This window comes from Microcaecilia unicolor, chromosome 3, assembly GCF_901765095.1.
Source record: "Microcaecilia unicolor chromosome 3, aMicUni1.1, whole genome shotgun sequence".
NCBI classification, from domain to species: Eukaryota; Metazoa; Chordata; class Amphibia; order Gymnophiona; family Siphonopidae; genus Microcaecilia; species Microcaecilia unicolor.
Genome location: NC_044033.1, coordinates 196,538,444 through 196,680,847, shown reverse-complemented (window position 1 = coordinate 196,680,847; position 142,404 = coordinate 196,538,444). Strand labels below are relative to the sequence as shown.

The following is a 142,404-nucleotide window of genomic DNA, read 5'->3' as shown; positions in this document are numbered from 1 at the left end:
CGACCTTCTCACCAAAAATATTATCCCCCCGGCAAGGGACGTCGGCCAGTCTCTGCTGGGTGCGGTTGTCCAGGTCAGAGGCACGCAGCCATGAGAGCCTGCGCATCACTATACCTTGGGCCGCAGCACGAGATGCCACGTCACAGGTGTCATATATACCCCTGGACAGGAACTTTCTGCACGCCTTCAGCTGCCTGACCACCTCCTGAAAAGGCCTGGACTGCTCCGGCGGGAGCTTGTCAACCAGGTCCACCAGTTGCTTCACATTATTCCGCATGTGGATGCTCGTGTAGAGCTGGTAAGACTGGATGCAGGTCACGAGCATGGAAGATTGGTAGGCCTTCCTCCCAAACGAGTCCAGAGTACAAGACTCCCGCCCCGGGGGCGCCGAGGCGGTATCCCTCGAACTCCGTGCCCTCTTGAGAGCAGAGTCCACGACCGCCGAGTCATGAGGCAATTGGGGCCGCATTAACTCTGGGTCCGAGTGGATTCTGTATTGGGACTCTGCTTTTTTGGGGATGGTGGGATTAGATAATGGTCTCAGCCAGTTCCAAAGCAGTGTCTCTTTGAGGACATTGTGCAACGGCACCGTGGAGGACTCTCTAGGTGGTGATGGATAGTCGAGGACCTCGAGCATCTCAGCCCTCGGCTCATCCACAGAGACCACAGGAAAGGGAATGCAAATAGACATATCCCTGACGAAGGAGGCAAAGGAGAGGCTCTCAGGTGGGGAGAGCTTTCTCTCTGGTGAAGGAGTGGGGTCGGAGGGAAGGCCCACAGACTCCTCTGAAGAGAAATATCTGGGGTCTCCTCCTCCCCTCACGAGGCCTCTTCCTCGGTGTCAGACATGAGCTCATGCAGCTCAGTCCTCAACTGGGCCCGGCTCGACGTCGAGGCACCGAGGCCTCGGTGTTGTCGTCGAGCGGTGGATTCCCGCGCCAGCGGAGATGAAGCTCCCTCCATCGACGTCGACGGGGACTCCACCTGCGTGGCGGTTGAGACCGGCGCCGCAAGTGGCGTCGAAGGCCTCGGCACCGGGCTAGAGCACGCCGGTGCTACCATCAACGGGGGTGCACAGTCTGGCGCATCAGCCCTTCCAGGATCCCCGGAAGGATGGCTCGGAGGCACTCGTCCAGGCCCGCTGTCGGGAAAGGCGAGGGGGCCGGTAGAGGCATCGGTGCCGGAAGCTGTTCGGGTCCAGGAGACTGCACCGACGTGCTGGCACCCTGACGTGGCGGTACCTCTACTACCGAGGGGGACCTCTCCTCTCGACGTTGCCGCTTCCTCGGCGTCGACTCATCCCTAGCACCGGGAGCCGGATGCGTCGTGGGCGACCGTTGACGGTGCTTCTTCGCCTTTTTGCGGTGCCCGTCATCGGCGCTCGGTGGAACCGACGAGGAGGAAGTCGATCCCCCTCGGCCTCGAGGGATCGGGTCCGACAGGGTTCGGTCCCGAGGGCCCTGGGTAGAGGGAGTGACCGGGGCCGATTGCCCACGCGGCCTCTCACCCCTGCCTTCACCGGAGGACCGGCGGGCCGACGGGACCTGTGCTCCTGGGGTCGATGCCGTCGGTGCCGATTTTGTGGACATCGATACCGGTACCGAAGAATCGGCCGTCGATACCGATGCCGTCGAAGTCGAGGGGCCGGCGCAAGTTCCAAAAAGACGGTCCCGAAGAACTTGCCTCGCTACCTGTGTCCGTTTCCGGAGACCGAGACACAAATTACACGTCTTGGTATCGTGCTCCGGCCCGAGGCACCAAGCGTGAGTGTCGGTCTGCGAGGTATGCCGGCCGCACTGACCACACTTCTTAAATCCACTCGGGACCTTCGAGGACATCGACGGAAAAATCGCGTCGGCGAAGTCAAAGCCGTTGATGGTGGCGGTAAAATTCACACCTCGAAAACAAATCGACCGCGCGGCCGCAACGCGACGCCCCCGCTAAGAGTTAGCGTGTTTTTTTTTTTTTAAAGAAACCAAAAGGAAAAACGACGAATCAACGAAAAAGAAGAAAATTGAAGAAAATTTGCGGCGAAAGCGCGATCCGGTTTCCGGGGCTGACAGAGAGACGAACGCGGCTCTCTCCAGCGCGGATAAAGAAAGACTGAGCGGGAACGGTCGCGCACGGGCAGGAAGACAGCCACGCATGCGCGGTGGGCGTGCCCTGCGTGTGGGACCGCCCGCGAAGTTTTGTTCCGGTTGGTGGGGGCTGCCGTGGACGTCAACCCAGTCGTGAGAACAAGCAGCCTGCTTGTCCTCGGAGAACTTTTATTACAGAGTTTGTGGGTTTGAGTCCCGCATTTCCAGTGCTTTTACATTGGTGTCCAGGAATGACAGGTATAAGGGGCTGAAAAAGTCAGCTCTAAGTGGCTGGTGGCCTGGCAGCTAAAGAGCCTTTGATCAAATATAGGCAGTCATGGGTTTGAGTCTAGCTTAGTCAGAGCTAGGTAGGGCCAGAGCAGGTAAGTGGTGTTGGTGGAGGGGGCAACAGCACAGATAGACCTGTGTACTGAGTATATTTGGTGAAAACTCAATAACTGCAGAGGGACAGCCAGGGTTATGCTGCTTTTTCCTGTGAAAAGTGGCCAAAATAGAAGTAAAACTACCTGCTTTTCATCAATTGGAGACTGTGGGGTTTGAACCCACGACCTGTTACTAACCCAGCACCTAACCTTTAGTCCAGCCAGGCTTACACACTAGGAATTTTTCAGAACTTCTACTTCACCTCTTCTGGGTTCGGATCACTATAGGATAGAGAAGATTACCTGGAGTGGGAACAATTATCCAGAGCTGCTGGTGGCTCAGAACTAAAATCCACCTAGTGAAGTGTAAGAATTCAGGGGTTCAAAACTCCCAAGCTACTGTAGTTTAAATACTTTAAACAATTACTAAAATGCAAGAGCCAATAAATTTTTCTCTTGTACTGACTTACATTTTCCAACAAAGAAAATCAAGTTTTCTGTATCAGAGTTTCAGTAGGCAATAACTCTAATCATTTTAAGCCTGCCAAGTGATTTGACTAAGGTGCAGCCCTATCACAAACTCCTGCTCTTCTCCAGTGTCTGTCCACCCAGTACAGAGCCAGTGGCTCATGTCTGATTTCTGTTCAATGAATTCAGAGGAAGGGGCTGGTGGGGTCCCTGTCCAGTGCCAGCTGTTCATGGACATCAAAAGGAATCACAGTCCAGAGAGGTTCCCATTTTCTCCAGGACTGATCCTGCGATGAGATGGATGTACTGGACAATCAGACCCACCCTTAGCAGATAGGAGATTTCAGCTGCAGACAGGTGTTGGGATTGCTGGACAGATGGATTATATCACACTCAGGACAAAAGTGAGAAGACACAGAGACAGTGTAAAGGGATGAGGCATCCCAGATGAACCTTTTTCATTCTTTATTCACAAACCTGATATAGCTTACAGACACTTTCAGCTCTTCTCTCCCATCCAATAACCCCTTTCAATTGACTTTGCCCCTTCCTAACCCCTTATATTCCTCTCCCCACAGATCCCCTCACTGCATCCTCACTGTTTTATATTTAAACTGTTTTATTGATGTCACAGTTTACAACATACATAGATCAATAAACATATACTTAATACAAATCTCTGTCTTCTTTAACAAAACCTTTAACTGAAGTGTCATCAAACTTTTCTGTGAGTAGTCCTCCCTTTCCCCACCCCCCATCCCCCTGCCTTAATGTTGTCACATCAACATAATTCCAATAGGCATACATATCATTTTAACTTTCCGTTCCTCCCCCCCCCCCAGTGAGTGTGTTCACCAATAGGCTGCGAGCTCTGCCTGATAGAGCCTGCACATACGGTTCCCAGACTTCCCAGAAGCGTTGTTTACCTCTAGGACTACTGTTCATAGCACGTGCTTCCATCCGCACCAGAGAATGAAGCGAACTCCTCCACTGCCAGAAGGATGGTCCTATTTCTTGTGTCCAGTATTGTAAAATACATTGTTTCCCAATAATGAGTGCCTTATATATAAATAAACTTTCTTTATATCGCATAATTGACCCACTTCCCCTCAGTCCTAGCACAACAGTTTTAGGCGTAAGCCCAAGCTTCCTATGCAGCAGAGCCTCGCAATATTCCAGCACTGGACCCCAAAACTTTTTAATAACAGAACAACCCCAAAACATGTGATACAGTGTTGCTCTCTGAAAATTACATTTACTGCAATGTGTTTCTTGCAGTCTACCTGCATAATAGGCCTGTATGGGAGAGAAGTATGCTCTCAGAGTGATTCTAAATTGTATCTCCCTATCTCTGGCACTAGTCACTTTATGTACAATCTCCTTCAATGACTGGGATATATCTCCACTGCTAATCTCTACCCTCAAATCCTCAGACCATCGTCTAGCCACTGCCTCATAGCTACGGTACGGGGCAATCATACTTAACTGTTTATACAGTGTTGACACCGTAGTCTGTTCCCTTCCCTGAGGCAGAAACAGATTCACCAGTAGCTCATACATCCCTTTATCACATTTTTCTCTATGTAAGTGCTCAATATAGCTATGAAGCTGATAATAATCATACCATGTCACATTCTCTACTCCCACCATATCCTCTAAAGCCTCCCTGGATATAGCCTTCCCCGTTTCTTGCATGACATCTGCCACTAATACCACTCCTTCCTGTGCCCACTTGATAAATTTCGGGTGAGCATTCCCTGGTTCAAATGCTCCATTCCCAACTAGTGGGAGGAGATCCGTACACCGTGGGTTCTTATTTAGTCTCCTCAATATGTACTGCCATATACTTCGCATTGGGTGTAATAAAATATGATGGCACCATTCCTTAGGTAACATTTTACCCTCAACATGTAACATATAATAGGGATGATATGGTCTAAACAATGCACACTCAATATTCCATGCCGTATGCTCTTCTGTTTCCAAAACCCAATCCGCTAGGTGCCGAGCCAAACAGGCCCAATTATATTGTTTAATATCAGGCAGCCCCAAACCTCCCTCTGTCCTTTTCCCATAAAGATAGTCCAATTTAACTTTAGCCTTTTTCCCACTCCAACAGAACCTAGACATCATTCCTCGAAGCTTCTTTATATCTTTAGTGTCTAATACTATGGGCAGCTGTCTTAGTACATACAGCCATTTTGGAAAGAGCATCATTGCATACAAACCAACTCGCCCACTTAATGTTATAGGTAGCCCCTCCCATACTGCTAATTTATGTCGCGTATACTGCAGTAACTTATCAACATTCTGTCTATATAATCTACTCAGATCTCCGGTTAGTGTTATGCCTAGGTATTTAAACTCCTTATTCGCCTATCTCAGTGGAAACTTTCCCTTCCATTGCTCCCTTACCTTATTAGTTGTGGGCAATCCCTCTGATTTTTGAAAATTCAATTTAAATCCCGAGAAGGCCCCATATTCTTCAAAAACCTCCATCAACACCGGCAGCGATCTCTCCAGTCTAGCTAGATGAACCAAAATGTCATCGGCAAACGTCGAGATCTTAAATTCTCTGGTTCCCAATTGTATACCTTCAATCTCAGTGTTACCCATAATTTCCCTGACCAAGGGGTCTAACGTGATAGCAAAAAGTAAAGGGGACAAAGGGCATCCCTGTCTGGTTCCTCTATTAATTACAAAGCTTCGAGAGTACGCTCCGTTGACCAACACTCTCGCCATAGGGTTCTTATATAAAATAGAGATTGCTTGTGTGAAATAGCCTTCAAAGCCGTACGCCCTTAATGATGCAAACAGGAACTCCCACTCAACCCGATCAAACGCCTTTTCGGCATCGAAACTGATCAAGAGGGAATCCCCACCTTCCCTGCGCACTCTCTCCATTGATGCCAATATCAGCCTAATATTTTTCCCACTCTGTCTCCCTTGCACAAAGCCTACCTGAGGGGTCGCAACTATGCTCGGTAACACTTTTGCCAATCTCGAGGCCAAAATTTTAGCCAACAGCTTGGCCTCATAGCTAATCAGAGAAATTGGTCTATAAGAATCTGGTAAGGTCGGGTCTCTCTCGGGTTTCGGAAAGACCATTATGTCCGCAAGTCGCAAAGACTGCGGAAGTTCCCCTAATTCAACTGATCTATTGAAGGCCTTAGTCAAGGGGTCTCCTATGTCCTGCATTAAGATTTTATACAATTCAGCCCTAAATCCATCTGGCCCCGCAGCCTTATGTAATGCACTGGCTTTTATTTCTCTAAGAACCTCCTCAGTCTCAATCGGTTTATTTAGCTCCCTCTTCTGTTGCTCTGAGATCTTTGGCTTATTGACATTCTCTAGATATATATCAGGATCTAATTCATCATCATCATTTTTAGCATATAGCCTAGCATAGTAATCCCTAAACACATCTCGTATCTCTATGTCATCATGTACCAGGCCTCCCCTCTGTGTCTTAATCACCAACACTCTCCTCTGCCCCTTCGCCTTCCTCACTAGACCTGCCATCATCTTCCCTGGTTTGTTGCCGAACCTATATAGTTGATATCTATAATATTCAGCAGATTTACTGGCTCGCTGATGTAACAGCTCATTTAGGGCTACCTGAGTGGCTAATAATTGTTCTCGGGTATGATTTGCGGACCTTTGTCCATACGACCTCCTCAATTGCACCAACTGTTCCCCCAATCTGATGATCTCTCGATCTCTCTGTTTTTTCTTTCTGACACTGTATGCTATAATCTCACCCCGTAAAACAGCCTTCCCAGCTTCCCAGAACAGTATCGGTGTATCTACATGAGATGCATTATGTAGTGTATATTCTTCCCACTTCCCCCTAATATATGTCCAAAAGTCCTGATCATAATACAAATCCATGGGAAATATCCATCTAAACTGTCTACTTTGTGAATTCTGATCTTTAAATTCAATAAATATTGCCGCATGATCCGATATAATCGTAGGATCAATTGCAGCCTCTGAGATGCCTGCAAAGCTGTCTTCATCTATCAGTAGGTAATCTATTCGTGATTGCGTGTGGTGGGCTCTAGAGTAGTGCATATAGTCTTTGGTATTTGGGTTTAGAACCCTCCACACATCAACCACTCCCAAGTCTCTACACATCAGATTGATACCTTTATCCATCTCCCCTATCGCACCTGCTACATTATGTGATTTATCCATGGTGGAATCCGCTACCACATTGAAGTCCCCCCCAATTATCTTCTGCGGAACATTAAAGTGCTGTATCTTGCTGATGAGAGTATGGAAGAATTTCTTACAGTACACATTAGGGGCATAAATATTACTGATAAGGTATGTAGTGTCATTCACCTTGACCTGTGCCAGAATGTATCTCCCTTCAGGATCAACACACATCTGCCCCACCTCGACCTGGAGGGATTTGTGGAACAATATCACCACCCCGGCCTTCTTCCCCACCGCTGGGGCCTCCAACACTGTCCCCACCCACCAGGTTTTGAGTTTGTCATGCTCCTGAGACGATAAATGTGTCTCCTGGAGGAGTGCTATATCTGCCCTTTTCTTTTTAAGACTATGAAGTATTTTCTTTCGCTTAATGGGGGATGAAATACCTCCCACATTCCAGGAGTATACTTTTAGTCCAATCAATCTCCTATATCTCGCTCTTGCATCAACATATGTTCCACATCTATAAGAGTGCAGTCATGGTGTCCCAGCAGCACCACTCCTACTATTCTTTTCATCAGCCTCTCATCATTCAACTCACTCACATATCTCTTCTGACCCCATATACCTAATTGAAATTCTGTTAACCAAACCCTACATTTCCCCCATCCTCCCACCCACCCCCCCCCCCCCTCCCTCCCCCCTATCTCCCATCCTTTAAATCCTCCCTCCCTCCCTCCTGTTCAAAGAACTAGTCACTTATTAACACCTGCACTCACCCTGCAGTTACCGTTTACCCATCCAACCCTTTCCAGGCCCCGCAACCTAACCATTCACAATTTTACAGGTCACTTCTCATATACCAGTCTTTGATCATCTTCTTTTGCATCGGCCAGGAAATAGTTCAACGATTTCAAGCTGGGTCTCAGTTCTATGTGATCATTCAGTCGTATTCTGCAGTTCGCCATGCCATGCCCATAAGTCTGCAGAACTCCAATATTGTATTCCTCGGTCCATAGCTGTTTCCCCTGTTGTCATATTATGTATTGTCTCGTCCGTAAGATCCCCTATCTTCAAGCTCTGTTCATATCATACATTAAGTTACATCTCAATCATTCAGTATTCAAGACTTGGAGAACTTATGGCAGCTCCCCTAAAGTAGCTCTCCATGTTAAGATAGTCTAAAATAATCCACTGTCCTGAGTTTATCCACTATATGCTTCTATAGTTGTATCCTTCCTCCTGGAGGGTCTATTCACCCCCATGTTGTTGGATATATGCTTTAGCTGCTTCAACTGTGTCAAAAAATGTTGTGGCTCCATTAATCGTGAGGCGCAGCTTAGCAGGATATAGAAGCGCAAATTTTATTTTTTTGTTGAAAAGATCCGTACATAAAGGCGCGAAGGACTTCCTCCTCATTTGCACCTGCTGAGAGTAATCCTGAAAACAAAGGATCTTCTTATCTTGATAGGTGAGGGTACTACCTCCTCTTATCGCGTCCAGAATATGTTGTTTATGACGAAAGTTCAGAGATTTTAATATGACCACTCGCGGCCTGGTCACTGGCTGTCGCGGAGGCCCAACTCTATGAGCCCGTTCAACACAAAATCTCTGTAATTTGTCCTCGATGTGTAAAGACTGCGGCAGCCATTCCTCTAGAAAGGTAGGCAGATCTTTATCCAAGAGCGATTCTGGAAGTCCAACCAGACGCAGGTTATTTCGCCTGCCCCTGTTCTCCAAATCATCGATCTTTGTCTCCAAATCCTGTACCCGCCGCTCTAATTTCTTATTAATCTCCTTCTGCGCCCCCACAGTCTCCTCCATCTCTGAAATCCGTTGTAAACCTTCATCTAGCTCCAGATTCATACTATCAATACGCTCATGAGCCTCCTCCGTCCGATCAAACAATTGCTGGAGTTTCTTATCCAACGCCGCCTCGACCGCTGCTGTTACCTCGGCCGTAATCTCCGTCAGCCATGCGGATCCCACCGCTAGTTCTCCGGGATCACGCTGGTCGGCCATCTTGTTATCTGGCAGTTTCGATTTATCTCGCTCTCTCCTCACCGTTTTCGCTGCCATTCTGTTGTTCTCTGCCTGATCTTCGATCACTGATCGTTCTCTCACCTTATATGAGCAAGGCTGTAGCGTTTCGCACCTTGGGTACGTCAAATTATCAGATTTTCGGGTGAATGTGCGCGGAGCCTAGCTTTCCAGCGTCAGCCCTGCACCATGGCGTCACGTGACCTCGCATCCTCACTGTTTTAATAATGATACATATGTGCAAATCACAGGCACTGCTGTGGACACCAGGATGGCAGCAAAATATGCAAAGTTTTCATAGCAGAACTGCTATTCCCAGCCTCTGTCCCCATCAGACTAAACCCCTAAAATACTACCGGTATATTGATGACATTTTAATGATTTGAATTCAGGGAGAAAAGACTCTCAACTTTCTAGACACCACAGTCTCTCTTAACAATGATTATATATAAACATCTATATACAAGACACCAACTGACAGATGCAGCTACCTCCACGACTCCAGCTTCCACCCTTCACATCCCTGAAAAATCCATTATACACAGCCAAGCCAGTTCTTTCAATCCGTATCATCCTTCCATCAAATATCAATATGACAGAAAAAGCCATAGTTAAGATAATAAGGGCAGAGGATTGGCCACCCTCACACCAGCCTTAAACAGCCCAACCTCAGCTCCCTAAACCTGGTGTGTTAAGAGTATAAGGGAGACTGTCTTGGTTATGAGAAAGTGTCTGTAATCTCCTGAGTTTACATTCCACCCCCTGGTACTGTACAAATTCTTCTGGAAGAAGGTGTTTAATGGAAAAACCTCTTTAATGTTCTCCCCTCACTTCAAAGCCTCCCCAGTATCCTGATCTCTAGTCCATTTCTGAACCCACTTTTCAGACCTGTGCTGTCTAGTTAAGCTCATTTGCTGGAGTCCCAGTCCCAGATCCTAACAGATGGGAGATTTCAGCTGCAGACAGATGGAGGAACTGGATAGAAAGAAAAGGAAATGCATTTCATACTTTCTGCCCTTAGGAGTGAGCTGCCAAGTGGTATTTATAGTTCCTGCTCCTACCAGTTGAGTGCTGCAGGTCCCAGAATGCACCCGGATAGGGTCAGAAATTCAGGAGTGGTCCATAATTTCCTTCCTGGAATTATCTTGGAAGCTCCGTGATGAGGAGCTTGGGTCCAGGGGTGTAAAACTGCAATACCAGAGGGCCGCGAACCTGTCAGGTTTTCAGGATATCCCTAGTGACTATGCATGGATACGTGAAAACCTGACTAGTTTGCAACCTGCAGGACAACCTTAGAAATATAAGCTTCACTTCCACGGCCAAGTTAACTGTTAATCAGACTGGGTAGGCCATTCCACAAATTCACCACCCTTTCCTTGAAGAAGTATTTCCTCGGGTTACTTCAGAGTCTGTCCCCTTTCACCTTCATCCTGTGCCCCCTTGTTCCAGAGCTTCTTTTCAATTGAGAGTCTCCTCCTGTGCACTTATGCGGCACAGGTATTTAAACGTTTGTATCATATCTGCCCTCTTCTGCCTTTCTTCCAAAGTAGATCTATAGTGAGATCTTGAAGTCTATCCCCATTTGCATTATGACGAAGACCACTGACCATTTTAGTAGCTGCCTCCAGACCGACTCCATCCTGTTTATATCTTTTTAAAGGTGCATCTCCAGAATTGTACACAATAGGTCTCACCAGAGTCTTACACTGGGGCATCAACACCTCCTTTTTCTTACTAGCCATTCCTCTCCCTATGCACCCAAGCACGCTTCTAGTTTTCGCTATCACCTTTTCTACCTGTTTGGCCACCATGAAATCTTCACATATGATCACACCCAAGTCCCGCTCTTCTTTCATGCACAAATGCTCTTCACCCCCTACTGTAGGCTTTTGCAGCCCAAATGCATGACCCTGCATTTTTTTAGCATTAAATCTAAGCTGCCAAATTCCAGACCATTCCTGTAGCCTTGCTAAGTCCTTTCTCATGTTATCCACACCATCTAGGGTGTCTACCTTATTCCAGATTTTGGTATCACCTGTAAAGAGGAGAACTTTACCAGACAGCAATATCACTTTCCTTGAAATTTGATTTATTACAGGTACAGTGTTCTTGCTTGGCAGAGCAGAATAAGGCTTCAGCTATTTTAAATTTTAAGGCTGAGTCCAGGGCCGGCTTAGCCTCACCTCAGCTTCTGTGGGGCGTCAGAGAGCTGTTGCCATCAGAGAGCCATACAAATTCTCAGAATCATCCATGCACGACAGGGGAGGGTGAGAAAAGTTCAAATTATCCATTGACCCAGGTCAGTGGTTTTGAAAATAGCTCTCATTCTGTATATATCCCGAAATCACAGCTTCATATTTTAAAAATCTGATGAGTACTTGTGCAGGATTGTTCTGAGAGGGAGGGGTTACTGGGCAGTTCATCATGATTGTTGCATTTAGTTATCAAAATTGCAAGTGGGAGGGACAGAAGGCTAAACATTCACTTGGAAAGTCTAGTAGCCTTGGACCAGTTCTGGTTTAGCCTGTATCCTCTGTGTTATTAGTCCGCACATTTTCTAGTATGATCGGCTTCCTGCATTTTGCTGGAGTCTGCTCTGGACTATTTTCAGTCCTTGAGTTCTTTGCATTTTCTTGGAGTTATTTCTGGTGTTTTCAGCACCTGTTCTCTCTGCCCTAGGATCAGGTAAATGAGTGAGGCAGCGCAGGGCTACAGCTTGGAGATGCTTCCTACTTCTCACTTTTTACACCTTGTTGTGGGGAGGGGGGGGGGGGGGGGTGGGTCTTGACTGCTCTGGAGTGTTTGTGCCAGTTGCATCACGTTAAACCATAACAAAACTTGTAAACGTGAACAAATACAGTAACCACAAACCAGAATTGTCAGCCACTTTGAACCAAAACTTGGTTTTGGGTAATAGAGCGATACAAGAATGCATAAATAAAATAAATTAATCAGAGGTTTCTGTCTGAAATGCAGCCTGTGCTGTGAATTTGCTGAGGGGGGGGGGGGGGGGGGGATCTGGAAGACAGCTCCAGGAGTGAGTGAGAGCTTGGCGGGTAAAATTCAGTGCAGGGAAGCACCAACTCATGTGTTCAGAGTGCAGAAATCTGAGGGACATGATTGATGAAGGACAGAGATCTCGAGATAGTGGCCAGAGTCAGGGGGATGCTGGGGTGCAGGCTCTGTTATAATGGCACCTGGGCACCCAGATTCTGGTGTATAATAGTAGTGTAACGAGCCGTCAGTGCAGCTCACATTCACACCAGCCATAGTCCCTGTGTAGCACAGGTGCATGAGTACGGCAGGAACATGTGTTGTACAGTGTTCTATAAATAACATGCATAAGTGAATATGACAGAGCCTGTCACCTCTAGGACTGGAGGGCTCAGGGGATGGACATAGGGATACAGAACCTTTGATCTTTAAGACTGGGGGGTTCAGGGGATGCCAAGAAACAACAGGGCAAACGATCCACAAACTCCAACGTGGAAAACAGAACAGCAGATCAGTGATGGATATTAAAAACTTTTATTAATAGTACCACGTACCAAAGTATTGCCCGACACAGGCCGTGTTTCGCCCAGCAGGGCTGCGTCAGGAGCTTTTGCAGATTGTAATACGGAATACTTGTACAGCGGTTGATGCTATCTGACAAACGCAAACAGAAAGAATATGTAGTTTGAAAAATAAAATTTGAAAATAATACACACAATAGTGCATAAAAACTCAGGCATGAATAGTGGTACATGCATGCTGGTGGACAACGGTCAGTCCTTTTTGCTGTTTTTTTCAAGGTCTAAATGTTTTCCAAGACTGTTGCGAACAAGTGAGTTTTTATGCATTATTATGTGTATTATTTTCAATTTTTATTTTTCAAACTACATATTCTTTCTGTTTGCGTTTGTCAGATAGCATCAACCGCTGTACAAGTATTCCGTATTACAATCTGCAAAAGCTCCTGACGCAGCCCTGCTGGGCGAAACACGGCCTGTGTCGGGCAATACTTTGGTATTTTTTTTTTTTTTTTTTTTTGCATTTGTGTCCCACATTTTCCCACCTATTTGCAGGCTCAATGTGGCTTACATAGTACAGTAGTGGCAGCTGCCAATACCGACATGAACAAATACAAAATGAGTTATGACAGAATAATGATCAGGATAGTTAGACATATTAGGGATCAAGGGGAAGAGTAGGTTATGTCCAATACGAACATTAATATTGCTGTTTTGCGAGGTTGAGGCATTTAGGTTGGGTCGTTTGAGTATGCCTTTTCTTTTTTTTTTTTTAATTTGTAGAAGTCTTTATTAACTTTAATGACACAATACAAAATATAATCTTCACAGTACAATGCAATACTAAGACACATATAGTCCAACAAGGCAAGCGTACCAAACAAGAAAAATAACATAACACAGTTTGTCAAATTGTATCAAGGTTATAACAACACCCAATAGTACTTCAAGTTTTTTCGGTTTTATAAAGTGACCCCCCCCTTTCCCTGGATGAGTATGCCTTTTCAAACAAGTTAGTCTTTAGGAGCTTCCGGAAGATTTGGTGGTCGTATGTTGATGTCACGACGGTCGGTAGCGCGTTCCATAGTTGTGTGCTTATATAAGAGAAGCTGGATTCATAGTTTGATTTGTATTTGAGTCCTTTGCAGCTTGGGTGGTGGAGATTTAGGTATGTTCGTGATGATTTTGTTGTGTTTCTGGTTGGTAGGTCTATAAGGTCTGTCATGTATCCCGGGACATTGCTGTAGATGATCTTGTGAACCAGGGTGCAGATTTTGAACACAATACGTTCTTTGATTGGGAGCCAGTGTAGTTTTTCTCTTAGAGGTTTGGCGTTTTCGAATCTAGTTTTTCTGAATATAAGCCTGGCTGCTGTGTTTTGAGCGGTTTGGAGTTTCCTATGATTTGTTCTTTACATCCCGCATAGATACCGTTGCAGTAATCTAGATGGCTTAGTACCATGGATTGTACTAGGCCGCGAAATATTTCCCTCGGGAAGAAAGGTTTCACTCGTTTGAGCTTCCACATTGAGTTAAACATTTTCTTTGTTGTAGCTTTCACTTGACTCTCCAGTGTGAGATTTCGGTCGATTGTAATTCCGAGAATTTTCAGGCTATCTGAGATAGGGTTTGATCTGGGGTAGTTATGTTGGTGGGTTTGGTTTTGTTATATTGGGATGTGAGGATGAGACTGTGTGTTTTTTCTGTGTTGAGTTTTAGTTGAAATTGCCCAAGAGTTCATGATGTCCAAGCTGAGTTTGATTTCTTTGGTGATTTCCGTTAGATCATTTTTGTAAGGGATGTACAATGTGACATCATCCGCGTATATGTAAGGGTTGAGGCCTTGATTGGATAGGGATTTGGCTAGTAGGGTCATCATTAGGTTGAAAAGGAGCGGTGATAATGGCGATCCTTGAGGTACTCCACAGTCTGATTTCCATGGTGATGATATGGTCGATTTCGATTTCACTTGATGAGTTCTGGTCATTAGGAAGCCCTTGATCCAGTTAAGTACACTTCCACCAATCCCGAAATAATCTAGGATGTTTAGTAGTATGTTATGGTTCACCATGTCGAACGTGCTGGACGTGTCAAATTGTAGAAGAAGTATATGGTACTATTAATAAAAGTTTTTAATATCCATCACTGATCTGCTGTTCTGTTTTCCGGGTTCAGGGGATGGACACAGAGCCTGTCACCTTTAGGACTTGAGGATTAAGGGGATAGCCACAGGGACACAGAACCTGTCACCTTTAGGACTGGAGGGCTCACGGGATGGACACAGAGCCTGTCACCTCTAGGACTGGAGGGTTCAGGGGATGGATACAGGGGTACAGAGCCTCGGGTTGTGTCCTCACCCAGTTTGACCTAGTACTGGATTTGCCTCTCTGGTCCTGCAGTTGTGTGTTATAAGAGAAGCAGAGCCCCAGGTCTATAATTGCAATGGTGCAGAAGCAGGAGTGCAAGAGGTTGTAAGTATAGGATAGGTTTCCAGTTGCACTGTCCCTGTGGGGTTGAGTATATTATAGTCCTCACTCCTGCCCATCCTCCTCCAAGGATATTCTCTGCATCCCAATTATGGGGTCTCAGATGTTGGGGGATTGTGTTGAGTCCTCGGGAGCTTTTACCAGATTATAAACCTCCCCTGCCCTCATCTTCCCTTTCAGCAGATAATCAGCACCATGGAAACTCAGGCGTCCAATGGCCCCACGGGGAACAGCATCCCCAACGGCCCTGCCATCAGCATGAACGGCGCCACCGATGACAGCAAGACCAACCTCATCGTCAATTACCTGCCACAGAACATGACGCAGGAAGAGTTTAAGAGTCTCTTCGGCAGCATCGGTGAAATTGAGTCTTGTAAACTCGTGCGGGACAAAATCACAGGTATGCACAATAGCATAACACCCACTTCTATCACTTCCTACAGCCCTGGTCCCTGTCTCTCTCCTCCAGTGGGTCTGATTCTGTCACCTGATACAGATTGATGTGGGAATAGAGGTGGTTCTAGGTTGGGGTTTGCTCCAGTGTGTGCAGAGAGAAGGGGGAAATCTGAACTACATTGCCCAGCACGCAGCAGGGAAAAAAACAGAACTACATTTCCCAGCACACAACAGGGGGAAAAAAAAAGCAGAACTACATTTCCCAGCATGTGTGGAAGCAAAGCTCTTTTGAGTTGATTTGACTGAGATGATTTTAAACCATTTCTGTCCCCGCCCCCTCCCCCCCCCCCAGGTTGGTTCTTGTAGCTCAAGTTCTCTGGCTGGGAGTTGGAACTACAGGCATGGCAAGGCATGGCCTTGAATTTTTTAGCATTAAATCTTAGCTGCCAAATTCTGGACCATTCTTCAAGCTTCATTTGGTCCTTCCTCATGTTATCCACATGCCATCAGGGGTGTCTACCCTACTGCAGATTTTTGGATCATCTGTAACGAGGGAAGCCTTACGCAATAGGCCTTTCAGTTGTGGTTTTACACCCCCCCCCCCCCCCCCCCCACATGGCATAGGACGTCATTTTCTGTAGAAACTTGGGAATGGTAACTCTTTGGATACAAGTGGGTCAGCTCAGGCTGTCTCTGAGAATGCGGCACCAGCTGAAGCCCTATTGAGTTGTAGTGGTCAGTGGCTTAACTTTCAAGGACATTTCATTCCTCTCCTCAGACATTTGTGGGGATGGGGGAATAATTTACTTTCCTTTACTTTTATTTAATTGCTGTCCTCACCAAAGGCCAAAACGACTTAGCAATATAAAAATACACAAACAAAAGTTACAATAACAAAAATGTACATCAATCTAAAATAAGAAAATACAAGAGAGATTAAAATGCAAGCACTGATTACTTAAAATAATGCCACAGCTCTCCCCTTGCCCATCAGTGCCAGAACAGCTCTGAAAACTCAAATACCTTTTAAATGAAGAATAACAATGGATCATTCTAAAGTTCTGGGTCCATTTGTCCAAAAAATCCAAGAGGAGGTATGACCCACTCTAATTCCACCTAGGATCTGAACTAGATCTTGTTGTGAGGAAAGCAATTGCACTCGAGACTGTAACCTCTCTCCAGTGACTGCTGCCCTCCTTGTGTGTGTGTGTTGGGGGGGGGGGGGGGGTTATATGTGGGTGTTTGTGTATGTGTGTGATAGTGTGTGGGTGTATTTATGTCTATGTTTGGGGGGAGAGTGTGTGTGTGTGTTTGTGTAATTCTTCTTTATTCTGCCTCCTCAGGCCAGAGCTTGGGTTACGGCTTTGTGAACTATGTGGATCCCAATGATGCCGACAAAGCTATCAACACCCTAAACGGCCTCAAATTACAGACCAAGACTATCAAGGTAAGCAAAGCCATGTCCAGGTCGTCCCCCCCCCCCCCAGATACAGAGAGTAGGGCAGGGTGGGAGGGAGAGGGCTGAGATAGAGAGAAGGAAAGAAGAGGCTCAGGGAGGCCTAGAGTGGTTTAGGACTCAGCTGCTGATAGCAGGGTGGACGCTGAACAGATCAGGGCAAGGGCAGCCCTGGGGGAGGGGGAGGTTCAGGTTTTTCCTTTGCTTTTATTATGGAAATAAAGGGAGGGGGAGGGGGATGGAGGACACTGATAGAGCCCCATCTGCTCCTGTGCTGGCTAATTATGGGTTCTGCTGGCTGGAGGTGTGTGGAGGGTGAATAAATGGGCTGGAATCCCCTTAGGGAGGTGAGGGGGAGTGAAGGGGGGTGTATACAGTTAAAGCTCACTCGAATTAGACACCATCTGCAGACATCAAGTAGATGGAGAAGACAGCAGGAGGGAAAACTACTCCAGGCAGCGCTACCCCTTCACCATCCCAGGAGATTTGGGGGGGGGGGGGGGGGGGAGACAACTAGTCTTGCTCGATTTCCAGAATCTCATACCTACAGGATGACTTCAGTTCATGTTTACTGTGCTAAAGTCATCTGGTTCTCATGTCAGCCCACGTGAATGCAAGGCAACACCTTTGTCTGCAGTGTTTGTACTGCTCTTGAGATCCTTCCTTGCCTGTGTGTGTGTGTGTGAGGTGTGGGGATCCTGTTTATCACTGATGTAGGTCACCCAGGTAACTGGAGCCCCCTATGGGCTGGTTAGGGAGGAGCGACAGGAGCCGCACAAATCCTGTGGGTTCTCTGCCACTAACAACCTCCCCAGGCTGCCACAAATACCCCCTCCCCACGCCGCCAGCTGGGCCTGTGCTTTCTCAGCAGGCTGGTCCAGGCCAGGTATTATCACCAGCACATCCTGGACCTGAGCCAAGTCAGGCTGGAAACACAGGTGCATGGAGGCACCAGAGGCCACTATCTGTAGGCCCTACACCAGCTGCAGCAGGCCGATACGCCAGGTTTCCTGTATGAAGGGCTGCGCATTTAGTCCCCACTTGATCTGGGACAACCAGCCTCCACAGAGCGGTAAATCCCAGGCCTGTACCAGGGACAGGGGCGATGTGTGACCATGTGGAAGGATGGATGGAGCCTGCCAGCAGTCCAGTTCCCCCCCCCCCCCCCCCCCCCAGTGCTAACAGATACAACTTGAGGGCCTGAAACAGACTGTGAATACAGCAAGAAACAAGCTTGGTGTCCACACCTCACACTGGAAGGGTGAGTCCAGCCCCGCATGCAGCTGTAGGTCTCATTTCTCCGAGGAAGGGGTTCTCAAGCCAGTCCTCGGCACACACCAAGCCAATCTGGTTTTCAAGGTATCTACAATGAATGTACATGAGATAGATTTGCATACAATCAAGGCAACACATACAGATTTATCTTATGCATATTCATTGTGGGCATTCTGAAAACCTTACTGGATTGATGTGTCCCAAGGATTGGGCTGAGAACCCAAGGCTCTAAGGCCTTAAGACTTCACTCCCAGTCCTCGTGGGCCACCAGATCAAATTTTCAGGATTCCATTGTATGCAAATCTCTCTCTGAAAACCTGACCTCTTGGCAGCCCTGGAGGGCCTGGGAGTGAAGACCAAGGCCCTAAGACTTGGTCTCTGTGAATGCAAAGGAGCAGACTGGTTCTACATCCGTTCTTAAAACAGTAGAAACGGTGAGGCAGTCGCCTTGTTGTTAATTAGATTTTAAAAGTCTGCTGACCCTCTGGGGTGCTCTGAGCTTGAGAGTAAATGGTCTACCTGTCCTCTCACTGAAAGGTTTCCTACGCCCGACCCAGCTCAGCCTCCATCCGGGACGCCAATCTCTATGTGAGTGGGCTTCCAAAAGCCATGAGCCAGAAGGAGATGGAGCAGCTTTTCTCCCAGTATGGCCGTATCATCACCTCACGGATCCTTGTGGACCAGGTCACAGGTGAGAGCCTCTGTAGCCGCAAGGGGGGTTGGGGATGACTTTCCTGGCAGGATTTCTGGGGAGATTCTGCTATTCTGAGCTTTGTCTGTGCACCCTTCAGTGTGAGAACATTAGTGACAACTTGAGCTCCTGCTGAGTAAGGCAGGAAAAAGAGGAAAGCAGGAGCCATCTGAGAAGACAGAGGACCTTCTCCTAGTGTTTGTTCCTCTGTAAATATTTCATCAGCAACTGGTTTACAAGCCCTTCTAACAGGTGCAAGAGGGTTTCATCACTTTTGCAAGACGGCAGCACTGGAGGCAGGAGCAAGTGGGCGACACTCCTGACTCCCAACCTTTGGAGGTGCATTAGAGGAAGGGAGGGATAGAGTCCACTTGGATCACAAGGGACTGTTTTGTAGGGTCAGGAGGTTCAGGGGTTAGTACAGCTTGCTGCATCAGTTCCATAGTTACTGAAATTGGGACTTAGAACTGACGAATATGAAGATAAAGTGAAGGTGTTCACCTGTAACGGACTTTCTCCATAGACAGCAGGATGAATCCATCGCATAAATGGGGTGATGTCATGTGACATGGACTGGCTGTTTTAGAGCTCTAAAAAAACAAATAGGTTTTTCTAAGCACATGTGGGAATTAGCAGACAGCCACCGTCCCTTCCAGTTTCTGTGGTCTATTACAGAGCTGAAGAGCCAGCTCTAAGAAGATGGGTGGGTCTGATTGACTGATTAACCTGTCGTCTACAAACAACTCCCCATACAGGTAAAAAATGTCCCTTTCCCACCAGTCAACAAGCAGGATGAGTCGGTGATACAAGAGAGGTTTCCCTGTCTCAGAGAGAGTGTCCCACTTGGATTCGATGGTGGATCTCGTAGGACATCCTGATACATCATCCTTATGGAAGAGCCAACTTTCAGATAAAACAGGCCTTGCAGTGAACTCTCGTCTAGACAGTTGTGGACCGGGAAGGTGTGACTGTGTCTTCTGTTGGTACTGAGTGCCAGGACTTTGCACTTTCATTGGATCATTAGTTGCAATCCCTCTAAGTTATAACAGTAAGAAATGTTGTTAGCTAACCAGTTCTACAATGTTGTTGTGTCTTGCTGGGCTGCAAGGGATGACAAGTTCTCTGGACTGATGATGTGGCCATTCTCTTCATATAGTGAGCTTCTGCTGTTACGGGCATGTGAAGAACTTTGCTTACCTTTGTAAGCCTGAGGCCTTGGGAGAAGTGTGGGTAGCGCTACAAGTGGATACCACTTTTGACAAAAATGTTTTGGCTGTGTATTGAGGAGGAACAGCAGATGTGGAGAGCAGAAGTTACGAGACTGTTGTTCAGAAGAGAACCTTCACGATAGGGATTTCACCACTGCTGAATCCATACGTTCAACTGGAGGTTTCATGATTGGAGCTGGAACCGCATTGAGATGGTGGTCTCCCAAGTGGTGACTTTGACTTTCACAAGCCTCTCATGACCAGTAGGTGCAAGTACACCGCATTTCCATTTACCTGGGAATGATGTGCCGCTATTGGCTTGTGATGCACTTTTCCTGACAAGGTGTGACGGCAGATGAGGACAGGTGCAGCAGATACTGAGGCAGCTTATAGGGAGCAGATGAAGGGGTTCAGGGAGAACCTTCCATACTTCTAGCTGTAATACTGTGGAGCAATGTCTTCTATTCCCTGAGAAAGGTGGAGTGTGCTCAATGCCTATGCTGCGAGTGCATGTTTGTGGGGCAAATTTTGCCCTTGATTCTGGCTAAACAGAGCAGGGAATCTGAACAGCTGTATCCGTGTCCTGATTGATAGTTGGCACAATCGAGGAAGTCAGATGCGAGGAGGCCAGGATGGAGCTATGAGAATTGTGGAGATATATTTCATGTTTCTCTCCCTGGAAAGCTTTAGGTTTTAGAGGAATAAGAGTCTAGGCATAAAACCCCCAAGTCCACTTCCTTTTGGTTCTCTTCAGTCACATGGCATCCATTGGCCATGTAATTTCCACATCCGACCCGACATAGCAGGAATTTCAGATCTGGTCTGGTTAGGTCAACACTGTCCAGGAAAACCTTTGCTCCTTTGCTTTGCTTGTAGCCGCCTAGGTGCCTCCAAGATAAAGAATTCATAAACAGTTGTGAAGGGGATAAACTTTCTTCTTCTCTAGCAGTGGACATCAGTGTATCCGAAGGCTGTGTTTTAGGCACATTGGCGGAGTTCTTCCTAGACTGTTCATAACGATACTTTCACATTTTGTCCTTCAAGACTGGTTCTCTTGCTGTGCTTTCACTCTGTCTTTGGTACAAGCAGACTGTCCGAGAATTCAGTCTCGCAGACGAGCATATCCTCACTGCCGAGATAGATTATTTCTTTAGCACTGATATGTTCGACTCCGCAGAAAATTGTCTTTTGAACTTTAGTTCTTTCAGCTCTGACCAGGCCAAAATTTGACAGGTGCCAAAGCATTGCCATGGCCTCTGTGTCTTGATTTAGGACTTCCAACGAGAAGAGCTGCCAGCACTACCTTGTCCCCTTCAAGTAACGTTGACGTGGGGCCTGCCAGCCTTTGAGCACCGAGAGGCCCTGTGGTGCCCTGCCCCCTGTCTTTGCTTGGGCTTCCTATGGCGCATGAATGAGCAGCTTTCTTTGGTGCCGAAGATCTTTTGCCCAGACCTGTGGTGTTGAATAGCATTTCCTTTTTGTAAGGGAATCCTCTCAATACAGCAGCTTGTAGCAGTTGAGTATTTGTGTTAACGATGAGCTCAATGCTTTCCTGATAGTTTGAGTTGCATTCAGGTTCAGAAGGTATTTCCCTGTCCCCACAGTGGTTTACAATAAGTTTGTAGACGACGCAAGGTCCCGACACTGAGAATTCACTCGTGCACCCTTCTCCTTCTCTGATCTCTATCTCCCACTGCTTTGCCTCTGCCTTCAGCCGGAAGGGGCAACGATTTGGATATTTTGAAAGCCCTGTGGCCCTTGATCTTGGCGACATTCTGACAACAGTGAAAGTAGTTTTGGGGCACCATGATTAGGGCCCCAACGATGGCAGCAGGTGAAGTGTCTTCCATGGACAGGGGCAGTGTTGGAACCCACAGTTGATGTCCACCATGAGGAAAATCTGATCCACCAGATTCAACTTAGTTTTTTTGTATCTCTTTTTTTAAAAATGATTTTTTTTTGCGATGGAGGGGAGCTGGGAAAAAGAAAGAAGAGACCGTCATTAATATAGTTTCATGGATAATTTTTACACATCTGGGCAGTAGCGTGGTTAATATAGGACTAAGAGAAATTGGTCAGACAGGAAATCCCAGGCACCTCAGTCTATCTGAGCCCTGCGGGAGCAGATCTGCGATTGCGCACTCAGATGATGTAACCCCACTTGTTCATCTTACTTGTCAATAGATAAAGTGACTCACCCTGAGGTCACATAAAGAAAGACAGTAATAGCAGCTGTGGTTGGTCTCATTATGGGTGGGTTATACAGCAGTTGTGAACTTCTGCAAAATGTTATCATCTTCCCATTTCTGGTAACTAAGCTGCCTTGGTTTATCAGGGCTTGTGCTCTGGCGGTCGTGTTTTGCTGTGGATCTCTGAACTTCTTTCCTTGTCACACAGGTGTGTCCCGAGGTGTGGGCTTCATCCGTTTCGATAAAAGGATAGAGGCCGAGGAGGCGATCAAAGGCTTGAATGGACAGAAGCCTCTGGGAGCCAGTGAACCGATCACCGTCAAGTTTGCTAACAACCCCAGTCAGAAGACTGGCCAGGCGCTACTGACCCATCTCTACCAGACCACGGCACGCCGGTACACGGGACCACTGCACCACCAAACCCAGAGATTCAGGTGAGACTGAATGCGCTTGCGAGTTCTGCTCCTAACGGAATCAGGGAAGGAATTGGGACTCAGGGTTAGCTAATACATCGGGTCCTATGAAGTCCGCTGTCCTTGTCTCTGCCACTGTATCTCAACCACACACTGTCGCATCACTGTGTACCGTGTTACCACATGCCCATGACACTAACAAAAGGGCTTCGCTTTCATATTTTCTGAAGCTGGGATGGCTGTTGTTGAGCTTAGGGGTTGTGAACGGAACATGAATTTTCTCCATCTTAGAAACTGGTTCCAAAATGTTCCTGCTCCCCTCATCCCTTGGCGAGAGCATCCGGTGTCAGAAACCCCCCCCCCCCCCCCATCTAACATAGCAGCCCACGCCTCCCCGCTTTCTCCTATCCCCGGCTCTTCCTAGAATTTCTCCTAACAAACATTAGCACTGAAATAACCTTCCTCCCTGCCCAGAAGCCCTGGTCCGTGACACACGTGTGTCTTGGAAGCAGGTGTGAGGCGTGTGCTGCTGCTGCGAGGGACCCCACGCCCACCCCTCCCTTTTCTTAACTAAAGCAAGAGCGAGGAGCCCCACTGCACAACATCTGTACTAACCCTCGCCTTCCTCTCATCTCCCTCTCCTTCCACAGGCTGGACAATTTGTTAAACATGGCGTACAGCGTCAAGAGGTAAATAACAACTCCAAGCCCTGCCAGCTGCCAACGCAGGCTAGAATCTAACAATCTCTGGAGCCCGTAATCCATACAGAAAACCAGGACTAGGGGACACATTTGCTTCTGGGGTCCTTTGCAGCCAGTTCTGTTGGTTTTCTGGCTTTACTCCTGTTCACACCCAGCTCTCATCAGGGCCTCTTTCACTTGGGAATTAGAACACCTCCCCATCTGTAGCTAGCACTCATCAGAGAACCAGCGCACACAGCCTCTGTCCTTAGAGCAGCTTTCCTCAGGGAGCCATCGAGCATAGCATTCAGTGTTTTCCCCACGTCTTCTCCTGTAATGGAGGTAACAGCTCAGAGCCCTCTACAGCCCTGTGGCCTGTGCCACTGTTAGGTACACCAAGAGCCAGAGCCAGGAATGGAACCCAGGCATCCCATTTGGTGGAAGCCCAATAGGTTCCACAAGGTCTGTAATGGCAGGAGACCGATCTAGGGGAGAACAGGACTGAGCCAAAGCAGCAGTGGCTAAGGGAGGCGAGAGGGAACTGCAGCCAAGCAACGCCTACACCTCCAAAGCTCAGAGCCACCAAGGACAGGCTGAAGAGGGCCCCATCAGGAACTACAAATAAAGGGCAGGGGAGGGGGGAGGTAAAATCCCGACTGCATTAGTCTTTCCTGCAAACAAGGGAACGACCAGTTAAGTATTCCTGCTGTATGGATTACCGGCTCCCAATCTTCATTTTAGCTTTTGGGGGAGGGGGGATAAGCTGTTACTTTCCTCCACTAACTTTTGATTTTTTTCCCCACCGTTTCCACCAGCATGGAAAAACTTGGGATTCCTTTTCCTCAGTTTCATTTTTCTGATCTAATTTCTGCCTTTTTTCTTTGTGGTGTTTTTTCGGCTTTGCATTTCTAGGGTGCTGTTTTGATTTGGTTGTGTGTTAAGAAAGAAAAAGCTGTCAAAAAGTATGGCATAGCACTGTATACTGTTTTCAAGATATTTTCCCAGGGTGTGTGTCACATGGATGAACTGAGGCCCCTTTTACTAATTAATGCAGGGCTAAGTGCTTCCCACCTCAGTCCTCGCGGCACACCCAGCTAGTCAGGTTTTCAGGATATGCATTGTGGATATCCTGAAAACCTGACTGGCTGGGAGTGCGCCGAGGACTGAGGTGAGAAGCACTGGTTTAAGGAATCAGCCTGTTATTGCATTGTAGCCACTAAACCAATCCTGGATTTTATCTGTCATAACCCCAGCCGACTTCCCTTCCTCATCCTGTGGATGCTGGACAAGGATTCACTGGGTTCCCGTTCTGTTCCAATCCCCACTTTTTATATATTAATAAGGAAGTTGTACATTCTGTGATAATAGGAGTACTGGAGGGAGGAGAGAGATCAGAAAGGCATATCAGTCAGCCATTCTGGGATAAATATTAAAAACCAACTCTGCAAGTCTTTTAAGAATTAGAATATATTTGCCAAATACCCTTTGAGTCTTCCTTAAAACTCTGGTGTAGATAATTAGGATAAGACAGTAAGTAGGAAAGAGAAAAACAAGCAGAAAAAGAAATGAGAGTTCTATTGTCAGTGGAGGGACACTTGGCAGCAACGTTTCAGATTTCCATTCTATCACCAAGCTCTAGGACAGGAGATGAAAATCCTGGGAGGCTAGCTGAAGGCGGAAGATTAGAAGCTGTCCATCGTTGGCAGCCACTGGCTTGGAAGGTCGATGTATGGCTAAGATGACCCGTGAAATTGGCAGAGTAGAGAATAAAGGCCTTCCATGACTAGCAGCCATTTTCTTGGAGAAGCCAATGTTTGGCTAAGATGGCTGATGAAATTAGCAAATGGGTAGAGAATTGAGGCCCTCCATCACTAGCAAATGTTGGGTTGAAGAGGCCAGTGGCAGAGAGTAATCAACCTCATTTGTTGACGTAGTCAAGTAGTCAAAGTTAGGTGGGATGAGACAAGAAGGGCCATAAGGTGAGAGTGAAATTGAATAGCTGGAAACTAGTATGATCCTATGCTAACAAAGTTAGGATGCCCAAAGCTCCCTCTCCCTTCCTTCCCCCCCATCCTCAAATATATTTCTTGTTGGTTTCTATTGGTTGAATTTCAGCATTACACCCAAAGTAGTCCTCTGTCCTTGATCACCAGGTTCTCGCCCATCACCATCGACAGTGTGACCAGCCTGGCTGGGGTCAACCTGACGGGAGCCTCCAGTGCTGGCTGGTGCATCTTTGTGTACAACCTATCACCAGAGGCGGATGAGAGTGTACTGTGGCAGCTCTTTGGGCCCTTTGGAGCCGTTACCAACGTCAAGGTCATCCGTGACTTCACCACCAACAAATGCAAAGGCTTCGGTTTCGTCACTATGACCAACTATGACGAGGCAGCCATGGCCATCGCCAGCCTCAATGGCTACCGCCTAGGCGACCGTGTCCTCCAGGTGTCCTTCAAGACCAGCAAACAGCACAAGGCGTGAGGGGCCAGGGGAGGGGTGCAGGTGGCACCGCTAAGAGTTTAAAATGAAAAACAAAAATCAAGGGAGGGGAAGCAAGAGAGATCCAATCGAGAATGGAAACACACACGCACGCACACTCACACACATATATGCCAGTCCCTTTAGAACAAAAACCTTGTATCAATTGGGCGTCTTCAAATCTGGTCCTTCAAGGCCGCAAAGCTGTCTGGTTTTCCAGATATCTAAGATGATATGCATGACACACCCTACCTACAAACCAAAAGGAAGAGATTATGTGTACAATGTTTCTGAGGAAAATGCACACTAGCAGAGGGGAGAAGGGAGAGAGACTCTCGCCTATATGCCAGTGTTACATGACTTGTCGCATTTACGGAGAAACAGGGAGGTTATGTAGACACAAGTTCAGACTCGCTCCCAACCGCAGTGCCAAGAACAGGGGAGGTTGCAGAAATTCCCATCTGGCAGCTGCTTCTCTCATAGGTCCGAGGTTGACCCTGTCTACTTGACCTAATTGTTTTGGGTTGTTTTAGTTTTTTTAAAAACCCCTCGTTCTTCTTGAAATTGCTATTTTTATGTTTATACATTTTAAAATATTTTGAAAAAATGCAGCAAAAGGAATGACCTGCCCTTTGAGGGGCAATTTGGAAGGTGTAATGAAATGTCATGTCAGTTTAGGGTGGAAATTGAATCCCTCCTACCCCAAGGTGGGGAGAGAAAAGCTAACAGGAGGGGACTGAAGCTAGAGAGAAGGGAAAGAGGGGCTGAAATCCCAGATGCTGGCTTGAAAAAGAAAAACCAGAAAACAGATGGACCTTTTTCTCTTTCTTTCACATTTAATATTTTAATTGTAAGAGGGTAAAATAATTCTGAAGGCACCCCGTTGTTAATTAAGGGCACAATGTCTTATTTTAATTCTGTGTTTGGGTTATAGAGCTAAAAACCACATCAGTGATGTAAAAATGGCCTAGGAACATGGGAGGTGGGGGGGGGGGGGTGGATGACTGGAAAAAAACACTTTTGGATAGCTGGGACAGAATCGGCCCTCCCCCACCTCTCACTGCATGCTGCCAGTGGAAGGCCACTGGTTTTCATAGAAGCAGAGTAACCGCAAAGCCCTGCGGAGTAAAGGCACAATCACAGCGAGAGCAGAAAACCTTTGCCGTTTCCCCACCAGATCTTGAACAAACCCCAGACAACAGCTTAGTGCCCTTAAAGAAAGAGCAACGGAGACATTCAGTACTGCCAGGGCAGTGTTCAGCATGACTCAAAGCTGGGCTGGGATTAGCATTTGTATCTGAGAACCTCCCGGTGCAGTTGGGGGGGGGAGGGCGGGATGCTCTTCTCCCCCCTTCAAGAGGAAAGCAGTTTCGCGTGAAGCAGGGGTTCATGCAGGACAGTCTACTGGGCCTTTTTGGGGGGGTCAAACCCAATCCAATTCCACTCTTCTTATGGTCATGAGTGGTCTCTTCAGTAGCCTAATGTAAATTAAAAGAAACAAAGGTTTTCAAGTGAAATCCTTATGAAGGAGCACAGTACAGCCACAATTGGGGGGTTTACTGTGCTACTCTAGCTGTTCAAGGGCATAGGACTCTTAATGTAAACGAAAGCGAGAGCGTGACAGGCGTAACCTCAATATCAGAGCACTTCCACCTCCTATTAACGCTTTTCCCTTCTTCTTACGTCATCTCATTATTGACTCCAATTCTAAACCTCCACCCTGTACAAAAACACCCACTAAATTTAATATACAGCTCCATAAAAAATGAATCTCGTCATCTCCCTTCCTTCTCTGCTAGATCTTCCATTTAGTATAATAATACGACCAGATCGCTCCAAGTCATGGGGGTGCAGGTCCCCCTCCCATTGCATCTGTGGACCTGGAAAGCCGTGCCCTGGTGACCCCACAGCCTGTCGTGTGTTCAGGAGACCCGCAGTGAAGATGCAGGAGAGGAAATACTGGGTCTACAGTGCCTGCAAACTGATCAGGTTTATCTCCTGCAAACCCAGCTGGCTGGGGGGTACCAGCGACAGGGTTGGGGATCACTGTCTGAGACTGGGAAAAAAATCTCTTGGGTATCACGTGAACCGAAGTGGGCGAGGGGGAAACCTGAAACATTGAAAGGGAAGGTACCCTTTGGCTAAAATGTGTGGATTATTAGTTCAAAATTTTTTTATACCTTGTGAATTTTGCCAAAGAGATTTTTTTCTCTTTGAGGACACAGATAAAAATGATTAAAAAAAAAAAAAAAAAAAAAGGAAAAACACAAAAAGTACAAAAGAAAAAAACATCTATTTTTATAAGGGAATACTGACCTTCCTTGTTGGGAATTTTTACTGGATTCTTGAACTTCACATAAAAGAGAAAAAAAAAAAAAAAAAGTAAAAGCCAAAAAGCGAACCCTCTTAAAATGCCCCAGGATCCACTGCCAGGGCTGAGCTTTCTTAACTAGGAAGGATGGTAGTGTCTTTCTGTTGTCTGACCGTTTCCGACACGTTGCCGGCTCGAAAGCAACACGAATGAGCCACGGTTTCACTTTTCTTTCTACCCGTGTGCACACGCAAACCAGCTGATTTGTACATCGTCTTAAAACGTAGTTAATTTATGATAAATTTCTAGAGCAAACCGATATCCAAATTAAATCTTGTTCTTACCGGAGAACGGGAGTGTAAGGAAAAGAACTCCAGCTTCCAGTTTAACATCAGAACCAGGCAGAATTAAAACTGGAGGCGTGTGAGCTGTTATAGTTTATTTTTTAACAGAATGGTGCAGGAAAGGGTGACAATAGTGGTCATTTAGACAGTCGATAAGGGAGATTTTGGCAGCAATATTAATAGACTCCAAAGTCGGGGCGATAGTGTGGCAGGGAGGGAAGAAGCACCTGTTCATTTCAGGTTGGACTAGGGCTTCCCTCAGCCTAACCACAATGAATATATATGAGGCAGATTTGCATATCCTGAGCCTATAGTATCTTTTACGTTGTCATTGTGGAGATGCTGAAACGCCAACTGGTCAGTGGAGTCCTCAACACACATTGAAGTCCTGCCCAGGAGCCTCCTTCCAGCTAATTCAGTTCTGCTGTTACACTGGAGCCGCTCAGGGGTCATTTCATGCCAAGTGGTCTAAAATTTAAAAAAGTTCCCACCATCATATTCTCCAATTTTGTTCAAGTTTTATCTGTTGCGTGAGTCAGGTGTTAAACAAAGTTTCCCAAAATTTGAGGTCTCTAACTGCAATAGTTGCAGATGTAGACCCCCTTTTCTGAAAGGTTGTCAGTCCATGAGCGCACGACATTTACCAAAATGCCATTTTTGGGGTCTAATAAAATCCAAACACATTTATAAGAATGGCTAAAAAATTCAAATCCTGTACAGTTTTTTATGCTAATTCCGATGAAATACATTTTAACATTATGGATGCAAAATCCAGTCAAACAAGTTGACTCAAAGTGTGCATCAAAATTGGTCGCGACTCATCGGAACATATTTGGACCAATATTCAGACCGCAACAACTTCCATGCAAACAAAGATACGGGCTTGAAATTTTGAACAAGCATTATGCTTGTGCTGGACATAATATTGCCAGATTTGCAACTAACCAGCATCTATAACCGCCCTGCAGGATCTCTTCAAAGTTGGCACTGTCAGCGCAAATGGTAAAATGTACCAAAGTTCAAAGCCAATTATTAAAAAAGAGTCTGCCTGAATCAGCTTGTGAACAGTATCATCTGAAAGAGAAAATTGTGCTCTACAACACTGATATGTTTTTGTTTTGCAATGCCACCATTAAGTAGCCATTTACTCAGGTCAAAGTATGTTATATTTAGTACGCTTGATGTGCTAATTTTTTTCCACTTGGCATGGAATGACCCTCAGGCTTTTTCTACGAGGATTAGCTTGCTAGGGAGGGTGGGGAGAGGAATCAGCCCTGACCGACAGTAAAGGGGCCAGCTGGCCCCCATCAGTCTCTCTTATACTGTTTTTATCATCCTTCAGTTTATACCGAGATGGTACAGTCACAGGTATTGGTGGAGTAGATGGATAAATCAGTGATTTGCCCCTTCCAGTTGTCCAGTTCAGAAAGGCAACATGAGATCTCAAATGAGAAAAAGGATAGGAACCCGTGTTTATTGGTGGGGAGGGAGGGAGGAGGACAAACACAGGTGAGGCCTACAGGCCAAATGGCAGAGCAAGAAACTGGAGCAGATGCTCCGGCTGCTCAGTCATAGCTGATGGTTAATGACCTTCCCCCTGAGCTGGTGTCCTTCACATTCCAGCAGCTATGCCACATTGGATAGATCTTGATGATTATCTTCCCTTTTACTTATAAAGATAGAGCCAAGCATGGGACTGAAGAACCTAAAAAGGTCCTGTGAGGAAACGATTTTGCCTCATCTAACTGCACCACGGTGTTCATAGCTCAGTCGTAACGCAAGCAGAAGCCATCCGATGCCCTCACTGACCCAGCACCCATAACCAGAAACCATCATTCCTGGAGACCTACACGCAGAGACTCATTTACATTTAATTTTAAAACATTAAATTAAAAAAGAATGTTAAAACAAAATCAGGAACAGCACCGCAGCCTCCTTTAGCCTTTTAGGGTTCTGTCTGGCAAGCTAATTCCCCACCCCCACCCCCCAATTCATCCATCTGAGAACAGGGAAAGGTCAAGATATTTCATCCAACACAAAGAACTATAAAATCATTGCAAAATGAAAATAAGTGAGGAAAGCAGGAGGAGGAAAAAACCCCAAACACAAATAAAAGGGTATTTTGGATGCTTTTTTCAGCATCCCATTTCTTTCCAGTTCATGCCCATGCTTTTCTGCTGCATCGTGTAACCACTACACATCCTTGTCAATTTTGGTTCTGAATTCTAGACACAATAAGGAAACACAGAGAGGAAGAGGAAGGGGGTGGCAAAAAAAAAAAGAAATTGTGAGCCTGTTAGCTCTTTACTAAACAGTGGGCCTGGGGATCTGACGGACTGAGTGCATTTCGGAGACAGAAACTGGCAAGAACCACTGCGTGGGGGATGTGCTGTCATTTCTGAACAACAGGGACACCATGACGAGGTCTCTGCTTTTGTCTGATTTCGTATCCAAAACACACGAAAAGCGATGTTTCTGCATTTTAACTTACAATAAAGCAATTTAGTGCTTGTTAAAACAAATGCAAAAACATTACAAAACCAATTTTTAAAAAAATTGTAAGTGAAATGAAAAGTAAAAAGTAAAGGATTCACCACACACCATTATATCAGCCACCCCCACCCCCACCCCACAGCCTGTGCGGAACGCGAGTCGAGGGGGAGTCCTGCCTAGTGACTTTTTATTTATGCAGCGACTTCAAAAGTCATTTCCATCTCTTTTCCCTCGCAGAGGGGGGTGAAAAAAAAATCAGCTCTGTTTTTATGATATCATAATCACTATTTATTCATTGATCAACTGATAACGTTTGTGTTTTTCCTTCTCTTTTTATCAAACAAAAATGTGTTTTGTGTTTCTTTTTATTTTTTAGGAAAAGAGGGGGAATAAAAAAAAACTGTTCTAGAAATGTTTAGGATTAGTTTGCGTTTGAACTTGTTTGCCTATTTAGCGAGTTTAGTTTTTTTCAGAGGGTCCTGATTTGCGATATTCGTGCTGTGTGTTTCTTTCTTTCGTGGGAGTCTGTGTAGCAGCTTCTGTCGCAAAACGAACAAAGAGAAAAAAAACCCCAAACAGAAAATGAAGTTCTTGTCGCCAATTCCTTCTTGTACTTCTTTGCAAGTTTTTAGCTTCTTTGTACTTTTAACTGATTGTTAACTTAAATATTTATTATTCAGCTTTGTATGAGTACCTTTTGTGTATAATTCTGTTCTCTTTCCATCCTAATTGCAAGGTTTGTTTGTTTTCTTTTCTTTTTAAATTCGCAAGAAGTGGCTATACCTATAGATTTATTTATATATATTTAAAAACCAACCAAAAAAAAAAGGAAAAAAAAAAAAAAAAAGAGAAAAGGTTGGAGAACTTGACGAGCTCGATAAGTTCATTACACAGGCAAAATGCACTGATTAATATAAAAAAAAATAAAAATTAATAGAAAACAATTATGGCGTATACTTAAAAGAAAAATACTGTGTGTGAGATGATTGTGTTTACTTTAGTCTTGTTTTTATAACCCTGGCCCAAGTGGGGGGGGGGGGGGGGGGGGAGAGGGGTCACTTTATTTATTATCAGTGAGCTATAGTAACCTCATTTCCTCGCACCGCTTACTCGATGTTTTATCTGCACAGGAGGGGAGGTTTCTAGTTTGATGCACAGATACCAAGTTGATTGATGAATATGAGGTTCACACGAACTTTATAATGTCTTAAAGGTATCTTTCAATGTTGAAACTATAGGCCTGGAAATGGATTTCTGCCTAGTCACCTGGTTATGTATGCACAGCACTCCGAAAGTCATGATTTGAAAAACAAGGTTAAGATCAGTCTATTTCACCTTAAATATAACAATATTTCCTACTTGCACATACGGACAAAAGCATGATGATTTGAAATCATTTCGTATGATTTTTTACAAATTTTTAGTTCAGATCAATCTTTTACCCCGATTTTGATTTTAGACCTGAAATCGCACAGTCCAGTGATTTTGGTACCTGTACTGCCAACTTTGCCACACGCCATTTTGCCGCGAGAGCCGGCGGTGGTGCAGGTCCCCACTGCATGCCATTTGCAGCATGAGGGATATTATTTTTGGTGCTTACCTGGTGGTAATCGAGCAGCACTGCGTGGGGGCCTGATTACCACTAGGTTAGCACGGAAGCCCCTACCACCTCCTAATAGATGGCGGTGAGGGCTTTCCCTGGAAGTGGCTGCGTGGCAAGCGGGCATTTACTGTACAGCTGTGGTAAAAGGGGCCAATCCACCAGCCGATGCTACTGCAGGGAAAAGGGGTCCTTTGTATCATTTTCAGCGATTAAAACAAAAATCTTTTGCTGATGGATATTGATTTAATGTTTGCATTCATGGAGATCACTAACACTGGCGAAGTTTAAACTCGAGCCTAAGCTACCAAACTCAGTAAACCCTATTTTTAGATTAATTCCTGTCATATATGGACTTGTAATTCACACATCTGTTTTTATTAATATTAACAAATTAGTCTATAATCCTGTCCCATGACAATTACGATTAATAATAGCACCTTACTCTGCTGATTTTCGATTTGAACCACAACTGGCTTACTGATTTTGATTTCAAATTTATTTTATACTTAAGTGATTTTGATTTGAAATCTTTGTCAAAATGATTTTACCCAACACTGGTACAAAGGTTAATTTGTAGACTGACTGGGTCTGTATAAGGCAAATTTGCCTGCATGCTGCTCAGTCCTCACCAGATCCCAGAGATGGGCTGAGAGTTAGCCAGGATTTGAATCTAAGCCTTCCAGGAAGAGGCAGGACAGTAGCAGATTCAGAGCGGTTATTTGAGCTGAAAAGGACAGTAGCATGTGAAAGGCCACTCCTCCAGCACAGCCAGGCCCAATGATTACAACAATAAGCTGAAAACCAGGGTGCAAATCCCGCTGCTGCGCCTCTTGACCTTGGGCAAGTCACTTCAGCCTCCACTGCCTCAGGTACAGAAAAGGTGTGAACTAAATGCAAATCCCTTTACTTGAGGGGTTTTCCTCTGTGTCTTTGGGAAATTGTTTATTTCAAACAACTTAACACTCGGTCATGACGGCTTATAATAAAAGCATGCACAATCATAAAACAGACATTACTTCCCTCCACTGAACCCTCAATATTAAACCTGGTCTTTAAGACATCTTAGTATATCTTATCTGTAAACATGCAAATCTTTCCACATCTTCAGCCTACCTCCAGTGCAAAGAGAAGACCGAGGGAGAAGGGGGGGGGGGGGGGGGGGGGGGAAGAACGGATGGACATTTTAGAGCTTGTCCCTTGTAATGACTACGGTTAAGGGGCAAGCCACCAGAATCCTTTAGGTAAAACTACATCACCCAGAATTCCCTCCCCTCTAGTAGTGGGTCTCAACCCAGTTCTTGGGAAGCACATCCAGCCAGTTGGGTTTTCAGGATATCCACACTGAATATACATGAGATGTATTTGTTGGGTTTTGGGTTTTTTTGGCCAGAGCTGGTGTAGTGGCAGAGCTGCCAAGTTACCCACTGCAGGTGGGAGACTTTTTGGCTAGTCTTGGGATTTCTGTCAACCTCATCCGAGGGCCACAACCCAGGTCAGGTTTTCAAGATTTCCACAACGCATACAATGGCAGCAGTACAATCTCATGCATATTCACTGGGGCTGAAAATAGCAGAGGAGGCTCCAGCAAAATGCAGACAGCGCAAGCTCCAAAAACCACAGAGACGACCTCACACCTCCCCCACTGCTCTCCATCCTCCCAGGCCTGATCCTTCCCATTCTTTGTATATAAACACCAAAACGCTGCACACTGCAGGCCTCCGCTTCCATGGCAGACAAAATACAAAATCATCCTGTACGGCGGGCAAAGCTCTCTTAAGCTCCTGAACGGAGAGGGAAAGATCGCTGTACCCACAGGTAAGAGCATCTCCTGCTCTCAAACCTCACGTTAACAGAATCACTCGCCCAACCTCCGGACAGTCGCTTAGCTTCCTTCTGCACCTTCTCATTTCTCTGGTCCAGGCACATCTCCCGTTATTAAAGCACAAAGCAGGATAGAAGGGGAGTGAATGGTGGCAGCAGGAGCTCTTTCTGCTGGACCTGGGCATGGTAATGCATTCAGGAAAAGCTTAGAAACATTAGTATTTGCCCAAGCTTATGGTCGATTCAGTCTTTTTTTTTTTTTATTTGCTTCGTAAACCAGTTTGAATGATTTAGTAAAAAAATGGTATAATTAAAATAAATATAACTGCACTGGACAATTTATGTTAGAACCAATGTAAAAAGACAGATGACATTAAGGTGACCAAATTCACATTCTGGCTTGTGAAATTGTCTCTTGAAATATGTCAGCTCGGGCAGAAAATTCAAAGGAAGAAGCTGGAAAAGGGCGAAGGATTTGTCACCAGGAAATTTTATTCTAGGTAAATTACACAAAGACATGGGGGGGGGAGGGGGAAGAGAACATGGAAACAAACAAAAAAAAAAAGAATCCCACATAAAACTGCTTCAAATGACACTTTGTGACAGGCAACAAAGATGAAGAAAAACATATGGAAAACAAACAGAAGGATTTGAACAGAGGCTCTGGGGTTGTGCTGCTACTAGTGTCTGTACAGCCTCGTGGGTGGAACTAGACTGGTTCACAACTTCTTTGCCAATGGGAGGCAGAGAAACAGCGAGGAAGATTAATGGAAGAAAGTCCACAAATTCAAAAGTGACCCAGTCTGCATTTCCCAGTTTTTGGTCCCTGAGCAGGGGCTGGTGAACAAACTCCCCTCGATACAGGTAAAGAAAAACGATCCGATTCCAAAGGAGTGGGGGAGGAGGAGGGAAGGGAAACGGGCAGTGCTGGTCCCTCGTGATGGGAGGGAGATGTCCTTAACTCCAGGTGGTAGCTGAAAAGATGTCCTGAGGAAGTGGCTTTTGTGAGGACAGCGTTGCAGAGCCTGAGAGGGGAAAAGAGAGCAGAGCAGTGAGGAAGGGAGAGGAGGCAGCGTCCCTAAATGATAGACACCAAACACACTTCTTATGCACGAGTCCTGTCTCTCTCCACATAAGCTACTGAGGTATTTGTAAGTACAGGGGGTGCTGCAGAGTAAAAAAAAAAAAAGAACAAGCTGTACCAGAGCGCTTCTCCTCAGAGCTCGTCGTGGTCCGAAACGTCCGTCTCACGGGGCTCCTGACAGGCTGCTGGGCTGCTCAGCTCCATTAGATACTCGCACCGGCTGGGCTCAGCTGTGGATATCACAACAGTCTCTTTACCACATGACAGCTTCACCTGAGGAAGGGAAGAAATGCACGTGACACAAGGCTGCGGAGCCCAGGCAGTAGCAGTAAATAAAACACATTTATTTGAAGGAGGGCTGTAATCTGATTGGTACTGTGTAGAAGGAATGGATCTACAGAATCGAAGCGCAGATTGGGTGGCAACACTGGTAATTGGAGAGTAAAACCAATGCTGGGTGGACTTCTATGGTCTGCGCCCTGTTCGTGGCTGAATAGATAGGGATGGACTGGAGTGTAAATTTTAAAGGGCTTCGACGTTAGCTTCAGAACTTTTAGTACAAGAACAGTGCTGGGTAGACTTCTGTGGTCTGTGCCCTGAAAATGGCAGGGACAAACATATAAAGTATCACATACCATGTAAAATGAGTTTACCTTGTTGGGTAGACTGGATGGACCATACAGGTCTTTATCTGCCATCGGTTACTTCTGCACATGCAGAAAAATCCCTGACCTGAATGAACATCTTATACATGCCAACAATCCAATACTCAGCTAAAGTAAACCGTACTCCCGAGCACCCGAAGTGCTGCCAAAGTTTTGTTTGCATAACTCCAGAACTTACCCAGACAAACCGCTAACCTCCAGGTGATTAAATCACCAAGTGGGGTGAGACCCCAGGTCTGGAGCACGTGAGGTCGTACCCCGAGCATGCAGCATGCGAGGCAGCCCAAGTGCTAGCTGGGATGTGAGGTTTGCACAGTGCTTTTTTTGTAGAAAAAAAAGTGCTGGCACTCATTATGGGCGGGGTCACCACATATGGCTCCACCCCATATGATAACCACACCCACATTAACCACATCCCTTATACCAGCCATGGCGCATATAAACAGACATCATTGAAAATATTATACTAGTATAAGAGAAAAAAATTACGTGATTTTTTTTTCATTATAATGTCTGTAAGCAGTTACAGCTCCAGTGTACTAGTGCAAAATAAGACAGCAGTCTCTGATTCTGCTGCTCTCTATCTGTTCTCTTAACACCGTTTCCAGGGCTTCCTTTCCATTTATTTCTTTACTTTCCTCCTTTCTTCTTCATTTCTTCCCTACATCCATAAGTAAAAGCTGGGTCCTCCTCCATAGAATTGACTGGAGGAGGTATAATGTGGATCCAGCTTTTGCCTATTTTCTCCATCCATGTGCAGTTTTTCTCCTCTCTTCCCTTTCCCTCAACTCTATCCATGTGCATCTTCTTCTTTTTTCTTTCCATCCATGTCCAGCACTTCTCCTCTCTCCTCCCCTCCATCCATGTCCAGCATGTCTCCTCTCTCTTCCCTCCCCTGTATCCATATAAAGCAATACTTCTCTCTCCCCTCTTCTATCCAAGTCCAGCATTTCTCCTCTCTCCCCGCCAACCATCCATCCATCCATGTCCAGAAATTCTCTATCTCCTGCTCTCCTCTCCATCCATTTCTAGCATTTCTCCTCTCTCCCCTGCCCTCCCCTCCATATGTATCTCCTTCCTGTCTTCCCTCCCCTCCATCCATGTCCAGCATGTCTCCTCTCTCCTCTTCCCTCCTCTCTCATCCATGTCCAACGATTCTCCTCTCTCCCCTGCCCTCCATGTCCAGCGAATTTCTCTTCGCTGACCTCCCCTCCATGTCCAGTATGTCTCCTCTGCCCTCTCATCCGTCCAGCAATTCTCTCTCCCCTCCATGTCCAGCATGTCTCCTCTCTCCCCTGCCCTCCCCTCTCATCCATGCCCAGCAATTCTTTCTCCCATGCCCTCCTCTGTCCATTTCCAGCAATTCTCTCTTCCCTGCCCTCCCCTCTCATCTATGCCCAGCGATTCTCCTCTCTCCCCTGCCCGTGTCCAGCAATTCTCTCTTCCCTACCCTCCCCTCTCATCCATGCCCAGCGATTCTCCTCTCTCCCCTGCCCTCCCCTGTCCAGCAATTCGCTCTTCCCTGCCCTCCCCTCCATGTCCAGCGTGTCTCCTCTCCCCCCTGCCCTCCCCTCATCCATGCCCAGCAATTCTCCTCTCTCCCCTGCCCAGCATGTCTCCTCTCCCCTCCATGTCCAGCAATTCTTCTCTCTCCCCTGCCTTCCCCTCCATGTCCAGCAATTCTCTCTCCCCTCTCCCTCCATGCCCAGCATGTTGCCTCCCTCCATGCCCAGCATGTCGCCTCCCTCCCCTCTCATCCAAGTCACGGCGAACCGGCAGTGAAGGCAGCAGTGCTCACTGAGGCAGGTACGCAGGCAGGTTCGTCTCCTCTCGCGTTGCTTCCCTCTCAGCGCGTCCCGCCCTCGAAGGCGGGAAGCGCTGAGAGGGAAGCGACGCGAGAGGAGACGAACCTGCCTGCGTGCCTGCCTCAGTGAGCACTGCTGCCTTCACTGCCGGTTCGCCGTGACTTGGATGAGAGGGGAGGTGAGAGAGAATTGCTGGACATGGAGGGGAGGGCAGGGGAGAGAGGAGAATCGCAACTTCAGGTAATCAAAAGATTTCAACGGAGCATGGGAGCAGGAACAGACGGGAGCAGGCAGGTGAGCCGGACCTCAGGAAAAAGGTGCCGGTACACCGTACCGGCTCATACCGGCACAAAAAAATCACAGGGTTTGCATGAGTGTTACACGTTACCCACTGGGGTGGGAAGCCGCACACGAGGCTGAATGAGCATTACTCACATTAGTAGAGCGGTTGGGCCCCTGCCAGCAGCCCGTTCCGTGGTCATATTTCATGATGCTGAATTTATCATTGCTGGGGCCGGCCCAAGAGCCCCATATGCTAAGGACAAGAGAAAGCAGAGGACGTTAGTATCATGGCTGGGCAGTGCCGAGCGTCATTATAAAGCCATATTACTAATGGAGATGCACGTGCCAGGGGAGGAGAGAGACGGAAAGCAAAGCAACAAACAGATCCTGGCCTAGTGTCAAGCATCATATCAATTGCCAGATGCAGACTTATGGAAATAAGAAACACACGGCTGCTCAGCTCCTGGCCCCACCCCCCCATATAAGCTGTGTGGCTATACAAGGGTTCAGAGAGAAGGACCTAATCATACCGAGCCTCAGGACTGCGAACCTTACCCCAGGTTTGTTTCCGATCCTCCATTCTTTGGCTTCTGAGTTACCCTGTCGAAAGGGCAGAGCCTGTAAACATACCTAGAGAGGACAAGAAAAAAAGGAGAAGAGCGTTACCCAGATAACAGGAGCTTCTTATGGGTCTAAGAGGTCCTTCCCGGGAACACCCTGCTTCTTCCTGGGGGGAAGGTGCATGCAAGGAATGAGGTATCGCAAGGCCAGTTTTCAGGACTACGCGACTTTAACATCATCCCTCGCTCCACCCCAAGTAAAAGATGTTGGGAAAGGGACGGGGGGGGGGGGGGGGGGGGGGGTTAATTGTACAGCCTACTCATTTGTGCTGAGCTCGTAGCACTGATTGTACAGATAAGTAAACTCCCCCTGTGGTCCAAAGTCAAAGGAGATCTCCTTCTCCAAGGCCCTGCAAGAGCAAACAAACACAACAGACTGATCAGCAGGATAGAGGGACAGCCGGGTTCTTCTCAAAGAGACAGGGACTCCCCCCCCCCCCCACCACCACCACCACGTTACTCCAAAACCCAGAATTTGCTGGAGTTTCGGTGCCACCTAGTGCTAAATGGCATGTACTGCAGTACCATGAACTGTGAAATGGGGGTGACTGAGGCCCAGATGCACTAAACGTTTTTCATCGTTAAATGAGCCCTCAAGGAAGAATTTCCTATCCTTTCCATGCACTAAAGCCTATTTTCCGACGACAGTAGCAGCTAACGAAAACTGAATGCAGATGAGCAATTCTTCTACAAATCCCATTGAAATGACATGCACTAACCTTTTCCGATTCGTTTAACGCAGGAGAACACCGTGAAATCTAACGAGAGTGTACCTCTCGTTAGGGCTGTCTGTCTGCTAGAAGTTTACGAAATCCAATAAAAAATAACTGGGGGGGGGGGGCGAAAACGCGTCAGGGGCGTCCTTTATTGACGCCCCAGGTTGCCGCTGCTCCCCTCTCCCTCAGCACCAAAAAAGAAAAAAAAAAAAAAAAGGATCGGGAGGGGGCAAAGGCACTCGTCATGAGCATCCTGTATGGACGCCTTGCCCCCCCCCCCCCCGCCCCCGCCCCCCCCCCCCCCCCCCGCACGAAAAATCTCCAATTTTAGCATCCCCGGGCCGGCCCTCCTCCCTTCCTGTATTCTCCCACACTAGCTCCGCCTCCTGCCATGCTCCGGTCCCGTGCCCCGCCCCCGCGCCCCTCCCTTTGGTCGTGGCTGCCGCTCCCCCCTCCAACGACCCCCCCCCCCCTTTGCCTTACCGGCCCGTGCAGCGCCTCTCACCTCTGCTGCACGGGCAAGAACAGCTGATCGGCGAGTCAGAAGGCCTCCTCAGACGTCCCTTCTTTCTTCCTGGGCCCGCCCTCCTCTGACGCAGCAGAGGTGAGAGGCGCTGCACGGGCCTGTAAGGCAAAGGGGGGGGGGGGTCGTTGGAGGGGGGGAGCGGCAGCCACGACCAAAGGGGGGGCGGCGGGGCACGGGACCGGAGCATGGCAGGAGGCGGAGCTAGTGTGGGAGAATACAGGAAGGGAGGAGGGCTGGCCCGGGGCTGCTAAAATTGGAGATTTTTTGTGCCGGGGGGGGGGGGGGGGGGGGGGGGGAGGCGTCCATACAGGACGCTCATGACGAGTGCCTTTGCCCCCTCCCGAAACACACGTGTTTGTGGGTATTTTTTTTTTTGACAGCTGGGCCTTTGTGGCATGCGCAGAGCAGCCAGCATAATGCTTGGGCTGCTCTGCGCATGCTTTAGGCGCTGATTAACGATGGGTTTAACGATTCTGTGATACATCCTACTTTGCAATACCGATCTGAACATTTCTGGAGTGTTTTTGTAGTGCATTCGTTTTTTAAAAATCGTTAAGCACTTTTACGATTCTTATTTTTTAACGTTTGGCTGATGCATCTGGGCCTGGGTTAAAAGACAGGGGAAGGCAGAGGGTCTCCTGCCCCCTTACTATCTAAAACTGATCTCCGACTAACACAAGACTCCCCCCCCCCCACCACCCCATGCCAGCAAATGCAAGGTGTAGACTGTGACATCACCAGCAGACAGCAGGATGTAGTTTGAGCTTGAAACTGAAAACAGGTTACTTGTGCAGCGGCTGAAGGAGCAATTTCTAAACTGAGCGTAGGGACTGTGGGCTCTGCTCTCAGCTCTGAAGCAAGTACAACTGACCTTGCAAGTACTGTCCTTCCCCCGCCCTGACCCCATCACCGAAACGGACACTTTTACTCCGATGATCATAGCTATCACCAGCCAAAACTGACGCCCTCCCATCGTTCGGGACCTGAAAATACCTCCCCCCCCATCATTATTAATAAGCAGTGACATAAAGCCAAAGGGAGACTGTAAGCAGATGAGCAGAGCTCCCCTCCTGGCCTCTTCACCTGATGGAGTCCTCCATGTCTCTCAGAGACTTGGCTGCATCCTCGTATTTCTCCCGGGCCTTCTGTGCCACTGAAAAGGACAGACAAGTTGAAAGAACTCCTTTACCAACGTTAGCTTAATTTGAATAATCTCAGATAAAACCAGAAAACCCTCTGCGGTAAACAGTCAGGAGTAACATAAAGGAAAGTGTGGACCGAGGCAGTTTCCAAACATACACACGGTAGGTACTGGCACTGCTCCTGTTAGTTAGCAAATAAAAAGGCTGAAAAACCTTCGGCTCTGCTGTCTGATTCCCCACGGATTGCCAGGTTATCTGCTCTGGGGATCCCAGCCAGAGGCACCTTCCCTCGGGAGCACAGACTGGGGTTTCATAATTACAGAAGGAGACAGATCGTACCAACAGAACAGCTGAAGAAAGGCCGACACGCCACAATGCAAACCCTGAGCACGGCTTATGACTTAAGGTGAAAGCTTAGCTTAGGACCTCACTGGTCCTAGCTGGTTAAGAAACTCCCCCCAAAAGCTATGCCCTTACCATCTATCAGTGCCTGCGTGGCCTCGTCATATGGGGGCAGTGGCTCTGCCTCTTCCTCCGTCTTGTCTGCTGCTTGTTTTGGAGGTCGTATCTAGAAAACACAATGATGTTACATCAAACCCAGGTAACCCCAGGGCCCACTCCAGCTACCCGCTCCCACGATGACCCTGAGAAAGCGGCTGACCGGAGAGTCAGCCCCCTCAGGCCTAGGGGCAAATACACCAGGATACCAGAAGGACACTGCAGCTCTCGGCCCATGATGGAGGCACTGGTGAACGTGGGGGAGCTTCAAGGGAACGAAAAAGGAGGGTAAGAGGTGAGCTGAAAGCAGTGGCGTAGTTAAGGGTGGGCCCAGGCCCATCCACTTTGGGCTCAGGCCCACCTAGTAGCAGCACACCTATGATGTGGATGGCAGGGATCTCCATCAGCCGAAAACTCCCAACAACTGTCCCTCCTGCATACCTTGTAAATAGCAGATCTTTGCCTGCAGCGAGCAGTGACTGATACATACTGCTTGCACCAGCCCCACAGCCTTCCCTCTGTCTTCCCACCTATGCGGAAACAGGAAGTTGCATCAGAGGGAAGGCTGTGGGGCCAACATGAGCAGTGTGTATTAGTTGCTGCTCGATGCCAGTGAAAATCTGCTATTTAAAAGGTATGTGGGGGAGGGGGATGTTTAAGAGATCATATGACATGCAGGCGAGAGAGGACGAGACCAAATCACTTGTGGGACAAGGCTGAGTTGGGTGTCTGGCTACGCCCCTGGCTGAAAGCCTGTAGCTTCAGACTGATTAACAGCACATAAAAATGGGTTGCTGAGCCTTAGGAATGTGGCTGCCTCTCAACGCAGAGGGTAGAGGATTTGTACATGCAGAATCTGACCCCTAAATGTTTCATGGGTGGGACGAATTAGTGCCACGAAGGTGATGATTTTGCCGAAGTAGCTGTACCTCTTTACGGCCTTGCCCCTTCCAATCCCCAAATTTTTTTTCTTAGGTTACACAGAAAGCTACTTCGCTACATTTGGAACAAACGCCCTCCTCGGGTCAGGACTTGGGCCTTGTATCATCCTAGGAAAAAAGGTGGAACAGCAGTACCTGAACTTTTATTATACTATCAGTCAGTGCAACTCCACTCTCATGGTCTCCTAAGGTGTGAGTGAACACGGAAAAGCGCTGGGTGGGATTGTTACCACTGGGGGCGGTTCCTCGGCTTCCTTTCTCCCAGATCCTTGAGTGTATCAAAAGGGTACTGGTAAATATAGGAGGCTCCTTGAAAACCTGTTTTTTTTGCAAACGGTAATACAATATGCAGCAGGATTTGTGGCTGAGATGACGAGTACTGTATCTCATTAATAGGCACATAAGGATTTACAAAGACCGGGGCAGGTTTGGGAAGATGGGGCGTTTCTTACATATCAAAAGTTGGTAGAGGAAAATGGTCTGCCTCCCCATCAGCATTTTCATTAGTTATAACTTAGACATTATATTACCCGGATAGCGTGCAAGGAAATTGGGGGTGAGGGAGGGTACAGGTTCTATTTCCAGCCTTTATCTGGCATTAATCTTGGCTCATTCCCCAATTATATACAGCATTGGGAAAAGGACTTGGGGATTACTTACTAAGAAAATGCAATTTTAGTTTTAACTATCTTTTCAAGCTTTCAGTGAGCAGTGTGTTGATGGAAAATGGACATAAAATGCTATTCCAGTTTCACACGTTTGTAGCAGCCTACTTGCTGCAGCCTGGAAGAAGCCTATCTTACCGGGACTTGGAACTGCTTTGAGGAAACTAGCTCATATTCATCTGACGTCTAAACTGACGGCTCTGCGTAGCGGACAAATATTGGCCTATTCTCGCATTCGGGACCCTTATATACAGTGAACTGCTCACCCTGACTCTTCTCTACCCACTATGTAGTTGGTTTGCTGGGGGGGGGGGGGGGGGAGGGGGTTGTTAGGGGGTGGGGGGTTTATGCTTGTATGAGCCAATCCTTACTTCAATGCTCATGGACGATTAATGGATGTTTCATAATTTTCTTGATGATTGTTGCATTGTTACTTCCATTTTGCATGATTAAGCTTTAATAAAGCGTTAACTTGGAAAAAAAATAAAATAAAATGCTATTCCGCTGGTACTATATGCCACAGAGACTTCTCAAGCTGTTTAAATCTGGTACTGGGATGTGTTGGGTAATTATGACATGACTGCCATGTTTCACATTTGGTGGACTTGTCCTGTTATTCAGCTCTTTTGGGGTCATGTTGAAGGTGGAGCATCGTTTACTTCACCATAAGCCTGTCCAGCTTAACTTGGCTATTCATATTTTTACAGCAGCCCATTTTGGAAGCAACCAAGTGTCCCTAAAGAGGCTAGGTTGCTGTGTAAACTGGATTATTTTTTCTTGATATCTGAGAATTGACGGCCATAAAAAAAGAGGCATCTTACGCAGAACTGGGATTGCTATGAAGTACGGGGAGCTAATGTGATCATCTGAATCAAACAGGTATCTCCTGACTCTGCGTTTACATTGATCGCCAGACCTAGGTCACGCAGACCTTGGGAAAAGAACCCCATGGGACAATGTTTAGGGGGGATTGTTTAACTCTTGATTATTGGCTATAAGTATTCAGAAGTTTCAATTAATTTCTTTGCAATGTATGTCACATATTTGCAATAACATTTGAAAAAACAGGTCTATCAGCAGTTATTAGCCAAGGGTGTTTCCACCTGTAATTTCAGTGAGCAGACGAAACAGACTTTATCGTTAAGAGCTACTGGCACGTTCGAGAGGTTCATGTGGATGCTGAGTCTTATGGTGCACAATGTAAGCATGCCCCGACCCACAATCCCAGGCCTTGGAGGGTGGAGGGAGAGGCAACAATGTACCAGTCTGCTGACATGGTGCAACCTCACCTTGAGAACTGCTGCATTCAATTCTGGTTGCCATATCTCAAAAAAAAAAAAAAAAAAAAAAAGATATAGCGGAAGTAGAAAAGGAAGAGCAAACAAAATGATAAAGGGGATGAATTCCTCCAGTATGAGAACAGGTCAGGGCTCTTTGAGGTCTATAAAATCCTGAGTGGTGTAGAACGGGTGGAAGTGAATCGATTTTTCACTCTTTCAAAAAGTACAAAGACCAGGGGACACTCAATGAAGTTACATGGAAATATGTTTCACTCAACAAATAGTTAAGCTCGGGAACTCTTTGCCGGAGGATGTGGTAAGATCGGTTAGCATATCTGGGTTTAAAAAAGGTGTGGACAAATTCCTAGAGGTAATGTCCATAGTCAGTTATTGAAATGGACATGGGGGAAGCCGCTGCTTGCCCTGGGATTGGTAGCATGGAACAGTGCTACTAATTGGGTTTCTGCTGGGTACTTGTGATCTGGATTGGCCACTGTTGGAAACAGGATACTAGGCTACATGGACCATTGGTCTGACCCAGTATGGCTACTCTTATGACCCACCTTTGGTTCTTCCTGGTCCCCATCCTCTTCATCATCTTCATCTTCATCCTCCTCCTCATCCTCCCCGTCGTCAGAATGCTTGTGCTCCTCAGGAATCTCAGGATGAGACTCTGTGCCCTCTTCTGGCGGCACCTCAAGGGGTGGAGCAGGAGGGATGTCATCCGAGGCCTGAAAGAGAGCAGTTACCAGTCACCATGCAGCCATGTGGGCAATGCCTATAGCCCTTCCCCCCCCCCCCCCCCCCCCCAATCTCCCCATACCCAGAGCCAACCCTCTGTCCCGTCCAGAGCCCAGCTTCCTTCCTGTGCCACCTAACTGGGCATCCAGTGGAGCAGATTTCAGAAGTGGTTGGCTTTTAAAAACGACTCTGTCACTGTCACGTTACATAGTTCACTTATATTAACGCTGGATTACATAGTAAACAGAACTGGGAACAGCCCAGAGAATTACAAAAATAATGTAAACTTTCAGATTAAATAATAATGTAGAATTAAGTAATCCTAATAATTGAAGTGTAATATCTATTTCGTACACGACAGTGGTAAAGCAGAAAACTTAACGAAGATACTGTATGAATAACCAAGTTTTCAAATTCTTCCTAAACGCCAGGTAACTATTCTTGTATCTAAGTTCTCTAGGTAATCTGATCTTTAAATACAGAACACCTCTAAGTGATGGAAAATGTAATAACATAGAATCTGTATTTCAACAGAAGGATGGGAGATAAATGAGAAAGCAAAGGGGTTGCTCTTTCAAATTTCCCTCCTGAATAAGCCAGCCTGACTGCTGTATTTTGTAATGTTTGCAATTATTTCACCCAGGCCCTCGTGGTTCTCTCACTCACCTTAAGCAGGTATTTGTCTCGGATCAGTGGCCACACCTTCTCCTGAAAGCTCAGTTGAGCCACATGGGGCAAATCCCCCAACAAGGTCTGGGAAGAAACAACAGGTACAGGTAAGTTTTTGCAGCTCCGGCTGCAGACTGGGCAGGGTTGTCATTCCCCCCGTCTCACCCCACTACCTGTGCATCTACCTCAGACACAACCCCGTCACCCTCTATGTCCAGCTCCGGGTGACTCTGCAACTCGGCCGCCGAAATCCTGGAGAGAGAAAGGATAGCACCAGAATCAGTGGGTGACTTTCCTGACCTGCCCCGTCACGATAAGCAGACTAAAGGTGGTTAAGTACACTGCAAATACCATCGCTTGTGGTCCAGCAGCTGCAGGACCAGATTGTTATGCAAAGGCTCGGTCCGGAATAAAGGAATGGGAACATTAATCCAAAATTGCGGGGCTGGGAGCAGATACCTAATACACCCCCAACCCCAGTGCATTTTGGATGGATAACATGTGTTGGCACTTGGTTCCTGCATGCTCTGAATGCAAAGCCCCCACATTTGCTTACTGAAGCTGTCTGTAAATAAGTAAGTTAAACTCCCTTACAGCCCATCTTGGTTCTGATCCAGCTCCTGGAAGGCTCGTGCTGCCTGCAACTTCTCCCGCTCAGCTCTCTCAGCTGCCTTCTGCTCTGTAAAAGAACAACATGCAGTTCCATATAAAACTGTGAAGTGGACATTACCATGGCACGGGGGGAGGGGAGAATGGGCCACAGGCTGGGGGAGGGAGAGCAGTCGCTTACAGACTCTCGGCAGAAGGGTAGGGGGTGCAGAGTTCCTTGCAGGAGGATAAGAGGTGGGGGAGTTGCTGGCGGGTTCTCGGCAAAAGGGTAGGGGGTGGGGGAAGTTACCCTCCCAGGCCTTCTTGTGAATGTTTTTAGCCTCTTCTTCCGGCTTCTCAGCCTCTTCCTTCAACGCTTTCAGAGCTGCCACCTGCTCCTCCAGGGACTGCTTACTCTCCTGCAGCTCTGTCAGCTTCCCCTGGTTAGAGACACAACAAAACATTGGCACAGTTTCAGCGGCCACCGACTATACTGATAAACAAATAAAAGGCTGGCTGCACAGCCTGCAGCTCCTTTTTCCCCGCATGGTCTATGCGTGGGCTGTTGCAATCCCCATCCCGAGAAACAGCTCTTCCAAACTCACACACAAACTCTGCAGCTCTCGAAAGGAAAAGCCTTACTCATGTTTCCTTACAGCCCTAATCCCTGCTCTCCATTACAGAAGTTGTATTAAATCTCCTGACCTGTTTCTCCTCTTGGCCCTTTTTCGCCTCCTCGATCAGAATCTGCTTCAGATGGAATCCTTCCTTTGCAACCTCTACCATTTGCTGGAGAGCCTCTCTCGCCTTCCGACCCATCTCCCTGAGCAGAAACGACCGTGAAAGCAGAGGTGGATGAGGCAGTCAGCGTTTTAAACTCAGGATGGGAAGAAGAGAAGCACCTTACCTGCAGGTATTCTCACAGACGTGGCCGCTGTTGTATTCGTCAGTGGTATCGCAGCAATCTGAAAGAGAGACAGCAGTCAGGCTGTGACGGTGGAGCATGAATTTCCAGGCCCAGATGCAAGGAGGAAGCCCCTCAGAAATAAAATCACCCAGGGGTCGAAGGATCGCAGCTTAATCATCAGGGGACACCTGGGCAGTGAAATAACAACTTTTGTTTTGGGAAAGGGAGGGGGGGTCCTAGGCCAGAAAGATTAGCACATTTGAAAAAAGCTGTGTTCGCCATGGCAGCCAGTTTCTCTCTTACCACAGATGCCATCATTGACTCGGGAAGATGGGATGTACTGGGGCCGATAGCCAGCATTGGTACAGTGGAACCTGCCATTAGGACAGGCAGCTGTCCCTGGAAGAGAGATCAGACAGGAACAGGTCAGTGGTAGAAGAGCAGGAAGAAATGGGAATCAAGCATGGGGCCCTCCTGCTTAATGTGCTGGAAAGCATGCAAAAATCACAAAACAAAAAACCCAAAACAAAAGCAGAAGGGTCCCTTTTTGTAAAAACAACAAGAACAAAACAAAAACAAAACAAAAAAACAAGGGGGAGCGACCACTGATTTTCCAACTCATGGATATCCTATATAATAATTCTCACCTCCAACGTTCTATGTGTCTTGCTGCCTGTGTCCGTGGCTTCTTCGGAGTTGGTCTGCTAGGCTCCGTAGCCCAGCCTAACGTCACCATACGCAGTATGATGACAGCAACAGAACCCTCGCAAAAGGAAAAAAAAAGCCTCACAGCTGAGCCGCCGCCCCCCCCCCCCCCCCCCCGCAGGGAACGCTGGAGGCTAGCACAGGAGATGCCGCCGCTGCCACCCCCCCCCCACCACGTCACACGATGGCAGGAGCACAAGGCCGGTGGATAGGGGATCGGGGGTCCAACCACGTGGCTGTCAGACCGGTGGGCCCAGAGGCCTCGTCCCAACGTTCTCCGTCCCTCCCTCCAAGTTCTAGGGTCGTCGTCCCTCCCTCCCTCCCAGTTCCAGGGTCCCCCCTCCCTCCCAGTTCCAGGATCGTCGTCCCTCCCTTCCTTCCAGTTCCAGGCCCCCTCCCTTCGATTTTGAAAAGTCATCTTCACTTACCCTGACGGGGTTACGGCGGCTGGCAGCAGCGGTACAACGCGTGCAGGCTCGGCCCTTCTGTCTCTCTCAGCTCTGGTCCCGCCCTTGAGGAAACAGGAAATGAGGGCGGGACCAGAGCTGAGAGAGACAGAAGGGCCGAGCCTGCACGCGTTGTACCGCTGCTGCCGGCTGTAACCCTAAAGATTACTTCAAAAACTGAGGGAGGGGGCCTGCAACAGGAAGGGAGGGACAACGATCCTGGAACTGGGGGGGGACCCTGGAACTGGAAGGGAGGGGGGGGACGGCTCTGGAACTCAAAGGAAAGGAGGGAGGGAGGGGGAAACGGCCCTGGAACTCAGAGGGAGGGAGGGAGGTGGGGGACGGCCATGGAACTCAGAGGGAGGGAGGGGGGACAGCCCTGGAACTCAGAGGTAGGGAGGGTGGGGACAGCCCTAGAACTCAGAGGGAGGGGGGACGGCCCTGGAACAGAGGGGAGGGAGGGAGGGACTGGACTCAGAGGGCGGGAGGGTGGGGACGGCCCTGGAACTCAGAGGAGGGAGGGTGGGGACGGCCCTGGAACTCAGAGGGAGGGAAGATGGGGACGGCCCTGGGAGGGAGGGAGGGAGGAAGGGGGGGACGGCCCTGGAACTCAGAGGGCGGGAGGGGGGAAACGGCCCTGTAACTCAGAGGGAGGGAGGTGGGGGACGGCCCTGGAACTCAGAGGGAGGGAGGGTGGAACTCAGAGGGAGGGAGGGGGGTCGGCCCTGGAACTCAGAGGGAGGGAGGGACGGAGGGGGACACGGCCCTGGAACTCAGAGGCAGGGAGGGGGGGGGTGACGGTTTTCAAAAACGGAGGGAGGGGGCCTGCAACAGGAAGGGAGGGAGAGACCCTGGAACTGGAAGGGAGGGTGGGAGGGGGAGAACGGCCCTGGAACTCAAAGGAAAGGAGGGAGGGGGGCGGGGGACGGCCCTGGAACTCAGAGGGAGGGAGGGGGGACGGCCCTGGAACAGAGGGAGGGAGGGACGGCCCTGGAACTCAGAGGGAGGGAGGGAGGGGGGGACGGCCCTGAGAGGGAGGAAGAGAGGGAGGAGGGGGGATGCCCTGGAACTCAGAGGGAGGGGGGGACGGCCCTGGAACTCAGAGGGAGGGAGGGAGGGGGGGATGGCCCTGGAACTCAGAGGGAGGGAGGGGGGACGGCCCTGGAACTCAGAGGGAGGGAGGGAGGGAGGGAGGGAGGGGGGACGGCCCTGGAACAGAGGGAGGGAGGGACGGCCCTAGAACTCAGAGGGAGGGAGGGAGGGGGGGACGGCCCTGGAACTCAGAGGGAGGGAGGGAGGGAGGGAGGGGGGGACGGCCCTGGAACTCAGAGGGAGGGAGGGGGGGACGGCCCTGGAACTCAGAGGGAGGGAGGGGGGGACGGCCCTGGAACTCAGAGGGAGGGGGGGAAACGGCCCTGGAACTCAGAGGGAGGGGGGGAAACGGCCCTGGAACTCAGAGGGAGGGGGGGAAACGGCCCTGGAACTCAGAGGGAGGGAGGGAGGTGGGGGACGGCCCTGGGACTCAGAGGGAGGGAGGGTGGAACTCAGTGGGAGGGAGGGGGGACGGCTTTCAAAAATGGAGGGAGGGGGCCTGCAACAGGAAGGGAGGGACGATGATCCTGGAACTGGGGGGAGGGGGACACTGAAACTGGGAGGGAGGGTGGGAGGGGACGGCTCTGGAACAGAGGGGGGGAGGGAGGGGGACGGCCCTGGAACTCAGAGGGAGGGAGGGAAGGAGGGGGACGGCCCTGGAACTCAGAGGGAGGGAGGGAGGGAGGGAGGGGGGAGGACGGCCCTGGAACTCAGAGGGAGGGAGGGCGGCCCTGGAACTCGGAGGGAGGGGGAGACGGCACTGGAACTCGGAGGGAGGGGGGAGACGGCCCTGCAACTCAGAGGGAGGGAGGGAGGAGGGAGACGGCCCTGCAACTCAGAGGGAGGGAGGGAGGGGGGAGACGGCCCTGCAACTCAGAGGGAGGGAGGGAGGGGGGAGACGGCCCTGCAACTCAGAGGGAGGGAGGGGCGGAGGGCCCTGGAACTCAGAGGGAGGGACGGCCCTGGAAAGAGGGAGGGAGGGGGGGGGGGGGACGGCCCTGGAACTCAGAGGGAGGGAGGGAGGGGGGACGGCCCTGGAACTCAGAGGGAGGGGGGGACGGCCCTGGAACTCAGAGGGAGGGAGGGGGGTGGCCCTGGAACCCGGAGGGAGGGGGGATAGAAAGGAGAGAAGGAGGGAAGGGAGGGAGGGGGGCCTGGAACTGGGGGAGGGCAAAGGAAAGAGGAGGATTGCTGCACCACAATGGATGGAGGGGGCAGGGGAGAGATGCTGCACATGGATGGATGGATGGAGGGGGCAGGGCACAGAGGACGTTTGCTGCATATGGATGAATGCAGGGGACCGAGCATAATTGGTGCACATGGGACACACACTACACTCTCTCACTCACACACACAGACACATTCTGCCTCTCTCTCAATCACACAATCACTCTCTCTCTCTGACACACACTCTCTCTCTCTCACACATACTCTCTCCTAACAGGTCCCTTAAAAGCATAATTGCCATTAGAGGACAACCTTGCTAGCACCCGTTTCATTTCTTTCAGAAACGGGCCTTTTTACTAGTTTTATTGATAAAATATAACAATACAAAAACCCTAAATACAAGGACGCAGTTCTGCACTTTGGCGCTGTGGGCATATGCCTCAGGAATCTAATGATTTAGGGGTGGGGATCAATATGCCAACGTGAATTTTATGTTAAAGATAGAGCCAATGTCTGAAATAACCACCATCAATTACACTTTACAAAAGTATGACTATCAATCGACATAAAAACTCTTTGTGACAAACATCAGAAGCACGAACTGCTCAATGCAGTTCACATCTTTAGGGTTTTTGTACTGTGTTACGTTTTCTCAATAAATACCCCAGAATTGAATCATCAGTGATCGTTCCCTTTTTTTTTCCTTCAAGTTTCCATGGCCCCACTCCTACAGAAATGCACCGACACCTCATCCTCACCAGCCTGAGATAATGCCAGGGGAAAGGGTCAGCAGAAAGATTCACCACAAGCTCCCAGGCGGTCACCCCTCACTGAGCACCCATAGCTCACCTGGTTCATCAGAACCGTCTGCACAGTCACAGTAATCGTCATTGACCCGGTCAAAGGCAATCGTCAAAGACCCGTCCAGACAGGTGAACGGCTTCACTTCTTCATAGAAATGATGGTCTGCTGGGTGGAAGGTACTTAGTTATTTTCACATAAAATGCCAGCCTTACAGGACTACAATCTTTCCTGTTTTTCCCCACCAGAAAGCCACGTTGGGGAGGCTTGTTCGGTACTCTGCTCTGATGCACACAGTTTTCTGTTGAAAACTAGTCTGTTCTAGGTCTGTGGGTTAACACAGCAGCCGGGTATTTGCAGCTCAATGTTTAAGAACACACTCCTCTCCGATATTCAGCCAGCGGCGGTCAGTGGTTTTTAAAATGCTGATCGTCACTGGCTAACATCCCACGATATTCAGTGCAGGGCCGTGGCTGGGCATCAGCACTGAATATTGGGAATTTCTTTGGCCGGGCCAGGCTGATATTCAGCCAGGGCCACATAAAAGTTACACAAAGTACCGCGAGCAGCTGCAAGAGGTCGCGGCAGCCATTTTTACACTTGCAGGAGCGAGAGGGATACAAGTAGGCCCAGAGGGGCAGGGGTCTTGATAAGGGCTGGGGGAGGGAAAGAAGGGAACATTGGCGGGGGGGGGGGGCTTTAGTTTTTAAAAAAAATAATACATAAATAAATAACAAGACATTTAAACAAAAAATAAAGTTATGCTCGTACTGGCCCGATATTCAGAGCCAGCACCTGCATAACCTGGGGGGGGGGGGGGGGGGGGGCGCCACAGCACCAACCCTGACCTACCCACTTTTTGTTTGGCCGGTCTCAGGAGATGTGCAGTGCCACTGTCCAGTTACGCGGCGGGAAGCTATTTAAGGAGACAGGAGAGGTTCCTGTCCCGTTTGAATGGCTTTGAATATCGGCCTCACTGTATATAAATAGAAAAATGCAGTTTTATCTGTTTTCTCCCCTGACCTAACTTCTCCCAACTCTGAACACCTCTCTTTAAATCTGGTTATAAAAGCTGGTATGTTTGACAGGTGCAAGAGGCCCATTTTCATCCAGGAGAATCTAACCAGGTAACTACTTAGCTATCCACTTACATTCCTTTGCCAACAATTGCTCTCACCCCCCCCCCCCCCCCCTTCCAATATATCCAGAAGGCCAGTGCATTTGGCAGCTCTAAGAGCTGGGCCATTTTACAGGTCTCAATTCTCCAGAAAACCAAAATTGCTTGGCAGCCCTCAAGGAAGTTTCAAAACCCTATCACGCAAGACGCTCCGGCACCCACGAAACAGAACTTAGAAAAAAAAAACCATCCAAACACACAATTATTGGTCTGTTTGTTGTTTGTTTGTTACATTTGTACCCCGCGCTTTCCCACTCATGGCAGGCTCAATGCGGCTTACACGGGGCAATGGAGGGTTAAGTGACTTGCCCAGAGTCACAAGGAGCTGCCTGTGCCTGAAGTGGGAATCGAACTCAGTTTCTCATTACTAGCAAATTAAGAGAAAGGATGCAAGCATAAATCCTCCTTTATCCAGAAAAACATACAAAAATCATAAAAACACATTTAAAAAAAAAATAACTTCAACTGTCCAAGACAGCAAACCAAGTTATGCCAAATTCTTCCAGGTCACATCTTCAAAAACACAGAGCTATTACCAGCCAAAGGTCAATTCCAGGCCTCTGCGTAGACCCCACTGAAATAAATGTTTCTTAAAAACTGCAGTGTTCTTCCGTCGTATTTCCAAGAAACACTTATTTTAAATATATTCCTATGGGGATATTTTATTGGCACTTACGGATTAAAACCTAAAAAAATCAGAAGTCCTCCATGAGCACCATCACTCTTCAGAACCAACCTCAGGTTAAGCAGCAGTCTGAGAATCAGGGGATCTCAGTTCAAACCCCACCATTGCTCCTTCTGATCTTGGACAAGTCACTTAACCCAAACTGCCTCAGATTGCACAGGGAACCCTTCAAAGACAGAAATATACCTACTGCATCTGAATGTAACTCACTTTGAGCTACTAATCAAAAAAACAGGTGTCAAAGTAAAAAAAAACAAAATCCCAAAACTTAACTTCTGCTCTATTGCTGCCTCGAACATTTGAGCATTAATCCTTCCAGTTATGAGGCCTAGAGACTAAAGAACACAGAAGTGTTAAGCTGCTAGCTAACGTACCATTTATTAGAAGACTAGCTTTCACAAGCACATTGTACAAATTAAGCAGCCTGAGCTGAGAGACATTCTTAAAGCAAACACCTATAAGCACCATTGCATGGTAACCTCGGGGGGGGGGGGGGGGGGGGTGGAGAGACACCCTGTAATCAGACCCCTATAAGCAGTATTACACTGTAACCTGGCTCTAGGAGGCAGAGACTCCGTAATCAGACCTGGATAAACAGTATTACATCTTAACATGGCTCGGGGGGGGGGGGGGGGGGGGGGAGGGGAGGAGATACCCTGTAAATCAGAGTCAGACCCCTATAAGCAGTATCACTCAGTAGCCCTGGCTCTAGAGGGGAGGCACCCCATAATCAGACCCCTATAAGCAGTATCACACCCTGGCTCTAGGGGAGACAATCTCTAATGTCCGGTTACATCCATCCCTCATGTAGTTAAGCTAATGGAAAGTTTAGTTACCAAACAACTCACAGATTATCTAAACAAATTCTCACTATTACATGCATCTCAATCAGGATTTTGAGCTAATCACAGCACTGAAACAGTACTAATAACACTCTTAACTAAATTTAAGCAAATAATTGCTATTGGTGATAATGTTCTCCTCCTACAATTTGACATGTCCAGCGCGTTTGATATGGTCAGCCATAACATTATACTGAACATCCTAGAATATTTTGGAATTGGAGGAAACGTATTGAAATGGATTGTTTCCTTACCGCAAGAACATACCAAGTGATCTCAAAGTCGATCATATCATCACCATGGAAACCTGAATGTGGAGTGCCTCAGGGATCACCGCTTTCACCAACTCTCTAACTTAATGATGACTCCACTGGTCAAATCACTATCCACCCATGGCCTCAATCCTTATATTTATGCAGATATCACAATTTACATCCCATTAAAAAATGATCTAACAGAAATCACAAATAAGATCAATCACAGTTTCCAAATAATGAATTCATGGGCAGATGCATTTCAACTGAAATTGAACGCAGAGAAAACACAATGCCTTATCCTTACATTGCAATATAGTAAGATCAATCTTACCAATATTAAGACCATGGACCATACTGTTTCGGACACCTTGAAACTCTTGGGAGTCACAACTGACCAAACTCTCAAACTAGAAAATCACAAGAAAAATGTAACAAAGAAAATGTTCCATGCAATGTGGAAACTCAAAACAGCAAAACCATTCTTCCCAAGGGAGATATTCCGCAATCTGGTGCAATCTATGGTGTTAAGTCATTTGGACTATTGTAATTCCATCTATGCTGGATGCCGTGCACAAATTACAAAGAAACTCCAAGCAGTCCAAAACACTGCAGCCAGACTTATATTTGGAAAAGCGAAATATGAAAACGCCAAACCCCTCAGAGAAAAATTACATTGATCGAATTACATTCAAAACTTGTACCCGGGTTCATAAAATTATTCATGGTGATGCCCCGGTATATATGTCAGACCGCATAGACCTACCAGCAAGGAACACAAAAAAAGCTTCACGTACATTCTTGAACCTCCACCACTCCAATTTCAAAAGACTCAAATATAAATCGATATATGCATCCAGCTTCTCATACATCTGTACGCAACTATGGAATACACTACCAAGTGCCATTAAAACTACGAATGATTTGTCAGGCTTCCTGAAATTACTAAAGACTAACCTTTTCAAGGAGACTTACCATAAGGATCCTTCTTAAATGAACTGACATCAATCCTCCTACCATTACAAATCAATATTGAACTCTTTTTATCTGTTTACTTAATCACATTGTTATTATCTAATACTTGAAATGAATAGTATAACTAGTTACCTCTAATTTGTATTATACTTTCCGTACCTTAAATGCAATAATATTCTGTACTTTTTATTTCGTTATTAGCGATTGCCTGTGTGGCATATTATAAGCCACATTAAGCCTGCAATGAGGTGGGAAAATGTGGGATACAAATGTAGCAAAATAAATAAATAATCAGATCCCTATAAACAGTATTACACCAACCTGGCTCTAGGGGGGGAAGACGCCTGTAATCAGATCGCTAGAAGCAGTATCACATAAGAGCCCTGGATCTAGGGGAGACCCTCTGTACTCAGACCCCTATAAGCAGCACTACATGGCATCCTAGGCTCTAGATAAGAGATCATAGAGATGGGGTATAGCCCCTACCTCCTCCTCCATCATTACACTAACAGCAAAGGGTCTCGACCCAGTCCTTGAAACACACCAAGCCAATCTGGTTTTCAGCATACCCACGATACATACAGAGATACCAAGCTCCAGGCTGCAGATTTTGGGCCAAATCTGGATTACTGATCACCCCACCCTGCAGCCCGTGAACATGTACGAGATAAATCTGCATGCAAGGGGTCTCCTGAAACTACACATCCCAGCATGCAGCAGGCTCGGTAGGTCTATAATGCGAAGCTGCTACCCCGCTCGGATAATTCTTATGCAAATGATGGGGCGGGAAACACTCACTGGACAGGGAGACCCCCCGTGGCCTCTTCACCTCCACAGCGGAGGAGCAGCGCACGAGCTGAACCAGCAGCAGCAGCAGCAACATGTCTCGGGCCTCGCAACTCCTCCTAACCGAAACGTGAAAAAGAGAGAGAGAGAGGCGTTAGAGCGAGCGCCCGGTTCTTCTTTCTTCCCCTCCACACCACTCACTCGCTACCTCCAACAGGACGCCTCTCGCCGGGGAGCAGGCGGAAGCGGCGCTTAGAAGTACGTCGCATCCGTCCAGGAAGGGGGCGGGGATGAGAGGATCCCGGAAGCCATGTTGAACGTGGATGCGCAATGACGTTTCGGGGCAGGGCGCACCGTTGCTAGGCGACGGCGGTGGTGCGGGAGGCCCGTTGCTAGGGGACGGCGGTGACGTGAACGTGGCGTGTCGACGTGGGCGGAGCGTTGCTAGGTGACGGCTGCGGCGGCGCGGGACGCGGCGGGGTGCTGGCTGGAGCGGGGCAGGGGGCTGCCGGCAGGAGCAGGGACCGTCATGCCGGTGACCGTCAGCGCGGGCGGGGTCCTGCCCCCGCTCCACGAGCAGATCAACGAGCTGCAGCGCAAGATACAGCTGCTGGGTGAGAGGGGACGGGGCGGCACCCCAGAAATAGAGGAGGGAGGGGGCAGGACCCCAGCAATAGAGGATGGGAAGGGGTGGGGCAGCAGTGCACCCCAAAAGTAGAGGAGGAGGAGGAGAAGAAAGAGGCAGCACCGCAAAATAGAGGGGGGAAGGTGCAGAGGCAGCACCTGAAAATAGAGGAGGAGAAGAGGGAGCAACACCCCAGCAACAGAGGAGGAGGGGGCAGCACCCCAGAAAGAGGCGGGGAAATGTGGCAGGGGCATCGCCCCAAAAATGCAGGAGGAGAGGGAGGAAACAGCACCCCAGAAATAGAGGAGGGGGCTGCACCCCAGTAACAGGAGGAAAGGGGGATGGAGCAGTACCCTAGAAATAAAGGAGGAGAGGGAAGGGAGGGGGCATCATTCCAGAAATCTCAGAGGAGGAGAGGGAACAGGCAGCACCCCAGAAATCTTGGAAAAAAGGTGGTGGGGCAAAGGGGAATGGGACTAGAATTTCTGAGAGAAACAGAAGAGGCAGCACCCCTGGGGAAGAGGGGGGGGGGGGGGGGGGGCATGGGATGAATGCAGCATCTCCAGTCCCCTTTCTTCCAGATGACAGAGCCTGACACTGTGGGATTTGAGATGGGGGGGGACTGCTGAAGGATCATCATGACCAACCTGTCTGTGCATATACATTGCACTAGATTCATGCCTGGGCTGATCAGAGCACAGAAATTGTCTACATCCCCCCCCACCCCCCCCCCCCCCCCCCCCTGAACTGTGTTGCTCCTGTCTTCAGCTCTCCACTACCAGTAAAAGATTCAAGGGCACAGCCTCAGCCTTGAGTGACGTAAGGTTTAGGAAAGAAGAAGCTGGCAGAGTGAGAGAGCTGCTTCTAGAAGGGAGCCGGTATGGCTGCACACATTTGGCAGGGCTCTGATAAAGCGTCCCCTGTTATTTACAAAAGCACCTGCTGTGGTGACGCAGTAAATGATGGCAGAAAAGGGCCACATTCGTCCCTCCAGTTCAGATGCTTCCACTTGGGAAGATAATTATTCAAATTCTGACATGCAGCCAAGCAGCACTTCCCATCGTCTTTCAGCTGATCTCCCTCCACTTCTGATTCATGTATCTATTCTAGTGCTGGCATCCACCAGTGGTCTGGAAAGCCTCGCTCCTCATTCCCAGACTAAGCATCCATTTCTCTCTTGTCTCAGCTGTAGGCTCCCCAGGGTAGGGACTTCTGGTACCTGCCTTACTAAAGATGTTGCAAACCACCTTCAATGGGATTAGGAAAGGCAAGCAAAAAAAAACAAAAAACAAATGTTAATGTGTCAAATCAAAGTTCATTGTGGGTTACATTTGAGCAGAAACTTTGACTTTTTCAGACGGGGACCAGAAGGCATTCTATGAAAGCTCCCAATGGACAATCAAAAAGAACAAGGAATCAATTGCACGACTACGGCAGGAGAACAAGAAGCTGCACAAGAGGCTGGCGCAGGTCCTGGCGGTAAGGATAAAAAAGATTCCAGCTTGGAGCCTCATAGTTTGGGGGGAGGGGGAGAGTGATAGGCTGTGTATCCCTGTACCCATCCCTTGAGCCCTCTAGTCCTAGAGCTGACAGGCTCTTTATTCCTGTGTCCATCCCCTGAACCCTCCAGTCCTAGAGGCGACAGGCCCTGTGTCTTTCCCCTGAACCCTCCAGTCCTAGAGGTTAAAGGCTCTGTATCCCTGTGTCCGTCCCCTGAATCCTCCAGTCCTAAAGGTCAAAGGCTCCGTATCCCTGTGTCCATCCCCTGAACCTTCCAGTCCTAGAGGTCAAAGGCTCTGTTTCCTAGTGCCCTCCAGTAGCATCCAGATGTTTGAGTAGAAAACCCAGGACTGGAGGCCCCTCTTCTCTGCTCATCTGGCTTCTCTGGCTGGACAGATCTTACCATTAGCCTGTCTGCAGATCACTGTTGTTTCTTTTTCTTACGTGGTCATGTTTTGACACTGTTGAGGTGAGTTCTGAGATAAAATGTCTCCCTGTGTCCTTTCTCGGCAGGGTGATGAAAAAGTTATTCAAGAGGCTTTTCAAAATCGGGAAAGCGACAAGGCAGCTGTTGGGCAGAAGAGTGGGCCGGTAAGAGAGACCTCTGCGTCACCTGTCTGTCCGTCACACTGTCCATGTGCCGTTATGTGGTGGAGGGCTCCTCCCGCCTCCACTGTGTCATTGGGGAGAAGGTGAGCGATGCTTTTTATCTGTGAGTCCTTAGTGAAGCTGTCTCCTCTTCTTCTAAGGCTGCCATCCAGATCGTGGACCAAAAGGTCTGTGAGAAGATAAAACGCCTGAATGCACTGAAGCATCAGAGTGCGCTGCGGAAACAGCGCCTGGAGGAACTGCAGCTCATCTACAGTCAGAGGCAGATGGAAACCCAGAGTCTGCCAATGCCGAATAATGACACCTCGCAAGAGGCCCAGGTGAGAGGGACGAATAGCCAGTGCTTGTGTACAGTGAGGACTGATTCCCAGAGTAAGGGGAGTTTTCAAAATTTAAGAAAGGGAGACCGCCACACAGCTTGCTGCCAGATCCACTGCTGAGACCCTCATTGTGGTCTCAGCTGTGTGTGAGGGTCTCCATGGTAGATTTGACAGAGTCCCACAGGGCTCTCTGTCAAATCTACCACCGAGACCCTCACACACACAGCTGTCTGCCAGATCTATCGCTGAGACCCCCACACACATGACTCTGTCAGATCCACCACTGAGACCCTCACACACATGGCTGTCTTATCAGATCCACCGCTGAGACCCTCACACACACGGCTTGGTGACAAATCCACCGCTGAGACCCCCCCCCCCCCCAACACATGACTCTGTCAGATCCACCACTGAGACCCTCGCACACATAGCTTCCTGACAAATCCACTGCTGAGCATTTCGCACACATGGCTGTCTGCTGGATCCACCCCTGAGACCCTCGTGCATGCGGCTGTCTGCCAGTTCCTCCACTGAGACCTTCGCACACACAGCTCTCTGTCAGCACACCCAAATCCTGCTCTGATGTGTTCCCGATTTATCTTACAGTTTCTGTGCCTGATGTCTTACAGTTTCCCCTCTTTCCACAGAGTGAAGGCACTGGCAGCGACAATGAATCCCAGCAGGTTGTTTCTTTTGGCTTGGTGCAGGCTGGGGTGCTCTGTTTTTCTCTCTCTGCACTGCTGAGGGTGTGGGAGCATGCCCACTAGATGTGTACATCCTCATATGCATGCAACCCCTGTCCCCCAACCTCACTGCTGCCGGGAGGGATGCTCTGCTAATGGACTTTCCTCCTCCAGGCTGGGGACAGCTGGGGCTGCTTTCAGAGGGTCCCGGCCCCCCGCTGCACTTTACCGCCCGTCACTGCTTCTCTGCTTGGCTTTTTGGCTTTTCTGGGACTCTGTGTTTGAACCGGGGGTAGGGATAAGGTCTAACTGGCCTGGGGCTGGTGCTTCTTCAGAATCTTTGCTCTGTTATCACTACTTCCTGGATTGGGCTTTTAAAATGTCTGCCTGGCTCAGGTACTTGGAGCTGTTGTCTGGGGTAAGAACCATTAAGAATGTGTTTTATCATGAGATGTGGACAGGAGGGGCTGGAGGATATGAGAAACTCAACATGCAGGCCCTCTCTCCACACCCCTTTTGCCCGGCTCTCTGGACTGCTCTTTATCTGGCTCTCATCATGGAGTCCTTCTCCTCTGGCTTTCTGCAAATAAATGCCATTCACAGATGCTCTTCTGAGTACCTGACTTCAGCGTGACCTTTGCCGCTTCTAGGAAAACAAGCTGAAGATGCCGTCTCTCAGAAAGATCTTCAGTACTGAGAAGGGAGTAATGGACCACTTTTGTTCCCCACCAGGGTCTCCGCATCTTGGAAAACCGCCTGGAGAAAGCGCAGCTGAAATCTCAGGAGGCAGAGTACATTATGAATGTGTACCAGAAGCTGAAAGATCACATGCAGGTAAGGTGTTTGTCGGCTTCTCTGCCCCCCTCCCCACCCCCCCCCCCACCCCCACCCCCCGTGGCATGTCATTCCAGCTGGACTTTGAGAGGGAAGTCCCATGGACAAGGCTAAGGATGTGGATGGGTCACTGGGTGGAGGAAATGAATGCTGGAGTCTGTCCCATCAGAACTAATTGCAAAAAGCAGAGAGCACATCTTATAGCACATCGATGACCTTGGTGGTCTGCTGTGCTTTCTCTCTTCTTGCTGTCTGTAGGTCTGACACCTAACCAGGAGTTTACCCTGTCAGGGTGTCTGACTAATTTCACTGTTTAAGAACAGGACAATCCAAAACTTCTTTCATGCCTCCACTTCCCCACTGCATTCTGGGACATGTAGTTCTAATCTCCTTAAACTAGGAACTGCAAGGCCCAGCATTGGAGAGGCAGATGTAAATAAAATCAGGACTGGCTTGACTAGTCCTGAAGAGAAAGAGCAAGTCAGTGAGTCTAATTTACTTTGCTACTTAGGAACAAGAGGAAAATTTTAGGCCAGATTTCTGATCGTTCATTTGCTTATTATTTATTGATTTATTTACTGCCTTTTTGAAAGAATTCATTCAAGGCAGTGTATCAAACATATAAACGGCGAGTGACCGTACTCACTCGCAAATGCGCAGTAGAGACCTCTGCCCCGCCCCCACGTCAATACGTGATGACGGGGGGGCGGAACACAGAGGGTCTGTACTGCGCATTAATGCTGAGGGAGGGACACCGCCGTCTAACGCTCCCCCCACCCGAGTCGGCGCCGCCACCCACCTTCTACCCGGTCGGGCCCTCGCTCCGCTATTGAAACAGCGAGGGTCCGGGAACGCAGCACTGAGCTCTGCTGAGCTGCCGACATCGCCCTTCCTTCTTCTTCTCTGCCTCTGTCCCGCCCTCGACGACGTTACGTCACACGAGGGCGGGACAGGCAGAGAAGAAGAACGAAGGCCGACGTCGGCAGCTCAGCAGAGCTCAGTGCTGCGTTCCCGGACCCTCGCTGTTTCAATAGCGGAGCGAGGGCCCAGCAGGGTGGAAGGTGGGTGGTGACAGCTCGGTGGGGGGGCGCGAACTCGGAGGGGGAGGGGCAGCGGCGAACTCGGCGGTGGGGGCGGGCCTTTCAACCCCCCCCTTCCTATAATAGCCCGTTTTTACGGGCTCAAAGTCTAGTAATAAGAATAAGTCAAACATGAGCAATAGACAATTATAGCAGTAAAACCTTTCAAATAACGATACGAAGTACTACTACTACTACTATTTATCATTTCTATAGCGCTACAAGGCATACGCAGCGCTGTACACCAGACACAAAAAGACAGTCCCTGCTCAAAGAGCTTACAATCTAGATAAGACAGGCAAACAGACAGAACAATTATGGCATAGTACGCTACTTACAATGCCAACACAATACGTAATAGAACATTTTAATTGACAGTAGGGTATTTGCAAAGATGGAACCTATAGATAGGTAAGAGAGTAAGAGGAGTTAGAAAATAAGGAGACTGGTTTAAAGAAAGTTGCATTGCGTGATCTTGCATGTATCAGCAATAAAGTGTTTTTGTCATTGTTGATCATCCCACGTCCCTGTTTTTTCTCGAGCCTTCTCCAACTTCTCACTCTTGTCTTCTGACTACGTTGTATGTGGGATTTCTTTCGATTCTTACTTTTTCCTTAAAGAAAGGTGCACATGAGGTCAGAGAGATGATTAAATATTGTCCCAGCTAGGGGTGGATAAACATGTCCTGCTGCAGTGTTTACTTCCATTAAAGGCCTGGAAGAAGAGCCAGCCTACTTCCTGGTCAAGATAGTCTTGTGTCAAGGGAGTGCATTCCAGAGTGTGGGGGCTACTCCTGAGAAGGCTCGCTTGCAGGTGCAATGTAATGACTACCCATCCTGATTCATTATGAGGTCTGCTGCACTGATTGCAGTGGGTAGAATCGGGGACTACAGGTCTGTCCCTGCTTTGGGATATGTTCCCAACCAGGACTGGCCTAAAAGTCTCCCTCCAGGAACTGGGTAACTGGGCAGCTCTGTAGCAAGGCCATTCAGAACGTTGGAATTTGCAGTTGTCAGTTGTTTGCTGGGGAGGATAATTATGTAGCTGGATCTTGAACCCTTGCTTTTCCTCCTCTCCCTCTTCAGGAAGAGAGTCTGACCTTCCAGAACCAGCTGGACCTACTGGAGGCGGAAATCCTGCGGCAGAGGCACGAACTGAAGGAGTTACAGCAGATGAACCACGATGCTAACCTCTCACGGGACGTGGCACGGGTAGGCGCCTCAGGAGGCACACCAATAACCCATTCCTGACTTGCATTTAGGAAGTGGCTTACCACGCCGAGACAACTGTAGTGATAATAAATGGGGGTCACGTGATCAGGGTGGTCAGCAGTCTTACATAAGGCTTGCACAAAAAAAATCATTGCTGCTCTCATAAAGTCACTTTCATTCTCTCCATCCGAATCCAAAAGTGTCATCCTGCCACATTGTTCTGCCTTATCTTGGCTTTCCCTTACTAGCAGTGTTCAAGAGCAAAATGGAAGAGTGGCCATAAGTCTGGGGCTGGCAACTGGGACTCCTGGTTTCTAGCCCCAGCCCTGCCTCTTTCCAAATGGTCTGTCACTTTATCTCTCAGTGGTGAAAAAGGCCTTAGTTGAGAGTGATTTACAAGTGAAGGCAACAAGGATGTACTGTGTCCTTTAACACTCAGCACTAGTGACGTCGGTTCTGCCCAAGCAATTCCTGAAATGCAGAGGGTGGAGGCAAGGAAGAAAGGTCCCTTCTGCACTACTTCTGACTCCTCTGAGCTGGAAAGAGTCCCTAGTGTTTGACACAATTAATGAGAGTCTCCATCGCTTTCCTAGGCTGAACTGCAACGTCACGAAGAGATAATGCACCGGGAGAGACGGGAACGAGATGAGATCCTTCATGAATTCAAGAGGCAGGTGGAGGAACGACAGTTACAAGCTGAACGGGCAGACAGACGGGTAAGTAGCGGTGAACAATGCGAACAGATGGGTAAGTGGCGGTGGATGATGCAGCCTGAGCGGGCAAACAGAGGCATAAGTGGCGGTGGAAGTTGTGACCAAGAAATAAGCACATAATCTCTCCTGCTGTATTTCTACCTCATGCCCCTAGAAAGACTTCAACATGCATTCAAGGGTGGGGGTGGTTCATATCCAGAAGATTTCCTGCCATCACATCACCTGTCTGCTGCTGTATCTCCAATGTTATTAAGTAGCGTCCAGACGAGACTAGTCCAGCACCTGTGGGTCATGTCAGTTGACCAGCAGACATAACTCACTGGTTCTGGACTGATCTGGTAGGACTGGAGGAAAGAAAATTATGGTGACGGAATGAGCTCTGTTATGGATGGAGATGGGGCTTTTGGGATGCTTTGGGGTTGGATGAGGGGTGAGGGTCCTTCACACACAGCTGTGGAGTTGGGATCCTTTGAAGATGGGGATGGAATGGGATCTGTTTTGGATAGAGAGAGGTTTGTTTGGATGCTTTGAGGTTGGGTGAGGGTCCTTCACACACAGCTGTGGAGTTGGGATCCTTTGAAGATGGGGATGGAATGGGATCTGTTTTGGATAGAGAGAGGGTTGTTGGGATGCTTTGGGGTTGGATGAGGGGTGAGGGTCCTTCACAAACAGCTGTGGAGTTGGGATTGTTTGAGGAGAAAGTTTAAGCAGAATCTGTGGACTGGTCAGTATCGTAGAAGTTATGCTTCTTGACCTATTGCTCCAGGGCAGTGTGGCATGTCTGAATGAGGGGTGAGGATCTCTTGGGGATGCATGTGGGGTACTGCATCTTGATTGACATAGACTTGTTTCTGTCTTCTTCAAGGCACTGAGAATGATCATTCAGCCGGAAGATGTAACCGAGGAGGTCCAGTGCGAGACCAGCGATACCCAGGAGGAGGAGAAGGCTATAAAAACCTTCCAGGTTGCCTTTCAAAGGATCAAGGATGCCACTGCAGTAACAGATATCCAGGTCAGCAGACTGTCAGGGGCATGTGGTGACGGAGTTTGCCGAAATCCTGCACTTGTGCTTTTCTGGCCTCCTCTCTGAAGGGAAGAGAGAACCTCAGACCACTGTCAAGGGAACAGGAAACCTTGGGTGGGGGGTGCGAATTCATGCATGCATCCTGGCCTGCATTGAGGGTTAATTAGACCCATCAGCGCTCTTATAGTCTCATGCCTCAGCTGAGTTTTCAGTTCATTCATTCCCTCCTGTCTCTCTCTGCTGGTTCATAGGATGTTGTAGACAGGTTCGTCGCTCAGGGAGAAACTCACAGGCATCTGGACGAGCTGAAGACAAAAAATGAGAAGACACTGGTGAAGCTGAAGGAGGAGAAGGAGAGACTAGAGGCTGAATTCCAAGACTTAAAATACTCAGGAGAGGCCAAACTGTCCAGGTAAGCCAGAGCCACCCTAGGTTTCATAGTGTCTTTCCACCAAAACCCACTTCTCCTCTTCCTCCACTTTCTATCTCAGTTGATAACACCCTCATCCTCCCCGTCTCATCTGCCCGCAACCTCGGAGTCATCTTTGACTCCTCTCTCTCCTTCTCTGCGCATATCCAGCAGATAGCCAAGACCTGTCGCTTCTTCCTCTTTAACATCAGCAAAATTCGCCCTTTCCTCTCTGAACACACCACCCGAACTCTCGTCCACGCTCTCATTACCTCTCGCCTGGACTACTGCAACTTACTCCTCACCGGCCTCCCACTTAGCCATCTATCCCCCCTTCAGTCTGTTCAGAACTCTGCTGCACGTCTCATATTCCGCCAGAACCGATATACTCATATCACCCCTCTCCTCAGGTCACTTCACTGGCTTCCGATCAGATACCGCATTCAATTCAAGCTTCTCCTTCTTACCTACAAATGCACTCAGTCTGCTGCCCCTCACTACCTCTCTACCCTCATCTCCCCTTACGTTCCCGCCCGTAACCTCCGTTCACAGGATAAATCCCTCCTCTCAGTACCCTTATCCACCACCGCCAACTCCAGGCTCCGCTCATTCTGCCTCGCCTCACCCTATGCTTGGAACAACCTTCCTGAACCCTTACGCCAAGCCCCCTCCCTGCCCGTCTTCAAGTCTTTGCTTAAAGCCCACCTCTTCAATGCTGCGTTCGGCACCTAACCCTTACCGTTCAGTGAATCCAGACTGCCCCAATTTGACTGCCCCTATCGGACCGACTGTTCACTTGTCTATTAGATTGTAAGCTCTTTGAGCAGGGACTGTCTCTCTTTGTTAAATTGTACAGCGCTGCGTAACCCTAGTAGCGCTCTAGAAATGTTAAGTAGTAGTAGTAGTAGTAGTAGTGTCAGTGTCGCCTGCAGCAGGAATTAGAGAGATTTTGTAGTACCAGCACTGCTTTGCTACACATCTTGTTAGATAGGGCACTTCCCGAAGGATTTTCTTCTGCCTTTGATTACATTGTAAAGCCAGAACTTATGCCATAGCTGTCTCATGAATGAAGTGTAAACCTCTCGGTCAGAGGGAGGATAGTGTTTTTTTAACCTGTGCTGTAGAGTAAAGGATCCTGTCTCTTAGAAACCTGTGTCTCCCACCAAGCACTGCTTCTTTGGATACTCCAAAAATCAATCCCCTCCCCCACCTCAGAGTCCACTTTGTCATTGAAAAGCCGTGTTTCTCCACTCTTTTCTCATTCCTGTGCATTTCTTTTCTCTGCCAGTGGTCAGAAGATGCAGGAGCAGATGGAATCACACCTGAAGAACGAGGAGAAAAGACGTGACAAACTCAAGGATGAAATGGACAGGGCGATCCGCATCCTGGCAGCGGCCAAGGCAGGAGTGGAGCACCTGGCTGGCAAAGTCCAGTACATCAAACTCGTAAGTGAGAAACAACTCAGCTGGAGATCAGAGCAGTGTGAGGCTGTCTAATATCACAGCCGGTAAGAGCAGAGGAGTAGAGCATGGCACAGGGATAAAATTTGTCCTTGTCCCTGCCCCGTCACTGAGTCTCCGGAAACCTCAGCTCATAACTGTTAAGGGCTAATGAAAGGCCTATGCGTTATCTTGTCAGTGGAATCCCCAGATTTCCCGTCACTTCTTCACCACTAGCAGTCCTCCCTCCAAGCTTGAAGGGTAAACCGGGATGAGTGGCAGCTTAGAGTACATAAGTACATAAGTAATGCCATACTGGGAAAAGACCAAGGGTCCATCGAGCCCAGCATCCTGTCCACGACAGCGGCCAATCCAGGCCAAGGGCACCTGGCAAGCTTCCCAAACGTACAAACATTCTATACATGTTATTCCTGGAATTTTGGAGTTTTCCAAGTCCGTTTAGTAGCGGTTTATGGACTTGTCCTTTAGGAAACCGTCAAACCCCTTTTTAAACTCTGCTAAGCTAACCGCCTTCACCACTTTCTCCGGCAACGAATTCCAGAGGGACTTGTAATCATTAAAAATCTGGGTGGTTAGACCTGCAGGGCTGAATAAAGTAGGCAGTTGGTGTGTTTATCTTCCCCAAAATGATCTGGTGTGGCTAAGGAGTGAGACTGTGCAGTCGCTTATTCCCTACAGCGGGCAACTGGGATGTATCCTTAGCAGTGGAGATGGGATAAACGGCCTTTATCTGCTGTCATCCATGGTGGGTTACTGTGTCCAGCAGTAAAAAGCTTTCAGAAACCTCAGCTCCAGAAGAAGGGATGGTGGTGGTATTTTCCTGGCTCTGCTCTCCCCACCCGTACGCCCAGTAATGGATTCCAGGTCTAAACCACCAAGGGGTGATACTGGAGAGTGTTTCCACCATCAGTGGCAAGTGCCAAGCACAGAAAGCTTTTTTAAAAAATTCTGACCTCTTCACTGACTATACAATTAAAATTAATGTGGCCAAATGGGAAGGTATGGGAGTCAGGTGAAAAGTTACGTACATTTAGTCACTATCCGCATAAGTTATGCTTTTCAGCTGCAACTGCAGAAACGGACGGAATCATTTTATGCGGATAAGTTGTCCACAGAAAGTTCTACTGACTTTTCCTTCCAGAGTCTTTGGGACACATGGCCGCACAGGGGAATAGAGGAAGCGCATCCTTCCCGAGGGCGAGAGAAGGGGAGGGGGTACAAGATCAAGGTTTTAGACCCCCCCCCCCCCCCACCCACCCACATCGCTGCTTTTATGTCTGCATGTAGATTACTCAAGGGACTGATCCGCATCAATCATCTTGTCTTTCAGCCACCCAGCCAGTTCCGGCCACCTCCAGTCCCGGAGACATCTGACGAATACGTACTGGATCTGCTCGCGGTTACGGAGGAGAAGCTGCAGCTGCTGCTGGAGGATTTGGAGGATGAAGACGTGCCCGAGGTCCTGAAACAGATGGAGGAGGAGGATGTAAGTGTCCGAGGCGTAACGGGCTGGTGAACGGACCGGGTCCCACCGTGTCTGCAGCCCCTGGAGAAGGGAGCTTCCCGTAAAGCTCAGACCCCCTCAATCCTCTGGCTACAAACACGATTAATTTTTATGGGTTGGTGGTCTCTCATGCCATCCATCCTGAGGCTGTCAGCAGCCTTGGCATGTGATGGCGCTGTCTCAGAGCTCTGCTCACAGAGCCCCTCTCAATAAGCTATACCCCCACCCCATATTATTTTTCTTCCCTTAACCAAGTTTTTCTGCTTGCTCCATTTCGACTCTGCCCTCTCGTAGGGGTCCTGAGCCCCGCTGTGCCCAGTATTTTGCCCTCTTGCGGGGTGCTAAGCCCTGCTGTGCCCAGTCTATTGCCCTGTCAGCAGGGTCCTAAGCCTCGCCAAGCCCAGTCCCTGTTTCATCTATCACCTTCTCAGTGCTTTCTGGTTCCTCTCCCTTTTATTAGACTAAACTGCTTCAGCCACCCATCCACAGAGAAGGCAGTGAAACTGAGAAACAGGCAAGTTGCTGCATTAGTGTTGTGGACGAGGGCAGAAGACAGAAGGACAGACAGACAAGAGCTGGGAAAAGTGGGCTAGAGAGTGGAGGAAGTGCTCATCAGAACCCTGTGCTCAGCCCCCTTTCAGTCATCTCCTTCCTTCCTTTTTCAGTTTTACGCTACCATTGAGGGGAAGCTTCCGTCCTACAATGTCCGGGTCAAGATACCTGTACAAGTAGTACAGCCTATATACCCAGGTGAGAATGCCAAGGAGGGGGAAACGCATGCACCAAGGTGAGAGTAGTAATGAGGGGGAAACGCATGCACCAAGGTGAGAGTAACAATGGGGGGGAAATGCATACACCAAGGTGAGAGTAACAATGGGGGGGAAATGCATACACCAAGGTGAGAGTAACAATGGGGGGGGAAATGCATGCACCAAGGTGAGAGTAGTAATGAGGGGGAAACGCATGCACCAAGGTGAGTGTAGTAATGAGGGGGAAATGCATGCACCAAGGTGAGAGTAACAATGGGGGGGAAATGCTTACACCAAGGTGAGAGTAACAATGGGGGGGAAATGCATACACCAAGGTGAGAGTAACAATGGGGGGGAAATGCATGCACCAAGGTGAGAGTAGTAATGAGGGGTAAACGCATGCACCAAGGTGAGAGTAACAATGGGGGGGAAATGCATACACCAAGGTGAGAGTAACAATGGGGGGGAAATGCATACACCAAGGTGAGAGTAACAATGGGGGGGAAATGCATACACCAAGGTGAGAGTAACAATGGGGGGGAAAATGCATGCACCAAGGTGAGAGCACCAGGGAGGGGGAAACACATGCAGCAAGGTGAGAGCGCCAGGGAGGGGGATGCGTACCAAGTTGAGAGGGCTAGGACATGCCTTAAAGAAGATGAGGATTCATTCATTGCTTTTGTTGTTCCCACAGATGAAGACAGTGGGGATGATGATGGGGATATTGTGACACGAGCTGCCCTGAAGCGCCAGTCTCAGCAGATCATTGACTCCAGGACAAAGAGAAGGACGCGTCCCAAAAAGAAGAAAGGGAAGAACTGATCTTTCCTCCTCCTCCTCCTCCTCTCCTCCCCTTCCCAAATTCTCCTGCACTCCCGTATGTGACAGCAGAACAAAGCCTCCCCCTGCAAACACACTTTCTCTTTCTTTCCATCTGAGGAGCCTGGCAAACAAAGACGCAACATGTTTACCCGCCTCAGTCTCTTTCTTCCGTCTGTTCTCCGAATGAAAGGGAAGACGCATGTGCTCCTGCAGAGGAGCCGTGGTGGCAGCTGGCCTGGGGGCCCCGTTCCTGGGCCAGCAGCAGCTCCAGAAATGACAGTTGATCTGTCAGCTGTTTGGGTTTTGGCTCCCAGGAACCATGTTCCTCTGGAGTATGAGGGATCCTCTATTTTAGGGCTGTGGGTTCCAGCCATCACTCTGTTTAAGAGCTAGCGAGGGACCTGGAAAATTCCCCTGTAGTCCATGAACCTGTGAAGGGCCTGAAGACTCTCATTTGGTGACACGAAGAGGCACTGAAGAGTCTCTCGTAGCTTCCCAATGGCCCTGTATGTCTTATGGGACTCAGGGCAAGGAGACTTCTATACTATTAAAGCTATCATTGTGATTGTGTATATAGAGAAAACACACATTTCTATATTTCCTTTCTGTTTTGTACTTGCATGCTTCACTGTCCTGTTTTTAAGCTTTTTGTTTTTTGTATTGAGTGTACACTATTAATAAACATTGAACTTATGAAATGGTGGTCGGGTTTGGTTTGATTGGTGGATGATTCTATGGTTACTGCAGAGTGACAGTAGCATATAAAGCTTGGGATGTGTTCTATACTCAGTTCTGCGTTTTTACTCACCTTTGTCCACAGGTAATTTAAAAAAAAAAGCACAAAACACAATTAAGGCATCCCATGCAGAACTGCAAAACACACACATACTTGTATTGATACCAATTATTTATTTTTTTATTTATTTGTTACATTTGTATCCCACATTTTCCCACCTATTTGCAGGCTCAATGTGGCTTACATAGTACCATATAGGCGTTCGCCAATTCCGGTATGAACAAATACAAGGTGATGTTGTGGTAGAATAAGGTTCATGTGTGACAGACACATTAGGGGATCTTAGAGAGGAAGAGTTAATTTATGTCCATTATGAGCTTTGGTTTCGTTGTGTTGCAGGGATTCAGGCTTTTATGTTGGGTTGGTGGGGTATGCTTTTTTGAACAGGTTTGTTTTTAGTGATTTCCGGAAATTTAGGTGGTCATACGATGTTTTTACGACTTTTGGCAGTACGTTCCATAGTTTATTTATTTATTTATTTATTGCTTGCATTTGTATCCCACATTTTCCCACCTCTTTGCAGGCTCAATGTGGCTTACAATACATCATGAAGGGTGGAAATATATTAGAAGATAGACATTTAGTGTTACAGAGGATCTTGGGCAAGATGATATTAGTATAACAAGCAAATATTGCTGTGCGATTAAATAGGAAAAGCTGGATGCATAAGTTGATTTGTATTTGAGTCCTTTGCAGCTTGGATAATTATTCACCCAGCAGTAATTCTACACCCTTTGTTGTGGAGATCCCAAATCCATAAGTTTCTGAGAATCTTGCCATTGTAACATACTAACATAGTAGATGACGGCAGAAAAAGACCTGCACGGTCCATCCAGTCTGCCCAACAAGATAATTTCACGTGTGCTACTTTTTGTGTATACCTTACCTTGATTTGTATCTGCCATTGTCAGGGCACAGACCGTATAAGTCTGTCAGGAAAGGTTGTGAGGCAGGTCAGAGGGACACCCCAGAGAACAAAAGGGTACAAGACAGACCCCTAGAGAGGCTTGTAAGAAGTTTGGGTTTTAGGCTTATGTTTAATATGAGAGAATAGAAGGTGGAGGGGTTATTGTTGAGGGGATGAGGATCTGGATATTTGGACAGTAGTGTCACTCCTTTTGGTAGCTAAGTTATTTCAAAGCTTATACTGTATATACATGATGGATTATGGGATCCTGTGTACTTATGTGCCTTTATGTTAAAGAATCAATGAGGAATAAAACACACACTGACTCAAAGAGAAATACTGTAAAAATAGTCATGCTTCTAAGTTTGTGTTGAGTAAAATGATGGAAAGTTGTATTGTTATTATTATACTTGTCCTATTTTAAAGAGAAACCAAGGCAAAAGAAATCATCAAAACTGTCCAGTCCATAAAAGCATAACCAACGCAATACAACACAACATCCTCAACATACTCTCATACACATATCAGACATACATAGCAGTAAGAACCTCTCAACTACTGTCAAACTAAAAACATCCACGTTAAAATTTTTTAAAAATAGAATATAAAAAGAAATAATAGATATAATAGGTCTGTGCCAGAGCTAGTGGTGGGAGGTGGGACTGGTGGTTGGGAGGCGGGGATAGTGCTGGGCAGACTTATACGGTCTGTGCCAGAGCTAGAGGTGGGACTGGTGGTTGGGAGGCAGGGATAGTGCTGGGCAGACTTATACGGTCTGTGCCAGAGCTGGTGGTGGGAGGCAGGGCTGGTGGTTGGGAGGCGGGGATAGTGCTGGGCAGACTTATACGGTCTGTGCCCTGAAAAGGACAGGTATAAATCAAGGTAAGGTATACACAAAAAGTAGCACATATGAGTTTATCTTGTTGGGCAGACTGGATGGACCGTGCAGGTCTTTTTCTGCCGTCATCTACTATGTTACTATGTCTATGCTGTGTTCAGTGTTTTTTTTGTAATGCGAGAGAGGGGAGGAGGATCATTGATGCTGTGTGATCCTCAGTGCTGCTGTATAAAGTCAGAGAGGAGGAGGGGATGAGGATCATCACTGCTATTTGCTCTTCAGCACTGCTCTTTAATATATGAAAGGAAAAGTTGGGGATTATTTTGGGATAAGGATCATTGATGCTGTGTGTGCAGTTGTACAATGTAGAAGAGGAAGAGTGAGGTGGATTTATTTTGGAGGGGGTAAGGATTATCCATGCCATTTCCATGTGTTACAAGAAAATCAAATATCAACAACACAGAAGAAACCTGTCTTCGCAAAAAACAATAGTAGTCAAAAACAGCGAAGATGACGTGAAAAAAAGGGGGAATAGGAAAAAGAGAAAAATGAACAGCAAAAACACACAACACTAAAAATGAAAAATAAAACAGAAGACGACACAAGAAAAAATGAAAAGAATGAAAAAAAATGCAATGTAGATTTATTGAGGTGATATGACTCGACACAGCTGTGTTTCGGCCCAACTGGCCTGCGTCAGGAGTCTGCTACACCAAGTCAATGTTATTTGATGATATCGGTCTTTAAAAGGTTTTCGATTGGACGTGCCTTCATAAACACTCTGCCTTTAAAAAGGCTGTGTGTAAAATTGAACACAAATCGTTGAAAGAAATCCTAATTCAAGCAATATAAAGATATTTAGCTCAAATATCAGCACGACAGCGTTGCTTGAATTAGGATTTCTTTCAACGATTTGTGTTCAATTTTACACACAGCCTTTTTAAAGGCAGAGTGTTTATGAAGGCACGTCCAATCGAAAACCTTTTAAAGACCGATATCATCAAATAACATTGACTTGGTGTAGCAGACTCCTGACGCAGGCCAGTTGGGCCGAAACACAGCTGTGTCGAGTCATATCACCTCAATAAATCTACATTGCATTTTTTTTCATTCTTTTCATTTTTTCTTGTGTCGTCTTCTGTTTTATTTTTCATTTTTAGTGTTGTGTGTTTTTGCTGTTCATTTTTCTCTTTTTCCTATTCCCCCTTTTTTTCACGTCATCTTCGCTGTTTTTGACTACAAGAAAATCAAAAACATGGAAAGAACACCAAAGTCCCACGGGGAATCACACAGCAGGACGAAGAGTGGGAATAGGATCTGGCTCTTCAAAACAGACCAAGGACACTCAATATAAACGATAAACTTTTATTGAAGATGACGTGCCTCTCTCAGGAATCTTAGGTAAATATGTAAACAAAAAAAAATATTTCCATGTAATTTCATTAAGTGTCCCCTGGTCTTTGTACTTTTTGAAAGAGTGAAAAATCAATTTCATTTCTACTCATTCTGCACCACTCAGGGTTTTGTGGACCTCAATCATATCTCCCCTCATCCGTCTCTTTTCCAAGCTGAAGAGCCCTAACCTCTTTAGCCTTTCCTCATACGAGAGATGTTCCGTCCCCTTTATCATTTAGGTTGCTCTTCATTGAACCTTTTTTAATTCCGCTATATCTTTTCTGAGATACTGTGACCAGAACTGAACGCAGTACTCAAGGTGAGGTTGAACCATGGGGTGATACAGAGGCATTATAACATTCTTGGTCTTATTTACCATCCTTTGACTAATAATTACTAGCATCCTGTTTGCTTTTTTGGCTGCCGCTGCACACTGGGCAGAAGATTTGTTTACGATGACAGCTAGATCTTTTTCTTGGGTGCAGACTCCTCAGGTGGATGATTTGGATTATTCTTCCCAATGTGCATCACTTTGCATTCGTCCACATTAAATCTCATCTGCCATTTGGATGCCCAGTCTTCCTGCAATTTTTCACAATTTGCATGCGTTTTAACAACTTTGAAAAGTTTTGGTTTCAGAGGAGGGACTGTATTACAAATAAAAGATTCTTCCTGCAGGGCCAGAGGAGGTGAAGGATGGAAGGATCCCATTTACCTGATCCTACTGGCTCAGTCCACTCTGGATCTTGATGTCCAGACCCGGTGGAACAGGAGGTGAAGAATGGGTGATCCCATTTACGTGATCCCACTGGTTCACTCTGCTCTGAATCTCAATGCTTTGGACCCAGTGGAAGAGGAGGTGAAGGATGATCCCATTTACCACATCCCATTGCCTCAGTCTGCTCTGGAACTTTAATGCCTGAACCCTATGGAAGAGGAGGTGAAGGACGGATGATCCCATTTACCTCATGCCGTTGACTCAGTGTGCTCTGGATCTCTGATGCCTGGACCTTCTGCTAACCTTACCTAAATGCTGCCATGGGGATGGGTAAAAGGGGAAATCTCAATATGGATCAGCCTGCTCTTGGTGAACTGGGGTCTGTTGGGGAGGGGGATACCCTGTCTTTTAGCAAGAAATGGATCCAACCAGTTCTGATTTTGCACAGGCCCCTGCTGGGACATAGTTTCTGTCCCTTAGAACAGTGTTCTAGGTAAGTAAATATGCATGAGAGAGATTTGCATAGTAGTTCTCCAGTGCCTCCCTCCCAACATCCTCCTGCTCAAAACACTGCAGGTATGGATACTAAATCAGTCCTTTCTCTCTCCCCTTGACTGTTGCCTTTCTTTCCCCTTAACCCCCTTCCAAATCGAGCAGGCAAACAGGTGTCTCCAGTGTAATCTGTCTCATGCATATTCATTGTGGATATCCTGAAAACCTGCCCGGCAGGGTGTGCCCTGAGGACTGGGTTCAGCTACTCTAGCTTAGGGCATTCAGCAGGAGCTAAAAGCAGGAGCAGATGTGTCTGGGAGTGGAACATGGAGCCAGCTAGAGCTTTGCCAAGTGAGGCCCCTTCTGCAGGAGTTCTCTGAGTCGTTGGAGATGGCAGACAGCGCAGCCACCCCTGGGATGCAGCCTCAGACTGCTTTCCTCAGCTTTGCTGCCCTGCCCCTCCTCCTCTCCAGCTCACAGACTGCTTTTCCCATGTGAAATACAGATCCGTGAATGACCTTCCCCTGCCCCCTCCTCTCCCCGCCCATTGGAACTTTTTATTTTTGTGATAACATCGTCCCTGAGTTTCCACAACAAGGATCGTTCTGGTGCCTTTGGGAGACAAGGACGGAGGAGAAGGCAGCCGGAGAGAGGGGAGGGGGTCCTTCCTTCAGGTAACACCTCTGGCACCCCCCACAGCTCCTTGAGTTCCATGCCTTCCCTTGCATATTTATCAGATATCCCCCTCACCCCAAGCACTTCTTTGTCAGAGCTCCCTCCCCCCCCCCCAGATGTCCCCCACACCTCAGCACCTTTTCCAGATACCACTCCCTGCCTTAAGCACTTCTCTACTAGAGCTCCCTGCTTCCCCCCCACCCCAGCTCCTCTCTACCAGAGCCCCCCAATTCCCCCACCCCAGCACCATTTCCAGATACTACCCCCCCTACGTCAAGCACCTTTGTTCTGCAGCTCCCTGATTTCCCTCTCACCTCGGGATCTCTCTGCTAAATGTTTGTCCTCTAGAGCACCCGAGACCCCTCCCCTTCATCCTAGCACCTCTGCCAGCCCTTTTCCCTAAAGAGCACCCGAGACCCCTCCATTGCCACTCTGTCTGACATCCCCAGGATCTCTTTGCCAGAAACACACCTGTACCTGAAACCCTCCCCCCCCCCCAGCCTCTCTGTGCCAGAGAGTGCAGGAGTTCATTCTCTGTCCCCAGGGACTATGTGACAAGAGAAGAGACCCCAGCTGAGGGGAACTAGAGCCTCAACCTCCCAATGAGACCATCGGACCCCGGCATGGGAAAGGAGCTAAGTATGGTATGTATTATTCATTTATGATGACATGAACTGAGGCAGAGTGACTCTGGCCCAAGGTCAGACACACAGAATCAGTGACAGAACTGGGGATTAGAGCTATCATTTAACTCTGAACTGAGCAGAGGAGGGTAGTCGATATAATGCCAGCTCTTCGCATAGGCTCTGGGGTGATCCGAGAAAACAGAGATCAAGTCAAATGCCATAAGGGACAGAGCCAACATGGATTTAGCAGAGGGAAATCTTGCTTTGCCAGTCTGTGTGTGTTAATAAACATGGGTGAGCCAGTTGATATAGTGTATCTGGATTTTCAGAAGCACTTGACAGGAAATCAGAAAGTCCTGGGTAGGAGTCAGTGCCCTATACTGGACTGAGAACTGGTTAGAAAGCAGGAAATAGAAGCACATTAAATGGTCAGTTTCCAAAGGATCTGTACTAGGACCAGTGCTTTTAATTTATTTATAAATGATCTGAAAAAGGTGACCAATTTGCAGATGCTCTTTCACCCAGGTAAATCCCCCTCTGAAGTATGAGGAACAGCATTTGAATATCTACCTAGTCCTCACAGGGGAACATGCAGTGATTTCATTTTGCAGCACTGCCCACCCTATAATTCTTCAATTGGAAACTGTGCAGGAAATTTCTTTTGAAAATTCTCTGGCAGGCTCCTCAAAATTGTTAAAATGAGCTTCTGGGTTCCACATTAGGACTTGCCATCCAGGGAAAGGATTTGTGGGTGAATGGGACAATACACTGAAATCTTTGGTTTGGTGTGTGGCAGTGGTGAAAAAAAGCAAATAGAATGCCTTAGGAGTCGGCACTCAAGAAAAAGATCTAGGTGTCATTGCAGACAATATGCTGAAATCTGTCCTGTGTGTGGTGGTGGTCAAAAAAGCAAACAGGATGCTAGGAATTATTAGGAAAGGGATGGTAAATAGGACGAAGAATATTATAATGCCTCTCTATCACTCCATAGTGTGACCTCCCCTTGAGTATTGCATTCAATTCTGAGCCACCAAAATGGTAAAGGGGATGGAACTTCTCTCATATGAGGAAAGGCTAAAGAGGTTAAGGCTCTTCAGCTTGGAAAAAAAGAGAAAGGGACACTCGAGGAAGTTACATGGAAATACTTTTAAAACAAATAGGAGGAAATATTTTTTTACTCAACAAACAGTTAAGCTCTGGAACTCTTTGCCGGAGGAGATGGTAACAGCAGTTAGCATATCTGGGTTTAAAAAAGGTTTGGTCAAGTTCCTGGAGGAAAAGTCCATAGTCTGTTATTGAGATGAACATGGAGGAAGCCACTGCTTGCCCTGGGACTGGTAGCATGGAACGTTGCTACTTTTTGGGTTTCTACCAGATACTTGTGACCTGGATTGGCCACTGTTGGAAACAGGATACTGGACTAGATAGATGGACCATTGATCTGACCCAGTCCTGCTATTCTTCTGTTCTTAAGAATATTGTAATGCCTCTGTATCGCTCCATTTTGAGACTGCACCCTACGTATTCCCACTAATTCTATAGATAATGTGCCCAATTGCTCATGTGTGTAACTTAGGGGGTCTTTTATTAAGGCACGCTCACGTTTTTAACGCGCACTAAAATTGGGTGCAGTCTAAACGTTAGAGATGCCCATAGGAATGCATTAGCCTCTCTAATGTTTAGCGCGTGCCTATTTTTAGTGCGCGCTAAAAATGTGAGCATGCCTTAGTAAAAGGGGGTCTTAATCATTTAATGAATTAATTTATTTCTTACATTTGTATCCCACATTTTCCCACCGTATGGCAGTTCAAAGTGGCTTACATATTGCTAAAAAGGTGGTTACAAAATTTAGATTTGTAGAAGTCTAGTACATAAAACAGACGTACAATAAATGCTTAGGTTGATATATTAGCATATTGTGAGAGAGGTTAATATTATTGTTTTCCATTTCTGAACTTTTCGTGATGTAAGGTGGTGTGGGATTAGGCAGATCCAGGGGGGAAAGACTTCTTGAAAAGATGTGTTTTCAGGTATTTTCTGAATTGTAGGTAGTTTTTTGTGAGTTTCAGGTCTTTGGGTAGTGAGTTCCAAAGTTGGGTGCCTATAAAGGAGAGGTTGGTGGCATGTGAAGATTTGTATTTTATACCTTTGCAATTGGGGTAGTGAAGGGTTAGGTAGGTTCTTGCTCATAGGCGGTCAGTGGCCCAACTGTTTGGAGAGGCTAAAGAGGGCGGGGTTAGGGGTGGGGCCAAGGGTGGAGCTTAAATCCATAATTGTCTGATAACATTTTAAAATAAAAATTAACACCATTTGTACTGAAATAAAAATATAAACACACGAAGGTGTTAAACTAATATTATATATATATATATATATATATATATATATATATATATATATATATATAATAGACTCCAAGAAGAAAATACTTATTTACTACCGGTCTACACAGCCACCAACTCAATGAGAACTTTAACGGACTGCTCGACCTATTAAAGCTTTCTCTGAAGAGGTTCTGAGCATATTTCAGCTTCTTTTCAAGTTCATTTTTCTAATTTTTTTTTCACCCTATTTCCCTGTTACCTTCATCAACCGCCTGCTGGTCGCCATCTTGAATGAACAGAACCTTCCTTGATTGATGACACCACCAGTCGTAGACAGCCAAACACCGAACTCGTCGATTTCACCTACACAAACAGGAACAAAGCGAAGCTGGAGACACAGCAGCAGGCTCCAGCGTTCCCTCACATGGCTCCGCCCTCTTCTGATGTGTTTCCGCAAGGGAGGAGCCATGCGAGGGAACGCCGGAGCCTGCCGCTGCTTGCAATGCCGGCGCCGCCTGCTTGAGGAGGATTACACTATTTTAAGGTAGGGCGAGGGCAGGACGGGAACAAGGGCCATCGGGCTGATGTCAGATGATTGACGACGGCAACGGGGGGAGCAGGGGGTCAGGGGATCGGTTGGGCTGGGGAGGCTTAGCCTCCCCAAGCCTCTTATACCGGGCGCCTATGTTCTTGCTGTTCTCGTCATGTTTCTTAATGGTAGATCGATAAGTTCCGTCATGTAGTCTGGTGCGAGTCCGTAGATGATTCTGTGGACTATTGTGCATATTTTGAATGTTATGCGAGCGTTAATAGGAAGCCAATGTAAGCTTCTTAGGGGGGGTTTCGCGCTTTCAAAGCGTGTTTTTCCAAAGATGAGTCTGGCAGCTGTGGTAGTAGCTATCAATAATTGTGTTATGATTCTGCCGGTTTGGCTGAGGGGGAGGGGGGACATCTCTTCTGATTGGCTGCCAGGGGTTGTGCTGACGTCAGGGGATAGTACTTTAGCCTGCAGCTGAAGAGTTTCTCTGCTTTTGCGTTACTTACTTGGTGGTAACAGGAAAGCCTGATAGGTTTCTCTCAGAACGTGCTCTAGGTTCTGACAGGGATCTGTGTTGTATTAGAGTATTCTTTTCCTTCCCTCTGGGTTAGCTGCTGCTGTGTGTGTGTGTGTGCGTGCGCGCGTGTAGCTCTGTAATCAGGGTCAGCTGCTCGTTTGTTTAGTGGGGGCTGGGCATTGCTCAGCCTCCGGGGCTCTGGGCTGCGTGAGAGCCTTCTCCTTTGTTTGTTTGTTTTAAGGATTTCTCTTCCCAGTGTCCTGGCTTGCTGGCTCAGTGAGTTTAACCCTTTGTGTACTGTGTGTATTGTATTCCTGCCTCTGCCAGTGTGTTTGTTGGATGGGCCCCACTCCCTCTGGGGAGAGGAAGCGTTCTCTCTGATTGTTTGTTGATTTATGGCACTCTCTCTCTGCTGGCTGTACAAGCTTAACCCTTTGTGTTCCGTGTGCCTCTGTCTACAGTGGATTTGAGGCAAAGGCTTTCTGCCTTCCTTTTGTGTCTGGTTCCTCTGACTTCTGCCTGGGGCTCCTACCCTGGTGGAGGGGGGGGGGTTGCTGTTTTAGTTCCCCTGTCCTGCGCTAGTCCCCTGCGTGGGCGTGGCCCGCTCTGGTCCTTTGTTTCCCCCTCTGCCCTATTGCTGGTGTTCAGCACGTGTCTGGAATCTTGGGGCCCTCTGGATTCTTTCACCCCTCCCTGTGTGTGATTGGGTTCCAGTTCAGCCATGAAGCTCGCACGAGTGGCTCTGTGTGCGTGGGTTCCGGTTCGGCCGCGAGGCCCGCCTGTATGCCTATTTCCCTTCTTCCTGAGGGACTGTGGGGAGGGGTAGCTTAGGGGGTATTGTGTAGCTGGGGTGTGCAGTGGTGGGTCGGTCTCCCCTTGGCCTGGGTCGGCGCCTGCTGGCCTCGGCCAGGGCCCAAGGGCTCACGACCAACCCAACGGATTACAAATTGCTGTTAACAAACATTCATTGGTTCTAATTTGTAGTTACACATGAGTTATGATCGTATTCTTAAAGTGCACTCATAGATTCTCCAGTGTCTGACTGTACGGGTGAGTCGTGGCTATATGCTCTCAAGTTGCCGCATTTCAGCACATCTACACCTGCCATAGATGTCACATAAGAGGTTGTGCTCGACACTAGTGTTCCACAAGGTGTCCAGAAACAACGGGACCCTATACGTGTTTTTAAAATATTTGCGAGTGTTTAAACATTTAGTATGACTTTTGAAAATAATGGGGGGGGGGGGGGGGGGTTCTTAGCTGATTTCATAATTTAAGTTCCTTCAACCATGACACATTCACGAAGTCTTCGAAGGCACTAACTAAACTCCAGTTTCCTAAAACAGATCTTACTGGTCACTTCCTGAATGATGTCATTTAGAAGAAAGGGATGGTCCAGTTTTTACAGCATCTTGCAGTAACACCTCGTAACAAGAGTACGTTTGTTTTTGGGTTATTTGGAAAACTGTCGGGGTCCCATTTTTTTCCAGACACTGTGTATAGCAGCTGTAAAGGAATTTTTACTAAAGCCATGGTAGTGTTTTTAGCTTGCAGCAGAAAGCAGCTGGCGGTAAACGCAAGACGCCTTTCCCGCAGGAGGTGGGGGAGATGAAAACGTAATGGAATTCAAACATGCATGGGATAAACACAAAGGAATCCTGTGTAGAAGGAATGGATCCACGGAATCTTAGTGGATATTGGGTGGCGACACCAGTAATTGGGAAGCAAAACCAGTGCTGGGAAGACTTCTATGGTCTATGCCCTGATTGTGACTGAATAGATAGGGATGGGCTGGAGTGTAAATTTTAAGGGGTTTTGATGTTAGCTACACAACCTTTAGTACAAGAATAGTGCTGGGCAGACTTCTACGGTCTGTGCCCTGAGAATGGCAAGGACAAATCAAACTCGGGTATGAAGCATCACATACCATGTAAAATGAGTTTATCTTGTTGGGCAGACTGGATGGACCGTACAGGTCTTTATCTGCCATCATTTACTATGTTACTATGTCAAGAGAATAATGGGCATTTCAGCGTTTACCGCCAGCTGATTTCTACTGTGAGCTAAAAATGCTGCCATCCTCTAAATTTAGAGCTTAACTATTGGCAACTTTTCTTGAATTTACTCCACTGTCTGCAATTCTGGTCATTGCATCTCAAGAAACACATAGCGAAACTGGAAAAGGTACAGAGAAGGACAACGAAAATGAATAAGGAGATGGGACTAGTTTCTTATGAGGAAAGGTTAAAGAGGTCAGGGCTCTTCAGCTTAGAGAAGAGAGGGCTGAGGAGGAATGTGATAGATGTCCATAAAATACTGAGTGGAGAGGAGCGGGTAAGTAAGAAATAGTTATTTATCCTTTCAAATTATACTTAACAAGTAGCAGATTTAAAACAAATTGGAGAAAGTGGGTTTTTTACTTTGTGCAGTGAGGCTGTGGAATTGGTTGCCGGAAGATGCGGTCAGGCTGATTCACATCATTGGGTTTCAGAGGGTTTAGACAGATCCTTGAAGACAGATCCGTAAACCATTATTAAGCAAGTTGACCGTTGAGGGGTCACTTCTTTTTTTTCCAGGGGCAAGAGAATGGGAATGCATTTCCCCATGATTTCCAAGTGGTCCAGACTGTCAATGGACATGATGGATCACTGGTCTGACCCAGTATGGTACAGGGAGTTTAAGTGACTCTGCTGAGCTGACAGAACCAGGTTTAGAACCCACAAGTCTCAGGGGGGGGTCTCTATTTCCTGTTCTCACACCAACCTCCCTAGGGTTAAAGAGAAGGGCTGAGTGGGGGGGGGGGGGGAGGAGTCCCAGCGCAAGGGACTGGGCTTGGCTTCCTGATTACCCCACAGGTACCAGGTGCATTTCAAGTACTTCAAGAGACTGAACTCCCCCTCCTCCACCTCCTTCCCACCAGCTCTCTCCAGTCCTGCTAAACTGGTTGGGTCAGTGAGTGCTTTTCCATCTGGGTACAGAGACTGCCAAGATGAGGGCGGGATGTATCCACAGCATGGAGGAGTGACTTGGAGGGCATCCGAGCAGCAGAGAGCGCCAAGGGGAAGGGGAAACAAGACACATGGACTACAGTAAACAGGCAGCTGCCAGGTGACCCGGGGAAGAGGAACAGGCAGGACCCAGGGAGAGATCTGCTTATTGACTTGTGCAGGGGTCCCTTTGACAAGGACAAGAAAGCAAAATGCAGCTGGTGTTCCTGGCATCACAGAGAGCCAGATGCAGCAGGGCACCTTCCTCTTTCATTCCACAGTTGTAATCTAATCTGCTTTTATATGTGGCCTTATCCTGAAAGGTCCAAGGCAGGTTACACAAAGAAAGCTAGACAAACACTGAGAATTACAGGACGATTCAGTCTATACGCTGAATGAAACATTTCCTATAAAGATATGATTTTAAATATTTTCAAAAAGAACAATAGAAAGATTGATGCTTAATATACAAAGGTAGACCGTTCCAAATTTTCACTGCCTGATAAGGAAAAAAGCCCTCTGAAATTCACTTGGAATGGGGATTTTGACGAGCAGTGACCTAGTGAACGAAATGTAAGTCGTGAGCCCAAGGTCCATTACAGTGGAGAGCAAAGGATCTGGGACTTATCCACATTGTATTTAAAAATGGTTGGGCTATCTTGAAAATAATATCAGCCTGTATTGGCAACCAATAGTGGGGAGACCTTATCGAATCTTTTCAGTCTTCAGTAATTTATTAGAAATTCCAGAATTCAATGTATTACGATAGTCCAAATGAGTCAGTACTACTACTACTACTATTTAGCATTTCTATAGCGCTACAAGGCGTATGCAGCGCTGCACAAACATAGAAGAAAGACAGTCCCTGCTTAAAGAGCTTACAATCTAATAGACAAAAAAAAAAAAATAAAGTAAGGAAATCAAATCAATTAATGTGAACGGGAAAGAAGAGAGGAGGGTAGGTGGAGGCGAGTGGTTACAAGTGGTTACGAGTCAAAAGCAATGTTAAAGAGGTGGGCTTTCAGTCTAGATTTAAAGGTGGCCAAGGATGGGGCAAGACGTAGGGGCTCAGGAAGTTTATTCCAGGCGTAGGGTGCAGCGAGACAGAAGGCGCGAAGTCTGGAGTTGGCAGTAGTAACCACTGTTCTAGCAGAGCAAATACATCACGTTGAAAATTGGGATCGGATGGAACTTGAGTCTTAGTTTGATACTCGGCACTTTGCCGACTGCCACTGGGCTATGTCCATGCCTTGGCATTGAATTTCTTGGTTTGTGGAGCCGGTGTGATGTTCAGCACATAACTGGGTCGGAGGAACCACATAAAAATAGGACTGATGTTTAGGCAGTTCCTCGGCACTTAGCTGGCCACGTGTTGACTCCGCCCCTGGAATGTCCCCCCCAAAACCCCCGATTTTGACATAGACGCTAAACGGGCATAGTCAATGGTACTAACTGCTTAGTCCCAAACGAGCGACTTAACCAGCCAGGAGCCAATTCTGGCTGGTTAACGCGCTTTGAATATTGACCTGAAAAAGACTTTTCTGCATGTTATTTCCTTGGGGTAAAATCCCTCCCAAACCTGGGAAGATTTCTGCACCAGAATCAATTCTCCTGAGTGTAGTGGGACGTTAGATGATAACATTTCACTGGTATTAGTAAACCAAAGAACTTTAGTTTTGGGGGATTCAGTTTTCACAGATGCACCAATGTCCACCTCTATCTTCTCAATACAGTTCTTTATGCAGGTGTAGCTTGGAGATAACTCCCGCTGTGCCAATGTACAATAAAGATATCATCCGCAGGGGTTCATAAGTGTTGCCATATTGGTACAGACTGAAGATCCATCAAGCCCAGCATCCTGTTTCCAACAGTGGCCAATCCAGGTCACAAATACCTGGCAAGATCCCCCAAAAGTACAAAACATTTTATGCTGCTTATCCCAGAAATAAGCAGTGGATTTCCCCCAAGTCCATCGGCTTATGGACTTTTCTTTTGGGAAGCTATCCAAACCTTTTTTAAACTCCACTAAGCTAACTGCTTTACCACATTCTCTGGCAACGAATTCCAGAGTTTAATTACACATTGAGTGAAGAAATATTTTCTCTGATTTGTTTTAAATTTACTACTTTGTAGCTTCATTGCGTACCCCCCAGGGGCGTATCTGCGTGGGGCCTCAGGGGCCTGGGCCCCCGCAGATTTTGCCCTGGCCCCCCCTACCGCCATCAACCCTCCCCCGTGCCCGTTCTTACTTTTGCTGGCGGGGGACCCCAACCCCCGCCAGCCGAGGTCTGCTTCCACCTGCCGCTGCCTTCAAAACTTCTTCTTCAGCCGGCGGGGGACCCCAAACCCCCGCCAGCCGCCCCGCGCTGTTTAAAATTCATCTTCGGCCTCCGTGGCCGTGCTGCTGGGATAGGCGGCGCTGTTGAAATCCACTTCGGAGTCTGACGTCGTTGTACGTTGTACGTGCTGCGACGTCAGACTCCGAAGTGGATTTCAACAGCGCCGCCTATCCCAGCAGCACGGCCACGGAGGCCGAAGATGAATTTTAAACAGCGCGGGGCGGCTGGCGGGGGTTTGGGGTCCCCCGCCGGCTGAAGAAGAAGGTTTGAAGGCAGCGGCAGGTGGAAGCAGACCTCGGCTGGCGGGGGTTGGGGTCCCCCGCCAGCAAAAGTAAGAACGGCAGCGGGGGAGGGTTGGCGGCGGGAGGGGGGTGGAGAGACTAAGTCATTGGTGGCGGTGGGGGCTCGGCGGCGGCGGCGGCGGCGGGGGGGGGGGCGCTAAAATGTGCCCCCTCCCTCTGGCTCTGGCCCCCCCTACCGCCGGAGTCCAGATACGCCCCTGGTACCCCCTGGTCCTAGTATTTTTGGAAAGAGTAAACAAGTGATTTACATCTACCCGTTTCACTCCACTCATTATTTTATAGACCTCTATCATATCTCCCCTCAGCTGTCTTTTCTCCAAGCCATTTCAGCCTTTCCTCATAGGGAAGTCTTCCCATCCCCTTTTTCACATGCATCACTTTGCGCTTGCTCACATTAAATGTCATCTGCCATTTAGACGCCCAGTCTCCCAGTCTCGTAAGGTCCTCTTGTAATTTTTCACAATCCTCCTGCGATTTAATGACTTTGAATAACTTTGTGTCATCAGCAAATTTAATTACCTCACTAGTTACTCCCATCTCTAGGTCATTTATAAATATGTTAAAAAGCAGCGGTCCCAGCACAGAGCCCTGGGGAACCCCACTAACTACCCTTCTCCATTGAGAATACTGACCATTTAACCCTACTCTCTGTTTTCTAACTTTTTTTTTAATTTATAGAAGTCTTTATTAAGCATGAATAATCACAACATTACATATGCATCTGATTACAAAAACAATATAATATGCCACATATTTGCTGAATCCAAGGTGGAGTGCCAAGCGAACACTCCCTTTTACACCATAACCATGCTAAAACAGTACCATATAATACTTCAAACTTTTTTTTTATTATAATAAAGTAACCCCGCCCACTCCCTATCCCAAGTCCCTCCCTCCCTCCTCCCCCCCTTGTCTTCCCTTCCACTCCGATGTTATCTCTTTTATCCAGAACATCTTTTTAAAAAGGGTTCCCAGACCTTTTCCATTTAGGCATGGTTTTTCTTTTCTCAGCAGTCAGTCTCTCCATCTCGCATATATATCGTACCTTGGTTATCCATCTCACCATTGGGGAACCAATGGGGATTTCCAGCTTTGTGCTAAGTTGACTCAGGCTGCGTTCAGTGCACTTCTTAGTAGTGACCACTGGTCCAGCATAAGTCCCGCTGGTCTCTGTCCTAACAAAAAGATCAGGGGATGCCACTGTACAGATTTGCCCACCCATACCTGAAGGCGTGACTGCACTCCTTTCCAGTATGCCTTGGCCTTGGGGCATGACCACCAAATATGTCCCGCAGTTCCCACAGCCCCGCAGTTCTTCCAGCAGCGCTGTGATACCTGAGCAAACATGTGGTTTAGTCTGACCGGTGTCCAATACCATCTATAAAAGACCTTTATGGCACTCTCCTGCATAGCCACTGCTGTGGAGGACCTCAAAATCCTCTGCTCAAGCGCCACCCAGCCGGCCTCCGGCAAAGTAAACTGTAGCTCCTGCTCCCACCTCTGTCTATGTATGAGGGATCGTTTTACGCCTACCACTTGATAAGCATATAGGGAGGAGATCAATCCTCACGTACCTCTCGAATCTACACACCTCCTCCATCGGGTGAGTATCCCGCCTCAGACATCCCTGATAAGCCTGCCCTTTCAGAAAATGCTGCATTTGGAGGTAGGCATACCGATCCCCGGGCCGAAGCCCAAAATCGTCTACCAAGGTTTCAAAAGGCACAATGGCCCCTCCCACATGCATCTGCCCCACCATGTCTAATCCCAATTCCGCCCATCTACAAGAAGTGTTATTTCCCATACCAGGCTCAAATAGGGGGTTGTCCACTATCGATGCCAACCCCGACACTGGAGGTGTTCAGTCTGGGAACATAAGGTCCCAATAATAAAATGTGGTTTGGACTGTGGGCAGGAACTTTTCCACCCTTCCCCAATGTTTACTCGCCAGCCACATTAGATGTCCGAGTTTCCGAGAACCCACCAAGGTTTGTTCAATGTCTACCCACAATTTATGGTCTTCCCTCCTAAACCAGTCTACCGCCGCCCGCGCCTGCGCCGCCTTATAGTACCAGAACAGGGGCACCCCCAGCCCTCCCTCATGTCTACTCTTATACAACAGGGCATGGGGCAACCGCGGTCTCTTCCGATTCCACACGAACCTGTTCAAAATGTCCTGCAACCCCGATAGAAATGATCTGGACAACCTCAGGGGAAGAACCTGGAATGGGTACAGGAATCTAGGCAGTATGTTCATTTTAATCGCGGCTATCCTCCCGAACCAGGATAGCCCCACCGACATCCATCTATCTAGGTCCTTCTGGATCTCCTGCTTTAGTGCCAGATAATTAATGGCGAACAACTCAGACAAGTTGCTCGAAATCTGCACACCCAAGTAACTCAGTTGTTTGTCCTCCCACTTAAAAGCAAAGGACGACCACAGTGTGACCATTAGCCTCGGTGACACTCCCACCGCTAAACCTATTGATTTACTAGCATTTAGTTTATATCCAGATACCCTAGTATACTCTTCTATCACCTTCACCAAATTAGGGAGAGAAACTAATGGGTTTGTTAGGGTGAGGATAGAAATCAAACAAAATAAAACACGGAAAAGAACATAAGATGATACCTTGTTTATTGGACATAACTTAATACATTTCTTGATTAGCTTTCGAAGGTTGCCCTTCTTCGTCAGATCGGAAATAAGCAACTGTGCTAGCAGACAGTGTATATAAGTGAAAACATTCAAGCATTACTATGACAGTCTGACAGGGTGGGAGGATGGGGGTGGGTAGGAGGTATGCATGGGGATATCAAAGCATATCATTGATATTCTAACAGGATGGGTGTGGATAGGTGAGGGGTGGGGTGATCAACAGAGAAATACAGCTTTATGGTTTATAATGGGCTAGGAACCCCAGATCCTTGTTAAGTGTTTTCTGTTGGGTGTTAAAGTAGACTAACACGGCTACCACACTCCTCTACTTAGGGTGAGGAGAATGTCATCTGCAAATAAAGCTATTTTATATTCCTGCGTTCCCACCCTCACTCCAGTAATGTCCTTGTTTTCTTGAATTGCCTCTTCTATAGGTTCCATCGCCAAAGCAAATAGTAACGGGGACAAGGGGCACCCCTGCTGTGTTCCCCTACCCAATTGGAAAGCCCCAGAATTTCCTCCGTTTACATGCACACAGGCCTACGGCGATGCATATAACGCCTGAATCCAGGTTCTATAATGCTGGCCGATCCCTACTCTATGTAAGACCTTATCTAGATACCCCCAATGGACCCGGTCAAATGCCTTTTCAGCGTCTAATCCGAGCAGCACCACAGGCCGGGCCTTCTTCTGGGCCGCATACAGAAGGTCCACCGTTCTCCGAATGTTGTCCATAGCTTGTCGTTTGGCTACGAAACCCACCTGATCTGGGTGGATCAGGCTTGGGAGCACCTTTCCCAGGCGATTTGCTAAAACTTTAGCCAAGATTTTGACATCGGTATTAAGGATCGAAATAGGTCAATACAAGGCACATTCAGTTTTATCTTTGCTGGGTTTTGGTATGACAGCCACCCAGGCCTCCATCATAGTCTTGGGGAGAGGTGCTTCCTCCCTCACCGAATTAATAATCATCGTTAAATATGGAGCTAGGTCCACCACGTATGCCTTAAAGAACTCATTCGTGAAGCCGTCTAAGCCCGGTACCTTCCCCGTTGGGAGCGCTTTAATAACCTGAATTACTTCTTCCACCCTCACCGGCTCTTCCAGTTCCTTCTTCTGTGATGCCGAGAGAACCAACAGTCCCCTGGCCCCCAAGTAGTCATCTATTTTCCCGGTCTTTACAGCAGCATCTTCCCTATACAGAGTCTCATAATATTGGGCAAAACATTCTCTAATCTGTGCTGACCTTCGTACCACCTCCCCCTTAGCGTCCTTAATTTTCAAAATATGTCGATCTGATCTCATTTTTCTTAGTTTAGCAGCCAACATCCTGCCTGGCTTTGTTAGTGCAGGCATAGTGAACCTGTTTAAGCCTTGCGTGCACGAACTGCAGACTGTCCTCATGTAGCGTGGCAATCTCCAGTCTCACGGCCTGTAGCCTTCTAAGGTCGGACACAGAACCTGATGCCTTGTACCTAGTCTCCAAGGCCCCCAGCTTTTCCATACACTGGCTCAAGCATGCCTTATGAGCCCGGGCCTTCTGACCTGCTTGTTTAATAAAATACCCTCTCGAAACTACCTTAAAGGCGTCCCAAACAGTCCCAAGTGCAGGTCCCGAGTCCATGTTAATATCAAAGTATTCTCTCAAGACTGGGATAAAGCTGGCCACCGTTTCTGGGTCCTGTAACATCTCTTTTCTCTCACCTCTTCCCTCTTCCCTCAAAGAAGGAATACTAGTCCAGACTGGGGCATGGTCTGAGATGGAAATATGACCTATGCTTGTCTCTCCCCCCCCCCCCCCCCCCCCCCCGGCTGGATATTGTTTTGTCAAGGAAAATATAATCTAGTCTGGAGTAAGAGAGATGCACATGGGAGTAAAAGGTGTAATCCCTTCCTCTGGGATGTCCCGATCTCCACACGTCATATAGACCCATCTTGTCTATGAAATGTTTCAGTGCCTGAGAGATTTTACGATCCATTGGCGCAGGAGGAGCTGACCTGTCAAGCCCAGGCTGCACAGTGGCGTTAAAGTCACCGCCACCAGTAGTTTACCTCTGACAAAGGCCTGCAGCTCCTTCCGGAGACGCAGGAAAAAACGTTCCTGCCTCTTGTTCGGTGCATAGACACTGACCAGTGTGTACTCCTCCTGCTCCAGCAACACATGCAGAAAAAGAAATCTCCCCTCCCTGTCCTTTCTTGAGTGCAAAATCTGTACCTGGACATCTTTATGGACCATTATAGCCACCCCCCTTTTTTTTTTGCACCCATCACCTCAGAGGCACAAAATACCTGAGGGTATTGTTTAGAGCGCAGTAGTCCCTCATGCTTTGTTAAAAAGTGGGTTTCTTGCACAAAGACCACTTGTGGCTTCATCAGTTGCAATTCACGCAGCAAGGCATGCCTTTTATATGGAGAATTCAGCCCCTTTATGTTATATGTGAGAAACTTAAAGTCCCCCATTTAACAGTCTCTGAACAAGGCAAACTATGAATGGAAGACTCTTACCCTGCCATACTCCACCCTCCCTCCGCCCCCCCTTCCTACCTATCCCCCCCGAACCTCCCCTCCTCTCCCCCAACCCACTCCCTATTCTCTATCCACCACCCACCAACTAGCGCCATACAGCACTACTTGGGATCACAGAGGAAGAAATCCCACTGGCCAAACCTGTAACAATATTAAAACTATCTTAAGCTAAAGTAAACACTACCCCCAACCCCCTCCCCCCCGCACTCCTCCCCCCCCCCCACCCCTTATATGTTCACACACATTGTCATCCCTAACCATCTGCCTTAATAAGTCTCTCTTGTCAACTCTCCCACTTCAGTCAGTCTTCACTTCCCTCATTGGGGCCTCCGTCACCAGCCTGTGCACTCTCTCCGACCAGTCTAGTAGCGTGTCCACAGGTCTGGGGTCGCTTGTTCTTGGCCGCCTTCTCCACTCTCTGCCATCTCTGAAGGCGGGCCTTTGTGGAGGAGGCCATCCCTCCCAGCATAGCTACTGTCTGGGTCAATCCCGCTTCATGTAGGCTCTTCCACGCTGCTCCCACACTACGGCAGTGGATTTTCTCGCCATTGAGTTCAAAGCAGATAGCAAACGGGAATGCCCATCTGTAGAGAATCTTTTCTTTATTCAGGATCTCTATTACCGGCCTCATGGCTCTCTGCAGATTCAAGGTAAACAAGGAGAGGTCTTGATATATCGCTACACGTGCCCCATTAAACTCTAAATTGGGGGTCTTTCTGGCTTTTTGCCATATCCGCTCCTTACAAGCATAGGTGGTGAACCGCACCATGATATCTCGCGGCTTATTATCTCGCACAGACCCCAGCGCTCTATGGGCCCTGTCCATGTCCACTGCGTTAGCATCAAATTCTTTTCCCATCAGCTGTGCGCAAATGGCGCGCACTACAGCAGGAACATCTTCCATGTCACCGCTCTCCTGCACTCCCCGGAACCGGAGGTTTTGCCTGTGTCCCCGATTCTCGAGGTCGTCGAGCTTATATTGTAATTCTTCTGCCTGCTCCGCCATCTGCTTTAATCGCCTGTCCACATCTTCATTTTTCTCCCCCTGTTCATCCACCCGCTCCTCTAGGGCTTCTACCCTGCCCCCAAGCTCCCTCAAATCCACACTGAGGGCGCCCACGTGTTCCAGGATTTCTTCCTTAGACACTAAGATCTCGGCTCTGATCACCTCCAGGCATTTGGTCAGATCTTGCGGGAGTGCTTGCTTGGGGGCGGGTTCAGCGCGCTCTTCACGGGATGAAGCCGAGCCCGACTCCGACACTCTGCGCGGCTTGGGAGAGACATGGTGAGCTAGGCCTCTGTCTGTCTGCCTCATGGACAGGCGTTCGCTCTCTCGTGACGGAGCACCGCTTTTCTTACTCATATTGTAATCCGGAATCGCTCACCCGTCTGGTGCAGCTCCTTTGGAAGCGTGGAGAGGATTTTTAATTCGGATGGCACCTTAAAGAAGGTAAGGAAGCGCGGAGCTCAGGGATTAAGCTGCCATTCAGCCCCTTGACATCACTTCCTCCTGTTTTCTATCTTTTAACCAGTTTTTAATTCACAATAGAACATATCCTCCAATCCCAACAGAGTGTATTCGCTCTCCCCCTTCTGACATAATTGGCCATTTAGTGTCACTTTCAGTTCCTGGGTCCCAGGGCCACCATTTGTGTTATAGAGAGACTGATGTATGTCAAGATGGAGACTGGTGCTATCATGGGGAAACTCTTCCAAGTACAGGAAAAGACAGTATGACCCTGAGCTGTTTCATGCTTCACTGTTCTATAGACCCCTGGTACATTATGATTCCTGGCTTCTCCCGTGTGCTGGAGCCTCCTAATACAGCCTTTTCCCATGTACTAAACCCTCCGGAACACTATGAACGGATGATCCCTGGCCCTTTTCCCCCTGGCCTGGTTTGGGTATGAATTCCAGCCTTTCTCCTTGGGCTCTAATTCTGTACTTCTTCCATTTATTTAGATTTTGCTCACACCTTTTTTCAGTAGTAGCTCAAGGTGAGGCTCAGACGTCACGAGAGTTGACTGAGAAAACATTCAGGCACCTGTTACCCTAGACAAGGTCCACGAGGCTCTGAAGCATGACAGAACGACCCTCTAGCCCAGAACTAATGAGTTCACCTGGTGTTATAGAACAGTAACAGCCGACAGCGCTGCCTCTGCACCAATAACATCTCTCTGCCTCCAGACTAAACTATGAAAATCATGGAGGCTGCGCTGAGTGGTTCTGGGGCTTGGGGGGGGGGGGGGGGCACAGATGTGAAATCAATGTTTGATTTTTGTTCCCCTCTATGTCCTGTAATCAAGCATTTCTTACCAAGTTTGGCTTTGAAACAAGTACTTGCAGATAAGGAAAGGCACCCACCTCCCCTCCCTTCAGTCACAGAGTTAATGGGAATCCAGCCAGGAAAATAACAGTTCCCAGCCCAGCCTCAGGATACAGACTGAGGGGCTCTCTTAGCTTTATAAGAAAGCATCTCTTGCCCAGCTTGAGCATCGCCCAGATCAGATAGCAGGAGAAGAGACCCGATGAAGATGAAGGTCTAGTTTTCAGTTCCATATCATTGATCACAGGTGAAGGAAAGGACTAAAACACCCTCTAAAACTAGCATGAGTGGAGGTTCTATGACATGGATGGTGTGGAGGGGGTGAATCTGTGTCTTAAGTGGTTGGCAGATTTGTTTTCTGATGGGATTTTGTGGGAGGGTTGCTGCTTCTATAATATAATGAGGTGATTGGGGCAAGCACTGGATCTGTTCAATGATGGGTTGTTGGGTGATGTGGATCAGTTTTATGATGGGATGTTGTGGTGCAGGAGCTGGATCTGTTGTATTATAGGATGTTAGGTGTTGTGGGAGCTGGATCTTTTCGTAATGGGATGTTGTTTGGTGTGGGAGCTGGATCTGTTGTATGATGGGATATTAAGTGTTTTGGGAGCTGGACCTGTTGTATGATGGGATGTTAAGTGTTTTGGGAGCTGGATCTGTTGCATGATGTGGGTTGAAGGGGGGGGGGCTCTAGGTCTTATCTTGTATCTTGTCCTCTCCCTCTTCCCTCTCTTCGTTTGCAGACCCCCTTCCAGGAGTGGGGTGAGGAGGTGGAAGATGACGCTATATACAACATCACACTCTGGAGGTCCAAAAGTGATACACCTGGACACGAAGGAAGCATTGCCATGGTACACAGAAGTATCAATCACCACACACACACACATAGAGAGACACATCTATATACACAGTCACAAAGATATACATCTATCAAACACAGACACAGATATGCACATAGACACAAACATATTTAGCAGACACTCAGGCTCCCTGCTGAGTCACCCTCTCTGGTCCCTGTACAGGACACTGCCGAGTCTCCATCATCCCCAGGTTGTGACTTCATCCAGTACCGAACCTGCAAGCTGCGCACTCTGAAAGCCGGGACCCTGCCGAGGCTGGTGCAAAACCTTATTGCTGTCTATGGGGGCCATGACCAGGTCTATATCCACAGCTTCCTGGCCACTTACCACACCTTTGCGGACACAAGCACTGTGCTGCAGCTACTCCTGGAGAGGTGAGGTGGGGGAGAGCCCATTTGCAGGCTGCCAGACTAGTTCTGAATTATCCTTAACACTCCCCTTCCTTCTTTGAGTATGAGCTGATCTTGTGTTGACACTTTCCCTTTAACATCACATCCTTCTTCCCCTAGTGCCTGGCCGGTTGCAGAAGGGGCTCAGTGGTACCCTCAGTCTTCGGAACAGGATGCAGCAGAAGCTCAGAACCTTGGCTGCTCTGGGTAAGACACAGCAGGTTCTTCTGAGGGGGGGGGGGGGGGGGGATCCAGGAAAAATGCAAAAGTGAGAATTTGTTGGGGTGAGGGAAGGGGAAAGAGGGGTGTGTCCTTCCCCTGTCACATGCCAGGGCCAGCAGTACAGATCCTGGGTTGGTAGTGTGAGCTGGCACATCCTCTCCCTGCCTTGGTCAGTTTCCTCCCTTGCTATTATGAAGGGAAGATGTGCAGAGATGACCCTAGGGTACTATTTCTTCTGCAGAGCCATAGTCTATGTTCTTCGCACCTGGCTGGAGTCTCACCCTGAAGACTTCCGAGAGCCACCCCACTACTGCAGCCTGAGGATGGCTCAAGCTTACCTAAAAAAGGCCTCCAGAGGGACAGAAGGGGACGAGGGGGACAGCCAGACTGAGAGGGTTCTGCAGCAGTTTCAGAAAGAGGAGGAAGAGGAGGCGGAAGCAGAGCGGGACAGTAAGTCTTTCTGGCATTTGGGACCCTTTGTCTATCTTTACATGTAGCTGCATGTTTCTAACTTTCTGAACTGGACATGGAAGAGTCATCGCTGGAATGCCCTGAGCCTACCCAGTCCCACTTTTTCCCCATTTCAGTATACCTTGGCCATCCTGGTGAGAGACTTCCTCCCACCCATGAGTAGCGCATCATACCCATGGGGGGTGGGGGGGTGGGAGCGATTCACCCCCTCCCTTAAGCCCTTTGCAGCTTCAACCATCTCAACCAATCGGGCTGAAGAATTAAACCTAGATTTCTCTGTGGGGCTCTGACATCCTGTATCTGTTGACAAGTCTTTTTCTTCCTTTGACTAATTTTCCTGCCACATTACCTCAAGGATAGGGAAGGGGGAGGGACACAGGAGCTGATGTCATTGTTTTTTCTAGCTCTGAGTGCCTGTGGACCAGTAAAAAGCATTACTGGCTAACTGATCATGTTTGCCACAAACCCTTCCCCATCTCTGTCCTTTCTCTTCAATATTTCTTTGCAGTGGGCCTCCCTCATCACTTCACTTTTCTGACACTGGGAGAGGAAACCGATGGTTTGACGGAGGCACCTGATCTTCTGTCGTTCTCTGCGGAAGATGTGGCCGAACAGCTGACACTCATGGATGCAGTAAGACAGAAAGGGATGGAGGGATGGAGATGGTAAAGGGTGGTGGATTGGAGGGATGAAGACAGGAGGAGGTGTGAAGGTGGGAAGGGGTGGGGGATGGAGACATTGAGGAGATGTTGTGAGATGGGTTTAGGGTGGGACAGGGAAAGGGTGTAGTATCTTTGATGATTAGATATTCTGTGTGTGTGTGGGGGGGTCTCTTCAGTTACATAATACCCTTATGAGGATGTGTCTGGATTTGAACTCATGGAATTACTGGTCTCCAAGTCGCAGGACAGTTTGGTTGTTGATTCTGTGCAGGTTGGATCAGAAAGTTGGGGGATATTTTAGAGATGTAGCTTTAGAAAGGAGAGCGGGAGACCACGTGGTGCGATGAGCTGAGCAGGACGTGAATTGCTTCAGCTCCGAGACCCGCTCCCCCTAAAACTGCTTAATTAGCAACAAAGCAGCATTGCCACTACTAACCAAGACTACAAGAGTATATGGACAAATATATTCAAAAATCGCCTGGTGGTATGGCGCTGCGTACTGCAAAGAAAGAAAAAATAAAAGCGGGAAGCTTGGAAGGAGCTATGGCAGAAGGCCCGGGAACCGCGGTAGCGACATACAATTTTACAGAACAACAATTGGTCCAACTGACCTCTGCTATTGAAAGAGCTTGGGCTCCGAAGTGGACGGCATTGCATGACAAATTGGATCAATATCAGACTGCAGTGGACGGCCTGGGGATCAGGACGGGAGATCTGGAGGCCAGAATGGCAGCCATTGAGGACGAGACACGAGGTTACGGGCCGGATATACACAACTTGCAAAAACAACTGAAAGAACAAAGTGCAAAGCTGGAGGACCTGGAGAGCCGTTCGCGGAGAAATAATGTCCGTATAGTTGGGCTCCCAGAGCAACTGCCTGAACGAAATCTAGAATCTTGGCTGGAAAATTGGCTAGGAAAAGAACTGGCACTCACGGATTCGTCTGGCTCGCTGGTAATCGAGCGGGCACACCGAATAGGACGAAGAGTGGAAACAAATAACAGGCCAAGAGTGGTGGTGGCGAAAATCCTTAATTATAAACATAAAATTGAAATACTACAAGGGTTTAAATTAAGGAGAGACTCACTCAAATATGATGGACGCAATATATTGATCTTCCAAGATTACACAACGTCGGTTCAAGAGCAGCGCAAGAAATTTCATCCATTGTGCTCACAGTTGATTGAGAAAAAGATAAAATTCGCGTTACAATATCCCGCTAAGTTGCGGCTGTGCATTCAGGACAAATGGCAAACTTTTGATAAAGTGGAGGAAGCACGAGCGACTCTGATGGAACAACAGTTGTTGGACAGTACATAGAAAGGGAAAAGAATAAAACCGTGTAAAAAGACATAATTGACTGTGAGTAATACATTGCAGAAAATGGAGAGAAATATGTTGTATAAGAATGGGGGAGGGGGTCTCATAGCATAGACACGTGGTTTTACATTTTCGTGGGCATTGTGACCTGGGGAAATGTTTTGGGGTAGCAATACAGGATGGGGTACGGGAGAACATGGGGGAAGGATGGGTTGGGAATGGGAGGGGGGGAGAGTAAAATATACTCCAGTATGGCTAAACCACAATAAAAATTTGGATGGCTCAGTATTTCTACGAAGGCAAGAGGGGGAGGTGCTGCGTTTAAGGTATGGGACACACGAGACAATAGATAAAAGACAGAAATGGCACTATACATTAGGGCAACACATGCAGTTTAGATTATGCCCGCTCGAATAATAACATGGAACGTGGGAGGGATTTCCTCTCCAATTAAAAGGGCAAAAATACTTTCGGCCCTGCGGAGACATAAGGCTGATATCGCCTGTTTACAAGAAACCCGCCTGTCGGTGGCAGAACACAACAAACTAAAGAAAACTTGGGTGGGTGAGGTGTTTGCCAGCTCCCCCCGGGGCCGCAAAGGCGGGGTAGCAGTCTTATTTAGAAAAGGATTGGCGTATAGGGCCTCGTTGGTAGCCACGGACCAGGCAGGGAGAAACTTGATGTTAAAGGTGTGGTTGCAAGGGATGGAAGTAAATTTACTGGTAATTTATGGACCAAACAAACCCGACCCTGAATTTTATCAAACAATATTGAAGTTATGCAATCTGAATGGGAACCGACCACTACTGGTAGTGGGAGATTTAAATCTGGTAATGGACCCGGACCGGGACTGCACAAATCCAGGTTCCTCACATTATCAAGGACACAGAGGAGAGACACTACCTTGCCTAGTACGCGCACTAGATTTAGTGGATACATGGAGGGCCTTACACCCAACAGAAACAGATTTCACGCATAGATCCCGGGCTCATGGGACGCAAGCTAGACTAGACTACATATTAATAACACGTGGAGAGTTTTACAGAGTGCAGAGGGTAACTATAGGACCGGAGGAGATATCTGATCACGCTCCAGTATGGCTGGATTTGGAAACTAATATAGGGGAGGTAGGCGGGAAAAGATGGAGGTTCCCGGCCTATCTGGGGGCCGATCCACAATTTCAAAAATATATTGACAAAAAGTGGGAGGAATTTGAAGCAGATAATGCACATCATGCGGATCAGATGTCCCTGTTTTGGTCGACCTTTAAGGCCGTCCTACGTGGAGCCATTATAGTGTATGTCGCCCTTAAAAAGAAGAAAGCGGCAGCAAGCGTGCTTTTACTAGAAGCACAACTGAGATGAGCAAAGAAAGCTTATGCGGAGAACCCAACCCCAATGAAGCTAGAGACGTTGAAGGCCACACAGGTGTCCCTTAACACATTGCTGCATGAAAAAGAAACACACTCCCACCTGTATAAGAGATATAGGCTAGAGAGATATGGTAACCGATCGGGTCGCATGCTGGCCAGGGCTATAAAGACCTGGAATGGCCCACGAACAATTGACGCGCTTAGAAATCAACAGGGACAACTAACTAACAACCCAACACAAATTGCTAAAATTCTGGCTTCACACTTTGCCACTTTATACAAAAAAGAACAGTTAGAAAGCCCGCAGAGGATTGGGATGTATTTGGCACAATCGGGGCTTCCCGGGCTGACAGTTGAGGAACAGCAAGCCCTAAATGCCCCTTTGACGGCAAAGGAATTGCAGGCAGTAATAAAAAAACTGAAGTTATACTCTGCGCCAGGGCCTGATGGATTTTCAGGTGAATTTTATAAAATGTTACCACAGAGAGCAAGGGGGGCATTGATAGATTATTTTGATGAGGTGATAGAGGATGGCAAGTTACCCCAATACGCTAACACATCAACAATTACTTTAATATTAAAACCAGGGAAACCAAAAGAATCAGCAGAGTCATACAGACCCATATCATTATTGAATGTAGACATTAAAATATTAGCAAAAATTCTGGCGGAACGCATGGCAGCCGTTCTTCCTAGATTGGTAGGACCGGATCAAGTGGGATTCGTCAGGAATAGGTCATCGGTTTTAAATGTACGGAAGGCCCTGGTGGCGATGGCTAGATGTCAGGAGAGGAGAGACCCTGCGATGCTCCTGAGTCTGGACGCAGAAAAAGCCTTTGATAAAGTGAGTTGGGATTTCCTCTTCCAGACTCTGGAGCAACTGGGATTTGGGGAATGGTTTGGGAAGGCAGTAAAAGTCTTGTACAGCCAACCAAGAGCGGCAGTATTGGCAAATGGGTCATTAAGTGAAGAATTTCCAATAGAACGTGGTACGAGACAGGGGTGCCCCCTGTCTCCTCTACTGTTTGTGCTTACTTTGGAACCGTTGCTGAGGCAAATAAATGAAACAGAAGTTATTAAGGGGGTGAGTTTGGATAAGCGCCAAATAAAAGTATTAGCATACGCTGATGACCTTTTGGTGATAATAACAGATGTCAAACGTTCGCTCAATTCCCTATTAGAGGTATTAGCCAGGTATAGGAAGGTGGCGGGGTTTACTTTAAATCTAGATAAGTCCCTGGCTTTGTCAATCACCCCCAATTTGGTAGACAGAGAAGGACAAGAGTTCCCCTTTAAACGAGCAGGTGGAACACTTAAATATTTGGGGATATGGTTATCAGCGGATTTAAGACAGGTTTACACACTTAACATACAACGGCTATTGAAGGATACCGAACAGAATCTGAAGGGATGGGAATCATTGCCATTAAATTTATGGGGAAGAATATCCCTGTTTAATATGTGCATTGTACCTAAATGGTTGTATGTATTTCAATTGCTGCCTTTATTTTTGAGAAACAAAGAAGAGCGCAGTCTGAACAAAATGTTAAGACAGTTCTTGTGGAGAGGGAAAAGAGCTCGTCTCTCACAGGAAACTTTATGTACCCCAGTAGAGTATGGTGGTCTGGGATTAATCAGTATTAAGAATATCACAATTGCCAGTGGGATGCGTCACATCAATGACTGGTTTCGCCAGACATCCTACTTCTCAAACACAGAGCTGGAACTCAGCCTGCTTTCACAGACGCATTTCAGTAACTGTCTACATTCAGGAGGGGGTGACGTACCAGATATATTGAAAGTCACGGGGATCTTGAGTTCTGCCAAGGCAAACTGGAAATGGATATGCTGGAAGCACCAGTTCTCGCCCAAAGTAACTCCTTATCTTTCTATTGTGAACAATCCTGGCTTTGAGCCAGGATGCATCTACCCAGCCTTTAGTAGGTGGAAATTAAAAGGAATGACATATTTGTTACAAGTCCTGACGTTGGAAGGCAAGCTTAAGTCATTTTCAGAATTGAAGACAGAGTTTTTAATTCCTTCAAGAGATTATTTTCACTATGCACAGCTACAACATTACATTAAGACATTGCCATGGACAGACTTGACGGAGGATGTACAGGAAGAATTGTCTTCAGCATACTCTTTAAGGGCGCAGGATAAAGTGCCGCTGGCGTTCCATCACCGCCACATAAAAGATATGACCCCAGAGGTGGACTATAAGAGGATGGCAGAAATGTGGGGAAGAGATTTATCCATAGCCATCATGGAAGACCTGCTTAAAGACTATATTTTGTCCATCAAGAAACGCTCAAACTTTGCAGCTCACTGGGAAATACAGTATAAAATAGTGATGCGGATGTACGTGGCGCCTAGAAGGGCATTTCATATGGGCATGTCCCCGTGGGGGGAATGTCCCAAATGTGGAGCAGATGGAGCAACGTTAGGTCACATGCTGTGGTCATGCAAGGAAATACAAAAGTTCTGGAAAGTCATAACACTCCAGGTTTCTAAATTGTGGAAAGTGAAATGGCAGTTGGATGCGAGATTGTTGTTTAATCACTTCAGAGCACCGTGGCACGCAGTGAAAGGGCTGAAAGTATTCTTAGGAAAGACTGTCATAATAGCACAACAATGCATATTGGCCAAATGGATTACAAATAACTGTCCAACGCTACAGGAATGGAGATTGCGTATGATTACTCTGGTGCGAATGGAGAAAATGACAATCAGAGACGTTTCATCAAGAAACGGGGAGAACTGGCAGCAATGCTGGTGTTTATTTCTGAGTACATTAACCCCGGCGGCGAGAAGCCGAATTTTGAACAGATAATTATAAAAAGTTTGAGTCATATTGGACAGATCCAAGATGGTTTAAGATGCTAGAGGAAGAAGAAGGGAAGGGAAGGGGGGGGGGGATTTAAGGGGAAGGGGTAGGGGTAGTTGGGGAGGGAAGGGGGATAATAACGCAAAAAAGGAATTAAGACCCTATTAGAAAGAAAGTTGTTAATATGGATATATTTGTACAAGGTTTTAAATGTAACAAAAGATTGGTTAATAACAATGTTACTGTATAATTCCATAATAAAAATGATTTAAATATAGAAAGGAGAGCGATTTCACAGGTAATCCCCCCCTCCCATGACACATTTCCTTATTTTACTTGCTTCCTCACTTGCCCAGTGGAGTAGAAGGAAGACAAGAAAACTCTTAAGGGGATTCATGACCATCTCTACCTAGTTACACATGGAAGAACTGGGGGGGGGGGGGGGGGGGTCAGGCCTCTCCCTCTCCCCCTACAGCTGCCCTGCATCATGTTTGTTCCTCTGACTATTCTTGTCTTCTCACCTCCTGGCTGGCAGGTGCTCTTCCAGAAAGTTGTACCCTTCCATTGCCTGGGCTGCATCTGGTCTCAGAGGGACAAAGACAAGCAACTGGCCCCCACTGTCCGTGCCACTGTGGCTCAGTTTAATTCTGTGGCAGGCTGCGTCACGGCCTCGGTGCTGGCAGATGTGCAGCTGAAGGGTCAGCAGAGGGCGAAAGTGTTGGAGAAGTGGATTTGCATTGCACAGGTGAGGTGGCAGGATGGGGGAGAGGGAGGGAGGGGGAATAGGGGAAAGCACAGCAGGGTCCTCAGTCCTCCTGGATATGCTCCCTGGGTCAAGGAAATTTTGTGGACCTGGGAGTCTGGCAGGGTAGTATCGGGGGGGGGGGGGGGGGGGTGTTACCTGATGTGGAGACCCAGAATCTTACCGCTAGCAAAAATCATACTGCACAGCTGTTAGGAAATTGACTTTAGTTTGCTATTGAGAAAGACATGGAGAAGCCACTGCTGGTTGCAGGGAATGATGCTACTATTTGGGTTTCTGACAGCTACTTGTAACTTGGATTATGGACAAGTTCCTGGAGGAAAAGTGCATAGTCTGTTAATGAGATGGGCATGGATTGGCCACTGTTGGAAGCAGGATACTGGGTTAGATGAACCATCGGTCTGTCCCAGTGTGGCTATTCTTATGTTCTTATGACTTTAGTGGATAATTTAAGAACAGGACGTTTTGTGTACATTACACCCACTTAAAATAGACAACATGAGGGTCGCTTTCTAACAGGGCACCTGGGTTTACAGGGCAGGAAGGCACCAGTTTTACAGAAACAGAAGTGCCTGTGAGGCTTTGCAAAAGAGATGTCTGAATGCTGTGCCACCAAGTGACATCTGCTCCGAGACATTGTGACCATGCAGGATGCCAACCTCCTTCTTTCTGTGCCCACTGTTTGCCTCTGGGGACCCCAATGCTTGCCTCAGGTGCAAACATAGAGCGTAACCCTTCTGGGACAGGAAAATACCTGAATGTAACTGACCTTGAGCTACAGCTGAAATGGTGATAATCTAAACCCAAATCAATAAATCGTCTGAGCAGAACCTCATCTTACAAGCACAGCCTGGTGGTTATTCAACTCTCTGATGCATTTGACTGTGACACATGGACAGCAAAAGTGCTTTAAAAAAAATCAGGGTGTGGGATGGCTAAAGAGAAATGTATGAGAAGGGGTGAAATTCAGCTACCAGAAGAGTAAGTGGCAACAGGTAAACAGCAGATATATTTTATTTATTTATTTGTTGCATTTGTATCCTACCTTATCCCACCTCTTTGCAGGCTCAAATCATGTGTTATCCCCCCCAACCCCCGAAAATTCATATAACTTATACAATGGCCACGGCACTGAACACTGACCTCAGTGTATGGAAAATGTGATCCATCACTTTCAGTCCTCTGTACTGATCAGTTCCTGCTTCTCTGTAGAAGTGTCGACTCTTGAGGAATTTCTCGTCACTGAGAGCCATCCTGTCTGCCCTGCAGTCCAACCCCATTTACAGGCTGAAGAGGACCTGGGCTGCTGTGAACAGGTAAAATAATTATTCACTCAGGAGCACATCCCAGATGTGACAGGCTCTGTGTCCCTTTGTCCATCCTATGAACCCTCCAGTCCTACAGGCGACAGGCTTTGCATCCCTGTGTCCATCCCCTGAACCCTCCAGTCCTAGAGGTGACAGGCTCTGTATCCCTATATCCACCCCTGAACCTTCCAGTCCTAGAGGTGATGGGTTCTTTATCCCTGTGTCCATCCCCTGAATCCTCCATTCCTAGAGGTAACAGGCTCTGTATCCCTGTGTCCATCCCCTGAGCCCTCCAGTCCTACAGGCGACAGGCTTTGCATCCCTGTGTCCATCCCCTGAACCCTCCAGTCCTAGAGGTGACAGGCTCTGTATCCCTGTACCCATCTTTTCCTCTTGGAGTTTATTTTCCATCTCCATATAACAGTAATTAAAAGCTTCTCTTTTGCAGAGATACAATGTCCATCTTCCACAAGCTATCCAGTATCTTCTCTGATGAGAATAATCATATGTGCAGTCGGGAAATCCTTGTACAGGTGAGACACTCTGAGGCTTGGGATAGGGGATCCTTGTGCAAGTGAGACACTCTGAGGCTTGGGACACTTTAAGAGTTTGGGTGGGGGTTGCTAAATATGGAAACTCTCCTTTGCCTCACACAGCCCTCGCCAAGCAAGATCAGATCCACAGTGGTCACACAGCTTTGGTTATGTCTCCTCTAGACCTGGGTTGCACCTCTCCCTTCCCCCTTCCCTTTCCCAGTCTTTAGTCAGGTCACTCTGTATATCTTTGGTCCTGTACCAATGGGCACTCAGTCATCAGCTAGCAGAGAAAAGGGTGTGTCTCATCCATAGCCGCACATAAGTCAAATGTAGAAGCCTTATGAGACCACAGAACCAAAACTCCATGAGACATCATTCAACTGAGAGTCTTCTGATCGGAAGTATCCCTGTACAAATTCTCAAAGGGTTTGTTAATTGAACCGGACTGGTAACAGTTTGTAGTCTCAGTCGAGTCACTGTGTTGTGGTCCAGTAACATTTATCCCCCTTGATGTAGGATAATACTGCAACGTGGCCATATTGGGTTGATGTGCAAATACATTTTATCCCGTTTGCCACACTGGTGTTTGCCGACATCGTTATCACTGGCCCTTCTGGATCCGCCACTCCAGGCGGTATTTCCTTGATGAAACTGAACATAGGCACTAGACGATTTCAGCAGTAAAATATTCAGATGAGTCCAGCGGTGGGATAGTTCTGCTTGCTTGTTGTGGGACGGTCGTGATCATCTTGTTTAATTACAGAATCTTGTTGGGGGGGGTGGGGGGTTAGGGAATTTAATTGATGAAGTTGCCTAAGCCTGAAGGTTTGCCCAGTTGACTAGCATTAGGTCTGGGTACTTTACAAATAACAGAAATGGCTTGTTGTCTTCTCTGCCCCTTTGCCAACTACCAGGAAGAAGACTGTCAGGTTGCGAGTGGGCAGACCAGCTGCAGGGAAGACAGTAAGCGTCTGCACCGACTGAGCTCCTATGATCAGCCAGCGGTAGGGCCAGTCGTTCACCTCCGATGTCTCTGACACTGCTGGAATGAATGTGTTGTAATTCAGTGCTTGGTGACTCCCTGGCACTTCTCAGTCAGATCTTTAGGAAAATAATTCATCTCCCACCTTTTTGCAGAAGTCTTTCCCTGCCACAGTTCCCTATCTTGGCACCTTCCTCACGGACTTGGTCATGTTGGACACAGCTTTGCCAGATCACCTGGAGGTGAGCTGGGCATGGAGGAGGGTGGGGAGGGAAGGGCAATCTGTGCCAGTCTAGTGCTGAACAGCCTTTGGGTGCTCTCACATGGGGGTCTGCTCAGGACAGAGCACTGTCACTCTGCGTTTTAATATTTTCCCTTTCATTTTGCAGAACGGGTTGATCAACTTTGAGAAACGGAGGAAGGTGAGGTTCTATGGCTGGGAGAATCCAGGCCTAAAGGATCGTGCAGATCTGGGGAAGGTGGGGGGGGGGGGGGCAGGTTTTGCATTTTATTTTTAGAATATGAACTGATGACTCCATAGATCTAGCCGCCTCTGAAGTGGCCAGAAAGAGACCCCACCCCCCCCAGGAGGCTGATTTTATTCACAAAACATCCAGAAAAAGGGAGGGATTAGAGCTAGACCAAGTGGCAAGATTCAGCCACTGAACATGTAAGTTATTCGTCCAAGTGCAGACGGATAATTACCAGTTATATCTTTTACAGGTAGAACTGGCCATTTACAAAGATTCAACTGCAGGTATCTGGCACTGAAACTACCGTTTAAACGTTCAAAAGTTGTCCTTATTATCCACTCAGAGATGAGCAGGAAGGCACAGCCCCTCTTACCTTGAGCAGAAATGTTAGTTTTACTTACTAGGATGTCTTGAGGCTGGAGCATCCTGTGCCAAGGACCGAGTTAGCACTGTTCAAACTGTTGCTTCACGTTGTGAGTTTTTATTGGATAAGAAAGTCATGCTCTTGGGTTTTGTACAGGGCTTTTTTGAAGGGGTTACTTGGGGGTATTGAGTACTGGCACTTTTTCCATTGTCTGCTAAAATTGACCCATGGACCCCAAGTTTTAATGAAAGAGCTCAGGCTCTACACAACAATTCTGCCTTGTCATAGATTCTGTGACTGGTTGCAGGGGGCCTGCCTATTGTGGGGAGGGTCCCTCAGTGAGCACCCCATCCCTGAAGGGTGGCCTGGCATTTGAGTACCGGCGCCTTTTTTGCTAGAAAAAAAAATGCACTGGTTTTGTACATCCTTGTAGAAATCTTCCTCCCTCCCTTAAACTTGTGTCACTTAGGAGTTGTTTCCTCTGATCTCTCTACAGGAGTTTGAAACTCTCTCCATGATTCAGAGACTGCAGCTGAGCTGTCAGCAGTACAGCCTGAGCCCCAGGTCACTGGTTCTGGCCTCCTTCCACCATCACCGGCAGCTCACCGAGGACCAGAGGTAACAGGGGAAGAGCACGGGGGGGGGGGGGGGGGGGGGGGTGGCAGAATGTCTGAAAGCACTAGGAGATGCACCAGGGGATGTTCAAAGACAAGCGTCAGTGTTGCTGTTTGGGATATGTCAGGGGAATGAGTCTAGTGATGCTGCTTAGAGAGACCCTAAGACAGTAACTTAGTATCTGTGGGTTGCACATCGTCTATGAATACAAAGGTTTGAAAAGCAGAAAGCAGGGCAGCCAGGTAGATACAGTTTGTTTTATTGTGTCTGAGGATACTGGAAGGGCCTGGGGTTCTCTTAAAGACCCTGTGATGGACAGTGAAAGGGAATTTCCTCCTGCCCCCCCAAAATAATTGAATGGTGAGGTTATGTGAACAGGAGAGGTGGGAACCAGGGAGGAATGGACAGAGTCTGACAGATCTGGGTGTCCTTTTCAGTTACAGCATGTCCCGATCTATAGAAGCCCCTGCTGACTCCTGCCCCAACTCACCTCGGATCCGCAGACGACTGCCAAAGCGATTTAGCTCGTAAGTACTACTACTACTACTTAACATTTCTAGAGCGCTACTAGGGTTATGCAGCGCTGTACAGTTTAACAAAGAAGGACAGTCCCTGCTCGAAGGAGCTTACAATCTAAAGGACGAAATGTCAAGTTGGGGCAGTCAAGATGTCCTGAATAGAGGTGTAGTGGTTAGGTGCCGAAGGCGACATTGAAGAGGTGGGCTTTGAGCAAGGATTTGAAGATGGGCAGGGAGGGGGCCTGGCGTATGGGCTCAGGGAGTTTATTCCAAGCATGGGGTGAAGCGAGGCAGAAAGGGCGGAGCCTGGAGTTGGTGGTGGTGGAGAAGGGTACTGAGAGGAGGGATTTGTCTTGAGAGCAGAGGTTACGGGTAGAAATGTAAGGGGAGATGAGGATAGAGAGGTAAGGAGGGGCTGCAGATCGAGTGCATTTGTAGGTTAGTAGGAGAAGCTTGAACTGTATGCGGTACCTGATCGGAAGCCAGTGAAGTGACTTGAGGAGAGGGGTGAGTACCCACAGGAGGCCCTGCCATCCTGTGTGTGTGTGTGGGGGGGGGGGGGGGGTTGAGATCATGTTCTTTGTATGTCTGTTCAGGTATGAACATGCGTGTGCCTTCTTCTAATGGGTCGCTCTTGTCTTTTGAAGTCTCCTACTTGGCTCTGAGACCCTCTGGCCCCGGGCAAATGGGGATCGCGGGAACCTTTCACCTTCTGGTTCATGCAGCAGCTGTGACGCAGATGAGAGCCCTGGTTATGCTTTGCCCTCCCCTGATGGTGGCCCTGGGCTCAAGGTCAGAATATGAGGGGGGAGGGAGGTACAAGTGTGATGCTTGTGTCTATGACATGGTCGCAGCCAAAGTTTACATTTCGACTGAGGTTGTTCTTGTCCCCATGTGTAATCCATCTATAAACTGGGTTTTGATAGAATATAATTTGTGTGTTAGTCAGACTGGCATTTTGATCTGTGAGATTTTCTCTGTCAGTTTTTGATGATGTCATATGTGAGTGACCAGAACAGACCATCAGAAAAATCTATCAATTTCCTTTCTTGATGACAACCAGTGCTACGGAGAAGGGGGAGGAGCTTTCTGGGGAGGGTAAACATCTGTGTTTCTCTGCTCGCTAGGGGTGGAGTTGGGGGATTCTGTGGAAACTGTTAGTGAGTGCAGATCACAGATGAAAGAGGCGTGACCGAATTTGAGAGAGTTGAATTCACATAGGTTTTGTAGTAATTTCCTAAGGGAAATTTTGCTTCAGTGGAGCCACCAGGTGCCATATACGCACAGAGCAGCCAAGTTACCCATTCCAGGAGGGAGACTTTTTGACCAGTCCTGGATTTCTGGCATCCTCATCTGGTGCATTATGGGACCTGCAGCACTGATGTCAATGGATAGAAATACTACATTGCTTTGGAAATGTAAGTGTAAAACCAGGACCGGCCAAAAAGTCTCCCTCCTGGAATGGGTATCTCGGCAGCCCTGTATGTAGGGGACTGACAGAGCTGGCCCAGAGGGATCCTGAGAGGGCATTACACAGGAAGTACACTCTAATAAAAAAAAAAGTGAATAATCATTAGCCCTCCTTCCCTGGTCTTATACTGAACCACATCCAACATCGGCAGTGCAGAAGGGGACGGGCTGGGTAGTGAGATGGCAAAGGACACAGGAGAGAGGTCTGGCCCTGATACTTGTTATTCTACCTGTGTACATTGGGAAGGGGGTAACAGAAAAGGGAGAGAGGTCTGGCAGCTTTCTTGTCACCCCAGATACTCTGGTGCTTTCTGGAGGGGGTGGAGAGCACTGCGTCCTATCAAATAACACCCTGGGCAATTACCCATTGGTCTTGGTGGCCATATTGGGAGATGGAAGGCCTGACAGAATCTGAGTTGATGATCATCTTCTGTTTCTAAAATAGATTCCCACCTCCCACCCCATTTCTCCCTTTTTTCATTCAGTGTATGCAGGATCTACCCCTGGCCTGCTCTGCTGCAACTCTTCCCCTAGATGACTCGTCCCTTATTGCAGCAGGAAGCGGCTCACAGCCCAAACAGCTGCCGTCACCGGGGGTCTCGCTTCCCATCTACAACAGACAGATCGCAGACCTGTGCATTGTACGTGTCAGCATAGAGAACGATACCTGCAATCTCTACAGGAGCATTCTGGTGAGTGCATTGTGATGGATCCAGAGGGAGGAGGCACCCAATTCTTCCAAGCCCCAGTTCAGGTCTTGGAGATCCCCCTGGACACCCCCCCCCCCCCACCAGCCAGGTAGAAGAAGGTGGGAGGGAGGTGGCGAGAGGGATGGAAACTGTTCCAGTCCACCATAACTAAAAGTTTGATTAAAGACATCCAACCATGTGTTGAGGGGAGGGGGGAGCAGGTATTAAAGATGTTTCCAGTTGGCTTACATCACTCAAACTAACATCGAACCCTCCAAAGTCTGAAGCTCTCCAACCTGATTCCCTTCAACCACGAGCACCTCAGTGGCCAATTTTGGTGTCACTCTAGGTTTCCACCTTTATCTCAAGGGGCATCTAAGCTAATCTAATACCGGCATCTTTCTATTACTTAAACACATTCTCTGTTATGTTTTTTCTAGTTCCAGATAGTGTTCAAGGTCTTCCTACACTAGAACCGAGTCACCAGGATTTCAGGAATGTCCTTTTCTTGGACATCTCAGATGTTTCATTAAGACGTCCACTACTGGGGCACGACACCGTTACCACACTGCTTTGCTCCACTGAAAATCTGATTACGTGACCCACCTTTAATTCGCTCACGAGAAGAGTAGGCGTAGCCAGCAGGGCTCTTCCAAAAAAAAAAAAAAACAACAGGACTATGAAGGAAAGATAAAATAGTTTATTCTTGAGAAGACTCGACATGGCCCCTTTTTAACACGTCCTTTTCATATGCCTTTTTTCCTTCTCTTTTTCACAGACGGCGTGTGTTTTATCCACATTAGTTCAAACAGATTGACAAACTGTATTAAGGTGTGTTTTTTTGCACTACATAAATGATTTTTTGTTCCTTTCATCCTTACACAGACCTTTTAAATGTAATATTAATCTTGTATGGGTTTAAAAAAAATAAATTTCAGCCTCTTATACATGCTTTAACTAACAATTTGTCAAATTGTAGCATACATATGAATGCATATACTTGAGTATTCAGTGCAATCCTTTTTTTATTTTTGATACTCATTTTTATCTGCTTCTTGTATGTATTTTACTCATAGTCTTTCACTGTGCGATAATTTAGAAACAACCCTTATCAATGTATTTTATCTGGCTTTATATGTATATCATTTATATTACTATATAAAAGTTGTAAAAACCTGAAGTATAAATCAACAGACGCGTCAAGTTTCTCTTACATATGCACACAGCTCTGGAATTCTCTACCAAAACACCTAAAATCTACGAATAATCATCTAGAATTCCAAAAAAACCTAAAAACTCACCTGTTCAAGAAGGCATACCCCGTAGTATCTGACATAAACACCGAATAATGAAATATGGCATTTTAATCAGGAACGGACAGTTTTCAACCCCGACGCATGATCACACCCTAACATTTTGTCTGAATCACCCCAACCTATTTACCAATACTTCTTTACTGTATTTGTCACTGTAATAGTACCCCATATACTGTATTTGTTCACACCGGAGTCTGTAACCACCTCTCCAGAACTATGTAAGCCACTTTGAGCCTACTAATAAGTGGGAAAAGGTGGGATACAAATGTAACAAATAAAATAAATAAATAAAAAATATATGCTTTGATTTTAGACCCCTGAAGCAAGCACTTTGCCGAAACACAGATCTACAGTGCCGTGTCGGGTAGTCTGAAGAATAAAGTATTTTATCTTTCCTTCATCCTCCTGTTCTTTTTCTTTGGAAGACCCCCTGCCGGTTACACCACTCTTCTCGTCAGCACTTCTATACGTAGTGAGCTACAGTCTTCTGCCTCTGCGGATTTTCCTGTCCTTTAATTTGCCCCATGCTTGGATTTAGGCGTAGGGAAGATACGCAAGATGCCAAGTATTAGGGGCGTAGCTAGACTTCGGCAGGAGGGGGGTCCAGAGCCTGAGATGAGGGGCACATTTTAGCCCCCCCCCGGCGCTGCCGACCCCCCTGCCATTGCCGACCCCGCTGCCACCACCACCAACAACTTTGGCCCCCCCCCCTGCCGACGACCCTCTCAACCCCCCCCCTCCCGCCGCCAACCTTCCCCCACAGTCGCTGTCACCTACCTTTGCTGGCAGGGGACCCCAATCCCCGCCAGCTGAGGTCCTCTTCTTCCAGCGCAAGGCTTTGTTCTGTTTCTGAGTCTGACGTCCTGCATGTACAACGTGCACAACGTCAGACTCAGAAACTGAACGAAGCCTTGCGCCGGAAGAAAAGGACCTCGGCTGCCGGGGGTTGGAGTCCCTTGCCAGCAAATGTAGGCAACAGCGGGTTGGTGGCGGGAGGGGGGGTTGAGAAGGTCATCGGCAGGGGGGTCCAGGGCCAAATCTACGGAGGCCCAGGCCCCCATGGCCCCACATAACTACGCCACTGCGAAGTACCTGGGCTTCTCCCGTGGCCATGTCCGCATGCTGCTTGCAAGAAATACCACTGTGGCACTGTGACCTCATTGAAATTTTGCAGCCCCAGCCTCTCTCCAGTCTCTGGGGTCTGCTGGCCTGTGGGCTCTGATTTGCTCATTCTTGTGGGTAACGTTTAAAAGCTCATTATCAGCTCTGAAGGTGTCAGGACTCTCAAGGCTAAACCTGGATTCATGAGCCCTTGAACCACTGCCGAGGAGCGGCAGCGGCAGGCAGCACTGGGCAAGCACACCAGCAAGGCAGGGACTGCAGACGCAGATGCAGATAAGCAAGCCGGAACACACGGACTGGAACTAGGCTTCACCTACACTTGACTGCCGTTCCCCAGGTGTTGAGCCCCTGGGTGCAGGCAGCTGGCAGGACTTAGAGGAAAACTGGTACTGGAGCAAGCAGGCTGGAACACCAAGAAACTCACACTAGAAAAGATTCTTAAACAAGCTTGGCCAAAACAGGGTTCAGGATAGGAATCAGGATTTCCAAACAGGCTTGGCTGGAAGGAAACTGAAAGCAAGCAGGGCAGACACAAGCAGGAGGGGAACTGAAGCTGAAGACAACCAGCCACAAACAGAGGAAGAACGGATACTATACAGGGTAAAAGACAAGCTTGACTAACCAGGGTAGGGCAGAAGCCCAAGGTGAACAGGGAACCAAACAAGACAGACTAGACAGGACACAAAGCTAGGCTACACAGACAAGAACTAGGGCAATGACTGAAAGCTGCCACACAGCCACTAAGAAAGACATACATACAAGCAACAAAGCTAGACTGAAAGCAGAACCTAGCAGACAAACAAACAGAGAACACAAAGGCTAAAGTACACACATAGTAACATAGTAGATGACGGCAGAAAAAGACCTGTACGGTCCATCTAGTCTGCCCAACAAGATAAACTCATATGTGCTACTTCTTGTGTATACCTTACCTTGATTTGTATCTGCCATGTTCAGGACACAGACCGTAGAAGTCTTGCCCAAAACTAGCCCCATTTTCAGGACACAGACCATAGAAGTCTTGCCCAGAACTAGCCCCACCACCCAAACACCAGCCCCGCCTCCCAATCTCGGCTAAGCTTCTGAGGATCCATTCCTTCTGCACAGGATTCCTTTATGTTTATTCCACGCATGCTTGAATTCCGCTACCGTTTTCATCTCCACCACCTCCCATGGGAGGGCATTCCAAGTATCTACCACTCTCCGTGAAAAAATACTTCCTGACATTTTTCTTGAGTCTGCCCCCCTTCACTCTCATATCATGTCCTCTCGTTCTACCGCCCTCCCATCTCCGGAAAAGGTTCGTTTGCGGATTAATACCTTTCAAATATTTGAACATCTGTTTCATATCACCCCTGTTTCTCCTTTCCTCCAGGGTATACATGTACAGATCCGCAAGTCTCTCCTCATAAGTCTTGTAATGCAAATCCCATACCATTCTTGTAGCTTTTCTTTGCACTGCTTCCATTTTTTTTACATCCTTAGCAAGGTACGGCCTCCAGAACTGAACACAATACTCCAGGTGGGGCCTCACCAATGACTTATACAGGGGCATCAACACCTCTTTTCTTCTGCTGGTCACTCCTCTCTCTATACAGCTTAGCAACCTTCTGGCTAAGGACACCGCCTTGTCACACTGTTTCGTCGCCTTCAGATCCTCAGATACTATCACCCCAAGATCCCTCTCCCCGTCCGTAACTACCAGACTCTCCCCGCCTAACACATACTTCTCCCGTGGATTTCTACTCCCTAAGTGCATTACTTTGCATTTCTTCGCATTGAATTTTAATTGCCAAACCTTAGACCATTCTTCTAGCTTCTGCAGATCCTTTTTCATGTTTTCCACTCCCTCCCGGGTGTCCACTCTGTTACAAATCTTAGTATCGTCCGCAATAAGGCAAACTTTACCTTCTAACCCTTCGGCAATGTCACTCACAAATATATTGAACAGAATCGGTCCCAGCACCGATCCCTGAGGCACTCCACTACTCACCTTCCCCTCCACTGAGCGAATTCCATTCACCACCACCTTTTAGCTTCTGTCCGTCAACCAGTTCCTAATCCAGTTCACCACTTCAGGTCCTATCTTCAGCCTGTCCAGTTTATTCAAGAGCCTCCTGTGGGGAACCGTGTCAAAAGCTTTGCTGAAATCTAAGTAGATTACGTCCATAGCACGTCCTTGATTCAATTCTCCAGTCACCCAGTCAAAGAATTCAATGAGATTCGTTTGACACGATTTCCCTTTGGTAAAACCATGTTGTTTCGGATCTTGCAACTTATTGGCTTCCAGGAAATTCACTATCCTGTCCTTTAGCATCGCTTCCATTACTTTTCCAATAACTGAAGTGAGACTTACCGGCCTGTAGTTTCCAGCTTCTTCCCTATCACCACTTTTGTGAAGAGGGACCACCTCCGCCGTTCTCCAATCGCACGGAACCTCTCCCGTCTCCAAGGATTTATTAAACAAATCTTTAAGAGGACAGCCACAACCTCTCTGAGCTCCCTCAATATCCTGGGGTGGATCCCGTCCGGTCCCATGGCTTTGTCCACCTTTATTCCTAGTTGTTCATACACACTCTCTTCCGTGAACGGTGCTAAATCCACTCCACTCTCACATGTACTTTTGTCAGTCCATCTCGGTCCTTCTCCAGGATTTTCTTCTGTGAAAACAGAACAAAAGTATCTATTTAGCAGATTTGCCTTTTCTTCATCATTTTCTACATAGCGGTTCGCAGCATCTTTTAGTCTCACAATTCCCTTTTTAGTCATTTTCCTTTCACTAATATACCTGAAGAAATTTTTGTCACCCCTCCTTACCTTTCTAGCCATTTGTTCTTCCGCACGCGCTTTCGCCAGACGTATCTCTCTCTTGGCTTCCTTCAGGTTCATCCGGTATTCCTCGCCGTGTTCCTCTTTTCGAGTTTTTCTGTATTTCTGGAACGCCAACTCTTTAGCCTTTATTTTCTCAGCCACTTGCTTGGAGAACCATATCGGTTTCCTTTTTCTCTTGCTTTTATTTACTCTCCTTACATAGAGGTTTGTGGCCCTATTTATAGTTTCTTTCAGCCTGGACCACTGCCCTTCCACTTCTCGTACATCCTTCCAGCCCATCAGCTCCTTCCTCAGGTATTCCCTCATTTTACTAAAGTCAGCACGCTTGAAATCCAGGACTTTCAGTTTTGAGTGGCCACCCTCCTCTTCAGCCGTCATATCAAACCAAACCGTTTGATGGTCACTGCTGCCCAGGTGGGCACCCACTCGGACATTTGATACACTATCCCCATTTGTGAGTACCAGATCTAGCGTCGCTCCCTCCCTTGTGTGTTCCGTCACCATTTGTCTGAGCAAAGCACTTTGAAAAGCATCCACGATCTCTCTACTTCTTTCCTATTCCGCAGATGAAACCTTCCAATCTACATCCGGCAAATTGAAATCTCCCAACAACAGCACCTCTCTTTTCTTCCCCAACCTTTGAATATCAGCGATCAGATCTTTATCTAGTTCCTCCAATTGTTGGGGGTCTGTAGACAACACCCACATGGACAGAGGTTCTATCCTCTCTTTTTAAGGTGATCCATATCACTTCTTCCTTTCCCCAGTTCCCTGTCATTTCAGTCGCTGTGATATCATTTCTCACATACCTAGCTACTCCTCCACCTTTACACCCCTCTCTATCCTTCCTAAAAAGATTATAGCCTGGTATGTTTGCATCCCATTCATGGGAACCATTGAGCCATGTCTCTGTGACTGCAACTATGTCCAAGTCTGCCCCCAACATCAGGGCTTGAAGGTCATGAACTTTATTGCTTAGACTGCGAGCATTTGTGGTCATCGCTTTCCATCTACATTTCCTAGTATGTGTTTTGGTTTTAGTGATTTGGGGGTGTCTTTTCTCTTTGGGTACCTTCATATCTTTTTGTTCCACCTTCTTTGCTTTTTCTTTTTCTTCTGCCTCAGTTTTATTTTCAGGAACATCACAGGCACCAAGATCTAAACACAGAACAGGACAAGGCTAAAGTACACACAGGCACCAAGAAATAAGCATAGAACAGAACAAGGTAAGAGTGCAACTGCACACTTGTTACCTCGGGTCCCTTGGTAATGCAAAGGCCCTGCTAAAAGGGCCAGGTGCCTAATAAAGGCAATCAGCAAATCTCAAGGCAGCTAAGGGTGAGGCTAGCTGCCAAACTTCCAACCAAGTCTGGTGGGCTAGAATATCTGGACCGGACTAGAATGAAAGTCTGGAATGTGTAGGGAGACAGCAAGACAGTCTATGGCAGCCACCGGTTCTGGCCACCAGAGGGCGAGGTGAGCACAGCCAAGGAAAATAGTCACCATCGTGATAGAAGGCATTTGCTATGTTACTGTGCCTGACTGGATGGCCTGAACATCTGTCGGCCTTGCTAAATCCAGTTAGTTCAGAATGGTAGATACAAATCAAGGTCAGGTATACATATAAAATAGTGCATATGAGTTTATCTTGTTGGGCAGACTGGATGGACCGTACAGGTCTTTTTCTGCCATCATCTACTATGTTACTATGAATGAGCTATTTCTCGTCTTCTGGCCACTCCACCAGCAGCCGTAATCCTTCCAGAATTAATATTCAGCTTCATGTGACCTCCAGGCCTCCCTCTGTGAGATTCTGGCCACACTCAGGGCGGGGTTGAAAACCCTCAACATGGGCGATGCTCAGCAGGCTTGGATATGAGCACATTCAGTCCGTTTGCAGGGTGAGGAATAACGCAGGGATGAGCTGCGGCCTCCTCTGACATCTGCCTCCCTCCCCCACTCGCACCCTCTATCTTTGCAAATACTTTGGAACCTATCTTATCTGAGTTTGTTTTTCTCCCCCACTCCCCTTAAGGCGGTATCGGGAAATTAATTACCTATACTACTCAAAAGTCAAGGAGGCGGAGCTTGTGAGGGAGAAGGGAGACCACGTCCCCAACGGCTGGGAAACAGCAGTGAATCTCCAAACCGCCTCAGTTCACATTCACGCGCATCAGCCGGAGCGTGTGCAAACCCAGACCTAAGCTGCGCACAAGCACATTCCCAAGGGCGGTCTGTTGGGTGGGTAAATAAATGTGTACCTGGGGGCTCATATGGGCAACTTCAAGACAGATGAGGGTACCTGTAATGCAGAGCTGCCAAGTTACCCATTCCAGGAAGGAGACTTTTTGGCCAGTCCTGGATGTCTGCAAACCTCATCCTGGTGCATTATGGGACCTGCAGCACTGATTTCAATGGATAGAATCATGGACTACAAGTCCCATACTGCTTAGTTTAAAACCAGGACCGGCCCAAAAGTCTCCCTCCTGGAATGGGTAACTTGGCAGATCTGGTAATGGGCAATTCAACGTGCCCGTAAGGCAATTCAGGGTGTATTTTCAGGCGACTGAGAAACCCCATGTTCATGTCTTGTTGCTGTCGAAGCCTTTGGAAATGGTATTTCTTAAGCACGTCTGCCACCTCCTTTCCACAGCTCACGAGTCAAGACAAAGCCCCTGCTGTCATCTTGCGAGCACTTCGTAAGCACAACCTGGAGCAGAGCCGGGCAGAGGACTTCCAGCTGGTGCAGCTGCTGACTGGGAGCAAAGGTGAGACAAGCGGCTGCTCCAAGAATGAGTGGTGGGATCAAGGGAGGAACTTGTACCCGCTGACCCCTGTAAACAGGAGAACTCTGGGTACAGGAAGGAAGGAGAGGTCCCTGGGGATGGGAAGGCAGGGGAGATCAGATTGGACAGTCCTTGGGCATGGGAGGCAGGAGATCTTTGATTGATCAGTTCTTGGGCAGGGGAGGGTAAGAGGGCAGGATAGATCAGATTGGCCAATCCTTGGGCATGGGAGGGAAGAAGAGGTCTAATTGGTCAGTACTTGGGCATGGGAAGACAGCAGAGATCAGGTTGGTCAGTCCTTGGGCATGAGAGCTCTGATTGGTTGGTCCTTGGGCATGGGAGGGTAGGTGAGATCAGACTGGCCAATCCTTCAGCAAGGGAGGGCAGGAGAGATCAGATTGGCCAGTCCCTGGGTATGGAAGGGAAGAAGAGGTCTAACTGGTCAGTCACTGGCTACAGAAGAGTATGCATTGTCTTCCTGTGCTTCAGCCTCTCATGTCTATTCTTCCTCCTCTTCCAGAGCTCGTGATCCCTGACAGTGCCAACGTCTACTACGCCATGTGCACAACTGGTAATTTTGACTTTCTCCTGCGCAGGAAGGAGGGGGCTAACCCCAGGTCCTCTTGCTCTCCCCTACTGCCATTGACCCCGGATGGACCCTCACCTTAGAGACTGTTCTAACTGTAGCCACCCCACAGGGGGATTCTGACTCCTGAGGAGGGACAGCTGTCAGCCAGGCAACCTGAATCTCCAGCTCAGCGTACGCCCTTCTCACATGCTGAAAGGGGACCAGTTGAACCCCCCCCCCCCCCCCCACCAAACACAAAGGCAGATCTACACGGGGACATGTGCCTCATCCATGTGAGTCCAAAGATGCTGAACCTGACCCAGTCTTAACACTAGTGCATGCTGGGAGATGTAGAGTCTGCTTTTCTTCAGTGAAACATATAACCAGGACTGGAATAGCCACTTTGGACTGTCCTAGATTAGCTGGCAACCCCAACGAGCAAACACACACATGTACATATATATAAATACACACACAGACATGCATGCCTCTATCCTTCCCTTGCCTCCTCACAAACCAAACCAGCCAGTACCTCCCCCTCCCCCTCCAAGATCCTGTCTCTATCCCCTCTCCTCCCCTTCCAGCACTTGTGGCCTGGAGCATGGAGTGCGGGGGCTTTTTCTGAGGCCCCTGTCAGTGAAGTGTCCAGGACTGGCCAGCACTATGATGGGTCCATTCAGATGTTAGAGATGGCCCGAAGAACCACCTGAGTAAGTTCCAGCATTACCAGAGCAGTGGCGTAGCCACAGGTGGGCCTGGCCCACCCACTTAGGGCTAGGCCCACCCAACAGTAGCACAGGTTTAGTGGTAGCTGGTGGAGATCCCAAGGTCCACCAACTGAACACTTCTCCCTGACGGTAACGAAAACACTACTCTCCATGGTACTGGCACCTGCGCATTCTCAGGTTTTATAGCATACTAGCTGCAAACTGCCAAGGTGGAAAGAAGCGTGCTGAGATATTTTTTTGGTGGTGGTGGTGGTGGTGGTAGAGGGGAGAAGAACACTTGGTGCCCACCCACTTCTTGCCTAGGACCACCCAAAATCTGTTGTCTGGCTACGCCCCTGTACCAGAGTATATGAAATCTGCATATTTGAGCCAAAATTCAGGAAGGCAAGCAAGCTGACCTGATGGCTGGTAATCCAGTAATACTGCATCCTTTGTACAAGGAAGAGATAGTGGCCAGAAGTATTTCCCCCGGGCATGTCCCAAGACTCTTAGAAAGGGTACTTTTAAAACAGGGTTTACAGACCTGTCCTTATCCACTGAATTACTGTATTATTAATCTGATCGGAGCCCGGGGCAGTTCAGAATATTTGCAATATGAAATGTATAAACAGATTTTCAGATCTTATTGTACTTTCAACAGTTACTGACTTGGGTTGTTTATTTGCCTTTAACTATCCCAAATGTGCTTTTCACGATTAATCTTTTTAAGATCAATAAATGCTCATTTAATCTAATCATGCAGTGTAACACAGTCATTCTGGCTGGCTACCTAAAAATATTCAAGAATGTGGGACTGAGCATGGGGACTGAAAATACCAAGGATCCCAGAGGCTGAAAATATCCAGAGCATGAGGATGACAATAGCAGGGATCAGAGAAAATGAGAGTAGGAGGGAACATGGGGGCTGAAAATACCAGGGATCCCAAAGACTGAAAATACCGGAGAGCATGGGGCTAGGGATCACCAGAAAGTGAAAACAGCAGGGATCCCAGAGGCTGAAGATATCCAGAGCATGAGGATGACAATAGCAGGGATCACAGAAAATGAGAGTAGGAGGGAACATGGGGGCTGAAAATACCAGGGATCCCAAAGACTGAAAATACCGGAGAGCATGGGGCTAGGGATCACAGAAAGTGAAAACAGCAGGGATCCCAGAGGCTGAAGATATCCAGAGCATGAGGATGACAATAGCAGGGATCACAGAAAATGAGAGTAGGAGGGAACATGGGGGCTGAAAATACCAGGGATCCCAAAGACTGAAAATACTGGAGAGCATGGGGCTAGGGATCACAGAAAGTGAAAACAGCAGGGATCCCAGAGGCTGAAGATATCCAGAGCATGAGGATGACAATAGCAGGGATCACAGAAAATGAGAGTAGGAAGGAACATGGGGGCTGAAAATACCATGGATCCCAAAGACTGAAAATACCGGAGAGCATGGGGCTAGGGATCACAGAAAGTGAAAACAGCAGGGATCCCAGAGGCTGAAAATATCCAAGAGTGTGGAGGATGAGAATACCTGAGAGCATGGGGCTGAGAATACCAGGGATCTCCAAAAGTGAAAATAGCAGCTGAAAATATCCAAGAGTGTAGAGGATGAAAATACTTATTCAAGCTTCTGTTTCTGATTATTTTGCTGTTTTTTTACCTCTATGTTTAAGAACTTTACATTTGTGATTGCCAACAGACTTAGGGTTCCTTTTACAAAGCTGTGCTACTGTATTAGTGGCGTGCTAAATGAGAATGGATTGGGCTGGAGTGTAAATTTTAAGGGGCTTCGACGTTAGCTTCAGAACTTTTAGTACAAGAAGAGTGCTGGGCAGACTTCTACGGTCTGTGCCCTGAGAATGGCAAGGACAAATCAAACTTGGGTATATATATATAAAGTATCACATACCATGTAAAATGAGTTTATCTTGTTTTAGGCAGACTGGATGGCAGTGGCGTAGCCAGACCTGACATTTTGGGTGGGCCCAGAGGTAATATGGGTGGGCACTATGTATACAGGTATGAGTAGTGTTTCTTGGAATACTACAAAATAATGCCTTAGATTGCACTGGATGATGGATTTCTAATTAGTCTGCCCAACAGCTGCCCTGCATCAGCATAAACCATACACATACTTAATGGAAAAACTGATATTTTTAAATAGAGTTACGTTATCCCATATCTTAAATTTGACAAGACTTAAGTCTACTATAATGGCAAACATTTCAACACATATGTCAGGATCCTGCAATATAATTACAGAAATGGCATATATCCTTCAAAGTTTAGTTTATAACAAATGTAAATGACTGATTAAACTGTATTAAAAAGAACATGGGTAAATACCTTTGAAGTCCTTTTCCTCTTCCAATCATCCCTGTAGCCCAGTATCAGACCTTTATTTCCCTTTCCTACCCCCCCCCTCCATCCCCGTAGCCCAGCATCAGCCCTTCCTTTCCCTACCCACCCCCATCAATCCCCGTAGCCCATCAGCCCTTCCCTATCATCCATCCCGTAGCTATGTATCAGTCCTACCCTACCCCCCACCCCTCCCTGTAGCCTAGCTTCAGCCCTGTCCTACCCCCATAGTCTGGCATCTCCCCTGTTCCCAATCTTCCCCCTCCCCCACCCTGAAGCACTAAATATAAAACCTTTTGTTTTTTTAATGGCCTGGGGACTTCAGAGCCCACCCCCATCCAAAAACCCACCTACATTAAACATAACACTTTTTTTTTTTTATTTTAACCTGGCCACTACAGAGATCATCCCCAGCCAAATAAAAAACATTATATGAAATATACAACCACTGAGCCCACAACTACAAAATCTAATTATTAAAAGCTTTTGTATTTTTCTTCAAAGCCCTGTTTTCAACAACACAAGAATTACATGAACCCCAGAACATCTTATAATTCTAAAATAGGTTGTCAACGACCATCTTATCAACCTAGAGTAACTAGAGACAAACATACTCAGAAGATGGCAGCTACGATTCAACCAAAGCAGACACCTAATTCTTGAGCTAGCCTTAATTTAAAAAAAAAAATTACATGATGATTATGATGAAAAAAAAAAGCATTTACAATTTTATTACCTGCTGACAGCTGCTGGGCTGGGCTGCTGGCAGCAGGCAGCTGCTGCTTACCTTGGCAGTAAAGTTATGGAGACACTGCTGAGTGCTGAAACTTGACTCTGGATTGGAATGATCTCTCATCTGTCTCGAACTTCCAGTTCCCAAACCAATTCCCACGTCCAGGCAGGGCCAGGCTGAGGTTCGCCTCGCACCTGCGTGCGTGCACGTGCGCACGTCCAGTCATTAGCGCTGCTACCGCCGCGTAGGATGGATGGAATCATGGGAAACACTACGACGCGCTGCCTGCGCAGCCCTGCAGTGCATTCCCGAAGGTAGGCGCCAGTGGGCTGATGTTCGGAACTTTGGAGCTTGCCCTGGGAGACCTGAGCGGATGCCCGGATGCCCGCAACGTGGTACGCTAGGCTGCCCAGCTGTAGCTACGCCCCTGGTACAGAGTGACATAAAAAATAAACTCAAAACTCAACTCCTCAGTTGATTCTTATCTGAGATAAAGTTCAGATCTAGGCCTCCTGCCATCCAATTTTGCCCCTATTTGTAGCCCCAAAAAAACCAAGCACACATACACCTCCCCCTCCCATACCAACCCCCCTCCTCAGGTGAGTGAAACCCAAGGGAAAAAAAAACCTTCAGGAATCAGTGTCAACAGGATCCCATACATCAGATGATGTAAGGGTCAATAGTTCATTCCACAGCTACTTCTTGGTTACCATAGATGGCCCACCTTGAGGCTTCCACACCGACTTACCTCCTGTCCTAGCCTCTGCTTCAGTTCTAGAGCGGCGCACAGACTAAGGCCCACGAAGAGCTCGTCAGATCCGCGGAGGAAATCTGAGGAGGGCGCGCAGACGGGGCCCAGCTGCTGGAAGCGCTCCAGGGCCTGCTCGGCCGCCTCGGGTTGCTCCAGTGCCGCCACCACGTACATGCCGGCCCCGCCCAGCAGGAAGGCGATGCGGGTCTTGGGATTGACGTCGGCCGCCCGCAGCGGGCTTCCAGGAGGCGGCGCGCAGGTAGCGCGAGAGCGGCGGGGCACGAAGAGCAGGTGCAGGCTGAGGCGGTAGAGCATGTAAGCCACGCCGGCCACACCCCCATACAGCCCTCCGCCTCCGATTGGAGAAGGACATCCAAATGGGCGGGCCTGAGCTGAGAATGGGTGGGCCTGGACCCACCCAGGCCCACCCGTAGCTAAGCCCCTGCTGGATACTATGTTACTCTTTGGGGTTTTACATGGAATGTTGCTACTAATTGGGATTCCAAAATCTTCAGAACTTTTAGTACAAGAAGAGTGCTGGGCAGACTTTTACGGTCTACGCCCTGATCGTGATTGAATAGATAGGGATGGGCTGGAGTGTAAATTTTAAGGGGCTTTGACGTTGGCTTCAGAACTTAGTACAAGAACAGTGCTGGGTAGATTTCTACGGTCTGTGCCCTGAGAATGGCAAGGACAAATCAAACTCGGGTACACATATAAAGTATCATGAGCTGCCAAGTTACCCATTCCAGGAGGGAGACTTTTTTTGGCCGTTCCTGGATTTCTGCTAACTTCATCCTGGTGCATTATGGGATCTGCAGCACTGATTTCAATGGATAGAATCGTGGACTTCAAATACTACACTGCTTTGGGATGCAAGTTTAAAATCAGGACTGGCCAAATAATCTCCCTCCTGGAATGGGTAACTTGGCAGCTGTGCATACCATGTATTATTATTAGCATTTGTATAGCGCTACCAGACGCACGCAGCGCTGAACACCTGACACAGAGAGACAGTCCCTGCTCAATAGAGCTTACATTCTAAAAATACCGACAGACAAGACAATTAAGGGCGAGGGAAGTACTGGGTGAGAAAGGAACAAGGGGAGGGCAATTGAGTAGTGGCTAGGAGCCAAAAGCAGTGGTGAAAAGGTGGGTTTTCAGCATAGATTTGAAAACAGGTAGAGATGGAGCTAGACATACAGGCTCAGGAAGTCTATTCCAGGCATAAGGCGCTGCGAAGGAAAAGGAACAAAGTCTGGAGTTAGCAGTGGAGGAGAAGGGGGACGACAAGACAGATTTGTCCAGTGAGTGGAGTTCACGGGGAGGAATGTAGGGAGAGATGAGAGTGGAGAGGTAATGAGTTTACCTTGTTGGGCAGACTGGATGGACCGTACAGATCCTGATCTGCCGTCATTTACTATGTTACTATGAGAATAAGCCATGGGCTTTCTCGTATCCAGCATGCTGCTAATCAGTACCACAGCTTTGTAAAAGGAGCCCTTAATTTGAAGCTTCTTTCATGTTGTACAGACGACGATGCTCCCCATCTTGAGAGAACTGCACTATTTAACAATGAAATCACACTTAAAATTGATTGTTCAAAAAGCATTTTCAAACTCAAGTTGTTGAGCCATTTAGGGCCTCTCTTACTAAGGCGCTCTAACATTTTTAGCATGCACTAATATTTAGAGCGTGCTAAACAGAGACATCCATGGATGTCTCTAATCTTTAGCGTGCCCTAAATATTAGCGCGTGCTAAAAACGTTAGAGCGCCTTAGTAAAAGAGGCCCCTTAGGTTTTAATCATTTCAGGACTGTTGCTCAATCTTTCATTTTCCCTTTCTTTGAATATTGCAATGGACCAGAAATCATTAAATGCTATTCAAGTCATACAAAATGCCACTCCTCGGTTGATATGTCCTATTTCTCGATTTATACACATTTGCGTATGCCTTGTAGCGCTATAGAAATGCTAAATAGTAGTAGTAGTAGTAGTAGTATTCCCTTTCTACTTCAACTCCATTGGTTACCTACACAGTTTAGAATTAATTTTAAGGCTTTACATCTTGCATTGCTTCTCTTTTGAAACTTTATACCACACTGCGTCCTTTATGCTGTATGAAAGGGCTACTAGAAATACCATCATTTAGGTCTCCTAAGACTTACCATGAGTTTCTGGACCAGCTTTATGGAAACGCTTTGCCAGATATAATTTGTGATACATCTGCTTATCTGGCTTTTTGAAAATTACTTAAAGATTTTTTTTTTTGCACAAACCTTTTCCCAACTAAGACTGTTGATAGTGTATTTGGCAACATACTCAGACATCAGATTGGGAGGTTTTCTTTGTTTTTATCAGTTTTCTTTTGTTATAATGTTGTTGTTTTATTATGTGTGTGTTGTAATCTGCCTAGATTTGGAGATGGTGCAGGATATAAATATTTTAAAATAAATAAACAAACAAACATGTGGGCTGTAAACACCAGGGACCGTGAAGACTGAAAATAGCTGTGGGTGCTGAAAATACTGGGGATCCCAGAGGCTGAACATATCCAAGCATGTAGAGGATGGAAATACCTGAGAGCTTGGTGGCTGTAATCACCAAGGACCATGAACATTGAAAATACATAAGAGTGTACATCATGGAGGGTGTGCATACCCAAGTGTATCATGAAGACTGGTAACGCTCAGGCCCTGGATGCTGGAAATACCCTTCAAACATACTCAGGTCTCTGCTGGCATTACCTGATTCAACCAGCTCATTGTAGAACAGTTATCCTGAGAAGGGGCACCTGGGTGAGGTAAAAAGGGCTTCAACTCCACCCTACAAGATAAGGAAATTAGATAAATTCGGTCTCTGGCAGGGGCAGTCCTCACGGAGCTGGGAGAGGAGGGGGTGGGGAATACATCTGGAGATCTTTGGAATGGCCATTGCAATGAGATGATTCTCTAGACACAGAGAAAGGGAACCATTCCAAACTCAGAAGGTGGCATTAGATAGGAGTAAAGCCTGCTCTATGTGGCAGCTGCTCTTCTGGCTTTGAAAGGTGCCCTCACTGCAGCTGAGAAATGGGTACCTGAGTGTCATCTGCCAGTGCCTGGTCTCCCTGGCAGCAGCTGCCCTGGTGGGGTAATGCAAGTGATGTCACAAAGGCCAATTCTGAGGTGCACAGGTCTGCAGTCCAGGGCCACGCCTGCATGAGTGGTTAGTGCAAGGAGACGGGGACACCATGAGGCTGTTTCTGGCCTTTCTCGCCCTGAGTCTCAGCGGCTGCTGGCTCCAGACAGGTGAGGAGGGAAGGGCAAATGGCAGGGAGCAAAGTGAGGCACAGTCCACCTAGAAATAACTCCCAGTTCTTTTATTACACCCTTGCTGTTGAGAAGGATGGACTCGGTGGAAGTACTTACTGTGTGGCAGAGGGTTCCTGATTCGGTCTCCGAGTTGGGTCATTCATTGCCCAGACCGCCAGAGCTCATAGCCCCAGGGATTGGGGTGACATCTAGTGGTTGGGTTTTGGAAGGTGCTCTCATGCAAAGCAGCATAGAAATTGACTTTTCAAAATGATTGGGGTGCACACAGTACCCCTCCAGCCAGGGATGCAGTGAAAGACTTTGCTGAAGCACCCATGGAGCTGGCAGCTTTGGGGAGGCTGGGGGTTGGCAGAAATCCCCTGGGAAGTTGTGAATAAGGCTCACCGGGCAAGATCCCACCCAGCTCCAGTTCTGATTCAAGTGAAAGTAATATTGAGCAGGACAAAACTAACTACTACCCCCATCCCTCTTCAACAAAGAAAGGGGTGAATTTCCAGGAGCTTCCTCTGCTGAGACTGGAGAGGCCATGGGGACTCAGCTAGTGTGTGTCTCATCAGTACAGAGGCAGGAAAGAAATGGACCCGAGGCACTGTCCAGATCACTGTTTCCACGGTTTCCCACCTCTCTCCTGGAGGATATCGAGAGTGAATATGCAGGAGAGCCAGTGTGCACTGCACTATCTCCTGCACATTCGTTGGACTAATCCCTTCCCGAACAGTTCAGATAAATCCTAATAAATTAATAACATAAACAGAGGAAGATTAAGGAACCTACACCAAGTTAGAAGATTAGCAGAGCTGGAACCCCATAGGCAGGTGTCACAGCCCTGGGTCTTCACTGCAAGACTGTCACACGGTGAGATTAGTGGTAGATGTGTGATTGGAACCTGGAGCACAAAAGACCATGTACAGCGGAGGTGCGGTGATTCCTATGAAAAGTAGTCAGGTCAAGGAGAAGGGAGTAGGACAAGTGGGCTCTATCCAAACATGAGGGAGACATGAGTTTCCAAAACTTTATTGAGAAACAAGCGACTCTACACAGCTGCCGTGTTTCGGTGCAGATGCGCCTACTGCAGGAGTCTTATAATAAGATACCTGGCATTTCCTTGTTGCACGATATAATTACAAGGAACAATGCTCAATAAAGAATCCTACATGTGAAAAAAAAACCAAGAAATGGGTGGGTGAACGTGGAGTCCAGCCGTGTCGAGTCGCTCGATTGTTCCTCAATAAAGGTTTGGAAACCTATACGTTCCCTAGTGTTTGGATAGAGCCCACGTCCTACTCCCTTCTCCTTGACCTGGATCAGAACCTGGGTCACAGCTCTGAATTCTCACTGCTAAACTGTCACACGGTGAGATTAGTGGTAGATGTGGGATCAGAGCTGGGTCTGTGACTCTCCCCCTCCCCCCCCCCCCCCCCCCCCCATTTGCCTGCAAGCTTCCTTTCACTTCTATCTTAACCGTCTCTGAGCGGGGTGAGCCTGTGTGTTCTGAACTGGACCTTACGGTAAGGATGTTGTTATATGTGTAACTGAAACATGGATCACTGACTTTCAGAGGCCACGATACATGGGAATATAATGAAAAAAAGTGCCGCCGATGGGATCCTTTCACAACACCATGAGATAGCCCAAATGGACCAGCTCCTTGGAAACCCAGGTACTATTTCCTGGCCCGCCCTCTGGGGTGTGGCGTCGCTACATTCTGATTGGCTGAGAGAGAAATCCCTGAACCCCACTCTCATGTAGTGCCTGTGATTCTGAACACACATGCTGAGACTCATCCACCTGGGGAGATTAATTGTTCATATAAAATACACTAGCTACCTTCTCCCCCCCCCCCCCCTTCCTACCACTGTCATCCCTGCCTATAAACCTTGGAGCTGGGACCCGTTCTCACCCCGCCCCCCCCTTTCAATAACTCTCTCAGAGCCGGTATCGGGTAAACATAGGCCGCAGTTTGCTTTATTCGTTGATGAACACACAGACCTCCCCCACCTCAGAGCTACAAGTGTCCAGACGACGTCATCCAGGACCCCCCCCCATCCGCCACTCACCATCTCAGCAAAACGGCAATCTCGCCATCCTGTCGCCACCATCCAGGTCCCGCCATAACAGCAAGGGCCCCGTCACCCGACCCGCCATCCATGCTCTGGCTCAGCCCCCCCATGAGCCATATTTCTTGTAGCTTGGGGTTTGTTGTGTTCTTTTTGCCACAGGAGGAGGGCCTTGCACCTGCAAAGGCTCCTCCCCCCCCACAAAAGAAGCTGCGGCCTATTCCCCCCTCACTCCCGATGTTATTCACAACATTCCTGTATATCCCACAAGAACAAGTCCAGCCCCACCTCGGACAATTGCGCTCTGTCTCTTGCAAGAGTCCCCAACACAAAGTGCCCCCCACTCATGCTTTAGTTGATAACCCCCTTGCACCATCACTCCAGCCTACTTGCCGGTTTAACTTGCTCAAGCCCCGCCGCCCCTTACAGGCCGGCAAACACGCAGGCCTGGGAATAATTTCAGACCTACAAAGCCATGCCCCACAATCCATACTGCACAGATGATACTGCCAATACTTACCAGGGGGGAGCCACCAACCACCTGCATACAAGCCATACTGTCAGGCAACCCCTCCCCTCTACACTCCCCCCTGCCACCCTAATTGCTACTCTGTTGAGTGATACCCGACCCCCCCCCCCCCAGCCACACCAGACCTCCCGCCTCCCCCCCCCCCCCCCGAACGGGTTTGATTTAACCACTATACTCCCCTGCCGCCCTAGGGCAGACCTCTAAATCACCTCTGACCATCCCTGGTTGTGCAGAAACCCATCATCCTGTCAAGACCCCCTACATAGGCTACCCAGGTGGCGGGCGCTACCGGAGCCTTCAACATCTGCCCTCTCGGTCCCCAAGTCGCCAAAGCTGTTTTGGCATCTGCCCATCCCGAGCCCCCGCTGCGTGCCCCTGCCACACTGCTGTACTAGCCGCACCGCCCTACCAAAGGACGTGTACTGCACCGAACAGCAATCCTTTGGCATTCACCGAATTGCCCTCCGGGTAGAATAATTTATGGATGTGGCTAAATTTTCCCGGCGTTTTCTTTGGGATCATCGCTCACGGGGAATTATGAAAGTAGAAAAGAAAAAGGGGGAACCGCAAACGGCCCCACGATCCTCCCCAAGCTCATCTCCACATCCAATTTTTTCTGCACAACCTCCCGCAGTCGTGCCACCGACACCGAGTTCCGTACCCAATTTGACACTACCCGCCCCTTATACAGGATAATAAACCCCTCCCTAAGCCGTGCTCCTGCGATTGTACCACCTTCCCCACTGGATATCAATGGAGCCATGGCAGCATCGCATCGACCTGCACCGGCGTAGGGGCTGACCCCCCCCTCACTTAGCAGGGGGTGTCCCCCCGCCCCCTTCTTGGGACATTTCACCGCTGCGTGTCCCTGCCCGCATGTAGAACAGGCATGTCGGAACTTGCAGTCGGGGAAAAGACATGCTGCTCGATTAAACCGCCAGCAAACATCCTCAGGTGTTCCAAGTCCTTCGCCATCGGTGCCCCCCCCCCCCTCCATTCTCCTCGCGGGGTGAAAGGACCGATTACTCGTGGCCGGAGAAATAGCCCCCTCTTCTGCACCCCCCGTCCCCGCTACACGGGGGGACATGTGCACTAGCCACAAATTTATATCTTGGGTCCCCCACGTCATGTGCAGATTCTCCTCCATTTTGTCACGAAAGGCTTCATCGTAATTCAACCAAGCCCAACCTCCAAAACGCTGAAACGCATCCAAAACTGAATCCGCGTATGCCAGCATAAGGCCATACTGACCCCGTCCCGCCGCCCCCAAATGCTCGCCAAGTGTAAAAAGGCATGTATCCAATTGACTATCGTCTTCGCCACCTTGCGCTCCTTCCCCTCCTCTGCCTTCTTATCGCGTTTCTTACCCTTTTTAGGCTTTCTACCTTCTAACAGCCTAAATATATTGATGCACTTCTGACGTCTGATCCGTCTTCGCAATGATCGGGGTACTTGTTCCCACAACTCTGACAACGCCACTAAGGCCGGCGACCCCCTTGCACCCTCTCCCGGTATCGCCGCCACCGCGGCTCCTCCTCCCCCCCCCCCCGCCCCCGTCCTATCTGAGGAGGACGTAGAGCCAGAAGAAGAGGAACCCAAAGACAAGGAAGATGTCCTGTCCCTCTTGCCCCTCCCCCGCCATCTGCGCTGCCCTCTCCTTCCCCGCTCCTTCTGATAGCGTCCCCTATTATCGACTCCAGCCACTCCTGCGCTCGGGATCGTTGTCCCCTCCTCCTCTGCCGGGCCGCTTCCTGCTGCTCCTTCCGCATGCTCCGCTCTCCCCACAGTCGCTGGTGTCCTCTCTTGACCAGTCATCCTCGCGACCCCAGATTGTCCCGCTCGTGCTGTCCCGGGTTGCTCGGGCTCCAGCCCTGTCCAGCCTGCCGCATGTACACCAGCATCTGCGGCGTCCCTGCGCACCTGCAATGACAAAGGGGAAAAAGCAGCCGGGCCAGCCCACCGCGTACCCCACCTCGCCTCCTGTGCCCCCGACTCACCACTGCCTGAACTTGTCCATCTGTCCACTGTAGCGGGCACCCCACCCCACAGAGCCGCCCACGGACATGCCGCCTCCGCTGCCCAGGGAGGCATCCCAAGCCTGGGCCACATACCCCATTGATACAGGCCCTGCCCCATCATGGCCCCGCTTGCCCCCGGGAGGAACCCCTCCCCAACCCCACCCCCTTCTGAACCCGCTGCTAAGGATGGGCTGGCCCATGTGGTCCCCGCTCCCCGGCCTGCCCCCCCCCCCCGCCTGATCATGCGGCCGCTGTGCCTCCCCCCCAGCAAGTGCCCTGCCCTGGTTCTCTGCATACTCTGCCCCCCAACGCTCTCCTCCTCCATCCCTCATGAAATTGCCCCCCCCCCCGGGTGAGGAAAGCACAGTAAACCCTTCATCTAAACCCCCAAGGCCAAACATGCTCGCCCCCCCCCCCCGCCTCTCGCCTCTGCCCCTTCCTGCCCCAACCCTCGCCTCTGCCCATCCCCCGTTTTGCCCGCACTGATGTGCTGGGCCTTGCTTTGCCTCTTCTTCCCTGCTACCGCTGCAGCAGCGGCAGCAGCAGCAGTAGCAGTTCTTGCAATTTCTTTGGGTTTGCGAGGGCCCACCATCCCCCCCCCAGCACTCACATCCTCCGGGCTCCGCTCCCACGCATCGCTCACACCAACTGGTGCCTCTGCTCCCCTGTCTTCCTCTCCCGACACTGTCCCGCCATCCGCCATCTTTCGGATTTTGCCGCTCCACGCTCCCGCTCCGCAACTGCCACACCGCCTCCAAGGATCGCCACCCCTAGTCTCCGTCTGCCCTTTGCTTCTTCTCCTCGCCTTGCCCCGCCCCCTTCCCTCTTTCGTCAGCCAATCAGCCGCTTTTCCCTTCCTTAGGCTGGCTGCCTCATTTGAAGCTACCAATCCCAGTGCCTCATGCCTCTCTGCTTTTCCCGTGGATGCTACCTCCCCCACCCCTCCTTACTCACTCCTGTTGCACTCCTGAGCCAGCTCGAAGGGGCCCAGCCTCGTTTAACTGTGCCCGTTGAGACAAGCTCTTGGGCCTCCTATTCCAAAATCTGACTGCTCCCCTAGTAAAATAGGAGTAGAGGATGGGTAATGGACACTCCAGCACAGGAACTGGTGCTTAACAGATTATTTATTCAGTATCTGTACAGTAGGACCTGACATGGTCTGTGTTTCAGCGTAATGAAATGCTTACCTCAGCTGCACTTTGTGTCCATATATTTTGTGAATGGAGTTCTTTCGACTGTTCTACCTATCAATTTGAAAATCTTTGTGACCCCTGAGGTAGGCATTTCCTAACGCCGAAACACGGACCGTGTCGGGTCCTACTGTACAAATACTGAATAAAGCATCTGTTAAGCACCATTTCCTGTGTTGCAGTGTCCATTACCCATCCTCTACTCTTGTTTGATTGGATTTTCTGCATGGAGGCTTTTTCCTGTTTGCTTGTGGCTCTCTGCTCCTCTAGTAAGCCATCTCAGGCTCTGCCATCTTCCATTTTGTTTTTTTCACAACACCCAAGTCCTCTGCTCTGTTTACTACTCAGTTTTGTAGTAATTCCCACAGCCACCAAGGTTCATGAGGCTGTGATGATAAAACAAATCTGGCTTTTCCATACCTTTAGCCATGATACCTCCATGCAGGTCAACCGCTGCTGTTTTAGGTAGACACTGCCGCCAGCACCCTACTCCCAGTCCCTCAGAAGCAGGGATCTCTTTCGTTATCCCATTGCTTTGTGGATTTCTTTGCCTCCCCCTCTGGGAGGGCTTTCCAGGCATTCACCACCCTTTGTATGAAGAAACACCTCCTGATTTCACCTCCCTGTAGCTACATTTCATGTCCCCTAATTCAAGAGCTTCCTTCCTTTATGGGAAAAAGTCTTCTGCTTGTGCAGAGTCTACACCTTTGTAACAATAGCACAGATTATAATAACTGTGGCAGCTACGGACACATTGTAACAACAGCATAGACCATGTCAACAATGATCTGTTACATTGTAACACCATAGATAATTCAGCCCTTTTTCTGAACACTGACACAGGCTGAATTAGACCCAGTGCCAGAAGTTCCTCGGTACCCAGAAACTAAGTGGGCATAGTTACACGTGGTCCTCCTTAGCCAGTCAGTTAAACAGTCACTGGCATTGAATAATGACTGAAAGGTGCCCATGTGGGTGGTTCTAGAAAGGGGCCCCAAATCTAGATGCTAAGCTGGTCTCCCTTAACAGCAAGTTTGAGCACCTAATGCTTTCGAGAATTACTAGTCAGCGATTAGGCACTGCCACGTCTGCCTGCTCTATGGTAGGTATAAATTCAATAAAGTGCGCACTGGAATAGAACACGCATGACCCACCCCTGTGACGCTCTTTGCACAGTTACATGCTAGACCGCTTAGGCGCCCAATTGGAAAATAGCGCCCAAGGCAGCTAACTACTGCTTCCCTCCATTTTGGCGCTTAACTACCATTAACTTATGGCACTTTGTTTGGAATTACCCCGCTCCAAAGGTTTGGGCAAATAGAGATGCCTTAAGAGAGTCCTTGAGTCTTGGTAGAGGAGACTATGAACAGAACGAGTTTCATGATAACAGGACAAGAATCTCAAAAGCAGACCCCAACGTGCTTGTGAGGGAGGGGGAACAGTCAGAGGTTTGACAGGGAGGAGCACAATTGTAGTGAAGAGGTGAGGAGACTACGAAGAAGACTTAAGCAGATCTACCTCGTCCTCATGTCTATTCATTAGGGATTGCCTGAAAACCAGAGCCAATACCAGCGTCACCTCACAGTGCTGGAGAGGATATTTGGAGGGGAGGGGGGAGGGGGGAGGGGGCTGTTTCATAGAATTGCTGCCTACCAGTTTTTGTAATTCCAGTGTGTCTCTGCAATCATAACCTTACAGAAGGTGCATCCTTATCTCAGAGAATGTTCAACCCTGATTTCAAGATAGATCAGCAGGTGGAGACACTGGAAGAGCAAGAAGACCTAGGTAAGAAAAACATCTCCACTGGATTCCTGGGGAGGGCAGGGTTCAGGATAGATCAGTAGATGGAGACACTGGAAGAGCAAGAAGACCTAGGTAAGAAAAACATCTCCACTGGATTCCTGGGGAGGGCAGGGTTCAGGATAGATCAGTAGATGGAGACACTGGAAGAGCAAGAAGACCTAGGTAAGAAAAACATCTCCACTGGATTCCTGGGGAGGGCAGGGTTCAGGATAGATCAGTAGATGGAGACACTGGAAGAGCAAGAAGACCTAGGTAAGCCCCAACCTCACATCCCCCAGCAATCTACTCCACTTCACTTTTCCTCTCCTTCCTCCCCCTCCCCCCATCTATACCACTGTCATAGGCCATCCAGGCCAGCCAAACTGCAGTCCTAGATGGTTGCGAACTAGTCAGGTTTTCAGGATATTTCTAATGATTATGCAGGAGATTTATTTGTATGCAAATATGTTCACTAAGGATATCCTGAGAACCTGACTGGTTTGTGGCCCTCCGGCATTGCAGTTTGACATCCCAGTAATCAAGCTCCTCATAACAGAGCTTCCAAGATACCCAGTTCCAGTAGAGAAATTTGGGGCCAATCCTGGATGTCTGACCCTATTATGATGCATTATGGGTCCTAAATCATTGATTTCAATGGGTAGGATCAGGAACTACAAATCCCATACTGCCATGGGACATAAGTTCAAAACCCTGGAACTGGGTAACTTGACATCTCTGTCCTAAGGGAAGGAAGTGGGAAATGCATTTCCTCTCCATCCTGAGATTGAACTTCCTGCACCTCCATCTTCCTGCAGCTGAAATCTCCCATCTGTTCAGGATCTGGGACTGGGACTCCAGCAAATGAGCTTGACTGGACAGCACAGGTCTGAAAAGTGGGTTCAGGAATGGACTAGAGATCAGGATACTGGGGAGGCTTTGATGTGAGGGGGGAAACATTAAAGAGGCTTTTCCATTAAACACCTTCTTGCAGGAGAATTTGTACAGTACCAGGGGTGGAATGTAAACTCAAGAGATTACAGATACTTTCTCATAACCAAGACAGTCTCCCTTATACTCTTTAACCATAGGAGGCTCAGGACAGTCTGCTTCACACCCTCTACTATGAACTGAACTGTTTTCCTGGGTCAGTCTGTGCCTTTATTTTCTCATTGCCCTGTATCAGTCACCTACAAACCAACATTTAGACATTTAACACACCAGGTTTAGGGAGCTGAGGTTGGGCTGTGAGGGTGGCCAATCCTCTGCCCTTATTATCTTAATTTGATGGAAGGATGATATGGATTGAAAGAACTGGCTTGGCTGTGTATAATGGATTTTTTTAGGATGTGAAGGGTGGAAGCTGGAGTTGTGGAGGTAGCTGTCAGTTGGTTTCTTGTATATAGATGTTTATATATAATCATTGTTAAGAGAGACTGTGGTGACTAGAAAGTTGACTTTTCTGTCAATACTGAAATTTGATGGAAGGATGATACGGATTGAAAGAACTGTAAAATTGTTTGAGAGTCTTTTCTCTCTCGTCCAAATCACAAAAATGTCATCAATATTCCAGAAGTATTTTAGGGATTTAGTCTGATGGGGACGGAGGCTGTGAGTAGCAGTTCTGCTATGAAAAGTTTGCATATTCTGGTACCATCCTGGTGTCCACAGCAGTGCCCATGATTTGCAGATAGGTATTTATTTATTACATTTGTATCCCACATTTTCCCACCTATTTGTAGGTTCAGTGTGGCTTACATAGTACCAGAGAGGCCTTTGCAGGCTCCGGTGTGAACAAATACAGGGTGATGTTGTGGTAAGATCAAGTTCATGTGGCACAGCCACATTAGGGAATCGGAGAACGGAAGAATTGTGTTTATGTCCATTACGTGCTTTAGTTTGGTTGTGTTGCAGAGATTAGGCATTTAAGTTGGATCGGTAGGGTATGCCTTTTTAAACAGGTTGGTATTTAGTGATTTTCGGAAGTTTAGGTGGTCGTACGTCATTTTCAAGGCTTTTGGTAATGCATTCCACAGTTGTGTGCTTATGTAGGAAAAACTAGACGCGTAAGTTTTGCAGCTTGGGTAGTGCAGATTTAGATAGGATCATGTTGATTCGGATGTATTTCTAATTGGTAAGTCAATCAAGTCTGTCATGTAACTCAGGGCTTCTTCGTAGATTATTTTGTGAACCAGGGTACAGATTTTGAAGGTGATGCGTTCTTTGATTGGGAGCCAGTGTAGTTTTTTGCGGAGCGGTTTTGCGCTTTCAAATCACATTTTACCAAATATAAGCCTAGCTGCCGTGTTTTGAGCGATCTGAAGTGTCTTTAAGGTTTGTTCTTTACATCCCACATAAATTCCATTGCAGTAATCTAAGTGGCTTAGTACCATTGATTGTATCAGGTTGCAAAACGTTTCCCTCGGGGAAGGGGAAGAATTGCTTCACGCGTTTGAGTTTCCACATTGAGTAGAACATTTTCTTTGTTGTGGATGCCACTTGGCTCTCTAGTGTTAAGTTATGGTCCATTGTAACGCCAAGGATTTTCAAGCTGTCTGAGATAGGAAGGGTGTGATCTGGGGTGTTGATACTTGTGGGGATGTCCGCGCTGTGTTGGGATGAGAGGATGAGATAATGAGTTTTTTCTTTATTGAGTTTTAGTTGAAATGCATTTGCCCATGAATCCATGATGTTCAGGCTGAGCTTGATTTCGTTGGTGATTTCTGTCAGTTTGGTTTTGTAAGGAATGTATATTGTGACATCATCTGCATATATGAAAGGGTTAAGGCCATGGTTGGATAAGGACTTGGCAAGTGGGGTCATCATTAAGTTGATTAGGATCGGTGATAGGAGCGATCCTTGCAGTACTCCACAGTTTGCTTTCCACAGTGATGATATGTTTGAATTTGATTTTACTTGATATGTTCTTGTGGTTAGGAAGCCCTTGATCCAGTTAAGTATGTTTCCACCAATCCTGAAATTATCTAGTAATCTTATTAATATATTATGTTTTACCATGTCGAATGCACTAGACATGCCAAATTGGAGGAGGAGGATGTTTTTGCCTGTTGCTATTTCCTGCTTGAATTTGGCTAGAAGAGTGAGTAATACTGTTTCCATGCTGTGAAGGGGGCAAAAGCCTGACTGTGATTCGTGTAACATTGAGAATTTGTTTATGTAATCTGTAAGTTTTTTGGTTACCATGCTTTCCATCAGTTTGACCACCAACGGGATAGATGCTACTGGACGGTAGTTAGTGATTTTGTTTGTTTGTTTTTTTTTCTTGGTATCTTTTGGTATTGGGGTAAGTAGGATATTGCCATTTTCCTTAGGGAACAGACCTTACTGAAGCATGTAATTTAGGTGGGATGTGAGGTCTGCTATGAAGCGGTCAGGGGCAGATTTCATTAGGTAGCTGGGACAGGTATCTACAGCAAGTGTTGGAAAACCTACTAATCACCCGGGTAACTGTTTCGACGGTAAGGAGGGCAAAGTTTAACCAGATCCGATCTGCCATTATTAAAACGGAAATAGTTGTGAGTTAGAACAGCTTTTAAACTAGAAATGGGGGGAAGGCCAACAGTCGCTCAAAAGCGCATGGTTCGGGATAAGGTATCTTGCAAAGATACCTCACAAATAGGGAAGCTAGGGTTTCTGGATATTGAGGTTGCACAACAGACCGTGGTAGGCCAGGTGCCCTTAAATACAACTAAAAATCAGACAAAAGATGGCAAATCAGTAGTGTCCAGTACTAAGCATCATGCAAATAGGAACAACAAACATACTCTGAAATGTCTATATGTAAATGCTAGGAGTCTAAGAAATAAGATGGGAGAGTTGGAATATATTGCACTAAATGAAAAATTGGATATAATAGGCATTACTGAGACCTGGTGGAAGGAGGATAACCAGTGGGACACTGTCATACCAGGGTACAAAGTATATCGTAGTGATAGGGTGGACCGGACTGGTGGAGAGGTAGCACTGTATATTAACGAGAGCCTTGACTCAGATAGATTATAAATTCAAAAGGACACAAATCACACCCTTGAATCATTGTGGGTTGAAATTCCATGTAGAAAAGGGGAAAGGACGGTGATAGGAGTGTACTACCGTCCGCCTCGCCAGGATGAGCAGGTAGATGCAGAAATGATAAAAGAAATCAGAAGCGCAAACAAAATGGGCAATGTGATAATAATGGGTGACTTCAATTATCCAAATATAGACTGGGTAAATGTAACATCGGGACACGCTAGAGAGGTACAATTCCTTGATGAAATCAAGGACAGCTTTATGGAGCAGCTGGTGCAGGAGCCGACGAGAGAAGGAAAAATTCTAGACTTGGTCCTTAGTGGAGCGCATGATCTGGTGAGGGACGTTATGGTACTGAGGCCGCTTGATAACAGTGATCATAATATGATCAGTTTTGATATCAACCTTGAAGTAACTATACACAGGAAGTCAAATACATTAGCGTTTAACTTTAAAAAAGGAGACTAAGATAAAATGAGGAGAACGGTGGAAAAAAAACTTAGGGGGACAACTGAGAGGGTAAAAACTGTACAACAGGCATGGACGCTGTTCAAAAATACCATCCTGGAGGCCCAGGCCAAACATATTCCTCAAATTAGAAAAGAAAGACGGAACTCCAAAAGACAGCCAGCGAGGTTGAAAAGTGAGGTGAAGGAAGCTATTAGGGCTAAAAGAAATGCCTTCAGAAAATGGAAGAAGGAACCGTCTGAAAATAACAAGAAGCAGCATAAGCAGTGTCAAAGCAAATGGAAGGCGCAGATAAAGAAGGCCAAGAAGGATTACGAAAAAAAGATAGCATTAGAGGCAAAAAAGCATAGTAAAAACATTTTTCGGTATATTAAAAGCAGGAAGCCGGCAAAAGAATCGGTTGGGCTGCTGGATGACCGAAGGGTAAAAGGGGTGATCAAGGAAGATAAAGATGTAGCGGAGAGATAGAATGAATTCTTTGCTTCTGTCTTCACCGAGGAAGATTTGGGTGGGATACCGGTGTCGGAAATGATATTTCAAGTGGACGAGTCGGAGAAACTTACTGACTTCACGGTAAACCTGGAGGACGTAATGGGGCAGTTCAGCAAACTGAAGAGTAGCAAATCTCCTGGACCGGATGGTATTCATCCTAGAGTACTGATAGAACTGAAAAATGAGCTTGCGGAGCTACTGCTAGTGATATGCAATTTATCCTTTAAATTGAGCGTGGTACCGGAAGATTGGAGGTTAGCCAATGTAACGCCCATTTTTAAAAAAGGTTCCAGGGGAGATCCGGGAAATTATAGACCGGTGAGTCTGATGTCGGTGCACCCATTTTCTCCAGGACTGATCCTGCCATGAGATTTCAGCTGGAGTCAGGAGCTGGGAGTGCTAGAGAGATGGATTATATCACCCTCCTGTAACTCACAGGACAGAAGGGAGAGGAAACAGAGATGGTGTACAGGGAGGAGGCCCCCAGGTGATCATTCTTTATTCCCAAACCTGATACAGCTTTCAGACACTTCCAGCTCTTTACAGCAACATTCTTGCTCACGAGCAATAACCCCTTTCAATTCCCTTTACCCCTTCCTAGCCCTCTCTCCACCATTGCCAGTGCCTGTCCCGATCATGCAGCCCTTCTCCCCCTTCTAGTTCCTATTTTTTCTATAAACCGTGGAGCCGGGACCCGCTCAACCCGCTGAACCCCCCCCCCACCCCCCCCTTCCCAAAGTCCCCTGTAATAACTCTCTTGATAACCATTATGGTATAACATAGGCCGCAGCTTACTTTAGTAAACCATTCAACTCCAATATACTTAAACAACCAACACTTTGTCCCAAGCTTCATATGTCCAAGTTTAATGCCAACTGTGGCCACCCCCCTTTTCCACCGTTCGCCATGTCAGCAAAATGGCCATCATCCAGGCTCCGCCTTGGCAGCAAGAACCCTTCGCCGTGTGGAACTCCACATGTCTCCCAGGTCACCCGACCCGCTTTTCAAGCTCTGGCTCGCCCCCCCCCCCCCCCCCCCCCCCCCCCCCCCCCCCCCGTGAGCCAGGCCTCCTGTAGCTCGGGTTTGCTGTGTTCTTTTTGCCACAGGGGGAAGGCCTACCTATGAGGCCCCTCCCCCCAAAGCAAGCTGCAGCCTACCCCTGTCCAGCCCCCCCCCATATGACTCCAAACATTCCTGAATATCCAACAGAAATAAATCCAACCCCACCGCCGACAGGTGCACCCTGTCCTTTACAAAGAGTCCCGCACACAGAGTATCCACCCATTTGTGCTTGACTTGAATCCCCCCTCTGGCCATAACCCATACGCCCACCTGCCTGTTTATCTTGCTCATTCCCCACCGGGGGGCAGGCAGGCTTGGGAATAATATCAGACCACACCACCCTTGTAGCTGGATACCAGGCCATTACCAATCGTAAGTCCTCTTTCACATTATCGATCAGCCTCTTCCCTGCCCATTCATCCACATCGTTACCCCCCAAATGAAGCAGCAACAACTGAGGGTGGCGATGTCCGCCCGCAGCCAATATAACAGGGGCGTGAGCTGGCTCCACCGCATTCCTCGTTGGCCCCACCAAGATATTCTGATCCCCCGTTGGGCCAATCCCAGGTGTATCCCTCCAGGCCTCCGTGCCGCCCGGACACCCACCCAGTGTACAAAGGAATGCCCAATGATCCACACCGAACAGGCAGCACCATCTATACCTATGAAGGGAAGGGCCAACCGAGACGCACAAACAAGCCAATTGGCACCCAAACTCCTCCCCCAAAAATCCCCCCCCCCCAAATGTTCACCCGCACGCCCTCCCCCCCCCCCCCCCACTAGGGCCTGATATATTCCCAATACGCCCTGGACACCCATCAGCCAATACCTCTAATGGCATCCGGTCCCAGCCTCGCCTGACTAGCACTGGTCGCTGCCCCAATTCGGAAGGAATGCGTGCCAAATTGACCAGGCTGTTCCCCGGCCTCAAACAGCTTACAATCTAATAGACAAAAAATAAAGTAATCAAATCAAATCAATTAATGTGTACAGGAAGGAGGAGAGGAGGGTACGTGGAGGCGAGTGGTTACAAGTGGTTACGAGTCAAAAGCAATGTTAAAGAGGTGGGCTTTCAGTCTAGATTTAAAGGTGGCCAAGGATGGGGCAAGACGTAGGGGCTCAGGAAGTTTATTCCAGACGTAGGGTGCAGCGAGACAGAAGGCGCAAAGTCTGGAGTTGGCAGTAGTGGAGAAGGGAACAGATAAGAAGGATTTATCCATGGAGTGGAGTGCACGGGAAGGGGTGTAGGGAAGGACGAGTGTGGAGAGATACTGGGGAGCAGCAGTGTGAGTACATTTATAGATTAATAGAAGAAGTTTGAACAGGATGCGAAAACGGATAGGGAGCCAGTGAAGGGTCTTGAGGAGAGGGGTAGTATGAGTAAAGCGACCCTGGCGGAAGACGAGACGGGCAGCAGAGTTTTGAACCGACTGGAGAGGGGAGAGGTGACTAAGTGGGAGGCCAGCAAGAAGCAGATTGCAGTAGTCTAAACAGGTGTGGATGAGGGTTTTGGTAGAGTGCACCAGAATATGCAAACTTCTCATAGCAGAAATGCTATTCAGAGCCTCTGTCCCCATCAGACTAAATCCATAAAATACTTCTGGAATATTGATGACATTTTTATGATTTGAATTGAGGGAGAAAAGACACTCAACCAATTTTATACTTCTTTCAATACATATCATCTTTCCATCAAATTTCAATATAGACAGAAAAAGTTAACTTTCTAGACACCACAGTCTCTCTTAACAATGATTATATACAACCAACCAACCAACTGACAGATGCAGCTCCCTCCACAACTCCAGCTTCCATCCTTCATATCCAAAAAAAAAATCACACTGTAGAGTCACTGCATGGAGAGATTCAACACTATCTACCCTCTAAGATTAATTACACTACAGAGCAGGGGGGTATCTGGACTCCGGCGGTAGGGGGGGCCAGAGCCAGAGGGAGGGGGCACTTTTTAGCCCCCCCCCCACCGACCCCTCCGCCGACCCCCCCCCCCGCCATTGCCAGACCCCCCCCCCCCCCGCCACCAACGATTCTCTCCATCCCCCTCCCGCCATCAACCCTCCCCCGCTGCCATTGCTTACCTTTGCTGGCGGGGGACCCCAACCCCAGCCAGCCGAGGTCCGCTTCCAACTGCCACTGCCTTTAAAATATTTCTTCAGCTGGCGAAGGACCCCAATCCCCGCCAGCCGACCCGAGGTCTTTAAAGTTCTTCTTCGTCCTCCGTGGCCGTGCTGCTGTTGAAAGCTGTTGAATCCAGTTCGGAGTCTGACGTCGCAGCACGTTGTAAGTGCAGGAGCGTCCTGCAACGTCAGACTCCGAACTGGATTCAACAGCTTTCAACAGCAGCACGACCACAAAGAAGAACTTTAAAGACCTCGGGTTGGCTGGCGGGGGTTAGGGCCCCCCGCCAGCTGAAGAAATATTTTTAAAGGCAGCAGCAGGTGGAAGCGGACCTCGGCTGGCGGGGGTTGGGGTCCCCCACCAGCAAAGGTAAGCAACGGCAGCGGGGGAGGGTTGACGGCGGTAGGGGGGTCCAGGGCCCCACGCAGATATGCCCCTGCTACAGAGTCAGTGCAGCAAGATGATTAGCACATGCTATGACACTTCTCTACATTTCAGGTGACCTAGAATTACTTCAGAAGCAGTGAACTTTTTAGTACTCAACAAAAAAAAAAAAGGAAGAAATTCACTTTAGAAAAAAGTGCTACCTAAGTTGGACATTCCTGTATACTAGGTCTGTGCCCATCAAGTTAGAGATCCTCTGCCACAGGAATCCTGTATCCAAGGGTCTCTGGCTTGAGACCCCCTCCCAACTGCCTTTCTTATAACCACTCATTAATCCATCTCTCAGGCAGCTGCTTATCTACACCTGAACACATACAGTGTAATGGTGCAGAGTCACTGTATTTACACTATCATAGTGCAGAATGCTAGTAACTACACTGTGTTTACGTCATAATAGTGAGGAGTCTAGAAATGTTAAATAGTAGTAGTAGTAGAGTCACTGTAACCATGCTGCATATACATTGGAAAAGTGCAGAGTCACTGTGAACGCACTGTATTTACATTATAATGTTGCACAGTCAGTGTAACATTCTATGTACATTGTAATAGTATAGACACTGTAACCACACTGTACTTACACTGCGTAGCCACTGCAACCACACTTTTACACTATCTCTCTATCCATCCCTATTAACCTTTGTTCCTTTCTTCCCCCGTCTCTTTGCCTCTTTCTCCTCTCCCCCTTACTTCCATTCTTCCTCTCTCTCCCTACATCTATCCTTCTGTCTCTGCCTCTCATCCCCATCACTCTTTCCCTCGTTTCTGTTTCTTTCTCCCCCTCTCTCATTATCTGCCACTCTGTCTGTCCTG

General features: G+C 47.9%; 4 protein-coding genes across 10 annotated transcripts; 3 read left to right on the top strand and 1 right to left on the bottom strand.

Annotated features, from left to right (window-relative positions):
* The first annotated feature begins 15,304 nt into the window (after positions 1–15,304).
* On the top strand, positions 15,305–25,916 carry ELAVL3 (ELAV like RNA binding protein 3). Of its 2 annotated transcripts, XM_030196970.1 has the most exons (6): positions 15,305–15,527; positions 16,867–16,970; positions 18,792–18,945; positions 22,551–22,776; positions 23,406–23,444; positions 25,589–25,916. In XM_030196970.1, the coding sequence occupies exons 1-6, from the start codon at positions 15,323–15,325 to the stop codon at positions 25,914–25,916; spliced, it is 1,056 nt and encodes a 351-aa protein (XP_030052830.1). In that variant the 5' UTR covers positions 15,305–15,322. The 2 variants fall into 2 exon arrangements, with proteins under 2 accessions (XP_030052830.1, XP_030052831.1); XM_030196971.1 differs by lacking the exon at positions 23,406–23,444.
* A 9,038-nt stretch (positions 25,917–34,954) lies between these two features.
* PRKCSH (protein kinase C substrate 80K-H) lies at positions 34,955–56,839 on the bottom strand. Of its 3 annotated transcripts, none has more exons than XM_030196967.1 (18): positions 56,753–56,839; positions 56,557–56,663; positions 51,874–51,993; positions 47,918–48,013; positions 47,615–47,672; positions 47,413–47,530; positions 47,018–47,147; positions 46,714–46,798; positions 46,293–46,371; positions 46,117–46,203; positions 45,273–45,440; positions 41,803–41,893; positions 41,267–41,336; positions 39,202–39,291; positions 38,877–38,951; positions 38,475–38,574; positions 35,688–35,842; positions 34,955–35,510 (listed from the first exon to the last, which is right to left on the bottom strand). In XM_030196967.1, the coding sequence occupies exons 2-17, from the start codon at positions 56,639–56,641 to the stop codon at positions 35,702–35,704; spliced, it is 1,593 nt and encodes a 530-aa protein (XP_030052827.1). In that variant the 5' UTR covers positions 56,642–56,663; positions 56,753–56,839; the 3' UTR covers positions 34,955–35,510; positions 35,688–35,701. The 3 variants fall into 3 exon arrangements, with proteins under 3 accessions (XP_030052827.1, XP_030052829.1, XP_030052828.1); XM_030196969.1 differs by having other exon boundaries at positions 46,305–46,371; XM_030196968.1 differs by having other exon boundaries at positions 51,874–51,990.
* Positions 56,840–57,011: 172 nt separating this feature from the next.
* On the top strand, positions 57,012–70,750 carry CCDC151 (coiled-coil domain containing 151). Its single transcript, XM_030196966.1, has 14 exons — positions 57,012–57,158; positions 58,527–58,648; positions 59,183–59,260; positions 59,419–59,598; positions 60,246–60,281; positions 61,014–61,115; positions 63,280–63,405; positions 63,999–64,121; positions 64,984–65,130; positions 65,394–65,554; positions 66,840–66,996; positions 68,342–68,497; positions 69,181–69,265; positions 69,959–70,750. The coding sequence occupies exons 1-14, from the start codon at positions 57,074–57,076 to the stop codon at positions 70,084–70,086; spliced, it is 1,686 nt and encodes a 561-aa protein (XP_030052826.1). The 5' UTR covers positions 57,012–57,073; the 3' UTR covers positions 70,087–70,750.
* A 5,060-nt stretch (positions 70,751–75,810) lies between these two features.
* On the top strand, positions 75,811–120,035 carry RGL3 (ral guanine nucleotide dissociation stimulator like 3). 4 transcript variants are annotated; one of them, XM_030196962.1, is made up of 19 exons: positions 75,811–75,906; positions 76,452–76,551; positions 93,795–93,902; positions 94,074–94,285; positions 94,421–94,507; positions 94,764–94,972; positions 95,502–95,626; positions 101,710–101,919; positions 103,150–103,253; positions 103,693–103,777; positions 104,695–104,784; positions 104,918–105,004; positions 105,152–105,184; positions 106,096–106,217; positions 106,652–106,741; positions 107,380–107,524; positions 108,688–108,894; positions 116,815–116,929; positions 117,468–120,035. In XM_030196962.1, exons 2-19 carry the CDS (start codon positions 76,510–76,512, stop codon positions 117,614–117,616), a joined length of 2,220 nt encoding a protein of 739 aa, XP_030052822.1. In that variant the 5' UTR covers positions 75,811–75,906; positions 76,452–76,509; the 3' UTR covers positions 117,617–120,035. The 4 variants fall into 4 exon arrangements, with proteins under 4 accessions (XP_030052822.1, XP_030052823.1, XP_030052825.1 ...); XM_030196963.1 differs by lacking the exon at positions 75,811–75,906 and having other exon boundaries at positions 76,120–76,551; positions 108,697–108,894; XM_030196964.1 differs by lacking the exons at positions 75,811–75,906; positions 76,452–76,551 and adding an exon at positions 79,329–79,401.
* Positions 120,036–142,404: the final 22,369 nt, after the last annotated feature.

What these genes read in the sequence shown, in the direction of transcription:
- PRKCSH (XM_030196967.1), bottom strand. Translation starts at nt 56,641, where the DNA reads ATGTTGCTGCTGCTGCTGCTGGTTCAGCTCGTGCGCTGCTCCTCCGCT. An exon ending in AGGGCCAAGAGGAGAAACAG is followed by an intron (nt 47,148 to 47,412) that starts GTCAGGAGATTT and finishes GTCTCTAACCAG; the next exon opens with GGGAAGCTGACAGAGCTGCA. An exon ending in TCACAAGAAGGCCTGGGAGG is followed by an intron (nt 46,799 to 47,017) that starts GTAACTTCCCCC and finishes GTTCTTTTACAG; the next exon opens with AGCAGAAGGCAGCTGAGAGA.
- RGL3 (XM_030196962.1), top strand. Translation starts at nt 76,510, where the DNA reads ATGAGACCATCGGACCCCGGCATGGGAAAGGAGCTAAGTATG. An exon ending in TGGGAAAGGAGCTAAGTATG is followed by an intron (nt 76,552 to 93,794) that starts GTATGTATTATT and finishes CTTCGTTTGCAG; the next exon opens with ACCCCCTTCCAGGAGTGGGG. An exon ending in CTGCCAAAGCGATTTAGCTC is followed by an intron (nt 106,742 to 107,379) that starts GTAAGTACTACT and finishes TGTCTTTTGAAG; the next exon opens with TCTCCTACTTGGCTCTGAGA.
- CCDC151 (XM_030196966.1), top strand. Translation starts at nt 57,074, where the DNA reads ATGCCGGTGACCGTCAGCGCGGGCGGGGTCCTGCCCCCGCTCCACGAG. An exon ending in AGCTGAAAGATCACATGCAG is followed by an intron (nt 61,116 to 63,279) that starts GTAAGGTGTTTG and finishes CTCCCTCTTCAG; the next exon opens with GAAGAGAGTCTGACCTTCCA. An exon ending in CTGCAGTAACAGATATCCAG is followed by an intron (nt 65,131 to 65,393) that starts GTCAGCAGACTG and finishes GCTGGTTCATAG; the next exon opens with GATGTTGTAGACAGGTTCGT.
- ELAVL3 (XM_030196970.1), top strand. Translation starts at nt 15,323, where the DNA reads ATGGAAACTCAGGCGTCCAATGGCCCCACGGGGAACAGCATCCCCAAC. An exon ending in CGTGCGGGACAAAATCACAG is followed by an intron (nt 15,528 to 16,866) that starts GTATGCACAATA and finishes CTGCCTCCTCAG; the next exon opens with GCCAGAGCTTGGGTTACGGC. An exon ending in CACCAAACCCAGAGATTCAG is followed by an intron (nt 22,777 to 23,405) that starts GTGAGACTGAAT and finishes CTCCTTCCACAG; the next exon opens with GCTGGACAATTTGTTAAACA.